Source organism: Electrona antarctica (assembly GCF_951216825.1).
Source record: "Electrona antarctica genome assembly, chromosome: 16".
NCBI classification, from domain to species: domain Eukaryota; kingdom Metazoa; phylum Chordata; class Actinopteri; order Myctophiformes; family Myctophidae; genus Electrona; species Electrona antarctica.
In genome coordinates, this window is record NC_136797.1 from 16,029,410 (window position 1) to 16,173,588 (window position 144,179).

Below are 144,179 nucleotides of genomic sequence, written 5' to 3' on the forward strand. Positions count from 1 at the left end.
CTGCATTCATCACCATCATGCCATAATTCCTCCGAAATAAAATGTGCTGCTAGCTTGACATCAACCTCTCATGCTGCTAATTGTAGTCAGAGTTCCTGACACATAGAAGACGTACTTGTGAGAGAATGTATCCTCAGTAGGAAAAGTTGGCAGACATGCCTTAGAAGGTATAGCTCTGGTGCAAAGAGATGTGTACTGCCTTATAGATACGTATGTGTGCTTCCGTGTGTATTTAAAGCTGACTCATTTCACCCTCAAGAATGACAACAAACTGCTTTATTTATAGTATCATAAATGGCCCAAAATAGGGACACCAGGTTTAAAGTAGTAGTAGTAGTAGTAGTTATATATATTTTGTGTGTATATAAATTGCCCCTGTATTGGTAAATGAGTGTGCACTGTGCAGAGTCCTGATATAGCAAATTAATTAAATGGAATGTGTGGTTGTCACGAAATCCCATAAAGCACATTTTAAGGCACACCGTTTGGAAACCACTGGTCTACAGTACAAACTAAGGGCGCGTTCGGAAATACCGCACCGGAGCGCACTCCCCTATTAGTTTGCATTGCACAGTGCGCTCAGTGCGCTATTTACGAACGCACCCTAGAAGACATGGTCCATACAGTTTACTCAGCAAAATCCATAGGTAATTTAACTCAGTGGAACATTGACCTGTCAGGTGTCAATAGAGTAGGTCCTCATATGCAAAGCCACCGTTTAAGACATAGTATCGACCGACAGTATGTACTTTACATGTATTGCTTATTATCTGTTGAAGGCTATCTTGTTTAAATATTTGCAATTTGGCAAATTGTCAGACAGCACATGGAGAAGGACAAGTATTTCCATTGCTACAGTGTACAATTATGCTGATGATGTTATACTGACTGAAATAAGATTGAGGACATATAGCCTACTAGGGCAGCAACTATCGATGCTTTTCTTTTTTTTCTTATATTTTGGAAAATTAATTATTTGTCATAATTGATTAAATCGATCGGTTTGATTAAGTGTTACCAGCCAGTACATCGTGGGACGGCCTATATTACTGTATATATATATATATAATATGTTATGTAATGTAAGACTTTGCAAAAAAATCATGTATAATCAATAGTGACTGTAGCATGGTTTATAGACCGTGCTCTCTTTAAAGTGGTAATTGTGGGGAGGCTCTGAATTAGGAGGAATGATGAAGTACTGTGAACTCTCAGGAAGAGGTTGCTGAGGTCAAGGATGGTCCCGACTCCTGACCTTAAGGGGATCGTTCATCCCCAAAATTACTTTTTTTCCTATTGATTATTTCTCACCCCAATGGAGACTTCATGAATATTCATGGATATTTTTTTTGTTTCTGTACTTTTAGCCAAAAATGTGACGACCAGCAGCGGTTCCGGTAGGAGACAAAAAAAGGTCTCCTTAATTGTGTCTCCTACTGGAAACACCAGTCATCAAATTATTGGCTTAGGAATGCAACAAAAATATCCATGAATTCAAGTCTCCATGGGGTAAAAATCTCAACATTGTCGTGTCAAGCACCCAACAAATCTGAAAATATTTAGTGTCATAAGAGAATATAATAATGTGTTGTTCACATTTTTTCTAAATTGTTCAAATCTTTCTTTCATGGATAATATTACCATCTGGTCAGGGTGAAGTGTTGACAATGTGTTGAGGAATATTACCATCTGGTCAGGGTGAAGTGTTGACAATGTGTTGAGGAATATTCGAGCAGAGAAACAGAATTACAGCATCAGCATCAGACATCCTGGCAGCCCGTTCGCAGCAGACCTCTCAACGAGGTGTTAATTGTCTTCAACACCTCTTTATACCCAGAGATGCTATAGTCGGACCAGCTCAGTGGCCTTGTGGTTAGTGTCCACCCTGAGACTGCATGGAAGGTCGGGCTTCGTTCCCCGGCTGGGTCATACAGTACCAAAGACTCCAAAACGTTGGCCCAGTGCCTCCCTGCTTGGCACTCAACATCAAGGGTTGTATTAGGGTAAGTCATATTAGGCCATATCCGGGGGGTGTATGTGTACATCATGTCCAGGGGGTGTACTTGTACATCAAGCTGCCTCACGCTACAGAAACAGGAGATAGGCTCCTGCCCTATGGGCCTCGTCATGGCTCGGCATGGCTTACTTATGCTATTCTAAATCAGTGGTTCTCAACCTTTTCAGGCCGCGACCCTCCCCCCAAAATAATCATATTTGAACTGGATGCATGCACCCCCCAAATCATGAGGCAGGTTGAGAACCACTATTCTAAATGGTCATAAATAATGCTAAAGATAATAGACTCCACAAGAAAGATTATGCTGACTGGTCAAGTTGAGAATGTCCATGTACGTAAACACTAAAACAGATTGTGCTGACATAGTGTATATAGGAGTCCAGGCCATGGGGGGAGGAGTCAGTCGTTGGATTGACAGCTGCAGTCAAAGAGCTATGGCTCAAGCCTCCAAGAACAGGAAGCGTTTTCAAAAGATTGGCATTCTAAATTTTCTGTTACACTTTTCAAGGTTTTTTTGAAAATGGCTGTACTGCAAGCTCACGTCACATTGCAACACGTTGTTGTGAGCGAAAAGCCAAAGAATAAAAAAAGGGTAAAAGTGCATGGTTAAACAGTTTTGGGACCTCCTTAAGGGCCTCTAGTTCTCTCAGTTTGAGAACTATACTGTGTTATATGACTGGTGGTTAATGCACATACATTTGCCCTATATATATATTGTGCTATTCCTACCTGGGTAAAATTAAGGATGTGGGTAGTTTAGCAAGTGTGGACAATGGATAGAGGAGAAGAAGAGGACGGTATTTGGGGCAGTGGGAAATAGATAAAACAATATTATGCAGAAGCTCAAAATATGCCAGGTTCATTTTTAGCCTCTAGAGGGAGCAATACGCTGTGACGTTCACAAGGTTAGAATAGCCTACAGCTCCATCTCAACGAATTAGAATATTGTGTAAAAGTTCATTTTCTTCCGAAATATAAGTAAAAAAGTGAAACTTTCATATATTCTCAATTCATTGTGCATAATGTGAAGCATTTAACACTTTTTTTTGTTTTAATCTTGATTAACGCGTAGGCCTATGGCGTGAAAATCAAAAAATCCTATCTCAAAATATTAGAATATTTTACGACTCGAGACCGTGTTGAACCTTTTTCCCGTCTCTTCGCCTGTTGTTGGCCCCCAGAATAGGGTTCACGTGGTGGTTAATTTAAGGCTATACTAAAAGATTACTTTTAAGTTGAAAATGTAAAAAGTGGATGATTATGTCATATTATTGCATTTATTGGTAGCTTTGAGTTGTAAGTACAAGTTGTATCAACCTCGCTCATAGGCCTACTATCTTTAATGGGAAATTGAATGCATGCACTCACACATGGGTAAGGCTATATGCTTTTTTTATGTAGGCCTATAATGCATTCTATTTCTACTGGTTTGACACGAGTCATTTTCAATTTGAGCTTTTGTGTCATTTCACTGGACGTAATTTATGTGAGTGGATTGAATTCTACTACCACAGGACAACACGTTTTCTAGAGGGTTTAAATTATCCCTTTTCCCTAGCATACTAAATCCGTCTCGCAATGTAAGGAAGGAAACATGATTTCGACTGCGTTTCTCGTGCTCGGAGCAAAGCGTGCATTTAACTGCTTGGGGCTGGGCTGGCGTTATTAGAACAGTAATAAATAATAATAATTAAACGCAGAAACTTCCGCTTACAAATGTTGGAGGCACCACGTGGTGAGCGGCTTTCGCCTATCAGAGGCAAGTGCGCATTGCGATCCTGTGCAGATTTTCTTTTTTTTAAAAGGGGAGGTAGTGATGAATGAAGTAACTTTCAGCACCATGGATAGCTCCGCTCGCATATAGTATATGAACCTCGCCGCGGCAAAGGCATGTGTTTTCTATTTCATAATACATTTACTTGGTGGATTAACATTCCCAGATATAGTTGAGATTAAAATAATAACAAAAGGGGCTATATAGTCTGTCAAGCCATGAAGTGTTATATGTTAATAGCGCTGATTAAATATGTTGTTGCTGCAATGCATGCAGGACTATATAGTGGATGATTGCGTTCGGGGCTGTTTTATGGCTCCCCAGATGCTCAATTTCGAGCAGTTGCCCAGTCCAGTCACCAGTCCAGCATTCACATCAATCTGTGGCTGCAGAGCAGACCGCGTATATATGTGCACTATAGGCATATAGTCACATGGTCAGTGGCCAATGAATGTTGCCCTGGCCTGAGCCAGCGCATATGAATGAAATAACCATCTTGTAAATCAGTAATGACAGCCAGCTACGTGTGTTTCCTATATTCAATCAATAAGCAGCAAAACTGTAAAGAACTCACGAATTGCTTATATGCAGCCCTATAGTCAAAAACTAAATTGTAGGCTAGTAAAGGAATGTCTCAGGGGGGTTTTTTCAATGAAAATTGAAAACTATAGTTTTAAAGAAGCTTTATTAAATTGTATAACTTACTTCCAACGTTCATTTTCTGTTTGTGTTTTATGGCAAATTGTTGATTATCATTTCTGTTTGGGAATTCGGGGTGATATAAGTTTGCATTTGTGTCCGAAATGTGCATGCTTTGGCCTATATAGTTGCCTAGGCAGTGATTTGGTTTCATTTATTTTTTAAAAGGAGGGCTTGGCGTCACATTCTGTGGTTGCAACCTGCTCGTCGTGACGTCAAGCCAGTTGTTTTGGACCCCGCTTGGCCCAATCGCGGAGGTATCACTTTACATTCCCTACCGGAGCCGAAATGGGTCTATTCGTGCACCGTGTCTATCCTCCCGTAACTACCATAACGCCCTTCGGTGGGTGCTCTGTGGTACCCGACCGCTGCTGCTTTCTGCACTGACATGGAAACCCCATTGCAGTTGCAGAACGATTTCTTCCAAGAGCAGCAGTTCCAGCAGCACTGTAAGTACCAGCACTACTGCGGGCAGGAGGAACGCTTCGCCAGTAAGCAGCAACACGACCAATGCTGCACCTGCAATAACTCCACCTGCGATGCCAGAAAAAGCCTCGTCTTCCGCGGGACGTCGCCGACCACCGTCGGAACTTTGAGGACCCCGTCCGTAACGTCTTCCAGGCAAGGTTGTCAGTATAGCGTGTACGAGTTCACGCCTTCCAGTCATGGTAGCTCAACCAGGCAACATCAGCAGCATCCTCAGCAGCAGCAGCAGTGCCACAACAATCGGCAGCAGCGGGGCAGCCTGGGCAGCAGCAGCCACAAGGAGAGTAACTCCTACAATGAAATAGCCATGAGCAGCTGCAGATACAACGGCGGCGTAATGCGGCCGCTGAGCAACTTGAGCTCGTCCCGCAGAAACATACACGAGTTTGATTCTGAGTCCCAGCCGCTGCAGCCCGCCTCAGCCGCAGACGCATCGGACACCCTAGTGTCTAAGCCTGAGAATAATTCCACTACACTGATGCCTTACGCATCGGGAGACGGAGGGGGTGGCCACGGCCACAGCAGTGAGAAAAAGGCAAAGAAAAAGAACCAGAACATTGGTGAGAAGCTCGGACACAGAAGGGCCTTGTTTGAGAAAAGGAAGAGGCTCAGCGACTACGCTTTGATCTTTGGAATGTTTGGGATCGTTGTTATGGTTATAGAGACCGAACTCTCCTGGGGAGCCTATGGAAAGGTGCGTAACTCAATCTATGAGAGCCGTGCCGTGCGGCTCCATCTAGGTCAGAATTAATTTACTGGCATGCATGTGACGAGAGCGAATAGCCACAACTTCTCGTAAAAGTGGTTGATAATAGTGCAAATGTTCCATTTACGTTTATAGGCCTAATAACTGTATTATAGCCTACTTCTGATAGATTAGAAATGAAGTCTGAGGCGCATGCAACATATTCTCTGTGTGAGAGTGCGTTTGAAGAGCGTGCTGTCATGGAAGTCGGGCTGACGGAGTTATAAGTGTCCCACCATGTAAGTGAAATCGCCCCCACACGTGCAGGCCCAGCAGGCCCAAATAGGAATAGGGAACCTATGCCACCAGAATGTGGAACGCCCTACCAACTGTCATTAAGACATGTGAATCCCTTGACTCCTTCAAAACCGCTCTCAAAGGGCATCTACGGACGGCAGCAATTTGAAACTGCATGGCCCCCGTAAAATCTGAATCCCCCCCCCCCTTTTCCCCCTCACTGTATATGTTTTTCCCCCTTTTTACCATGATGATTTCCTGTTTTTGGATATAGAAGTCAAGTGTATATTTGTACACTTGACTTGTACTCTAAATGTTATGATGAATTGAACAAGGTGGACCCTCTTGTAAACAAGTGTAATGCTTTATGGTGTCGTACTGTCGTCCACTGACCACTCACGCAGTTAACAGTTTTTGTATTGAGTTGTGCTTGAAATTGTACTGTAATTCTGCAAAACTGCAATACAATCAACCCTATACAGAAAATGTGTCGAATTGCAGAATTCGTCTAAATAGAAATGGATATCCACATTGAGTCATCATACAAACAATATTTGAATTGCCTGCAGGCGCATATGGATTTGTGTTATGATCTGTGTCTTGTATATGGCTATAGTGTGTTTATTCTTTCCCCAGGAGTCCTTGTATTCTTTAGCTCTCAAATGCCTGATCAGCCTCTCAACAATCATTCTGCTTGGGCTGATCATCATATACCATGCAAGAGAGATACAGGTAATGGGTCATTTTATTTGTTTTTCTTATTTACGCAGAGTCTGTCTGCCTTATACTGTACATATACTGTATAACAGAAAAAAAAACCGATGTGTCTATTTATGTATGATAGGCCTTACTGCACATTTCACCAGACCTGCAGATTTATACTCTCTGTATTATATTGTGGGTTTAAGCAGTGGTGGAAAGTAACATTTACTTAAGTATACTGTACTTAAGTAAAGTTTACATGTGTAGTTTATACGTGAGTATTTCCAATTTCCAATACTTTCACTTCTACTCCACATCTCAGATTCAAATATTGTACTTTTACTCCACTACATTTATTTGAAAACTTTAGTCACTAGTTTGCAGATTTTGATCACACCACTTCAGCCCTATATGTTTTGGCCATTTTAAAATAGCCAATCTACAAGTAGATCTGCTATTTTCAAAAGATTATTATACATTTAAAAACTTGAAATGGGACATTTTCCACAATGAGTAGCCTACTTTTACTTTTGTTACATTTTACTTCTATACATGTTTGAAGCCAGTACTTTTACGCAAGTAAATGTTGAATTCCGGACTTTTACTTGTAAAATCTGAGTACTTTTCCCAACACTGCATGGGTTTCAGTTCAGGAATACTTGTTGGTTAGACCTGTTCTACTATTGTCTTGCTGGCCTTACTATATAATTGACTTAACAAAGTTAATTATTGTGTTCTGTTTTGCAGTTTAATACAATATAGGCTATGGCTATTTCTTAAGCAGATTCATTGCAAATTGACATAAAATGAAGAAATATAATGCATTTTATTTTGTAGGCTACTCTTCCTGTGGTTTAATGACAACCTCTTGTCATTATATGAATATCATATGCCTATACATTCAAACACCCTGCACAGTATGGCATCCCATAATCTATGTGATATGTTTGTCCATTGTTGTATAGTGAGACTTTATGTATAGTTGTGGTGTTCACATCATCATTTGAACCACATTTGCACAGTTTACTTTTCATAAAACTTTATGTCAAGAATGTTTCCAGAATTGTCTACAGTGTTTCACGGGATTGATTGATTGTAGACTGTCAGCTAACTTGAACTAGTCCAGCACAAAACTCATGTTAATATGACCTTGCGTCACAGCATTGTTGCATTACTTTTTAACAGTAAATGTTGTCAAAATTAGCAATATTCTGAATTGAATTAAATGGAAGGGAACTACAGTTCCCCCAAATAATCTAGGTTCTGAAGCTTGAATAAAGTTATGGTTGATCTTTGTAATTGAAATAGTAATTCAAGTGTTGTAAATTATATTTAATTTTCTGAGCCAGCTAGCTGTCGGACAGAGACCGTTATATTCCTTTTATTCAGTTGATTGTAAAGTATTAGGAAAGTTTGTGGCATATAGACTTGGCCTCTGTTGTAAAGTGCGGAAAATATAATGTTGACATATATCAAGATATCCTTATCTTTTGTACTGTTAGCAGTGATATTCATTAGCATTACTGTTATATTTAGACTCAAAGGTTTGTCATTAAAATATCTATTCAGATGGCATACAACTTTTAAAGAAAAACCTTAATTGAATTCCATGCGTTGAATCACTAGGGTCAACGTGGGTCAACGTGGGTCAACGTGCAACAAGACATATCACACCGCAGGGACAACGCTAAAACCGTCTTGACCCTTTGGTGTGGTTAGGGCCCAAACCACACCAAAGCAACTAGTCACAACTCCTTGCAACAAAACAGTTTTAAGGACATGTCACACCAATGCAACTCCTTGCAACTGCCATTGGGGATAATGGTTTCATGCAATTACATACAACTACTCGCAAAGAGTTGCATGGCGAATCATTGGTGTGGTTTGGGCCTTATAGTTAGCGCATACATCTCTTCGCCAAAACTAACGTATCTACAAGCATGATTTACTATTATTACAGAATGTTCACTCCAGAATATACAGTATAAGGACGTTAGGGTTCATGTGGTTACGACATGCTAGAAAGGCACCAAGGGTCATTTTGAACCATAACCAAGGTATTTTCAGGCCCTTAGCCAATGGCATAGCTGCTTATATGATATAGAATGTGTAGCATACATGCTGAGTGCATATCCATCTTTTCATCTGTCATCCTTTAGAGCCTATATTTGAATTCTATACTAATTGTAAACAGCACTATTCACAGATAGTGCTACTACGCAATTACCTTGACAGTTCAACAGAAATATAATATAATACATTATTGATTATTGTAATGTGTTCCATCCATTCATATTTCAACGGTCCATCCGTTCTTTCGAAACATTCTCCTGTGCAGTGTTAGTTCTCGAATAAGAGATTGCCAAACGTATTTGCTGTGCATTCAGTTTCTGTGGGCTAGTTGAAATGTATGCAGTAAATCAATCTTTTCAATATCAATCAATAGCTTAACCACTTAAAACCCTAGTTGATCGCCAACCGGATTCCAGAGGGCTCGATACTATAGGCTGCCTCCTGTTCTCACTCTATACTTTATATCTTCGCTGAAATAGCCGATCAACAGGCTCACATGTGTCCTAATGCTACGCGTTGTGATCTTGTAATTCTGCTATTTTTGCCAAATGTTAGCCCCATAGAGATGCTATGTCTATGGACCAACATACGTGTAGTTTTATCATGTAGTTTTATCCTGTAGTTTTATCACACTTTTTGGTCATACTCTTTTGGTCACGCTTTTTGGTCACACTTTTTCGTTTTGGAGGATTTCAACATTTCAACATTTTCAACGTTTTATCATGTAGTTTTATCCTGTAGTTTTATCCTGTAGTTTTATCATGTAGTTTTATCCCATGTAGTTTTATCCTGTAGTTTTATCATGTAGTTTTATCCTGTAGTTTTATCCTGTAGTTTTATCCTGTAGTTTTATCATGTAGTTTTATCATGTAGTTTTATCCTGTAGTTTTATCATGTAGTTTTATCCTGTAGTTTTATCCTGTAGTTTTATCATGTAGTTTTATCATGTAGTTTTATCCTGTAGTGTAGCATAAACATTTTAATTAAAAAAAAACATTTATACTAGATGGTAATTGACTCGGATTGCTCAAGTTTTAACCCATTTAGGCCTGACGTCGAAATGAAAAAAATGTCTTTTAAATCCTGACAGTTTTCTGGAAAACCCTATGTTTATATGTCAGTGGTGGTCAATATTTCATGTCAAGGACCCCAAAAATTATCTGTAATTGGCCGCCGACCCCCATCTGAAAATATGTTGTTCCAGAAAGCCCCATAGAGATACTATGTCTATGGACCAACATACGTGTAGTTTTACCATGTAGTTTTATCCTGTAGTTTTATGACACTTTTTTGTCATACTTTTTTGGTCATGCTTTTTCGTCACGCTTTTTGGTCACACTTTTTGGTCACACTTTTTCGTTTTGGAGGATTTCAACATTTCAACATTTTCAACGTTTTATCATGTAGTTTTATCCTGTAGTTTTATCCTGTAGTTTTATCATGTAGTTTTATCCCATGTAGTTTTATCCCATGTAGTTTTATCCTGTAGTTTTATCATGTAGTTTTATCCTGTCGTTTTATCATGTAGTTTTATCCTGTAGTTTTATCCTGTAGTTTTATCCTGTAGTTTTATCATGTAGTTTTATCCCATGTAGTTTTATCATGTAGTTTTATCCTGTAGTTTTATCATGTAGTTTTATCCTGTAGTTTTATCATGTAGTTTTATCATGTAGTTTTATCCTGTAGTTTTATCATGCAGTTTTATCATGTAGTTTTATCCTGTAGTTTTATCATGTAGTTTTATCCTGTAGTGTAGCATAAACATTTTAATTAAAAAAAAACATTTATACTAGATGGTAATTGACTCGGATTGGTCAAGTTTTAACCCATTTAGGCCTGACGTCGAAATGAAAAAAATGTCTTTTAAATCCTGACAGTTTTCTGGAAAACCCTATGTTATATGTCAGTGGTGGTCAATATTTCATGTCAAGGACCCCAAAAATTATCTGTAATTGGCCGCCGACCCCCATCTGAAAATATGTTGTTCCAGAGACCCCCCCAGAAGCAAAGATTTTAGTTAAAACCGTTAGCAGATCTAGATCTGCTATTTTTCAATAGCTAAAGTATAACATAATGCTTAAAACACCAAAATGGGTTAACAATCGAATAAAGCGTTAAAAAATCAGACCCGTCTGAAGTGAGTGGTACTGTACTGTACTGTACTGTACTGTACTGTACTGTACTGTACTGTACTGTACTGTACTGTACTGTACTGTACAAGCCCTCCCTGGCATGTGTGTGTCTGTGTGTTAGGCTGTGCAACAGTGACACTTGGTGGTGAACAAAGGCTATAAAGCTATTTTCGTGCTTGGACACAGCCAGGGACACAGGGACAGGCCCAGGGACACAGCCACACACACACAGCTGTCTATAGGAGTGGTTGCACCACTCACAAACTGGGGGCCTGGAACTAGCCTACTATGGTAGAAAGGTTAGGAGGTTAGCCTCACTCAGGGCTGTATTTTGCGTGTCTTAAGTACCAGGTCTTATTACTTAACTTAAGACCTGGAGGCGTGGTCAATGCTCTTTGGCCACTCAGAATAGCCAAATGGCATTGATACGCCTCCAGGTCTTAAGTTAAGTAATAAGACCTAGTACTTAAGACACGCAAAATACAGCCCTCAGTCTCTCTATCTACAGTATGGTGGATACTTTTTGGAATTAGGCAAACAAATAGTTTCTATCTCTGTGCAGTTACAGTATGATACAAATAACATTAACACATTTTCAATAATCAAAATGAAAAAAAAAAATCACGTAGCCGATTCGGCTTGTTCGTTGTGTCGTCCGCGTATTTTATGATGGTGTTGGAGTCATGTGTGGCTGTGCAGTCATACGTGTACTGTACAGGGAGTAGAGGAGAGGGCTCAGCACACATCCCTGGGGTGCTCCAGTGTTGAGAGTCAGGGGGTCAGATATGATGCTGCCCATTCTCACCACCTGGTGTCGGCTTGACAGGAAGTCTTGTATCTTACCACATCTTACCACATGCTTTATTCATGTAGTGATAGTGATACAACATTGCATTCTGAATTGGTCAAACAAAACACATTTGAATTCCACTTGGAGAATGCTTCTACAAGCTGGTCTTTTATTTAACAATCCTGGTGCCTTTTAGAGGAGCCTGCCCATTGGTCCAACAGCCCATTCAGAAAACTAATACTAGAGTTGGGCTTAGTGACAATGCATGGTGTTTAGGATTAGCGTTATGGTTAGAATAAAAGAGTGTTTCAGAATAAAGAGTTATCGGACGAATGCCCTGGCACCCTTTTAGACCCCAACCCCTCTAAACTGTTGAAATAATTGATCCTTGCCATGTTCCAGGCCTTACCTAGTTAAAACCTTCTATCATTGTTCAGAATTAATCAACGTTATTCTCATATCACAGGTGTAAAACACTGGGTGAAAATTGTTTTTGTGCCAGGTCCATTGTTTTTGTTATTTCCATAAGCTAAAGAAGGGAAGAAGAAGACAGGGGGGGAAGAGAGATCAATACAAGAGAAATTAATGATCTACACATTTACACATACCTGAGGTAAGACATACATTGCTCCTGACTTATTCAACACTTTCAAAACACTAAGAAGAAGTCCAAACTCAACCCTGAAGATCTGAAAGTTTACCAACTAATATTCAACCTTTTCTTTCTCTCACCTGCTGTAATGGAAAACTGTCATAGTCATAAGATGAGTTACTTGATGAGTTACTAGGGTGACTGTGGCTCAAGAGGTAGAGCAGGTCGTCCAATGATCCATGGGTCGGCGGTTCGAATCCCGGCTCCTCCTGGCTACATGTCGAAGTGTCCTTGGGCAAGACACTGAACCCCAAATTGCTCCCGATGTGCTGGTTGGTACCTTGCATGGCTTCCGCCGCAATCGGTGTATCAATGTGTGTATCAATGTGTGTATGAATGGGTGAATGTAATGCACAATCTATGTAAAGCGCCTTGGATAAAGGCGCTATATAAATGCACCATTTACCATTTACTTTCTTAGGTCAAATCATCTGCGATTAGCTGTCAAACAAGAGTACAAGACTCTATCAATTCTTGTTTGCCTTCGATTTGTGCACCCTCCATTGCAGCTGATGACATCTTACTGAGCATTTATAACATCTATTTGATTTGTCATAGTCTTACTTGTAGGTAATGAATTGGACAATTTGATCTATAAATGGTAAATGGTGCATTTATATAGCACCTTTATCCAAGGCGCTTTACATAGATTGTGCATTACATTCACCCATTCACACACACATTCATACACCGATGGCGGAAGAAACCATGCAAGGCACCAGCCAGCACATCAGGAGCAAATTGTCTTGCTCAAGGACACTTCGACACTAACTCTGGGGGAGCCCGGGTTCGGGACAGGCAACCTTGCGGTTACCATCCAGCCACTCTACCCCTGAGCCACCGCCGCCCAATTCTATAGAATACTTACCTCTGCACAGGGATCAATTCGTGGTCCACATTATTTTCACTTTCCCGTACCTTTCACTTTACCCTAGAATATTATCCATAAATGCAGTGTTCCCTTTCACTCCTCTGCAGATGCTAACTTTGTTGTTTAGATCAGTAGGGAAATTCTATTATTTCACTATATTGAAATGCCAGTCATGCTTTTGTTTATTCCAGACATTATGGTAAGCAATCTGGTGATGATGGCAATATTAAACAATCTCTGCACCAAAAATGACTCCACACAAGTATTAAACTTATACAAACTCAGCACTCTGAATATTCATGTAAAGGAGATGATATGATCATAATACCCATACCATAGTCGCTCACTGTTTCTCCCTCTAAACACTACACATCTCCCTACATATTGATTTCAAAATCCTACCTTTAACCCATAAAGCAGGTTTGCAACGTCCTTTCCTTTCCTTTCCTTTCCTTTCCTTTCCTTTCCTTTCCTTTCCTTTTCCTTTCCTTTCCTTTCCTTTCCTTTCCTTTCCTCTCATAAGGGTGCTTTCAGCTGCCCCTGCTATATAGATTGTAATTGACCATGTTCCTAAAGATTGCCCTGTACTCTCATGAACACGCACGCACACAAGGAGGCCCCAAAAACCCACAAGCATGAATATCGAATAACTTTTTCCTAAATTAATGCCCTACTCTACTGTGTCATTCTACAGCATCGCACAGAAGTATAGCAGATATAGAGCGTCGCAGTCCCGCCTCCTACCCTGGACCAGGAAATGAAACCCAATGCATTTTTCCCATAGACATTTCTTAAAGTATTTATTTAAAGACGGTTACGCCGCGGACAAAGCCAACTCGAGTCGTGACAACTCATGACAACACAAACAATATTTTGGACCAAACAAATAATTACAAAGAAGAAAAACAACAAAAAAAGTGTTGTAACCTGCCGTTTTTTTCTTCTTTCTAATTATTTGTTTGGTCCAAAATATTGTTTGTGTTGTCATGAGTTGTCACGACTCGAGTTGGCTTTGTCCGCGGCGTAACCGTCTTTAAATAAATACTTTAAGAAATGTCTATGAGGAAAATGCATTGGGTTTAATTTCCTGGTCCAGGGTAGGAGGCGGGACTGCGACGCTCTATAGGCTACACCTTTTATTACCTTTATTACATCTAATGTTTTCTGGTTGGTTGATCTGGTCAAGTTATTGACTTCACACTGAGTCATATATTGACTTATATTTATTAAGTCAGCATCCCTGTTCTGGGGGAACATTCACCAAACATGCTGATCTACAAGCTCACATCACATTGTGATGCGATGTGAGCTTGTGGCACCTACATTTTGATATAGGGTAAATAAATTGAGCGGACCAAGTATAGAGCCAGCTCAGGTCAGGTTTACTAAGTATAGATGGTGGTTAAATGAGCATGGAACCTCCCATAACTGGCAATCTGGGAACCCATCTGCAAAAAAATAAAAAAACAGCACCCTCTGCTGTTTGTTAATCTGTTATTGAGAGATTCGCAGTGGTGTAAAGTAACTAAGTAAATTTACTTAAGTACTGTATTTAAGTACACTTTTGAGGTATTTGTATTTTACTTGAGTATTTCCAATTTACATCTCAGAGCCAATTGTTTTTACTTTTACACCACTGCAATTATTTGAAAACTTTAGTTACTACAGTAGTTAATCTACTTTGTAGATTTAAATAGAAAACATACATTAACCACTTCAGTCCTACAGTATATACATTTCGGCCATTTGAAAATAGCCGATCTACAAGCTCACAATGAGATCGTCTATTTTCAAAATATTTTGTTCACATTTTGAACTTGTGAAATGGGACATTCTGCAATCTGAGTACTTTTACTTTTAGTACTTTAATTACATTTTGATGCCGATACCTTTGTACTTTTACTTGAGTATATTTTGAATACGGGACTTCTACTTGTAACGGCGTACATGTACATTGCAGTATTTACACTTTTACTTAAGTAAAACATTTGTTTTTTGCTTTATTACTGCATCATGATAATTGACCAAATTTGACGCATGCACATGAAAGCTGATTATTGCCTGCATGGGTCCCTCCAGGACATGGAACCCACCCACTTCATTCAGTCTGATATCGCGCTAAGCTTCTTAAGCTTCCTAGCTCAGTTATTTATGGTAAAAAAAAAAGTCCCATCGGACAAAAAACAAATGTATGGTTTTGCACAGTAATTGTGGAGCAGCAAAGCTGTTGCGCATACTTTTTTCCTTTGATGATGTAACTCATTTTGCCCTGCACCAAAAATTGATCATGTGCATAACATTTTGGTGTGAACTAGTAAAAGATCAATCCCATACCTAATATTAGCTATGGCAATGCAACTAATCATACCGTCTTATTCAGAAGGAGTGACACTATATGAAGCTGTTTTTACCTTGTGGATAAAAATCGGTTCCCTATTTAGTGACTCTATACTATTGGGACTTATTTCATCCATAATGCCCCCAGTTTATTATGAGCCTATTGAAGTTATATTATCACATTTGTTGACGGTATATTAGTTACGATACTGTCAGAGGATAACGTCCTAAGTGCACTATACCGTTTTGTGTGTAAGGGCAAGTTTGCATCTGCAGTGAAATAGATTATGCATGCACATGATCCATATGTACGCACAGATGCCTGTCAAATGTAGATGTGTGATGAAATATTTCACCACACATCTCCCTCACAATCCCTTAATATGTATTTTCTTGTCAAATTATACGGTGAAGATTGCCCCCTCACGTTTTGACAGTGTGCAATGCAACGTGCACGTTTCTCTCCCAAAGTTTCATATTAAAGTCACACGGGCCTGAATACACCAGCTGTGATATGATTACTGCAGGGATATAAATTCATTAACATGGCACTGGTACTGTAGGTCAGTGGTTCCCAAACGTTTTCATGTCCAGGACCCCCAAATTGACAGTAATTGGCCCGCGGACCCCCATTTGAAAAGATTTGCCAGGAACAGGGACCCCCATAAGAGAATATTTTTTACGGCTGTAGCAGTGATTCTCAACCCGTTTAATTTCAAGGACCCCCAGTTTGACATGCATTAGTCTACGGACCCCCATTTTATGACATTTCTATCTCTGGGACCCCCAATTTATATTGTAAAATCAATGTTAATTGGTTCCATTTGTACACTCTCAAAATTACAGACCCATATACGGGTGCATTTGGTTCCAAACTATCATTTAGCTGGGGCCCCGTTGGAACTCCCTCAAGGACCCCTGGGGGTCCCCGAAACCCCACTTTGGGAAACCCTGCTGTAGGTGACCTACCGTGTCAACTAAATGGTAAATGGTGCATTTATATAGCGCCTTTATCCAAGGCGCTTTACATAGATTGTGCATTACATTCACCCATTCACACACACATTCATACACCGATGGCAGCAGAAACCATGCAAGGCACCAACCAGCACATCAGGAGCAATTTGGGGTTCAGTGTCTTGCTCAAGGACACTTCGACACTAACTCTGGGGGAGCCTGGGTTCGAACTGGCAACCTTGCCTTACCATCCAGCCACTCTACCCCTGAGCCACCGCCGCCCACTAAGCCCATTGGATATATACTGTATATACCATTTATCAAAAGATTTGTCCAGACTGCGCTATACATTCTGTCTCTAGATTCCCTCTCTTTTCCCCAGATTATTATCTAATTGGTAATGTTCTTCTGTATGTACTGTACACCCTGCTGTAACCCAGAAAGCTTCAAAGAATGTCTAGTGCAAACTAAGTACAATACTCCATACTCTATGATACTGATACTATAGTTATGTCTCAGACATCTGTTGTTCACAGTGGGTGGGAGATCCATCAGAAGGAGGGTGCCATGCAGTGTTGTCAGGCAGCATTACACCCATTGTCATACCCATTGATGTCAAGAACAACTCGAGTCAGCTGTTTCTTTATACTGGTGGCTTTATTTCGTGCAAACTCCCTCTCCAAAGCCAACGTAAAAACGGACAAATAGAAACGACAGTGATCAGATTCAGAACAACAATAAATGAAGCATAAGGCACATAAACGTAACGAAAATAATACACAAACAAATATTCACCTCACTGGCTGCACATATAGGGATCAAAAGGGCATGAAGGAAGGAACCCATATTTATGAACATCAAAAACACCAAAACTGAAAAGAAACACAATCGATAAATTAGACTCATAAATAAATAAAATACAATACAAGGAGTACAACTTAAATCTTAACAAACAACCCAAAATATTGACACAGAACAAACAAAACGAACCTTAACTGGTGACACGCTGCCTTCACAACTCCCCGTCTGCATACTGCACAGGCGGAAGCATACAATGCTTGTCAGCCATAATGACTTGAAACCATATACTGTATGGTCATGAGACCAGAAATGACGTAATTAAATTCTGCAACAAATTAATAGGCTACCTTTTAACAAATGTCCAAATAGCAAAGTAGAAAATAAGAAATAACAAATACTGACAAAAACATAATTATGGCAGCCAAACCCATGTCTTCAGCAGTTCTCTTGGCTGGTTGAGGTGCTCACCGCTGCCATATACAAATATCCAGTTTAAGCCCCCAGTGATTCTCAAGCTTTTTAGTTTCAAGGACCCCCATAAGAGACCAGACCTCCCTTTGGACCCCTCAAAGAACCTGTGCCCCTGGACTGCATGCTTTAGAGGTCCTCTGATTCTTCACCTTAGTTTAGTAAAAAAAAGGAAAACAAACAAAAATAAGGTGGTTATTAAAATGAAACAAGAATGACATGCGTAATTGCGTATAATTAACTGCCAGGTGAAACAAGCGCTCTCCGTTGTGCATCTGTCCCCTCGTTTTTCTTTTCTTTTTTTCCTATTATTTTTGGTTATTTTTTTAACGTGTATGTTTCTCTGTGACAACCTCGCGGCCGTTGTTTGCGCTAGTTTCCGACGTGCTTTTGTTGGTTCAATCACTGTGTTTAGTTCTGTAGCTCCAGTTAGCTCATAATATTAGCCGCTGAGTTATATATACTGCGGCGTTGCAGAGTCTGGGTGAACACTTCATAGAGTATATAAAAGGATAGAGACTGAACCGGAGCGACAGCCCCGTCCCCCTGCTATTCATTTCAGTGGAAGTTGCTCAGTGGAGTTTTGAAGCACCCGGAAGAACCGTCTAAAGTGCAAACGGGCGCTCAATGTTAAATCCCAGCTGCACAGGGTTTCCTAGTCTTAGATATATATTGAAAGCTAGATGGCTCACCCACGCTCTGGCCAATGGAGAGCGACGTTGCTACGTGGCGGCCATCTTACTGAGGGGCAGCATAACATTGTGTCTATATGGGGCATGTACTTTTAAATAACCATAACTTGCTTAATTTTCAACCGATTTTCAAACGGTTTGGTTTGTTATAAACGTCAGAGATGTCCGCATACATAAATATGCTTTTATATGACATTTTTATAAAAAATACAATTAAGCAGATAAGCGTCCTGAATCATAGCCACGTTGATAACGTTTGTATTAAACCAACCCGTTTGTAAATCTGTCAAGATTTGAGCGAGTTATGACTATTTTAGTTTGAGCTGCCATTGAACATATTGTACTGTATAGCCCCTCAGCAGCAAGATGGCCACCGGGTGAACTACGTCAGAGACTCCGTCTTGAGCCATATAGCCTTTATATATATCTATGTTCCTATAGTCATAAATAACTCCACGGGTCCGCCTGCAGTCCCACCTCTTACCACTAGGGTAACTAGAGTGTGTGTGTGTGTGTGTGTGTGTGTGTGTGTGTGTGTGTGTGTGTGTGTGTGTGTGTGTGTGTGTGTGTGCGTGCGTGCGTGCGTGCGTGCGCGCGCGCCTTGCATTGTTTCCGTGCGTGCGTGCGAATGGGTGAATGTAATTCACATTTTAAAGCACTTTGGATGAAGGTGAAGCTTTTGAAATGCACCATTTACCATGAATGCACCATTCATCTGATGGATCTATAGCATCTATCATTTGACAACTACAGCATCTTCAAGGTGTGTGCTATCCAAAAGAGTTTAGCTTGTGATTATGAGCCAAAGAACTACTTACGGTGCTACTTAGCAGCATTTAGTGTGCATATTGAGCAGAGATAAAACATTTTGAAGCAGTGAGTGCGGCTTTGATTTGATATTTGTACTGATATGAGTTCAGAGAAATGCTTTAAGCATGTTACTGCCCTCCCTAAGATGGTTTGTGTTCATCTGTTCATCGTATCCCCAAGACAGTCAAGACATTTACAAAGCTTTCTTTAGGCCTACTTTTTCAGATTTTGTTTTTGTTTTTTTATTTTTTTTTATTTTCGGTTTTTTTATTGCAAAATGGGGTATTTATTAGGGATGAGATTCAATAAGTGAAAATATAACTAGATAGCTCTGAGTTTGCAGATCTGCTATTTTCACAATTTCTAAAGAAAAAAAATGTTGCTAAATGTTTGTTTATTAGGCTATTATGTGAAATATTGACAAAGACTAAAACTAAGGGCATTTTCTCTATGATTATAGTTAGAAACAATATTTTTTACTAGTTAACTGCAATAACCTTGCATCTGATCTGATATCAGAATTACTCTGCTGTCGGGCATTTGCATGAAGGCCATTGCTATCTCTTCTTCTTGCCGCGCGGTGACAGCTTTGCTGAGTTTTCAAAACTGACAACATTCTTTGAAAAATGTTCCGTCTCTTTTGTGATAAATGCTTGCACTGATGTTCTTCTCATTCAAAGAGCATCATAGATTCTTTTCCCACCTTGAACTGTGTGAAACTGAGTTGAACTGTTTGATGGAAACCTTTTTTTTCTTTCGTTTTAGCAATTTTAGCTATTTTCTAAATATGTATTTTTTCACAAAAAATGATGGTGATTTCTTTTTTTATTATTTACTATAGCCCTACTAGACCCCAGGAAATTACATCTGGCCATGAAATATCACGGGATCTATTGAATGTGAAGGGGGAGGTGATTGAGCCTATCACACACAGTATTGGAGCCCCCTAGTACCTCCCCCTTCACATTCAGTAGATCCTGTGACCTTTTGTGGCCAGATGTAATTTCCTGGGGTCTAGTAGGACTATAGTAAATAATAATAAACAAATTGCCGTGACATTTTGTTAAAAATAAATACGTATTTAGCCCCATATTCGAATGCCCCCGCCTCCTCTCAAAAATGAACTAAAATCATTCAAACTAAAGTATGCCGCAAATGAGAAAAGTTTAACCCTCAACCTTTTACTTTCTCTAATCACACCCGTGTGAACTGAGTGGTGCAAATCCCCCCCCCCCCCCCCCCCTCTCTCTCTCTCTCTCTCTCTCTCTCATTAGCAGGCAACATGCAGCACTATCTCTCTCTCTCCGTTTCTGGCACAACAGCGCCACTTTTGGTACTCATTGGTACTGGTCACACACATAGTCACACACAAACGGACATTGCTGTTTGTTGGAGTGGTTGCACCACTCAAAAACCCCATATACCCACTTCATTTTGAATTCCGGGACGTCTACTTGTAACACGAGTAGTTCTATATTGCAGTATTTATATGTACGTTTACTTAGGTAAAACATTTGGGTACTTTTTCCACCACTGTGGTAAACGCATCTGGTTATATCCACCTTTGCCCACTGTCACCAACCTGCCCCTGGGTGCTGTGTGCTGCACGGACACACAGGCAGGTACAAGCCTCATCAGTGTTCATTCACCCATGCAGTTGCAACTCTTGGGACAGAGTGTATACACATGACATGCAACCAAATGCGGGTACATTTTGGTCGCACTCTCAGTGCTGTTAAATGGACACTGAGGATTTGACTGTGCAGTTGTCAATAGATACGGTGTAACTGCAAGGAGATGCTCTGGCATTTCTTCTCACAGTGAATCTGTACCTCCACCCGAGATGCCAGACAGGAGTCGGATAACCCACCACATGGCTGCTGACCTCAATGTTTTCACTCAACAAACATGCTTTCAAAGGCAGAGATACTCGGCCCCCGAACACGTCGAGAATCCCAATGATCATTAATTGATAGGGTTTGCTATAGGCCTACACCATGTGCACGTGACTCGAATATGTATAGAGGTTTATGAGGGCTCTATTTTCGTCCACGCTAAACCCCTTATGCCTAAACTACTTTTTTGTTTAAAAAAATAGTAAAAAAGGCAAAGTAGTTTAGGGATAAGGGGTTTAGCATGGACGAAAGTAGAGCCCTATAGTAGTAAGAGTATCTTCTTTCGAAGAACCGTTCCGTGTGAATAAGGAAGATGTTACTGTCGTTTGAATCGGGACTGAAGAGTTTATGTCATTATGTGCTAATCTGGTTGTGCTGAAGAAAGAAAACGAAAACTACCCCAAAATGTGAAACCTCATTTCAGGTGCAACGGCCAACGGAACCTTTTCCAACTTACCATTTCCAGAGCAAAGTGGCCTCTTAGTGGTTCACTTTGATATAATAAATAAACCATTGCATTAATTTCTACTTGAGCTGAACCTCTCAACCTAATTCACTAATGAGATTGATCTCCACGTCCCCACATTACACAGATTAAATATTGAGCTGGACTCCATTAGTAGTATTGAGCAGACTGGAACGAGCTAGCATCACAGGTGAGCTTCTTCATTCTGTACAGTATGAGGGATGCTGTTAGATACAGTACTCTAGTCAATTGTTTAATCTGGGGAATAATGTCAGCACGGTGACACTGTAACCCCCGACATGTACGGTGCAACTTCAGAGTGCTCTCAGTGATGACGTTTTTTGTCAGGCAAAAACGTTGTAGCTCCATATTTCTTTTTATAGATTAATGCCCTGTTACAGTGTTTGTGTCACGCTAATAATGCATGGCAAAAATAGACGTGAATTTGTATATCTGCAATTCTCACTATTTTAGAACATTTTTCAAAAACGTTAAAACATTTTTGAAAATGTTCTCCTCTACCGCATTCCCAAAAATAGGGATGCCAGGTTGAAAGTGGATAAGAGTTTCTTTGGATTTTTATAAATATTAGCCAATGAAAAGTATTACTACATTGGCTCTATAGCTCTGGGCAATAGCGTTAGAAGGAGATCTCCTTCTAACCCTATGGAGCAGAGCAACATTGATTGGATCCATTGGAACACATCAGGCTCTTTCTTTCATTTCCTGAATTGTAACACGTTGTGAGCTTATGTAGGTCCTTTCTACGTGCGACACCATCACACGACGGAGCATACATTATAGGCTTAACAATGCGATGACAAGCCAACTCTCTGGGAGTGTTAATTCAACTCTGAAGGCCTGTAAGGGGCCATTTGTATTTTACTGTGTAGTTTGGCCTTGGTTAGAATTGGTCACCCAATACGCTCTTTATGTTCAGACATCTATTGTGCAATGCTAGTGCTTGGTTTGTGTGGGACGTCAAGTGCATGTATCAGCTAGTCTCTCATAGAGGAACTTGATGCCTATCTGTCTGTCTGTCTGTCTGTCTGTCTGTCTGTCTGTCTGTCTGTCTGTCTGTCTGTCTGTCTGTCTGTCTGTCTGTCTGTCTGTCTGTCTGTCTGTCTGTCTGTCTGTCTGTCTGTCCGCCTATCCGCCAGTCCATCGGTGTGTACATGTGTGAATACATGTTGTCAAAATGCCTACAGTACTTAAGAATAAGATACAGTTATAGAAATGTACCAGTTCATTAACTCCATGCTGTGATATTAAATATGAGCATCAGTGGGCCCACTCTTTTTGAGGCTTGAGTCTCTAATAACGTAGTCATCAGACATCACAATCCTCCACACAAGTTACATTTCTAATTATTATTCCCAGCATATGCCCCCCATTATAAGTATTGGTTCTGCCTCTGGCATGGAATATATGCTTAACGGTAAAGAGCCCTTCAGTATTGTATTTCAGGTCAGCCATTAACATAATTGCTTTTACCCACCAAGTAGGCTTTTCTTTCGCAGCCCAGGTTTAAATGTTTAATTACATTGTTTTAAGGCATCAAACTTTTGTACATGCCTTTGTGACAGGACAGCGCTGTTCGCTCAAATACAAAATGAAAGCCTTTCACGGTGTGTGCAAACAATAGATGTGTTTTGCTGTTTTCACAGCGTCGTTCTGGGGAGTTAGAGAGCGTTTGTCACAGTGCAGCTTCTGTTTCCATGTCTAAATTACACTCGCTTGGAAAGCTTAACAAGAAGGGCCCTGGTTAGAGTTACACACATCTCTGACAGATGTCAGTGTCTTCGAGGAGCGTGAGGCCTGATCTATACTTTGTCGTGCGGCCGTGTCCCGCGCTTAAAATGGCACGCTCACCTGCAAGCTCACAGTGCTCGCGTCTATTTCTGGCACTATATAATTAAGCACTAGTGAACGTGTGTGAAAAGAGCAACTACTTATGAAACCTTTAAACAATTTAATTTAAAAGAGCAACTACTTATGAAACCTTTAAACAATTTAATTAAAAAAAAAACACATCTTCATAGAAACATTTATTGTGGCTTTATGGTGCTTTTCAGGAGCTGTTCTGTTTTCGCAGGAATATGGTTTATTTGTAGAAAATGCTGCATTGCTCGCATGTCTGTCCACACTGTTACCGTCATGCTCGATTTGTTTGTGTTGAGCTGCCAGTTCTCTCTGAACAGCGAGCTACCCGTTTTGAGTGGTTCTTGTTTGGCTTGAAAATGGCATTGAAATTAGCATTGCCATGAATAATCAAAGGTCTTTGTGTTAACACCACATCCTGATTCATATTTAATCTGCTTGACAATCTACTTCACGCGTTGTGAGCTTGTATAGCTTGTATAGCTGTTTTCATTGAATGTTGATGGTTGTATGGGGGCGCTATAGTATCAAGGTGCTTGTGAAATCATAAGGCTGTGATGTGCGGGTGGCGCTGACATCATTTTCTGTGGGTGTACATACTGTATGTCATTTCCTCATGGCTTTGATCCCCAACATGATGAATGAAAGCCTTCTATGGCAGCAGGAGATATACTGTAATTCCATTTCAGTCATTCAAGATTTTTTGTAATGTATATAACCTCCACATATACAATCTGGGTCACTCATCCCATTATACTTAAAGCAATTGGACTTTTTTCCCTCAGAAATTCAGAGTTAAAGGGGCATTCCACTCATTTTCAACATGTCATTAATATACCTTAGAGCTGTGTGGAAATAATAAAAAGTCCCCCCACTCTGTGTTTCCTAGAACTAGAGGTCTGAAAAAAATCATTAACATGGTGAAACACATCTTGATGATGTCATCAAGATGTGTTTCACCATGTTAATGATTTTTTTCATACTTGCAGTTCTAGGAAACAGCTCTAAGTGAAATGTTGAAAATGGGTGGTTTTCCCCCTTTAAACTAAATAGGGGCTTGTCGGCAGGATGTCAAGTAAAAATGTGTGACTTCTTTGTTTATTTATTACCCTTTTTTGCTCAGAGACAGCTGAAATATTAAAACGTGTGCAGTCAAATATGGTCTGTGAAGGCATACTTTGTTTTTCCACTTTTGATCAATAGTTTATGCATTGCTGGATCAGTGGTTCTCAGAGTGGGGTTTGCGATGCGACTTTGTGAGTTGTGTGCTTGTTGATCTGCTATTTTATAAATAACCGTGGACATTCTTGCAAAAGTTTGATATTTCAACAACACACATCTTGTATGTGGGTCCAAAACATTTTTTTTGATGGGGGTCCTGGACATGAAAACGTTAGAGAACCACTGCTGTAGATTCTGCTACCAAGAAAAGCCTTCTTGAATTTGCTGAGAGCAACATTTTGTGAAATATCTGCTGCCAATTGTGAAGGCCTGGATACAGGCAGATAGGACCTTGGAGTGAGGCAGGAGACGCTTCAGCATTGCTTGTCATAAAGAGGAGTTATTTGGAAAAATGCAGTGGAAGCTAACATAGCCTGATAGTGACGAATGTGCACTGGTGGAAAATAACTAAGTGCATTTACTTAAGTATTGTATAAGTATGGTGTAGAGGTGCCCTTTACTTTACTTGAGTATTTAAAATGTTCAATACTTATACTTCATACTCAGAGGCAAACATACGTATGACTCCACTTTATTGTAGTTGACCATGGAGGTCTTACACTGCAAAGTCCTGAGTGTGCATTCGCTGTAACTCTCAAGGTTAAACGGACACTCTAGATTTTGCAGTGCACTGAGCAATGAATCCTGGACCTGATATAAAGTGCTAGATTGGATTGAAAATGATTGAGGGAGGGGGAGGAAAAGGGGAAAAAAGAGCAAGGGAATGCGGCAGAAGACGCAGAACAGAGTGATAAAAGCCTGATTTATAATTCGTCATGCAATGGAGTCACGTGCCGAAAATAGACGGTCAACAAGCTCACAACGCGTCACATCCGCAGCACGTTGTGAGCTTGTAGATCGGCTATATTCGACACAATGGTGTTGCATGCAGGAGTATCATGGTATATGAGAGAGGGTGGAAGAGAGTGATGAAGATGAGTGAATCTCCCCAGTGAAATGGCCAACCTTCTGGTCTGTGAGAAGAAGCTATGTTAATGTAGTGATGGCAGATGTTCTCATCAGTATAACGCTTTGAAGCTGAAAATGTTTGCGACATATGCTCCCTTACCCTTGCAGTTTGGCTGAAAGGTTCGCTGCTAATATAACACTTGCTAACTAACAAAACATGTTAATTGACACTTTAGACTCCTTGTGACTTATTGTAATTAAGGTTTAAATATTTATACTAATATATTTTTTAAATAGGGACAGGAAAAGACCAACACTTTCTTGAACTGTCACGTGCGAGCATTTCTATATGACCTGATTATGCACCCCAATTATTTGGGCTATTTAACAAGAGCACAAACTATTTCTCTCAATTCTGTTATTAATATTTTCACCAATAATTATCCGCTTAAAAGTTGACTGGAGTCCCCAGGGCTCTCTAGTCTATACCGTAATAGTCCCCTTACTGTTTTTTGCTACAATTAAGCTCACAATGCGTTGCAACACGTCACATTGTGAGTTTCTATTTGCATGGATGTTTGCCCCCAGAATAGGGATGCCATGGATTCCAGTTTGCAACCTAACCCATTCTGGACGGGAACACTTTTTTGTGTTTCAAGGATTTATTATATTTTAGCTATTGAAAAATAGCAGATCTACAAGCTCGTATAGCTTGTATAGGTCTGCTATTTTTTGAAAAATCGTGAAAATGTGGCGCAAATCTTTGAATATTTATTCTTCCAGAGCGAACGTTTTTACCTCAAATCTTTGCTTCTGAGGGGCGTCCCTGGAACAACATATTTTCAGATGGGGGTCGGCCAATTACATATAGTTTTTGGGGTCCTTGACATGAGAAATCTTGAGAACCACTGACATAGAAACATAGGTTTTAGAAGGCAATGATTTAGAAGCCCTTTTTTTTCTTTTTTTCCCGAATCGTCTTCAGGTCTAAATGGGGCTATAAACACCAACTTAATTTCACTTTTTTTCCGCAGTTATTCATGGTGGACAACGCGGCCGACGACTGGAGGATAGCCATGACCTACGAGCGCATCTTCTTCATCTGCCTGGAGATCCTGGTGTGCGCCATCCACCCCATCCCGGGGAACTACACGTTCACGTGGACGGCGCGCCTGGCCTTCACCTACACTCCGTCCAAGACGGACGCCGACGTGGACATCATCCTGTCCATCCCCATGTTCCTGCGGCTGTACCTCATCGCGCGCGTCATGCTGCTGCACAGCAAGCTCTTCACGGACGCCTCGTCGCGCAGCATCGGTGCGCTCAACAAGATCAACTTCAACACGCGCTTCGTGATGAAGACCCTCATGACCATCTGCCCCGGCACCGTGCTCCTGGTCTTCACCATCTCGCTGTGGATCATCGCGGCGTGGACTGTCAGGGCGTGCGAGAGGTGCTTATTATAGAGCCCCGGCCCCTTCTCACACTATGCTTTTTGAAAATATGAATAGGACCCCAGACACAGATACGGACACAGCTCTATATGGTCCCTCGGCCCTACGTTTCCCCAGCTTTAGGGTTGTGGTCGTTGGGGTTAAGGGCCCTTTTATACTTGGTTGTCAAGTACAGAAAATAGCGGATCTACAAGTTCAGATCTGGCTCGCAGACATGCATTGGGAGCTTGTAGATCGGCTATGTTTGGTTGGGTGAGCATAGGGCTGATCGGGGGAACATATAGTCACGCTCGACGAACACATGCATGGATCAACAAAGAGATCTTAATTAGCTCATGTTGCATAGTGATGAAGTTAGATAACCAACCCTTCACAAACAGAAAGGTATCACTACCATTTTATTTCCTCAGATGTCGTTTATAAGATCATGTGCTGACGGAAGTCTTTTAACTTCTGAATTAATCATGAATGGATAGGGGAGTTGGAGGATGGGTGGTTGATTTGTTCCCATGTGCCTATATAGGTTTTGCAAGCTAATGCATTTTTTATTACAGATATCATGACAGCCAGGACATAACCAGCAACTTTCTAGGAGCCATGTGGTTGATCTCAATCACTTTTCTAACCATTGGATACGGGGACATGGTCCCCAACACATACTGTGGAAAAGGAGTCTGCCTCCTGACTGGCATTATGGTGAGAAGACAAATGTAGTTCTAGTGATGATGATACAATTTATAGAATTCAATTCAGTAATGTATTGTGTCCCCTGAGAGAGTATACTTAGCCTAAGATTTAGACTCTATGTATTTATCGATTCTGACATTTTCAATCTACGAGAGTCTAGGTCCGGGGGGGACAGTTCAGGAATCAACGTTTCGACCCCTCCGGGTCTTCATCAGGAATCATTCCTGATGAAGACCTGGAGGGGTCGAAACGTTGATTGCTGAACTATGTACCAATAAAACTACTGGGAGCTTAACATCGGTGTGCGGACATCCAACATTCTTCCTGTAATGAAGGCTTAGACTCTCGTTAATTGAAAATGTCAGAATCGATAAATAGGCTACATCTACGAGAGACTCTAAATCTTAGGCTAAGAGTATACTTATGGCGGCCATTTATGAGTGGGTATATATGAGGCCATCTGGGAATCAGAAGGTCACCATGTCCCTCAGTGTATGTGTCAAAGTGTCCCAGAGCAAGACACTTAAGCCTAAACTGCTCCCCCCTCCCATGCCCTCATCAGTGCTATCTGAGCAGCCATCAGCTGGGTGAAGCAATAAAAATCAATTTCCCCTCGCACAGGGACCAGAAAGTGCTACCGTTTTCCTTATACTTGTAAATGTGGATCCTGTTGAGGGAGGGACGCTAGACAGGGAGGGTGATCTTTGTCACTGCATGTGGTCTAATCCTACGAGCTGGGTTGGGAGGAGTAGGACGGAGGTCATACATCCTCCTCGTTGGTAGGTGAGCCAGTAAGGTACACTATCGGAATGAATTCGCAAAGCCCGGACGGTTAGCTCAACCGTCCGGGCACCTAGGCTGCTGAACCAGCCTGACGGCGTGCCGCGGTTTCGACTCCCGATCCTGTCAGTCTACTTTCAACCTATCAATAAAGGCAGAAAAAGCCAAAAAGAAAAAAAGGAATCAATTGGCAAGATGACTAAATTGGGAGAAAGAAAGTTTGTGATTGATGGTTCCATATGCAGATTTCATAGTGCTCTTTGTTTCTGCTTATCGTAACTTTACAGCATTATTCTACCAAAACAGCGTTTGACAAACAAATGAAACGTATACAGTACGAATGCCATGCTTATAGGTCTATCATTTTACAGGGTGCTGGCTGCACGGCCTTGGTGGTGGCTGTGGTGGCAAAGAAACTGGAATTAACCAAAGCTGAAAAACATGTCCATAATTTTATGATGGACACCCAGCTAACAAAAAGGGTAAGTAAAATCCATCCAGCTCGTCAACTTCATAACATCACAGGCATTGTTTTATAATTGAGCTAAGAGTTACTTGAGGTAAAACGTTAAAGCTTAAGTTAAAAAAGATTTTATTTAATTTCATTTAATTTCATTTAATTTCATTTAATTTCATTTAATTTCATTTAATTTCATTTCATTTTGGCATGCTCGAAATAAGGATGCCAGATTGATTGATTGTTGTTTTTCTTTTTCCTCCCTGGTGGTTTAGGTGAAAAATACAGCTGCGAATGTTCTCAGGGAGACTTGGCTCATCTACAAGAACACCAAACTAGTGAGGAAAATGGACCATGCCAGAGTCAGAAAACACCAGAGGAAATTCCTCCAGGCCATTCACCAGTAGGTACCACCCGTCCCTCTCATCTTTGATGCCAGTCATGTTGGTATACAATGGCTCTATGCACACAGAATAACTCTTCCTTCTTCCGAGCAGCTTCCCTACTTCCTTCACAGGTGTTACCGATGATACTAATTAAGGCGCTCTGTTCCATTTAGTGTACAGTGGTTCTCAAACTTTTTAATTTCAAGGAATCCCATATATCTGAGAGTGTACAAATGGAACTAAATGGACCCGTAACTCAGAGTTATACACACCATTTGGAGGATACTTTGAGACCCACTGGTGTAGCAGAAGTGTCTCCAGTGAGCCAACATGCACAATAGCAGCACTGGAGCACCCTGACAGTGCATTTTAACAGCGGGCGACAGCCAGACAAATTTTCCGGAAGTGCATTATTTGTCTAGGGCACCCCGGCAACTACCGCCGATAGCAGGCGAACGGCTGATAGTGTCGCCCGATGCTCACCGCTGTTAAAACGCACTGTGACTCTGTAACACCTGTGAAGGAAGTAGGGAAGCGGCCCAAGTTCTTTCCAAAATGGTGTGTGTGCATATAGCCTATTCCAACCTTTTGTCCAGCAGAACGTTCCTTTGGCAAACCATGGTGGAGTACAAACCTGAAATCTGAATTGTTTGACACCTGTAGCAAAACAGATACTGTTGACATTGAATGATTTTTGTATTCATATGCTTCTTTCACCTGACTGACACCTGATTTACTTTATATTAATGAATCTAATATAAAGACAATTAGCTGACATGAAGATATATTCTTCAAGGGTAAACGGTGTAAACATTTACAAACATTTTCTTGGGAAATCTATCTATCTATCTATCTATCTATCTATCTATCTATCTATCTATCTATCTATCTATCTATCTATCTATCTATCTATCTATCTATCTATCTATCTATCTATCTATCTATCTATCTATCTATCTATCTATCTATCTATCTATCTATCTATCTCCTGCTGTCAGGTTGGTGAGTGTCTGTCCTTGTGCACTTTAGCTGTGGGTCAGATATCAGGCTGACACATCTTCTACTGGTTGCTCAGACATTTACCTGTCAGCGAGGCTCTTAGTGGGTCTCCTGGGACCTCCCGATGTCTAATTTATGCGCCATGCACAATGGCATCGTGCGCTGAAAATAGCCGACCTGCAAGCTCAACATGTTTCAGATGCGATGTGATGTGAAGTTGAACTTGTAGGTCGGCTATTTCCGCTGTGCAACACCAAGTATGAATCAGGCTTGAGACTTACCCATCTCCAAAACTCATTCAGTATTGACACATCTTCATTTTGGTCAGTTTTCTTTTTCAAGTATGAGCTATCTTCAACCTTATTTCAGTAAGTTGTTGTAACCAAGATACTCAATGCTAAAGAAAAATCTGCAAATCATAGACTTACACCAGGATCATGGCTGGTTATTACACACATAGGGGAGATTAGTCTTGAGCACAATTCTCCCTGTTTGTTTGGTTTCTTGTTTTCTTTTTTAGTTTGTGATTTTATGTATGTAACTGGGTCTGTGTGGTTTCCTGTGTGCAACTTTGATTTGCTCATGTATCTTTTGAATGTACATTGTTTGTTTTCAAAAGGCATTAAGAGTTTCAATTATAATATGGAAGAGAATATTGCCTGCTGCTGCAACCCCCATCCGAGATATTGCCATTTGTTATGGTTGCTTTGTCAAGTTATTATGTCCTTAGTGTTGTATTCAGGCTATTTGTGGTGCTGATGATGACAACATCTTATGTCCACCCCCTGTTCTCTAGGACAACCTAATAATGGAAATCCCTTGAAGCTAAAGCCAAGTCTACAAAAGAACCAGCTTCAGTGGTTTAAAAAAAAAAGTCCCTGCTGTGTACGCAAGGGGAAATACTCAGCATTTTGCCTTTCCGATATCTTTTGATACAGGGCAGATGTATATGTTTTGATTGAGATTCAGATACAGACTGAACGAGGAGGGAGTGTGTGCATATTTGATTATTAATTAAGTAGGCCGGCCTACTTAATAATCTTGTAGAGGCAAGTCTTAACTTTTAAGGCTAATTCATATGTGTGAACAACTGTGTTGGCCCAAAGGCTTCTAAGTGCATCATCGCCTAAAGTTTAGGGTACAGTCCGTGGTAGCCATGGTTCACAATCACATGATGCTCGTACTTCACGTTCTTTTGCCATTGGCTTTCAACTACGTGCCCCTATCGGCCGGGAGGAGTGTGGCACTCGGTGTGTTCGATATAGGCACGCTGACCGCACTGCCAATACAAACTAATAGGCGAGTGCGCTCCCGGTGTGCAACTGTGAATTTCCCAAACAAAACCCGTTTGAGAAAAGTAGCCGGGGCACTCGGAAGAAAATGCTTTTTATTAAACAACGCGCGATGCAGAAATGCTAATCGCTGTACCAGCAAATTTCTAACACCCGTGGCACATGTGGCGAGGACTTTATATTTGAAATCGAAATGTTTATATACACGTTTGGACTGTAAATGTAGCGATTGCGTAAAACAGGCTGCAGTTGCGCCATGACTGTCATGATAATCATGACAGTCATGTTTCAGGGCTAAGTCTGTGGTACAGTGTCTGTGTTTAGATACAGTCTCTGTACAGTCTCTGTGTGTACATACTAGTAGTCTCTGTTTAGATGACTCCATCTAGAGAAAAACAACAAGCCAAGTGAAGGGTTCACGAAGGGACAGTTTAGAGTTCATTGGCAACTTGTTGTGATCGAGGCTACTGTAAATGTCAAGTCAATTATCATTATATCTTTCTTCTTGATCAAAGCTTGATCAATGTGAACGGAAGTCCACTACAGCCAGGCGCATGGATGTGGATCAAAACCTTCATCAAATCATGCTTTTAGTGTGGTTGATTCTCTGCAGCTCTCTTTGGGGTACCCGCAGTATGAAGGACAGCTGTCTGCTCTGTAGATTTTCAAGCTTTCTACATGCTCATAAAACGTAAACGTTGACGGCAGATTGCTGGCCGAGCGCTGGCGCTTTGGCATGGGGGGTCAGATCAACATGGAATGAATTCTGTACTGGCAATATAAGGAGCATGTCTTGAGTGTACAGGGTTTGATGAGGTCAGATCAACATATGGAATGTCAGAACAGGTCAGCTCCATACATAAGGATGGTAGCGGGGTCATTCTCTTGAGTGTACACTACAGGGTTTGATGAGGGCCCAGGTAGGACCGGGCCTTCATTTTCGGGCCTGTTGAGAACACTAGTTTTCGCCGGCTGCCGGGCACGGCTGCACTAATAACTTTGGGGCAGGCCGTCCAGAGTTGGAATGGACAGGTGGGCCTGTTGAGAATTCTAGTTTTCGCCGGCTGCCGGGCGCGGCTGCACTAATAACTTTGGGGCAGGCCCGTCTAGAGTTTGAAATTTGAATGGACAGGTATAAGTCAAAAGGGAGACATTTGGCGAAAATAACAGATCTTACATGCTCACAATGTGTCAAGTTGCAACATGTTGTGAGCTTGTGGATCCGCTAGATTTAGATGATTAGGTATAGGTCTGACTCTGCCTGAATTCTAAGGAGTAGAATAGGAACTGATGGAACGTATTGATGGAATGAATGTACTATAGATGAAGGCATCTACCTGTAGATCCAGTCCAACAGTTAAATAAGAGCAAAGGGCCACATTCAAGATGAAAGGACCTTCCGAGCTGATCATTTATGCCATGCATTCTGGCAGCTTGTGTTCCACGTTAGTATAATAAAGTACTCAGCGCTGGAATTATGAGTGCGCTGCGTCTCCCTTAAAGACCTCGCCGTTATTTCTGATAGCCAGCAGCTCACCACTATATTGGGTGTGCGTGCGTTTCCACATGTCTCTAATACCGTATAGCCTATACTGCATGTTTTTATGTATGCACAACTGAAAATCATATTGTCGTTGCTGTTCAGAAGTGAGAAGACAGCAGAGCGATGGGGGTTGCAACAGCCGGACCTTAACAGATTTTGCCATCTGAATATGTCTATCTGATGTTGTAATAATTCATTTGTCTACTTTATGTTTCCTTTTTTTCCTGTTTGTGTCAACACTATGCAATAGAGCTCGAAAGTAAGTCTTCGCCTCACGTGTAGCTGCAGAGCTGTTGTGTGTGCATGCTAACAAGAAGCTTGTCTTTGAAATCAATGAGATAAAATGTGACTAAAAATTACACTCCCTCAATCGATAAGTGAAATTCATAGCTCACAAATATGCTTTGGGCTTGCAAAGGCTGCATTTCACGCGACACAATCATCAATTTGTCAAGGATCTTTCATTTTATCAACTGGTATTTTTAAATAGTTGGCATGTCATGCCAATTTGACAAAAACACTCAAAGCTTGCTTTCTTTAACACTTACGAAGAACACATTTTACAACACATTATAAACAACTTACACCCTGTTACTAAGATGCAATACTGCACACTGTAAAAAAAGAGGAAAAAAAAAAGAAAAAAAAAGAACTACTATAGATGCTACTAACGTGAATTTCAATTATCTGTGATGGAGGGTGTTTTTCATTCATTGTTGCATGAATGTGATGAAAAACCTGATCTTTAATCAGAAAAACCACTGATTAAAACGCCAAACAACTGTGCTTTCACGTACCGAATGATGACGGTTAGAGCTTGTTAGCGGACAAAGACCTGCTATAGCAAGCATATTCTACGTATATATCTCTCAGTCTCAGAGGTCATGTTACGCCCCCACTTGCCAGTCATGGAGTCACACAGTTCTGGGCTCGGGTCATCTTTCGGATTGTGGAACCATTGTTGACGCCTGTGACTACATTTGCAGCAACGCCCACGCCATTTCTCTCTTGGATGACTTGTAGTAGACAGAGCAACAGCACTTGTTCAGTCCAAAACCACAGGAACGTACAGTTGGGTGCCACTGATATTGTCCCTTATCATTTGACCCATTTAGGCCTGACCTCAAAATTTAAAAAAATCCTTCTAAATCCTCCAGTTTTCTGAAATAAATATTTTCACGATTTTTCAAAAATAGCAGATCTACAAGCTCGTAGCGCGCCACTCGGTGGCGCGCTATGAGCTTGTAGATCTGCTATTTTTCAATAGCTAAATTATAACAATGTTTAAAACACCAAAAGGGGTTCCCGCCCAAAATGGGTTAACTGTCCTTTTGCGCAGATCACGCAAACCTCAGCAAAAAGAAAAGGACAATATCGATGGCCTCCAACTGTACAGTTTACAGTATATTTGATTCTCAATTCTTTTTTATTGTAAGTCCCCCTGCAGTTTGATATGCATTGGTACGATTCGATACAATTTTATTTTAGTTATATAGTATTTGTTTTTCTTTATTTTTTTAACTCTCTGGGAGCCGAATCTACACTGTAAAATCCTCAGTGTTATTTTAATTCTGAGATTGTACAATGGAACCAAACGGTCCAAAATAGGACAAAATTAGGAACATTTTAGTTCCATTTGTACACTTACAGAACCACAACTATCAATCTTTTAGCTGGGAATACCCTGGACCCCCCCCCCCTCCCCACAGGACAAAATGTTGAGAACCTGTTATTGCATCAATAGGCACAATAGCAGTACTGTATGTAGGCAATGGCATTACTATGCATTTTGATTGATTGATTGATTGAAATATTTATTAACAGTTTGCAGAATTACAGTACATTTCAAGCACAAACTCAATACAAAGACTGTTAACTGTGAGTGGACGACCCAATAAAGCATTACACTTTACAAGAGGGTCCACCTTGTTCAATTAATCAAAACATTTAGAGACGTACTACAAATAGACACTTCTATATATTATGTTGCATATATTATGTTGCATTTATGCAACAATATGTCTTTCAATATGCTGTAGGGAAATATGGCTGTTTTGCCAATAATGAAGCAAACAGCCTTGACACACTACTAGGCCTACTATTCCTTGGGTCTGCTGTCCTGATCCCTTTACAAGGTCCAAAGAGCAATATGAAGGGAGCAATAACACTCCGGCAGCATGTTCCTGTTAGCTCACGATCTGAGAGGATGTGTCAAACGTGAGTCCCAAGAGAAGGTTGTCCTGATTTTCCCCAAGAGGCAGCAAATATGACAGTGTTAGTCTCTCTCAGCACTATTCAGTAGCTACTCGGGGACAGCGTGTCTTGGACAGGAACCAGCCTTGGAATGTGCATCCTGTCCATTAGTCTAACGGGGAAAAAAATAGCATTAGTCTTCCCACAATGAGGTAAACGGGGGTCATGTCAAAGAAAACAACCCAGGAAAAATATAGGATGCAGCACTATTCAGATTCAAAGGGGTATTGAAAAGCTTAGCATAGCTGTTTTTTTTTTTGTTTTCTTTTCATCTGATGAATAGCAAAGCGAAGGTTTAGAGCATCCATCGAAAGGGATAACTGGCCAGGAATAGTGAATCACATGGCAAGTAGGCCTATGCTTCCCCAGTCTGAGCCTAACTTCCACTTCTCAACGCCACCATCTCTGACAGCTAATGGTCATCCAACCGTGAAATGCACAATTCTAACAAATCTTACATCAACCGCAAAGAAAAGGCATTCAACACAATGAAAATCACCATTTTAGACGGCCTCATGTTCCCTTTCATTTCAACAGACTACTTGAATAATAAAATACTATTTTGCAAGAGTATTCTCTAGTTGTGTTAGCATCTGCTCTGTGTGAAGCATTTTGCCCCCCTTTCAGTTGTGAGGATATTCGCCTGTATTATCCTTGGTTGCTGTGGCGCCCTCTGTTGGCCTAACATTTTGTCATTTTTGCTCCACTTCTGACTGTCTTCAAGACACTTACAAAAATGAGCCTGCACTGCATGAGATTGGTGAATCTGCTCTAATAATCTGAGATCCCCTATGGCCATTCTTTCTTTCTTTCTTTCTTTCTTTGATTTATGCTACTGTTATCAGTTTCACACAGTCTATATACTTTAAGAGAATTCAGGTTTTAGAGAAATATCTAGACGGTTTTATCAAAAGACAAACCGCTGTTCTCTCGATGTATACTTGGTTGCACGGTTACAAAAAATAAGTGATCTTGAAGATCGACTATTTTCGGTGTGTGACACCCACGTGAAAGTAAGTATAACTCGGGCATAAAGAGCTGGCTACTCATTGAAGTAATAGTGCCTGCTACAGCTGGCTTGGCCTTTTATTGTCCCCAGTGCATGCATGGGTGTGGGCAGGGAAGCAAAAGAATCCACCCTGACATCTTAAAACATAAAATCCACTGCAAAATACAAAGTGAAAGCGTATAAATGGACCCAGTGGTGAATTTTTACACTCTCTGTGCGTTCATCAGCACTCTGGATTTTCCAGTGCGTGGTCCAGACTCCAGAATATACTGCACAGTTGCAGTTTCCAAACCCCCCCAGAGACCCTGTCTTTAGAAGCCTAATTAAACAAGGAACGTGAATTATTTAAGCCTGGTATATGGATTAGGTGAGACTTTGGAAATAGGATATTTGGGTTATTGGATGTGTTCCATATCACCAGTGTATTTATCCCACAAATCAATATAATTGATGAGATCACAATCTCATATAATATTTGTATCATACCAGCAATGTGTTTGTTTTGTTTGTTTGTTTTCTATCCAGAATACAAGATTACTATAGGCTGCTAAACTGATTAAAATGTTAAAATGCAAACTTTGACTTTAGTAATTTAATCCAAATGAATGCACTTCTTAGCGTCATTTTAGTGTCAGGGATTAAAAAGATAGTGTTCTTTCTGCGCTTTATATGTGGCCTATTGGATGTATTAATCAAATTAAAAAAGAAAGCTTGACCCCCAGAAGAAACCTTTAGAGTGCGTGCGTGCGTGCGTGCGTGCGTGCGTGCGTGCGTGCGTGCGTGTGCACACGCACATCACAGAGATTGTTTTATAAACTGGTATGTCAAGAAATCAGGACTGTATACAGTCCTGATTTCTACAGTGCATTTAAATATACAGGTTATGATGAGAATACACAGGCCCTTATACGGGTCCATTTGGTTACATTTGCACCCTGTCGGAGTTCAGTTAACACTCAGGATTTTACTGTGTAGATCTTCCCCGTTCCTTCATTAGATATTCCTACACTACAGGCATGTAGGGATGTTCAGATTATCCTCTAACCAGTAACCACTTGAGCCCCAGTATCAATATTCTGGTTTGAACATTAGCAACAAACAAATAAACAGACAATCTACAAGTCATGCATTAGTGAGCTTGTAAATCGGCTGTATTTTGTGTTGAGGGCAGGAAAAAGCGGTGGAAGTACAGAGCCAAGCCAACTCCGGTCCAGTTTATTAAGTCTAGACTAGGGTTTAAGTGGCTACGGCAGATTTCTCTTTTTGTGACCTTCTTTCCACTTGCATGCAGCTGAACCAAACGGACTGACCCCCCCCCCCCCCCCCCCCCTATCAACCCTTGCATTCTCTGACACACATTCTATATGCATGTCCCTCATAGGAGTGTCCTCCGTGTGTATGCCTTGTGTGCACAAATCGATTCATTAACTCTGATAGCATTATTTATTGGGTTCTGAATGGTCTTGTGTTCAGATTGAGAAGTGTTAAAATGGAGCAACGCAAGCTGAATGACCAAGCAAACTCACTAGTGGACCTTGCTAAGGTAAGCTAGACTAACAGTTTACTGTTGGTTATGGACATTTGCATTGTACATTAAGGATGGGGCATCTAACTTGAAGCGTTGCATTGGTTCGTGACTGTGTGATGGTATTATAAATGCATGCTAATTCGTTAGATTAATTTGTTTTGTGTAATGCAATCAAAGTCTACAGGTGTCAAATAAACAGACAGGCTTTTATATGATCATAAACAAAAGGTCAAGCCGTGTGATTTAAGTTGTTTTTTTTGCAGTGCACTGACATGTGGATCTATGAGGTTTGCCACGAGTTTCTTTTACAGTTTTACAGTGTCAATGACATTATTCATGACAGGTAGGCTATCCCTAAAAGAATTCACGGGAATCAGAGAGAGAGAGAGAGGTTCAGTAATCCTCCGTTTTGTTTCACTTAATGTAGTGTTTGATGATTGTCTCTGGATGCAATTTAACAGAAGTTGACAAACCATAGGGTGTGATCAGGCAGTGTGCCAGCCTCACAGCCTGACACAGCAGAAGGCAGGGAGACACACCGTGATCTGATGATTCAGCCAGAAGTAGACAAGAGAATGAAAGGCTGAGTGCAGTTTGGACAGTATATTCTCAAGTCAAGTAAATACTCAAGTATTCAAAAATACAAATTGCAAAGTACATTTTAATTTGAAAGTACATGAAATTTAGAACATTTCCCCCAAAAGGTAAGAGAGAAAGAAATCAGACATTTATTTATTTTTAACGATTTTGCAACCCATTTTTTCACCCAGTGTCAATTATCTAATGTAATCCTGGGCGCTACACTTCCTCTGCCAACCTGGGGGGGGGGGGGGGGGGGGTCATGCGTCCTTCTATGCATGAGGAGTCCAAGCTGCTTCTTTTCACCTGACAGGGGAGAGTTTCCCTGGCCGGACGTAGTGCGTGGAAGGAACACGTTATTCCAACCAGTTCCTTTCCCCTCAATCAGGTGCTCCGGCTGGCCAGGGGGAGGTAGTTTTGAGACCAGGATTACTGCATGTTTTTTGTGAGGGTACCTACCCTAGGGGACACTGGGAGAACATGCAAACTCCACACAGAAAGGCCCTTTCGCCAACCCCGCCTCGGGTATGGGCATTGATGACATGGAGGAGAGAACACGTCCCCAGTGCCCACTGCGTCCCCTGCAGTGGGAATTGAACCCAGGACCTTGTAGCTGTGAGGCGACAGCACTACCGACTGTGCCATCGTGGCCCCATTTACAAAAATTGTACTTATCTACAAACGCCTTGCACTGCGACCTTTGTGAGCTTGTAGATCAGCTATGATCACTACATTTGTAATAGTAGTTAATTCAAGATATTTTTTTAAAGTTTGGGTCCCAAGAGTCCCTTTCCTATAAATGTAGTGGAGTCAAAAGTACAATATTTATATTTGAAATGTGAGTAAATGTAGCCTAAAGTATGTTACTGTCCACCGCTGGCTAAGTGCTTTGACATTCAGGCTATATATACTTCCACCACGGCCAAATTGGTTTGAGGCCAACAAGCCATGAAACGTATTAGTTAATATCGCCTAATCCTCCGGTGTTGTAAAACAGCGGCTCTAGTATAGGGCTGTGACATTGGATAAAATGACTCACAGCCAGAACGAAGCATCATCATCTGGCCCTTGAATCATTGTCATAATGGCTTTTCACCGTCAGGGGGCAGTATAGCATTAAATCATAATCTGAATGAATGCTCCCAGTGGATGAATGAAACCATATAATGGGGCTTAAAATATCTTTGGTAGCCGCATAGCCACTGCAGAGCCCTGTGCAATTGTTCAGGTCGCATTGTGTCTCACTAGTTCTCACATTCTGAAGTGTAACTTGACATGAGGTGTTTGTTTGGCTCTTCATTTAGCCTACCAAAACAATATTGTATTTTCTTAGCAGCATTTTATTTCACACTTGTTAATGCTAATGAGGCCCGACCTATACTCTAAGGGCCCGACGCACGCACGCACGCACGCACGCACGCACGCACGCACGCACGCACGCACGCACGCACACACACACAGTCACACACACACACAAACACACACACAAACACACACACACACAGCCCACGAATAGCCCACATAACTCTGATTCAGTTTGTCATTTTGGTCCGTCTCTGTTGCCTCGATACTTTACCCATTTCCTTTAATTTCGTCATCCAGAAAGAGTTTGATCGTTCCAGGCAGTGGCTTTGTTGTATGGCTGTAGTCACAGTGGATCAATATATGGTCCTGATATGCTTGCAGCAGCATTTTCATCCTGTGCTCATTATAGCCTATGTTCTTTCATGCTTTACTACCAACAGTAGTGACCTGTTCCCTGGGTTGCCTCTATGTTATGGCATTTATATTTAATATATTCCAACTTCATTCAATAACTGTTTACAGACCAGGCCCAGACTTGAGTTTAAGCAGCTGCATGTCAGTGTCCATTTCATTTTGCAATATAATTCTCTATGTCAAAGTAGGAGACCGGACAGACGTTGACCATGTAGTGTTAGGTTACATGGTTCCGAATATTTATCTATTACAATTACAATGAATCTTTGGTGAATCATTAAATCTACTGTAGGTAAGGTCATGGCTAAGCCTGATTAGGTGTTGGGTGCCAAAGAAAGCATGCTTCCTATTGTGGAGTATGATGGAGCATTGGAGTATAAATGAACCATAAGTTGCCTGAATGGCTGTCAGCAGCCCGTTGGTCCTCAATGGATCACTAATATCACTATGATCCAGAAAAGCAACCCGTCCCATTACTGCTGCCTCAAATGAGAAGAGGACAAGGGAAGTGATGGATGCCATCGCCCCCAAGGCTACGTCAGTGATTACTCATAGTGAATGATACCTCGGTCACTACCCACCCAGCAGCCTCCCATACTCCAATCTGCCATCTCCTCCTCCTCTTGAGTCAGCAGTCTACAATGTGTGGTCTGGAAATCTTAAATATACAATACATAATCAAATATTGCACTACATAGAATCCCCACTCTGCTTTGAGTAGGGTAGAGGTGAGCAGACCAGTTGATGTCAAATTGCAGGTATACCAGCATGGAATCCTCCTACCTCCGAACTATGTATAATGGCAGAAAGGGTTCTTGAGGGCTGTGCTTACAGTATATATTTGACTTTCTTTCCTCTTGTTTTCTGTAGGTGTACATTCTGAATACATTCATTATTTGTTGATAAAGTGTTTCATCTTTGGGAATGGAATTAATTTCATGCCCTCTTCATTTTTCAAACACTAATAACCAAGAGTGTTCTGATGACTCAGAGCAATTTCATCCCTTTGGGATTAGTCTAATGAAGTAGTGAAGTACCAGCAAGTACCATATTCCTACATTTGTCTTTTTGTCTTGAGTAATTGACATAATGCCGTAGAGACCTCCGTCACAGTTTGAAGGCGACAATGCTGAGTGCGTTTCCTTTTCCCCCCCGTCCCAGACTCAGAACGTCATGTACGACATGATATCAGACCTGAATGACAGAGGAGAGGACATGGAGAAGAGGATCGCCCTCTTGGAGACCAAACTGGAGACCTTGCTGGGGAACTTGCAGGCCTTGCCGGGCCTGATCAGCCAGGTGATCAGCCAGCAGCACAGGGACTTCCTGGAGGTGCAACTCCAGCCGTATGACAAACACAGCCCTGAGCGCTCACAGTCAGTGTCCAGACGGAGATCGTCCTCCACAGCTCCCCCCACCTCCTCAGAGAGCAGCTAGAGTCCAAGGGGAAGGCCTCCACTGAAGACTTTTGCCATCATATGGCTAAGTTGCATTTATCGTAAAGCCTTATGGTTTCAATATGTATTATCCAAATTCTGATGACAGAATCCAAGGTACCGGAGGACAATGCATTTTAAAAGGATAACTTCATGCTGTTATTTGTTTTTTATTACCTCAAACTATGTTGTTATCCTTGCTCTGGTGACATGACCATGAATGATGGCGCTTCCCTCAGTAAAAACTAAAAGGCCGGTTGATGGTGGCTATGTCAAAGAACTGATCCATCTCTATGCAGAGGTAGCCTGTTTTAGGTGACGAGGTTACCAAGTGTGAAAATATTGCACTAAAATAGTGCTTCTCACAGACTTTGTGCTTCTGCTGGCTTGATTCAGATACCGTGTTCCTCAAAGCAAACCGGAAAACCATGCAACCTGTCAGTCAGGGAGAATAACAGCTATTATTTTATTGAGGAGAAGTGCTGTGTTTGATGGACTAAACTGAACTGACAACAGGGGGCAGAAGAAGGTCGCTCCTACACACTGTCACTCAGAGATAACTTATAAAGCTTGAAATATGGAGGAAAATAGCATATATCTTTTAGGTTAGAAACAGCATCAAATATAGTGGTTTTCCTTTGCAGAGTACCCCTGTAGAATGACTATTTTTGGGGCGACATTGCAAATAAATTAATCCTCTAGTCAAAATGAATGCATCAAAATCTGTACTTGCACTTACTTTTTAATCAATGCACTTCAATACTGACTGACGTATGATATAACAATACGTTTCTCATTAAAAGAAGAACATTTTAGATGTTTGGGCATGGGTTTATTAAGCCTAATTCACCCTTTGCTGTGTGACCATGTAGCTTGTCAAAAATAAGTGATTTCAACAGAAGAATTTGAGGCATTATGTCAGTTGAAAAGTTCTGGCCGATATATCCTTATTATTATTTTACTTTTTTCAGTATTCTTTCTGCAATTATATAGCTGATGTGTCTTGATTTTTAACCACTTTCATCTTTGCGTCCCTATTTTGAAAAGTTTCAAAATTAAGCTCACAAGTCTCGAGTTGACTCGTGAGCTTGTAGATTGGCAAGTTTTAAAGGTTTTTAACAGGGCTACAGTGATAAAATAAAGAACAATTTATGTGTGTATTTTACTTCAACAATCTGTCAAAACATCAATCATTGGTTGTCTAGGCCAGTGGTTCCCAAAGTGGGGTCCGGGGACCCCCAGGGGTCCTTGAGAGAGTTCCAGGGGGTCCCCAGCTAAATGATAGTTAGGAACCAAATTGACCCTTATGGGACTGTAACTCAGAGAGTGTACAAATGGACCTGTTAAATTAACATTGATTTTACAATATAAATTGGGGGTCCCAGAGATAGAAATGCCATTAAATGGGGGTCCGTAGACTAATGCATGTCAAACTGGGGGTCATTGAAATGTAACGGGTTGAGAATCATTGCTAGAGCCGTACAAATCTTTTCTCATAGGGGGGTCCTTGGCATATCTTTTCAAAGGGGGTCCGCGGGCTAATTAGTGTCAATTTGGGGGTCCTTGACATGAAAAGGTTTGGGAACCCCTGGTCTAGGCCTCACCAAAATTGGGTTCAGCAAATATGGCATCGGTCAGACTAGTTCTTTTTGACAAGTCACACGGCTGTACGACACAGTATGAATTAGCCATTATTGTCAATTCTCAAGTTGTGTGGATGAATCAAGTCAAAGCATCACCTTATACCGCTGTTCACTGAAAGCTACTGAATGATCATAGACATCGAGTCCCCTCTTTTCTCTCTGTGTCCTACCTCTTGTCCTTCTTGCCTGCATGTGCTATTTATGCTCGCTGTCACCCCAGCCGGGCAACATTAGATGAATGCTGATCAGTTATTACTCACTGAAACCATATCTACCTTTTAAAAAGAAAATGCCTATTTTTATATTCCAATGGGGACAAGCACACCTCCTACACCTAAGTACGCAGATAACAATTGGGAGTTGTGAATGAACAGATTCAGTATTTCTAGCACATGGCTCATGTGTTGGACAGGAGTTAAGACACACAACATGTTAGCCTATTAAGTTCTCATGTCATGTCAACCTGACTAACCCTATCTAACAATCACATTGTACTTACATTCAGATTATTATTTTTCAAGCACTTGCATCGAATAACACTGTTGATTGAGTTGGAATGTAAAGAAGTGTGGAGTTTGAAACCTAAAGGTTGTGTGTGGCCTTTATTAGGTTGTGCATTTTAAGTCAAAAGTCTCAAAACCCAAACAGCAAAAAAGTATCGTAGGCCTACTCGTATTTATTCAAATACTCTCCTGGGTCTCCCTCTCTCTCTCACACACACACACACACACACACACACACACACACACACACACACACACACACACACACACACACACACACACACACACACACACACACACACACACACACTACTGTGTCTTCTTGTCACTGGGATAAATTGTACAGATCAGTGAAAAGCCCGTATGTGGTCAACATATGGGTTAGTTGTTAAACATTTAACATACGCTTATATATATTTGTTATCACACCCATTGCAAGTTTCTTACGCCCGAGTTATACATAGTTGCCACACAGAGGGTGTCACACAGAAATAACCACTCTATAAGCTCACATTGTGTTGCAGTGAGCTTGTAGATCTGCTATTTTCGGTGTGACACCGATGCGCAACCAAGTATGAATCAGGCAATAGTGCAGTGAATAGGTGAGTGGGCCAGTTGTGTGATGGCTACTTATCTAACCAGCTGTACTAATCTTATTCAACCAATAAACCCCACTAACCAACCAACAAGAAGAATGATGGATGTTCAGTCCAGGAATTTCTGCAACATAGAAACCAATGAGAGATTATACTGTATGCGAACAAAATATTAAACAATAAAATTACAATATTTAACAACCTGTGTGCCTCTTTTTGTTGGAACAAGATATATTCACCTGTCAGTTGCTGTATTTTGGTGTCTGTGTGTGTGTGAAAGATAGATACATATACAACATTGACTATAAACTGTCAATGGTGTGTATTAAACTGTCAATGTCAGTTTAATACACACCATTGACAGTTTATAGTCAATGTTGTATATGTATCTATCTTTCTCTTCCTGTCTATGTATTATTGTGGTCCGGAGGTCGTTGTTAACTATGAAACCTTGCGTTTTTGACACCTAACCCACAATTCCTAACTCAAATCCATGTCGCTCACCCCAGGCAAGCCCCCAGGTCACCGTGACGTCACGTGACATCAGCCCCCTGGTCACCCCAAGCAAGCCCCCAGGTGCCCAGGTCATCGTGACATCACGTGACATCAGCCCCATATATGGTGCCCAGGTCATTGTTATTTATTGGTCAAAGTTCATCCCATGCCAAAGCGACCGCACTTGCCCAGCAGTCTGACGTCGCATGGGTGAGGTCGTACTGCTGGGGCAGATCGGCGTGTGTACCGATCTGCCCCAGCAGTATGACCTCCACACTCGCGGCGCCGTCTTCTGGCCCGAAAATTAAGGCCCGGCCCTACCTGGGCCAGGCCCAGTACAAACTAAATACAAAATACACTGCCCCCGCTGCCACCCTTAGATATCCATATATGGAGCTGACCTGACATTCCATAACTTGATCTGACCTCATCACACCCTGTACACTCAAGATGCGCTCCATATATGGCCAGTGCATACGACCGCTTCTCGCCCTCAGGCGTCTTACTGGTATAGTTATATGTGTTGTTCTTTCTTACTGTAAATCGCTCTGGATTAAGAGCGTCTGCTAAATTGTAAATTGTCTCTTGTGGGTCAGTGCAAATTAAATGAAGCAGAGGTGTTTACCGTGTTTTGCTGAACTTTATACACTACCATCTTATGATCTTTTTATTTTTGCATGTGGTACAACTGGAATGGAAAGTTGTAAAATTATAACAAATGTTCTATTACACAGAGAAAACCTGTAGATGGAGGCAAAACAGAGAAATGGCTACCTTTCAATGTAGATACACATTATCATGTTTTTATGTATGGATAAAGCTAATTATAATTTACAAGGAGGGCCAGTTATTAGATATATTCTTTATTGACTTTATTTGGACACTTGACTTTATTTATTTCATACTCAGTTTAATCATTGTTCTTAACCATTAAGTTAAATTAATTATTTAAAATCAACATTTAACGTCAACAGCTTTATTGTCACATGATCATCACATGAAAATAAGGAAAGAAGGAATCAAGTACAGTAACAGCATGTCATGGGGTGCACATATAAACGATGTGGGGCTAGTTCACACTGTAAAGCTCAATTCCTATAATTATCTCTTTCTAGTGGAGACTGATTGATTGATTGATTGATTGATTGATGCAGAATTACAGTAGGCTACATTTCAAGTACAACTCAATACAAAAACTGTTAACAGTGAGTGGACGACACCATAAAGCATTACACTTGTTTACAATAGGGCCCACCATTTTCAATTCATCAAAATTCATCAAAGACCAACAGTCGAAAATGTAGGCTATTGATTTGCTTTAATATCAAATATTGAATTAATAGTAGACTAAATTTCAATTGCAACCACTGGAGGGCGACAAAACGACTTGCCAGTGAGCAATAGGTGGTACACTTAGAGGTGGTACATTGGGACTGATCTTGGATCAGATTTACAATGACATAAAAAGATGGATTCATAACGTACAGTACAGTACAGGGGGGCGTGTGAAGTGTGAACAGGGCAGGCAAACTTGCTACTATGCGTGCGTGTAGATCAATTCCAAGACAGGCTCCCAAAAGCACCAATGAAATTGGTCGTTGAATGACATTCATCCAATGAACGAACTGGTTGTAAAAATGAAGGCGGGCGTATCAGCTGAGTGGCGTCACGTGTGTTCATGGGACAGTGGGATTGAGGAGGTCAAACGCCACTGCCAGTGTTTGACAAACGCGAGGCTAGCTGTTGGAAAGCTACAACGAATACATGCCATATCCGAATGCAGGTCGATAATAAGATGCAATTAATTGCCATAATATAGTTGGAAAGGTAATTGGGACGTCGTATATCGCACGCGTTGGTGGTTGTCAGCTAACGCTAGCTACATGTAGCCACAATATGCTGTAGAACGTGTGCTTGTACAAACTAAGAAAGGCAGCTAAAACTACGGAAGTTGTTTTTTTGTGGTTACATTTGTGACAGTTGACAGTTTGTAAACCGTTCTCTCATATCATCATATGTCTTGTGGATATACAGTGTGGCAGTGGCGTATCTCTGCAGCATATCGTTTTTTAGTTATAGCACTTGGCTTGTTTCGTGCCCCTTTATCTATTGACACTGCGTAAAGTAAACAGATCAACATGTTCCAGTCAATGCCCATGAGGCGTCCGATTTGCGACATCGGTGCGAAGGCGGTGAGATACCACAACAGCGGTGCCTTTGGGAGGAATATCGGCAACGGGGAGCCCGAAAGGGCCACATGGCTGGGCAAAAGCATGGGCCTGTTGTTGTCATGGCTCCAGAGAGCAGGTGTGGGCGAGGCGGCGGCGAGGGCGTCCGGTAAGAAGAAGAAGCCAGGCTTGCTGTCCATACTCGCCAACCACTGCAGCTTCGTGACCGGCCAAAGGCTCCGACGTGCCTATCAGATCGGGGAGCTCTACTCCAACTTGTACTCTGAGCGAACGAGGTGGACCCTGGTGGGCAGCATATGGCGCAGGCTGCACAGAGAGCACGCCCGCTCGGGCAAACTAGTTGCAGCCCTGGCCGGTGTCTTTATGTGGGAGAGTGAAAAGATCCAGGATGAAGAAATTCGGAGGTATATACCGTATATGTTCAAAAGTTGATTTTTGTGTTGTTGTGATTGTTGTGTGTGTGTGTGAGGGTGAAAAAAAAGATCTCAAATATTGTTCTGTGATGAAATAATAACAATAATGCATTGTATTAATTTGTTTCCGCATTTTAATTTGATTTTAAGATGTGGACTTGAGCTTCAAGCTTTGGAGGCTGTGAAAAAATTAAGCAAGTCCTCGGTGGCAGTAGCAGCAGAACCTGGCTGGGAAATTGTGATGGAGAAAAAAGACTTCAAAGTGTGGAAGCGGCCTATTCTTAACAGCCACTTGTATGAATACAGAGGTCAGCCAACAACCCAGCAGTCTAGTAGTGGCATGTGAAACCTGAGTCTTGACATGTGTGCACTGTGCATTCATGCAGCTAATGCTATCTGAGTTATTCACGTTCTGTTGTTTTGGCTAGTCAGACTCATCTTCATGTTATGTATTGACATGAATGTCAACTGAATGTCAAACAGTAGTTTTATGCTTCTCTTTCCATTTTGCCACAGTTTTGGGCTCCTACACTGATGTCACACCAAGACAGTTCTTCAATGTTCAGGTACAGCGCTTTGAAATCTTCATGTGAATGTCAGAAAAGCAATGAATTACGGAAAGAACCTCAAAACTGATGACTCCTCAACCCAAAAACTATTTGGGAGGGAATCTAATACGTACAATATTCAAGCTCCTCTTACTCCACAAATAATGTTGTGGAGTAAGTTGTTGACAGACTTAAAATGGGGGTTTTGTTTCTGTACATTGCCCCACCACGCTACTCAATTCAGACCCTCACTTAATAATGTTGGCTAATGTCAATCTGTCCTTGATGTTTGTGTGTGACTGTGTTACCCTCCTCCCCACCTCGGGCGTTCTAAGAGCCTTACCTCTTGCCAGGCCGCCCTGTGTAAATAGTAATTTGTTGTGACCTGCTTGGTTAAATAAAGGTTAAAACCTGAGGCATGTCTTTGATTATGTTAGGCATGTTTTGTGAGTGAGTGTTGCCTTGATTTTAATGTAGCCTAATAGTGTATGCGCTTACTATGAAAAACCTGTCCGTTTGTCCTGTCTGTCCGGCATGCCTCGTGAGTCGTGACACGCTCTATATATGGCCCCTGCTGCCACCCTTAGATCTCCATATATGGAGCTGACATGTTCTGATATTCCATATGTTGCTCTGACCTCATCCAACCCTGTACACTCTAGACACGCTCCATATATGGCCAGACCTCATCAGACCCTGTACACTCAAGACACTGCCCCCGCTGCCACCCTTAGAGCTCCAGACACCCTCCATATATGGCCAGTACAGAATTCATTCCATATGTTGATCTGACCCCCCCCCCCCCATGCGAAAGCGCCAGCGCTCGCCCATTACTTACCCGTTACTTCTCGCCCTCAGGGCGTCTTACTGGTTGTAAAGAAAAAATCACACCCGTGTGAACTGAGTGGTGCAAGGTCTTATATAGCCTGATCAGCTGTGGTCTGACGTAATGTCAGTGACCATGGTAACCATGCTCAACTGTGCACGGACACGTACACAAACACATACAGACAAAGCTGGTTGTTGGAGTGGTTTGCACCACTCAATAATACGCAATTTCTACAAAGATAAATATGGAAATGAATCAGTCAGCAACGTATTCTTTGCTCCCAGGTTGAATGAGATTTTCGTGTTTACATTTACAACAACTTTGATTGATAGGTCGACATCCCAATGTTAACTTAGAATCTGGATAAATTAGAGCAATCTTGCTTCAATTTGCTTATCAATAAAGGACATGCTCACCTACTGTATACAGACTAAGTCCTGTACAGTACTGGTTGTCACTGGAATTAGATTACATTATGCAATGCTTAATAGCTTGTTTCAAATTTGGAAAACACCATGTTTGTTTTGTCCTCGATGTTGTAAGATAAGAGCGCCCCTCACTTCACACAGGTGTGATTTTTCAGACAAGTTATGACATGTATTCATGGCAAGGAAGGGTGGGACAAAATAATACTGCCAATAAAAAACAATTATTCTTGATGTAAAGAATTACATTTGATTGACATTCCAAGCCTTAATACAGCAAAGCAGCAGAAGCTGAGTTTGTGAAATGATTAGCTAACTGCCTTTTTTGTAATCACATGTCAATACACTGGCCAAATATTACATAACTAACTACATTCAAAACTAAAGTCACATTTGCTAATGGACATGATGCCACTTGTGCTGAAAGACTTTGACCTGTCTTGAATGACTTGAGATTTGATAAACTCTGAACTAACTGTAGAAGTGTAGAATGTAACACTCTAGGTCTGTGCACAAACTGAGTACTATAATAAGCTGCTGTTGTCACGTTTCCCTCCTCCCCTCCCCCAGTTGGATACAGAGTACAGGAAGAAGTGGGATGCTCTGGTCATCAAGCTTGAGGTGGTAGACCGAGAGGTCAACACGGGCACCGAAGTTGTACACTGGGCCACACACTTCCCTGTAAGTTTCTGTTGCTTGCGATTACATTTCACTCAGAGATAAGAGTCCGACTTAATCAAAGCACCCATATGAATATAAAAGTATAGAAAGGTTATTTCCATTCATAGCGCCACTGCTTCCATGCCAAACAGAAGAATTTCTCAATCCATGGGGGGAATTAAAGATGCATTTAGTCCATATAAGTGGTGTTTATTATGATGTCTGTAGAAATAAGTGTCAGACAGGTACCCTAGCAAAGTAGGTGGTTGTCTACAAACAGAAGTATGGTGCTTATTACCTATGTAATCTATATTATTTAATCTATATTATTTTATATCTATTAGAGCCTTAGATCTGCTAAATGCAATTTGTCCACACTCTTTTTACAAGTGATGTCTCAATTTTATGTCTACCCCTGACAGTATCCCTTGTACTCGAGGGACTATGTCTATGTCCGCCGCTATGATGTTGACCTAGAGAACAACCTGATGACCTTGGTATCAAGGTGGGTATTTTATTATATATATTTTGTCCTTAGCTTTTAGTGGGGGTTTTCTTTACTAATAAAGTTTTTTATTTTTGTTGCATCATGTACATCAAGTGTCTTTGGGTACTCTGAAAAGCACTATATACACTTTGAGATATTATTATTATTATAAAGAGACAAGTATGTTGGAATTGGATCCATTTATAAATAATTACTCACACGCATTGTGTATTTGTATCTTTGACATGTGGTATATATATTCTGTTTTTGTTAAAGAGCTGTGCAGCATCCTCGGGTCCCAGAATCTCAGAACTTTGTCAGAGTCAATTCATACCAGTCAAAGATGGTAATCCGTCCTCACAAGTCCTTTGATGAGGTGGGTGTCTGGGTGATAAATGTTTTAAGATTTTGGTTTGCTTTAGGTTTGTGTTCTTCGGCTATTGGTGACCTTGTGGTGTTGTGTTTTTGCTTTTCTACACAGAATGGCTTTGATTATCTGCTTACCTACAGCGATGACCCTCAAACTGTCTTTCCTCGTTACTGTGTGAGCTGGATGGTGTCTAGTGGTAAGTTCTTTACCCTGGTCTAGTTGTCATATAGGATTCATGCTGTGCGTCTTATGTTAAAAGGACTACTTATTTTTTTCTAAGGAATAACATGAACAGAATTAGTGTTCATGGTTTCCTTTAACAAATTGTAAATAGTACACACAAACATGTACAACCCCTCGTCAAAACAAAAAAAAAAGTCGTGTTTCACTTGCACTAGATGTAGTTCAGGTGATGGTGTATTTGAGGTTTATGTCCTCTCTCCCTCTTATGAATACACATACAATTAAAGGAGAATTCCATGCTAGAAGGCTTTCTTATCTTTCTTACCTTTCTTTGTAGTTGTTACGTCCCCACCAAAGAGGTCCAGGAGATTTTTTGTGCAAAAACTCCTTATTGGCTATTTCCCCTACCATAAGCCCTCAATGAATTGCATTGCATTGAATTGAATGGGGCTATGGGGTGTTGTGCTAATTCGCTTATTATAAACATCGAAATAAGTAGTAAAGTGTGCCGCTTGGGATATTATTTACATTATGAAGAGATGATACAAAAAAATTATAATTTGAGAGATGGAAATAAGCAAATTAGCACAACATCCCATAGCTCCGTTCAATTCAATGCAATTAATTTAGGTCTTATGGTAGGGGAAATGGCCAATAAGGAGCTTTTGCACAAAATAACACCTGGACCTCTTTGGTGGGGACGTAACAACTACAAATAAAGGTAAGAAAGCCTTCTAGCATGGAATTCTCCTTTAAACCTAGAAGTACATAAAGAGTTTCACAGTAGTCCCCTTTCATCTCATTTGGACTGATGCATGTTACACACCACTTTCAACCTGCTCAACTTTGTTCTAGTTTTACGTTATATAATGTTAATTAACTACTAGCCAGGTAGCAGCAGGTGTAACATCGGTGCAGGAAATGGACCATGCTGCTCTGCTTCCGTCTGGCAGAAATGCTTTTTTCCCATTCCTCTGGACAAAAGCAGTTGCACAATAATTCAGTTCTAATGGGCCTACGTTTCAAGTTACCCATAATCAAGGTTTTTCTCCATTTGACTATATTTTTAGCACTAGTATTCAAACATGTATACCTTTATCTGGTAGGTATGCCTGACTTTTTGGACAAACTACATGCTGCTGCCTTGAGAGCCAAGAACTTGGAAGTTGGAATCCATGACTATACAGGTGTTATAAAGCCCATCGATGCTACCCGCCAGGAACGTCTCACTGGGGACAACACACACACAGGAGATTCTGGCCAGATCTATGCTTGAGAGACTAAAAAGCTCATGGGTTAGTTGTGGTTATGGGGAACATTAAATCAAGTCATAACCTGCTTGGAAGATACAAAGACCTGTATCCTGGATAAGTGGTCATAAGAACAGTGGAACCTATTTGTGACAATATGTGCACCCTTTGTGGGGAAAAAGAAAAGAGACTACTACAAAGAAGTTATTTCACACTGCCCGTCTTGCCACTGTTTTTGCTTTGCCAACTGATATCATCCCTTCTGCCTCCTTTTACCTAATACTGTAATGACTGGCACCAACCAGCAAGACTGAGCCAAAACACCTTGTTGTTGTAAAGTTGCTTTTGCCAAAGCACTTCTGAATTCTCACATTATATACTAGATGTTTCTCACAGTACCTTCTGTTACTCATATTGAATTGGCACCGTAATGTCTGATGGCAATGTCTTTACTTTTCAAAGGCCAACTCTGCATTTCCCACTAGCAACCTCTGTTGTACTGTCGGTACTGTCTACATTCTGATTGGAGCTAGATGAATGTAAAGGTAGTGTCTACTGTGTGATTGGAGCTAGCTGAATGCTCAAAGTAATGCAAGTGGCAGTGGAAGTAGCATATATGATGAGTTTAGTGGATTTCTGGACATCGCAAATACATACTTTATCGTTCCCAAATGCCTAGTCTTGTGTGCTTTAGACATCCCTCCAGGGTTCCTACAAAAGTATGAAATTAGATTTTTGTCATTGTTTCCAGACTATTGACTTCACCATTGCATGGCTAAGGCGGTGGTTAAGTCGTTAATTGATTTCTATGAGCGACAGCACTTGGTTACAATCTATTTGGCAAAACCTAATATATAGATGGAAGATAATTAGCCCTTCACTAAGTTCCTCCCCAACCCATCTTTGTCCAATAGGCACGTTAGCAGCGAAGAAAGCTTGACCTGCATAGCAACCTTTGCTAAACTATTTGGATTGGCATTGGACAATCGCTTTTTGGGGTGGGATTTAGTGAAGGGTTAATTGAACGGTTGGATTTTAAAACCATTTAGTAACAAACATCTAGCTATTTGTACTCTGATGTCAAATATGGTGTGACATATCAACAGAGAATTCTGGAAATTGTCTGGAAAAGCCATTTTAAACTAATTTTAAAATGTAAAATGTGTAAGAACCATGTCCCTCACACAAGCATTACACACTGTCAATGTACTGTAACCTGGGAACGGATACCATACAGAACTTCTTTAAACCTCTCCATAAGATTATAGCCGACCAATTATGGCATAATTAGTGGTACTTTTTAATGACAATGTAGAACAAAATGGGAATAATGGGGCAACACTGGTATTTATAAATTATTTATTGCAATGATTAGCAGGCAGCCATTTCTATAATGTGACCTGTCCAGTCCAAAGTAGATTTATGTAAACTAGTTGTAACCTTTTTTTTTTTTTTTGCCACAGTTATCTCTTCACATCAGAGCAATGGGATTTAAGTTCAAAATGTTTTCCCTGTAACTAAGTTTTTAAATTGAGTTTGTCTACAAGATTGAACCTTAATACCTGGCATAAATCAGTTGAATTAAGATCCTCTCATGGGTTCCTTCTCTTACAGTATGCGGATGGAACAGTTTTTCTTGTTGGCACATCCCAGATTTCGTGCTGTCCGTCCCAACATATTTGTGGTTTAATTTGCCAGGGTTCATTGACGTAAAGCCTTCCGATAACCAGATAGATAACCAGTCCCTCACCATTAGGGGCATAGTGTCTTGTGGCAACCAAATAAACCTCAAATAACAATAAAATGGTACTAATGTGCTTGGCTTTAGATTTTTCCAGAAATGGAATCTGACCTTGTTTGCTGAATGCCCTTTCATAAAAACGTATAGCACTTGAGCAATCAAATAAAACCTTTTGTGATTAAAAATTGTCCTACCTCAGCACAGTCAGACACACACACACACAGTCACACACAGTCACACAAACACACACACACACACACACACACACACACACACACACACACAAACACACTTCAGAACTCACCAGTGATTGGTTGATGGATACCCTGATGTTCACAAACAGGCCACAGTCTAATGTAGGCATGGCTTTAAGACGGCTAAATTAATTAGCAGTTATCTGGCTAACTAGCTTGAATCCCCATATAATAGCCTACATCCTAGAATGTCATTGCTTCACGCAGTTCACTGTAGTGATGTAATTGCTTTGTTTCATCCTTTCACATTGGGCTACAATGTTATGCATTAATAAATTATGTCTTGAATGCCTACATATCACCAATGATGTGCTAACATGCTAATGAGAGCTTTGTGTGTTGATGTTGCGAGGTGTATTTGGCATAGTTGTGTCAGCTGAGCTGTGTGGTTCGCTGTATGCACGTGGCAGCATGTGATTGGTCTACTTTTTTACAGGTGGACACATAAAGTGATCTACATCTATACGTAACGTTTGTGACGATATACAGGAGTAGACCAACCGTGCTGTAGACACCTGGCCCCTTAAGTGCCATGCCGTTAAAATAATACATTCAAAGTTTAATGTATAACTGTATGTTTATTCCAACTACAGTTATGCTTATTTGTAACTTTTCCCCATCTGCAACGTTTTTTTTTTTTTTTTTTTGTAAGTGTAGGTCCTAGAAGTACATGTAACTCACTTGTTGCTGTTCTAAATAAGAGTTGGCTCTGTATTAATGAATGTTATGAAAACTTGTGATACCACACATGGGATATCATGTAACATAGTCTAATGGACTACACTGTTTACAGCCTGACAATCTGACAAAGTGTCATGACATTCTTTTTTGTTTGTAGGAAACATTGTCTCCATTGCATGGACTTCGATTTAATGTCCTTCAAAAATATATAATTGCGACTCTTGCGAGTCATTAGAAGGATCCTACACAAGTGTTAAATATTTAATATAGCCCTGTAATGTCTAAAATGTTAGACCTGAGGCCGATAACAAATTGGTGATCCAGGTCTAAATCAGTTAATAGTACCTTCAGTGAATAAAGTGTTCCTACGTTTGTAAAGAAAAGGCCATTCTTCACTATGGAGTGTTTGAGACGGGTTCGATTTCTCTTGTGTTTCCGGCTTGGCTGGACATTCAGTGAACACGATTGTTGTTCAGCGAGGTGCAGAACTGGGAGGAGGGATAGTGTGTTCCTCCTCTTGTGACTGGTGACTACCGTACATCGGTACATGGGCATTGGAGGAGATATGGTTGTCCACACCTTCCCCAGACCAACATAAGGGGTTGACCGTGAAGAGGACTATATAAATATGGGGGAATTGGCAATGACTAAATTCAGCAGAAGAAAAGGAAAACATCTTTGTAACAGTGTAAAGTGTGGTTATGGTGGAACGGTATGCTATATTTGAGAATTTTCTGCTTCAGGCAGTGCATTCTGGTGTGCCCTTCTTTGTCACTTACTGACACAGTTTGCCTCCTCCAGTAGTCACGTTTTTGTCCATATACTTTTGAGCTAGCAGTATAATGTGATTACCAAAACTAATGTTGATTGCATCACAAATAGCATTATTATTGTATTATATATATTATATATTACTGATTAACTATGAGTTGGAGCACTTCTATGTGATTTACAGAAATGTTGAAATGGAACTAACTTAATTTCAATAAACCATTTTCAATTGTATCTTGCTATTTCTGTTTATACTTAAGGCTTTCAGTGACTACTGTGTAGTTTCACCTTGTAGTTGTACGGTACCCATACACACACTCCCACAGTGATACATGGGATTATACCAGTGCAAAACGGTAGCTACATTCCAGTCTAAATGGCTAATCTGTAAAACCTCCAATGTTGAGGTGCATGGAGAAGTGATCCATCTGCTTGGAACCCTACCAGGTCTTTGCCTAGCTCTGGTCCATAGCCTTCTACTGCTTCTACGATTCTGCCCTGCAGTATAAGGCTATGGGACTTTCGGTTTTAAATCTCAAATCGAAATCAGACCAGCCTCTCCTCTTTAGTGGAAATCTCACGAACGTTTGACCTACTCACCAATACAAAGACGGGTTGTGTCAATAGAAAGCCTACTTTCCTTAGTGGACGCACTCTGAGCCCCCCACCACATGTATAAAAGGATTTTGTTTCCACCGGGAAAAAAATACTTTTAGTTACTCCAATGCGCCCTGGGCCTCTACCGATAACCGATATTGCCCAGAGAACTGCCTCATAGAGAATATTTTTCCTCCGGTGAAAAAAAACTCCCTTTCTGGCCAAAAAGTACCGTTTATACGTGTGGTGGGGGCCCCAGAGTGCGTCCACTAAGGAAAGTAGGCTTTCTAATGACACAACCCACCTTTGTTTTGGTGAGTAGCAAAAACGTTCTTTTCAAATACGCTAAAGAGGAGAGGCTGGTCTGATTTCGATTTAAGATTTAAAACCGAAAGTCCCATAGCCTTATACTGCAGGGCAGAATCGTAGAAGCAGTAGAAGGCTATGGACCAGAGCTAGTCTTTGCCTAACTGGCTAGCAATACATTTGTAGCTGCTATAGTATATTTCATTATTTTCACTTTTTGCCTCACGAATACAGTTTCAGTTCGGGATACCAATTCGATCCAATCAGGAGATGGACAAGTACTCTCCTGATTGGCTGAAATTTGGCCACCCACCCGAAAATGTATTTTATGTTTATTAAAGAGCTGGAGAAATGGGGATACCTCCGACCCTCCGTTACTGAACGCTCTGGTTGCTATCAGACTATAGTGGTTAAACTTTTTTAACAAAAAACCTTTTATTTTAAGTTAACCAAAAAAAATCACTTACCCTACCTAAGTAGCCTACTTTTGCAAATACTTTGAGATCAATGCAAGTCTTTGCCAACATTCAATGAATATTAGACTTTTTGCATGGATAACTGCTTGACTTGAATGTACCCATGCTGGCACTATATAATTTGCATTAATGATGTTCTGTCTAGCTCCAATCTAGAAAGCATAGGCAACACCCAAGTCTAGGGCTAATGATATCTGATTGGAATGGGATGTTTTCAATACCTCCATTATCATTTTCATGTGTAGTAGGTTACACCTGCATTTCTCAACCTATAAAGCTTAGATAATTATCATGGTTGCTGTAGATAGTGTATTATGGCTTAATAAAAACCTACTTTTTTTAGTAGAATATACCGTAGAAAGATGAATAAAGACTGTCAGAGTTGTCAGTACTCCAGACGTTTTGTGAAAAGACAGTTCATCACTACGCTCGTTCATCAGCCCATCCGTTAAACTATGATGGACTGTTCATAATCGTTTTAAGAGAACTGATTACTAAAGCTATACTGTATGTCAACAACACTAGTTGTATATGTAGCCTCTTTATTTCTTAATAATTCTTAAGAGACTAAACAAATGTGATCTCATTAATGATTATTCGTACATGGGTATTCATGCAGTCTAGTAGAACCAAGATAACTATAAAATAATTTGATCACATCTAGAACACAGACCATCAGTTTATAATTCTTGGGCATTGTCCAGTGTCGTTATGATTGAGATTACAAAGCATGTCCAGTCCACCTTCTTAACCCATTCTGGGCGGGAACCCCTTTTGGTGTTTTAATCATTATGTTATGCTTTAGCTATTGAAAAATAGCAGATCTACAAGCTCATAGCGTGGCACAGAGTGCCACGCTATGAGCTAGGTCTGCTATTTTTGAAAAATCTTGAAAATGTGGTGCAAATCTTTCAATAGGCCTATATATTCTTTCAGAGCTTTTTAACTCAAATCTTTCCTTCTGGAAAGAGTCCCTGGAACGACATATTTTCAGATGGGCCAATTACATATATTTTTGGGGGTCCTTGACATGAAAATGTTTGAGAACCACTGACACAGGTTTTTCAGAAAACTTGTCAGGATTTAGAAGACATTTGTAGAATCGTCCTCAGGTCTAAATGGGTTTATTGAGTCACATTGTTGTAGCATGTGACCTATCTATACAGGCTGAAATGAAACGCCATAGTTAAAAGCCACTGAACACTTAGTATAATTGATCATATCCACAAATCTGCCATTTTGAAACTAGCCAGCTTGCAGTAGATAACACGGCTTAATTTGTATGAAACTCATAAACCCCTCAAGTCTCATCAATCTCCCTGACTTGTTTTGTTTAATTCTTGCCCTTAATTAAACAGAATATATTCATTGGTGCTAGACATCCACACAGGATATTCAGATCATATTTATTAGGGCCCAGAACCAATACAATGGTCATATGTTATGTCGTAAGACAAATTTATTTATTTATAACATCAGTAAAAAAGAAAATAATAATTTAAAACAAATACACAGGCATCAAAAATACATCAGTCACAAATACTGAACAAGAACATGATTCTGTCTTAAATTAGACATCTTAAGAGAATAAAGATTACATTTTTGTCAAAAAAATAAAATAAAAACGAAAGTGTATAGCAAAAAAGAAAATTAGAACCCACAACTTATTAGTCATGCTCCCTTGTTTAATTAAATAAACATTTTGATAATTTGATCATACAAGGGATGTTTCTCCGGTGCGTTGCAAGTCTTATATACATTTAATAAGATAATTATATAACGAGCCAAAAAAAATAAAATAACCTTTCCACAAACATTTACAATATTTCCAAACAAAGTCATGAATCCATCGATATATCATGGTCCACTATCTGTTTTAGAGCTTGACTACTTCAGACTATGATGACATTCACATTTCGGGGAATGTGTCTATCCTTCATTTAGACCAGTTGGTGGTTCCCAATATAACCCACTCCTCAAAAGGAGATTTTCAACGTACATTTCAAATGGTCAGTTGTGACCTTCAGTACTACAACTGCATCCACAATCTCTACAATCCTTTCTCTAAAGACTGTAAGACTGCTTCATTTATTTGGTACATATTGCTCTTGTGCTCTGATTAGATGAATAAACAATTGGCCTAGGATAAAGGTCATCTGAGTTTTCTACAGCAAAACAGCATTGGCATTGGGTTGATAACATCAAAAGGCAGATAACATCAATAAGCAGAGTAGGTAAATTAGTCAGAAGAAGAATGCTCACAAGCCTCCAAGGTGCCTGGCACAACCATGAACAGAAGATGCACTGCATGGTTAGATCAAGCACAATGGCGTCCTGGGCAAAGCAGTCAGGCAGCTCGTCCATTTTTCTTTCTTTTTTTTGCATAAACAAGTATGAAGAAACTTGCTTTAAGGCTGTAAAACAAAACAATAATGTCTTCTTTCGTGGTTATGTTTGACACAAATGTAACGAGTATGGTCAAAAAAGGATCAAAAATCACATACGAGTCATATGACAATACTTCCAAAAGACATACACCATATCTGGTATATTATAAGATTACTTTGTTCTCCAGAGTTTGCCCAGTATTCTAAATATCCTCATAACTTTCATTAGTAGCCCAATATGAGAGTTGGTCCAAGTCCATAGGTGTGAAGGAGGAGTTATCGCAGTGCGGTCGAGCAAAAAGATACCGCCACCTTACACTGGGGAAGTGTTCGCAGTACAGTGCGTCTAGGACCATTTGCGAAATAAAAAAAGGATTAGTCATAGGTCACTCTCACTGCGGAAAAATAGGCACCACCCTTCCTGCGCACAAACTGCGTCAAACCACGCCCTCTCGTCTTTCGCACCCTATTTTGCCAGATGTTTTTGTATGAAAAAAATCAAGAGTTGGTCAGTTTTATCATGCAAATAATATAGAATATTCAAAATTCTGATGGAATGGTTTAACTCGAGCCATAAGGATGGACTTCTTGATCAAATTAGTACACCATCAGTGCATTGGGCATTTCTTCCCAGGCAATCGATGGAAATAGAATTTCGGTGAAATATAATGGTCGTCTTATTGAAAACCCAGAGATTCTTAGGGAATACAGTTGCCCACTGCCCAGTATAATTCTTCTGATAGCCTTGCAAAAAGAGTCTTTGTGTCTAATCACTCAAATGGACTAAATAATAACAGTTAAATCTATATCACTGTAGTCCATCTTTTGAGATTTGAGATCTAATCTGAACACAGACAAAACCACTCCTGACATCCTTCTCCTAACCATGTTAACGGTCACTGGACTCAATGTCAAGAGTCAGACCCAGGATGCTATCAGTTGAAAGAGCTATAAGGGAAGTCCCTTGAAAAGGTTTGGCAATCTTGTTACTGCCATTCATTTCTAGATCCCTAGGGACATCTTGTTAAAATGAGAAGGCATGGTGTGATAATCAACTTAAATCTTTGGCAACTGAGCCACTTTGTGGGATGAATTAGATAAATATGCATATACCACACAAAGGAAGTCTAGATTTGTTGTGGCACAAAGGGATTCATGGATCATTAGTGGAAAGAAGTACAAAAATGGAATGTGTTGGTGAAAATGGACAGTTTCCTTTTTTGGAGTAATGGGGATGTTTCAGGATGATGCGTGAACTAATAGAATGGTATTATGGGGTTTTACACATGGACACACGGTTATGTTCTCTTACCTCAGTTTCTTTCCTTTTTTGATGGATCTCCAACATTTGAAGTTTGTATTTTTAGCTCATGCTCAAACTTGTAAATCTTACCATTTATTACACCCTCCAGATCATGCAGTCAGAATCCTTCAGATCGCTGGGATACTTTGTCCATTGGTCTAAAAAGTGCCTGACTGAAAAAAACTCAAATACATTCAACCAAAATTTGGTTGACAGATATTGGAGGATTTTGTACATGTTCCTGTGACTAAAAATCACACATACCATCCCAAGAAAGCATTAATGTAAGGCAAAACACATTTGAACCATACCTTAATTCAGTCTATGACACACTCCAACTGGTGTCTTTGGAAAGTCACTTCCACACACCTAGTCTCTCCAGACAGAAACTAGACTTGGTGCGAAGTGTGCACCATGGTGGAGCAGATTCAAAAGCGGTGAAAAAGTGTGGATGCTCTGAGCTTCTTCTCGGGGATCCACCAGCTTCCTCTATTTGAGACAGACTGTCCTGACTGCGTCTTCTCCGGAACCCTCAAAGTCTCTACCCTCCGCCCCTCTTTGAAGTTAGGAGGGGGTTGGTCATTTTCTCTTGGGATAGGTGGACAGGCAAGAAGTACTTTGACTGGGTGGGATTGGCCTCAGGTTTGGGGCGGGGGGGTTCTGGTTCCGCATTTCATAAATATTAATACAGAGTCCTCCCTCTCCAAAGCGGCAGATTCTTTAATTTCGTTAGAGGGGGAAGTGCTTTATTCACTTAATGGCTTTTATTAGTGTGCGGTCTTCAACTCTTTCATTAGCTAAAGTGCTGCTATAATTTACAGGGGGAAAGGAGGTGGGGGAGAGGCGGGGTCTGAGCAGTGTTGGTCATGTTGCCACTGGACAGACGTACAGTACACTACTCTCAACCACTGCAGCTTTTCCTGAAATCAGGCATTCTGTCTCAAAGATAAATGCAGACTATTGCATCAAATGCATTGTAGATAGCATCCTCTTACCATTATAGTGTTGAGGTAAGTGCTGACAGTGTGTCGTCTTTCTTCCACTCTTAGGATTAACTCAAATGATTGCAAATGTAAATCAAAATGTCCATATGTGAATTAGATACATTTGTATATACATAGAAATGCATGGTATAAATATTATCAACTATTAACTGCATACAATGAGGAGCCAATGAGCATAAATGTTCATCGGATGTTTGCAGAAAATAAAATCACTACATGATGTGAAGTTATTTAAAAAAAAAGTGAAAAACGTATTTTTTGTTATATCTGCTGGAAATGCAGATATAATATCCCCTGCATAATTTTACGCATAACATCTTATAGTCCATGGGGAAAAAATAAAATTGTCAGTATCATCACTGATCAATTTAACCATTGTGGCTGATATTCTAGAAACATACATTTTCTTTTGCCCATGGGTCACTCTGATCATGTCCATTGACTATATTATATGGGTTAGGGTTAATATGACTAGGAGTGTCAGCATAAAAAGTGCCACATGAGCACCCTATTAATTGCAATGCTGTTTAAATCCTTTCGACCTTCAGATGGTGTTAAATGGCTAGCACAAGTGTACCTATTGGTATGCTATGTATTCTGTATAATATTCTATTTTGTATACTTGTTCTGTTTTGGATTGATTAAACACATTGCAGTGAAATTCCCAGCCTGACCATGTAACATTTCTCTCCTTCATGTATGGCGGTGCCCTCTGGAATGACTGACACAGATAACACAGCCATCCTCATTCAGACCAGCGATTCACGACGAGACGAAACCGTTATAAGACCGATTTACACTTTGACGCATGACGGTGTCGTGGGGCCAAAAATAGCTTATCTACCTGTTCACGCCTTGAATCCAAGCACGTAGATCTTATATTTTTGGCGCTCAACTTTGTCATACGACGGAATACATAAGCATTACAATGTTGCAGAGAAAAGTCGCAGTGGTCTGAATTACCCTTAAAGCCCACAGTGGCTTCCGATGAAATGCTATTCATTTTGCACCATGGGTCCTGGCTAGTTGTGAACAGCTGGACTCGGATGTCCCCAGACTGTGTCTGAGTGAATGAACTGATTAACCTGAGTGACCGTCCCCCACTAGAGAGAGGGGCTGGGCTGGGCTACCACTCTACAGCCTGAGTGACTGCCTCCATCATCAATGTCATATAAATCACTATGGCAGACCATGGAGGCTGGTAGTAGTAGTAGACAGGCGTTTCAAATGAAGCCTTGTCTCTGAGCCAGTGAGATGACCAGACTCTTGCCCAGTATTCGGGCATTTCTGGGCCAGAGGCAAGACTAGTATCTACTCACCTGATGAAAAAGGTGACTTATCTCTTCCGCATACTATACTGTCAAACCATACTTTTCATTAACCACTTAAACCCTATATTCCATTGACGAGGGTCAATTCAATATATTGTCTTTATCCCCACCTAAAAAAGCACATCTACAAAATCAATGCACATTGGGACGTTGAGCTTGTAGATATGTGAGATTTTATGCCCAGATTAGGGATGCTTGGGTCCAAGCTCATATTTAAATCATCTTCAGAAATGGAAAATGACAAGATCTTGCCTGGCTATGCTTGGGTTAAAGGGCTAGATCACTTTTGTAAAGGTTTGGGTTGTGTAGTTAGTTACCTTGCCATGAACTCCAAAAGTCTGCAAGAAATCTAAAATAATTGCTGCATTGATTAGAAATTGATTGAACAAGAAGTTGACCGTTTTTTCAAAAATAGTACTGGATTTGGTGATGTTACTTCTATATTGTCAGAATCAAGTTCGTTTGCATTCATTTATCAACTGAAAGAACTCCTCTTGAGGCTCTTTACTGTAGGCTACAATATAAGTCCATAGGGAGCATTTTGAATTATTATTTCTAATCACTTTTTGATTTCTTGCCCACCTTTGGAGTTACATCATGGCAAGGACACAACCCAAAGTCCCAAACCTAATGGTTTACATATTTGGGCTGTATTCTTGTCAACAAACTGAAGGCATGGCAACAAAGGTCAGGTGATCAAAAAAGTCAATCAAAGAACAAGATTCCTGGGCAGAATTTCCTCTTGCGGTTGCTCTAATACGGTAATTCAGCTCTCCTTTGACTATGCTTCCACCTCTTGGTTCTACAGCATCCTAATGTCACTTAAGAATAAGCTTCAAACCTCCCAAAACAAACTAATTTGAGTACTTCTCGGCCTGGGGCCCATGACCCATGTCTTTCCGACCCATTTTGCTAGTCTAAACTGGCTCTGGGTTGAAGACCCATTGCCCACAATGCCCTCAGTGTAGGCCTGAGGGCATTGTCAAACTTGACTATTGTAACTCCCTCCTTACTGGCCTACCGGCATGTGCACTTAAGCCCCTCCAACTGATCCAAAATGCTGCAGCCCGCTTGGTCTTCAACCAGCCAAAATTCTCACACGTCACCCCCCTTCTCCGCTCCCTCCATTGGCTCCCGGTCGCTGCCCGCACAGAATACAAAACTCTGATGCTGGCATTCAAAGCAACCAAAGGCATGCCCCCCCCATATCTCACAAGTATGATCGTACCCTACAAACCCTCCCGCGCACTCAGATCAGCCAACGCAGGGAAGCTGGAGGTACCTTCACTAAAAACGCCGGGACAACGCTCCACACGTCCCAAACTCTTCTCCCTTCTGGCTCCAAAACTATGGAATGCACTTCCCATCACAGTCAGAACTGCAGCCTCACTCCCAATCTTCCGCCGTAGTCTGAAAACCCACCTCTTCAGACTCCACCATGGCCCGTAGCACTTGCCCTAGCCTAGCCCCTTAGATAGCACATTATGTAGACTTAGATAGTATTTTAAACAGACTTATAGCTTGTTACGTAGACAGCTCTAGAATTGCACTTTATGTAGTCATAGCACTTTATAGTACACATGTATAATATATTATATAGTATAGTACAGTATGTATAGTTTACATAGATACTCCACTGTTACGTTCTTAGTCTACGCATGATTCATGATAACTACTTTTTATATATGTGATGTATGCCATGCTTTTGTTATTGCTTAATGTAAATCGCTCTGGACTAAGAGCGTCTGCTAAATGCCTAAATTGTAAATTGTCTATATGCCCGCATACCTGACTAACTACCTCAAAAAAAGTGAGCGATACCCACAGCCACAATAGAGGGAGCTAGAACAGTGATCTGGTACCACCCACTTTCAAAACAAATATGGGTAAACTATCCTTCTACAGCACCACCACCCAAGCGTGGAATGCCCTGACCCCCTCCCTCAAAAAATGCAGATTACTTGCTGTTATGATTCATGCCATATACAGCTAAGTAAGTCTGTGTACTGAACTTGAGATACAGTGTACTTCATAAGTTACAGTGCAGCTTGCATTGTGCTTGATAGCGAGATGTTTCTCTGTCTGCATTGTACTGTCTTGAGATGTGAGGCATCCTGTTAGGTGGCACCCATAAGGTCCGCCTGGTATGCCGACAGTAAGGCTAGCCCTTGTACATCGTGAGGTCAACCTTGCACATCATCATGCCACGTTCCTATGTCGCGCATCTTCATATCTTACTGTTTCGTTCCTATGATCCAGCACTATAAATATTCCGTCTGTCTAATAAACTTTGTGAATCTATGGTGTGATACTGCCTCTGTGTCTCATCATTGGTTCTCCCGGGCCCGTCTCCGTACCAACAGAGGTACTTCAACTGGATCATCACACACCACCCAGCCTACACACACTACCAGCCTGTTCAGAGCCAGACCGGCCGAGGGTCCATTTAGAGATCACAACACTTGCATCTTTTAAAACAGGCCTGAAACTCCAGGTGGGAGGGAGAGGAAATGATCAACCCCCCTTCCTTTTTCCCCTCCAGTGCTTTATGTTTTTCCTATGATATTGATTTTGAATTTTTGTTGTTATATTGTTCATGTCATGTCTATGAATTGATTGCATAGGGCCTAAAACTAAATGGAATGGACTTTTTTATGGTGCTATCCTTTTTGGAATGAGTGTTTGACTGTACTCTGTTGCACTTGCTGTTTATAATACATTCTGTCTAATGAACTATTCAATCAGTCAATCAAAATGGTCTAGCGAGCCCTACACCTGAGGTTGATTCTAAAAACACTGTCTACTCTAAACCCTAACTTAAGTTTTCTGAAAATCTTCAAATTCTAATTAAAACATTAAAACAAAAATCATGTTATACATTAACTGTTTTTCCTTTGTTTTGCCAATGGGTACCCAGATTGGTAGCAGAGTGACTCACAACCTCAGCCTGATAGCCTAAAAAGTCTAATGTGTAGGGAATTCCCTTTGGCTTAGTGGTTAAGATGTTGGATTTCCATGCGGGAGAACCGGTTCGATTTCCAGATGTTACATTGGTGCTGTGACACGGATCAGGTTTCCCCATGGGATTGATTGATTGAAAATTGTATTATTACTTGCGCAAGCAGAGCGTGCACGTACTGCGATCGGCTGGGTATGTATGTCGGTATATTCCACCGGCCAATGAGGGACCACTGTTCTTGATGACGCAACTAAAGTACGTTTCAAAATTGGTATAAGGTCAATAGGGTACATATCAGCTGGGTATGTATGTATGTTGGTGTCCTCCACCAATAATGGACCACCATTCTTGGTGACGTAACTAGGGTACGTTTCAAGGTTGGTATAAGGTCAATTACGGGTCTAAAGTATTTAGAATAGCAGAGAGCTCTAGGACTCAGAGCAGCAGTCATACCCAGACAGCAGAGAGCTAGAACTCAGAGCAGCAGCCGTACCAGCAGTGGTGAGCGCGCTCTGCTTGCGCTGCTGCGCACAAGTAGGCCATACATAGCCTACTTGTGTGCAAAGCGCAAGTTGGCAGCTCGACAGAGTGCATTTCTTGTTCAATTTGTATTCAGTTTGGGTACAGTTCAAAGTTTCAAACGAAAAGGGAGGAGGTCAAAAGGGGGTGAGTGTATAGCTGCAGCAACCTCAGACTGATGGCCAAAAAAGTCTAATCCATCTCCCCCAAGTCATAGGGAATTCCCTTTGGCTTAGTGGTTTCCATGCGGGAGACACAGCCACAGGTACTCCGGTACAGTAGGTGGCGGTGTGTACCTAAAAGTAATTGTTTGCAACCGGTTTGTGTGAACTGTGAACCCGCACCAAAAAAGAAGGATTGCGCTTGGTCAGTGTTGCCATGTCCGCATATTATAAGCCACTTTGGGCTTGTTTTTCTGTAAAGTGTCAAAGTCGCTTGTAAATATTCGTAGTTGCGGGTTGCGGTTTTTTTTGGCCTTGTTTCCTAATATGTTGTTTGTAATGGTTTGGTTTATTTCGATCTTATGCCGTTAGTACATTACAGGATGAATCATGTTTTAAACTCATTTGACATGATCGAAAAGGTATAGGCGGAAGCTGGGAGCTTATTAGTGCCTATCCTTAATACTTTGTACAGTTGTAACTAAGAGGAATTTAAAATGAAAACAAAAAACAAAGACAAACAAAAAAACAACAAAAACAAAAACAAAAAACAACAAAAAAAACAACTAACAAACAAACACGGGAAACGAAAGAACAGACAGGCAGAGAAGAAGAAGAAACACATTATTGAACACAGTAATCAAACAGTACAAAAATAAAACTCAAGCAATTCAATCAATAATGCTTCAGTCATTCACTTTTGTATTTGTCCAATATAGCATTTTTTAGCCTTTTTTTAAAATTGTATAATGTTTTTACTTTGTTTAATTGTATCCGGCAGGTCATTCCATAGTTTCACCCCGCGAACGGAGATACACATACTTTTCAGTGTGGTACAAACACTAGATTGTTTGAAGTTTAGTACCCCTCTCAGCTCGTACCTCCCATCCCTATCCCTGAACCGATTTTGGATGTTATCTGGAAGAAGTTTCTGTCTGGCTTTATATAATATTTGTGCTGTTTTGTGGTCTATTAAATCAAAGAATTTTAATGTGTGTGAGTTCAAGAAGAGTTGATTGGTGTGTTCATGAAATCCTACATTGTTGACTAATCTTATTGCTTTTTTCTGCATTATGTTTATTGGTTGAAGGTTACTTTTGTAGGTATTACCCCACACCTCCACACAATAGGTGAGATATGGTGTAATTAAGGTGCAGTACAGAGTGTTCATGGAGTCAAAGTTTAGGACTTGTCTTGTTTTGCCCAAGATACCAATACTTCTCGCTAGTTTAGAGCGGATGTAGGTTTCCAGGAAAACTTATGATCTATTATCACCCCTACATTTTTTTTGTCAAAGACTCTTTCTAATATAATACTATCGATCTTTAACTCAATATGCGTATTCACAAGGAAGCATACTAGGGCCTACTACTGTTCCTAATATATGTAAACGACATGACTTCAGCTTGTGACTGCAACTTGTTCCTGTTCGCAGATGACTCAGCACTGCTGGTCTCGGACAGGGACAAACTGCAGGTTGAAAATGCCCTCAGCTCTGAACTCGGTAGAATCTGCACCTGGCTCGCTGATAACAAACTATCTTTACACCTGGGAAAAACTGAATCCATTCTCTTTGGCTCTATTAGTAATCTCAGCAAGGCAAATGGCTTCTTGGTTAGAGTGGGTGACAATGTTATCACACGTAAAGATGAAATTACCTACCTAGGTTCCATCCTGGAGGCTAATCTTTCCGGTGATAAAATGGCCACCAACGTAATCAAAAAAGTCAACCATAGAACAAGATTCCTCTACAGGATCTCCTCACTTGTCAACAAAAACACCTTGAAGACCTTAACAGGAGCCCTTGTACAGGGTTTCTTTGACTATGCATGCACCTCCTGGTACCACAGCACCTCAAAGGCCCTTAAAACCAGGCTCCAGACTTCCCAAAACAAACTGGTCAGGCTCCTACTTGACCTAGCCCCCCGAACCCACCTCACCCCTGCCCACTTCGACAGGCTGGAATGGCTTAGGGTCGACGACAGAGTACAGCATCTTGCAATGGGTCTGGTCCACAAGATTCGATACACCACCAAGATACCCATGTACCTGTCTAGATACTTCCTTAATGTTAACGAAGTCCACACCCACAACACCAGAGGGAGTGCAACGAACCATGTACAACCCAGATTCGGCACAAACAAGGGACTAAATTCTTTTCGCTCCTATGCCACCAAAATGTGGAACGCCCTACCAACTGTCATTAAGACATTCGAATCCCTTGACTCCTTCAAAACCGCTCTCAAAGGGCACCTACGGATGGCTGCAATTCGAAACTGGCCCCCGTAAAATCTGAATCCCCCCCCACCGCCCCCCCCCCCCTTTTTTCCCTCACTGTATATATTTCTTTTCCCTTTTTACCTCCTTTATGATGAATTCCTGTTCTGTCTATAGAAGTGTCTATTTGTACGTCTCTAAATGTTTTGATGATTTGAACATGGTGGACCCTATTGGAAACAAGTGTAATGCTTAATTGGGTCGTCCACTCACAGTTAACAGCCTTTGTATTGAGTTTGTGCTTGAAATGTACTGTAATTCTGCAAACTGTTAATAAATTCTTCAATCAATCAATCAATTCATCAATGTTTTTTGTTTGCCGAAGACCATGTATTTGTTTTTTTTTAGATAAGTGAAAGTTTATTTTGATCAAACCATTTTTTTAATTTGTGTTTATACCAGGCTTACATTTTCATCTCACAAGTCAAGGACGAAGGACCCCCAAATTAATATATATTTGTCTGCGGCCCTCCATCTGAAAACATGTTATGCCAGGAACCCCCCTAACAAGATTTTTGTTGTTCATAGAATATTCCACATTTTTCAAAAATTCTTCAAGATTTTTTGGAAAATAGCCTACGTAATTTAAATGTTTATTAAAGGGCGAAGTGCTCGCTTCTTTTGGGCTTATAGACATGATGGTTGCTTATTTTTCTCACGCAATCTGGCAACACTGCTCTTGGTGCTGTGGCGGACCGGTGGCTGATGTGTGCATGCTGGTGGACAGCTGCCTTCCATGTGTACACTGTACATTAATATATTTCCATAGGTGAAGTCGGTCTTACGACTTACATTACAGTCTCAACATGAGTCTACTCGCCAAAATAGCAGAGATCGAAAGTGAGGTAAGTAAAGTTCCAAACTGTAAAACTTAAAACGAATCAGACACGTTAACTTTTTAGCCATGACTGCTAGCTAGGATTAGCCTAACCAACCACTGCCTGCTCGCGAGGCCTGGTACGTATTTCAGTAACATTACTGCTCTCTAACCCTGTCTGTTACATTAAATAAAGTAGACACACATTCTCTTATTGTGGTAATTTTGTCGTTGACAGTTACATTACACATTGTACTGTGTTGTCGTCTGAGTTAACCTCGCATCCTCACCGCTAGGCTTTCCGCAGTACCTGTGGAAAGCCTGCTTAGTGCTTTGCCTTTGAGTGCTTCATATCGGATCCGGTCCAAAGGCCCGCCTTGGCCTACCATATCCGGTCATTTACACTCACACACATTATTGCACCGTTTCCGTATCCGTTCTAGACCGGATCTTGAACCTGCTAAAGTGAATTTATCCCAGTCTACATCTGAGTCAACCAACCAAGCTTTTTCTGTCTCTGGTTAGATGTCTATATCTAAGGCTCTGACTAAAACCAAACTAGCTGATAATGCCCACCCATATTTTCGTTGACAGCTGTAGGAGAAAGACTACCTGTCATAGACTAACGTTGGTATGACTGACGTAGCTTTTAGCCATACCAATTTCCTCTCATTCAAACTGTCTTAATGATCATGCTAGCATATGTGACAGTTACATTTGGATTAATAACCTCTTAAACCCTATATACCCAGGCCTACTTTGTCAGTTGTCACACATCAAATCGTGAAAACAGACTATCTCAGAAAATAATACGAAAGTTCTTAATCAAAAATGTATTTGACCATTGACGATACAAGGCCAGGCAATGGCATCTTTGTATGTATGTTCGTTCCTCGGCCACAGACAGCGTTACATTCACAGAAAACCACCCATTGATAGAACCACAGACTTTTCAATTAATTACGATGAATTATTAACGGTTACGTTTAATTGACTAATTTCTTAACAGCATGTAATCGATAAACAATTAACTATTTACATCCCTAGTATCGGGTAAACATACATTTGATAGATAATATCAGCTCTTGTAATTTCCAAATGATTAAAAAACCGACTTGTTTTCCCTGTGGAACGATGATCAGAGAGCTAATCTATTTCATTCTCATTGGTAGATGGCCAGGACGCAAAAGAACAAGGCCACAGCCCATCACCTGGGTCTCCTCAAAGCACGTCTCGCTAAACTGAGAAGAGAACTCATCACACCAAAAGGAGGCAGTGGTGCCGGTGGACCTGGAGAGGGTGAGACCATTAACCGTTTTATTATTTTTTACATAGTGTATTGGGGCTTGTCCCTGTTCCCTAACATACGAGTGTTGAGCACTCAGTCGGTAGCATTGACTTCTTATTGTGAGTTATCTTTCCTTTCTATCTACATGTAGGTTTCGATGTGGCAAAAACAGGGGATGCCCGTATTGGGTTTGTCGGGTTCCCTTCAGTGGGCAAGTCCACCCTGTTGAGCAATCTGGCAGGTGTGTACTCTGAGGTTGCAGCTTACGAATTCACCACCCTTACAACTGTGCCTGGAGTTATTCGCTACAAAGGTGCCAAAATTCAGGTACAATCGTCTGTTGGCACATTTAAAACGATAAGCTATAAATTGCCCATGTTTTTGTGAGGATTTACTTCATTTCGTTAATCGTTCATTTGTTTTCTTAGCTCCTGGATCTCCCAGGAATCATTGAAGGGGCCAAGGATGGCAAGGGCAGAGGGCGACAGGTCATTGCCGGTGAGTAACATCAACTGATACTCATTCGAACCTATCGAACTTCGAATGTAATAGAAAATATTGTAGTGTAATAGGCAGTAAAACTCTTTCTCTATATGCCGCGGTTGGTGCTGAGAGATGCGCTCTCTTGCGAGATCAAATGAATGATTCATACTTATCTTATAGCCTAATTTTTGTAATGGTTTAGTTTAGATACAAGCCCGGGACTTATTCTCTGGAACAGAGACTCATCGCTCCAACGCTGTGCTCATTGTCCTGTGATAGAAGTTGGAACAATCCTTACCTTGACATGAAACAGGAAATAACCAATGCTCTGATTTTTGTTTTAAATCAAATTATGGTAGGCTACAAGATAAATGTGTCACTGTAAGCTCTCTGCCTTCACTTAGTTCACTACCAAATTAATCACATTTCAACTTGACCTGTTAACATTTTTGTAATCAATTTAAGTAACATTGTGTGATTAAACGTGTGTACTTTCTAATACAGAGCAACTTAAAGACAAAAGTCTACAGACTCCGAGGCTTATATAACTCTGCTCAGAGGCATGTTTGTGACACGTGTCTGTGTTAACAGGCAAGGCAGGCAGCGAGGCATGCAGGCAGGCAGCTGATTTATTCTTCATTGTATGCCGGTGTCGCGTGGCAAACATAACTGATCTACAAGCTCACAACACGTTGCATCAACGATGCATTGTCCTAGTGGACTTTTAAGTCACTCGCGTTTACCCACGGCACCGTTGTACGATTAAGTAAAGCTTGAGGGGAGACTTCTGTTGCCTTCTGCCCCTGACTGATGATCTCGCAAGACCAGCCGCCGTTTAACGTTGCATGGCTCAGAGTCTCGCGAGAACTCGCACGCCATGTTTTATATTTTCTTTCCCGAACCTTTCCGAACCATTTTTCTAATAGTCGATTATTCTTACACTTTTTATATTTGAATATTCCTTCGAATATGGCATTTGTTTGCAGCAATAGAACGCCCACTAGGACATTTTTGTCGCCCGCTGTTAAAACGTAGGGTGAAAGTCAACTCTTGGATGTTGTCAGCACTATGGACTAAATCATTTTTAACAAGTGGTGTTACTGTCTCCCCTTCTCTCCCTCAGTGGCTCGAACCTGCAATTTAATCCTAATTGTGCTCGATGTCCTAAAGCCTCTTGGTCATAAGAAGCTAATAGAACATGAGTTGGAAGGCTTTGGCATCCGACTCAACAAGCATCCTCCCAACATTGGCTACAAGAAAAAGGACAAAGGAGGCATCAACTTCACGGCCACAGTACGCCTGACTCAGCACTACAGATCATAATTGAACTCATTCACATGTTTTCTCTTTGACACTCTTAAAGCCTGATTATTTTTTTTGCGTTGTTGTGCACCAGTGTCTCGTGCTGAAAATAGTAGATCTACGAGCTTACAACATCACTTCTTGTCTTCAATGTTTAGTGTGCACAGAGTGAGCTTGATGCTGAAACGGTGAAGTCCATCCTGGCAGAATACAAGATCCACAATGCTGATATCACTCTTCGCAGCGATTCTACAGCTGATGACCTCATTGATTGTGTGGAAGGGAACAGGTATGCAGCCTTCCCGGACCCAGACTAAGAATACATTATGAATGACCTATCCACTTGAGCCCCATTTAAAACTCATTCACCGCCACCAGGGGGTGCCAAAAGTCCCAGACCGCCACCATATTATATACATTTTTTTTGTTATATACTTTTTTTTTCCTTGGCGCTCCAGGACATCATGAAAAATAAGTCCTTGGCAACCATTGAGTTAAAAAATAGTTTTTTTAAATGGAGTTGCACCACTCAGTTCACACGGGTGTGATTTTTATTAATACTTTGAAATTTGTTTGACTTACTTTAACTCATTACAACCGGGATAGCATGTGCCATTATTTGGGAACCCTGCTGTATGTCACCTGAGCTCTGCCTATTGTTTATTTCATTCAGCACATGTGGTGTGTGAGTTACTGTCATAGCTGGCTCATGCTATGGCAACGATTGGGAGACAGGAGACAGCGCAACAGTATAAGAAACTGTATTTATTAACAAGTAGGCCTATACATACAACTTGGAGTACAACATAACCAGGCAACGGATCCTATGAGGTGTGGAGTCAGCAATCAGTGGTGTGGTGGTGATGGATGTGTGGCACATGGTGTGGTGTGTGTGTGTGTGTGGATGGAAAGAATAAGGTAAACATAGTTCTATAAGGGCATGGAGGCAAGCAGGCAGTGGAGGCACAGACAGCAGGTCTGCCTCTTCTGGATCTCTCTGTGGGAATGGCAGGGGGATTGCTTTTATAGAGGCACCGGGCCCAGGTGCTCTCCAATGAGCAATCCAGATGGAATGGAATGCCCCACCCAGGCTCACCTATAGGGAGATAATTAGGCAGGTACTCCCTGACCACTTCACAGTCTGTGTATCTATGTGTGGGGCATCACACCCCCCCCCCCTTAAAGTCGTGGTCCCACTAGGACCCACGGCTCCCCACTTAACATGGAATTAATTAACTACAAGTTAATCAAACATATAAACAAAACATAATCAATGAAGTGCACTTTATATCAATTAAATGTACATAATGTTAACATTAGCTTTTACCATGGTTTTCCTACATTTTAAAATACTTTAGATACTTTTAACCCTAGAGTGCAATAACACTCAGCACCCTGGCCCTGCAACACCCTGGACTCTCCTCCCCCCTCAATGGCTGGATCTGGTGTTTTAGCTATAGCAATACGGCCACCAGGGAGCAGGACAGGCCAGGGGTCACAACCCCAGGTGCACTAAAAAAAACAGAGGACATCAAGTATTAGAGAACCATCATACAGAAGCACCCAGACAAATCTCGACACCAAATAGTTTGTCCTCTACTCAGTCACTGCCATTGACTGAGCAGAAGGACACATGGTGACTGACTGACGACCATAGCAAGGCCTTAACAGGTTTACATGACACAACTGACTTGCTTTGCGTAGATTAGGAGTGGAAATTATGTAGCCGACTTTAGACACACGCTCGACAACAGTGTATGGCCCCATGAGCCTCGCTTGGAAAGGCAAAAGAGCCAACACATGTTCGCCGGGTCTGAACTCCCGACGTTCAGCCCGTCGACCAAATGAATGCTTAATTTTCACTTTAGAATTTACAATGACATCTTTGGTAGGCTCAGGAGAACCCGCCCGATTTAACAGTACTGGTGATGACACATTTCCCCACACGCTCCCCCCAGCATGCATGTTACCCAGGAGAACATCAACCCCAGCCACAGGTAACGCCGTGCGCAACGCCACTTCCACCTCGCCCTGAACCAGACCACACTCAAGATCTAGCTTGTGTATAGGAGAAGGGATTGTGGACATGCCCATACCACGGCTCAACATGACACGCCCTGTAGCCGACTGTGAAGAGAATGGTAGGACTGAGTCAAGAACATACGTGCCCTGCGCCGCCGTGTCTCTCAGAATTGTCACAGGCACTTTCTCCTGTGAGCCCACAAGAGATAAACCCCCTTTCCACAAACGGTCGATACGCCTCATCTACACCGCCGAGACTACTCCCGCTCTCATGTAAATTACTTACCGACCTCACATATGACACCGGCGCACAAGCCGCAGCTGACTTCACCTCTGTTGTTTCTCTTTGTTTCCATGCGTAACAGTATGGTTTAATGTGACCTCTCTTGCCACAATAGTGACATGTTTTGTCACCGTCACGAGCAGCCCAACTTTTCCCGTCCTCAGTGTTAACATTTCCCTTGAAGGGTGCGCTGCGACCACCGTCCCCATGGCTGGATTCAATGTTCCCCCGGTGCGTAATTTGGGCACCCCGTGGTTCCCAGTCTCGGTGCGTCAACACGTACTGATCAGCCAAAGCGGCAGCTTCTGCTACAGTTTTAACCTGCTGCTCCGTGAGATAAGTTGCTATCTGACTCGGAATTGCATTTATAAACTGCTCTAGCAGCAACAAATCACACAACCCCTCGCATGTGTCCCCCCCTGCAGTCATACGCCAGCGGTTAAAGTTAATCACAGATCCCCGCGAGAATTCCAAATATGACTGTTCGTCACCTTTTCTGTTATTCCTAAAGCGCTGACGATAACTTTCAGGTATCATCTCATACGCCTTAAGGATAGCAGACTTAACAGTTGCATAGCTTAAACAATCAGTTACTGATAACGCTGAATAAGCCTCCTGCGCCCTCCCCGTAAGAACACACTGCAGCATCACAGTCCGGTCTGCATCAGGCCAACCTCTCGAGTCTGCCAGTCTTTCAAACAGTGAAAAAAAAGTTTCAGGTTCCCTCTCATTGAATTTTGGCATCAACCTCAAATTACCCACCAAATCAAACTGCCTGTTTTCTGAATTAGAGGCTCTCCCTCCACTGTCCAAAAACGTCTGATCCATTTTCCCCTCTTTAACAAGCTCCAACTTCTCCCTCTGCAAGTCAACTCTCATTCTCTCAGTTTCAAGTCTCCCTTTTTCTTGCTCAGCTTTAGCTCTCTCCGTCTCCATTTGGATAAGCATAAGCTCCTTTTGCTGTTCAAATGAAAAACCCGGATTTGCCTTTAAACTTTGAATAGGCAGTAGCCCATGAGCAGCCGCACCACCTCCCTCTTTTTCCTCAGGCTCCGACGGCAAAACATCTGAGTCTTCTAAATTGGCCATTAATATTAACTTTAGAGTATGCAATTTGCGTCTCCTGTCCCCAATGTCAATGTGATAGTGATCAGCGATTTCGAATAACTGTTCCTTTGTACAGTCATTTAACAACTCAACTGACGGCGACGCCACAAATTCACCAATTTCAGCCATCATGTACAACGTTTGGATAAATAGACACAGATTAAATAACACAGCGATGTAACTTTACACAGAGTAACCCCAAACAAAAGGAGCGTCCCCTATCTGCCTAACCAAATCTTATCTACCTCAACCCTAGCTCTTCATGGGGTTCGGCAGGGGTACTGATGCACTGGTTATACGATGGGGACAAACGCAACTAATTAAAAATTGCGCCGTCAGCCACGTACTGTGCTCCCGAGACAACTGCTACTACTGCGTTCCCCCAACACTATAAGAAAAATAACAAACCCACGAAAGTTTAAAGAAACTACGTGGCTAAGCCTCACATGGGACAATGCAGTAGCTCCTATATTTGTTTGAATACTCAGTAACTTACCCTCGATGTGTCACAAAACGTATCCGATTTATCCAAATAACTCCATGCTCAACGTGAAACCAAACAACGGAAACAAAATAACAGCGGCCACGGAGAGTCAAACAAAAGACCGCACCCGCCTGCCCCAAACAATTTGAAATCCGTGTCACAAAAGACAAAAAAGGGAATCCTGAGCCAGGCTTCCCAACCCTCGGCTCTGATTGGCCCCAATCTCCCGTACGCCACGGGGGAAACCCCCAATTTACTTCAGAACGGCTGTCAAAACCGTGCGCGCACAACCAATAGGCTCTAGTAGCCGCTACTAGATAACCAAAACTCAAACTGAAAATCCAAGTTTGAAAGTTTAATACTCACTTCTGGACCGAGCCCCCATATGTCATAGCTGGCTCATGCTATGGCAACGATTGGGAGACAGGAGACAGCGCAACAGTATAAGAAACTGTATTTATTAACAAGTAGGCCTATACATAAAACTTGGAGTACAACATAACCAGGCAACGGATCCTATGAGGTGTGGAGTCAGCAATCAGTGGTGTGGTGGTGATGGATGTGTGGCACATGGTGTGGTGTGTGTGTGTGTGGATGGAAAGAATAAGGTAAACATAGTTCTATAAGGGCATGGAGGCAAGCAGGCAGTGGAGGCACAGACAGCAGGTCTGCCTCTTCTGGATCTCTCTGTGGGAATGGCAGGGGGATTGCTTTTATAGAGGCACCGGGCCCAGGTGCTCTCCAATGAGCAATCCAGATGGAATGGAATGCCCCACCCAGGCTCACCTATAGGGAGATAATTAGGCAGGTACTCCCTGACCACTTCACAGTCTGTGTATCTATGTGTGGGGCATCACAGTTACGTACATGCATTTGTGGTTAGTTTACTAATGGCTAATGCAAGCAACAGACATCTCACAATCTACACTACAAGTGACCTTTTTCGTAAATGGCATGCCTCTCTAATGGACTGAAGTCCAGCTGATATCAGAAAATGCATACTCTTGGGGCGACATGAGAGCTGAATGGTTAGGCTGCATACCACATGGGCTCTTATGCCTGACAGCGACTCCCCCGTTTTATTACCCGCTGGCCGGACCATTTGCTCCATGTCACTACCCTACTCTCTCGTCTAAAATAAAAGCTCATAAAAAAGCCCTAAAAATAAACTAAGAGTGCATACTTTACTCATTACTAAGCAAGCATTTAAACAAAGTGAACATCCAGCATGGCATGTGTTTGACTAATTACAAATGTACAATTACTGTAAGTCAATTTACGAAAAGGTGGTTGTTTCTAGTAAATAGCATAAGGGATAAAGGGAGTGTAGAATTTGATATGTATTAATTATTGTTTGGCGGTGTACCCATTTGTTTTCTTTGTTGAATGAATTGAATATGTTTAACGGGTATAGGATTTGAAATGCACTCATTGTGTGTAATCGCTTGGCTCACACACTTTGCCTTTTTGTCCAACAGGGTCTACATCCCATGCATTTATGTGCTCAACAAAATTGACCAGATTTCCATTGAGGAGCTTGACATCATCTACAAGGTTCCCCACTGTGTGCCCATCTCGGCCCACTCTCGCTGGAACTTTGATGATCTGCTGGAGAAGATGTGGGACTACCTAAAGCTAGTGCGCATGTAAGTATGGTGTAGCCAACAATCACAATTTAACAGATTGGTTAAATTAATGTTGTATTCATTGAAGTAAGTTCTGGATTGTAGCTTTAATTAAAGTGTTTGAGTCCTGTTAATTATGCAGAACAAGGAATTATTTTTGATGCACAATACACAATCCGAGACACTTTGGTTTGTTTTGTTTAGGATTAGGTAATCGGCACAGTAAAATAGTACAGTGATGTATGTGTGTTCTTTTCCAGTTACACCAAACCCAAAGGTCAGCTTCCGGACTACACATCTCCAGTTGTACTCCCTGATGAATATACAGCTGTGGAAGACTTTTGCAACAAGATTCACAAAAATCTCCTCAAAGAATTCAAATAGTGAGTGTCGTTGCTTTTCATACATTTTGTTTTTGTACTATTTAAAAGCTATTCCCTCGCGAGTCTTTATATATTGGATTCATATAAAATACCAGACCTAGATTCAATATTATTTTGTTTAAGTATATAATATAGTAAAGTGTGAAATACAACTAAACCATACTACTACTAGCAGATACCAATTAATATTCTTTCCTTTCCTTACAGTGCACTAGTGTGGGGTGCATCTGTGAAACACAACCCACAAAAAGTGGGCAAAGACCATGTCATGGAAGATGAGGATGTTATCCAGCTGGTGAAGAAATAAACGAAGAGCTGCTCTTTGCATGGCCTGCTTATTAAAAAGGTGTCATGTACAATTACCAAATCCACAACCATATCCCTGAGAATAGTACTGTCATGTGGTTCCCAGTTTGTTTGTTTTTTGTGGGAAGAAAAACGAATAAATAATGCGATTGGCATTTTAATAAATAAAAATCTACTTAAGTACTTAAAGCTGTGATCCGTAAGTTTCATGTCCTATGTGGCCGACCAAACCGCTAAAAGAAGAAATTCCCGTTTGGCCGGGGGAGATGTTGCTTATGAGCTTCATGCAGTACTACTTGTCAACCAGTAGGTGTTCTACCCACCAAAGAGTTGGGAGACCAACTACAACCATTGCAGATTGTACTAGTTATATTGTATAGTCTATCATACAGATTGATTTAAAGTTAAATTCCAGATTTCAGCTTTAACAGTACAATAAAAGAAAACTTGCAAAACGGTTTCATTTGTCTTTTAACACATGTACATTCATGTCCAAATGTGTTAACCCATATTCCTGGACGGTAATCTCCAGATGTAATGATAGAAATTGAGCTTTACAGTGTATTTAATAGCAACATTTGCAGATTATAAAAGGCTATTTAAAAGTGGTTGATATTAGATTTTTTAAAATATTTTTCCATGAATGAGTCATTGATGCTTGTCACTTGTCAATTTGAGTCTTAATATCTGACGACAGCCTGTGGGTGAATTAAAACCCTGATTAACATTCTGGCATCAGAATAAACATGTTTTTAGTGTCATTGACACGAACTTGAAATGCTATTAATATGCAGCACTAGATGGCGACCTTCACAAGTGGGTAATGCTGTTTCTCAGAGCTCTGCCTAGTGCTGGTTTTGTTTGGAATTCCTACCAGTTTATAACAAAAACGGCCTTACAAGATGAGAGGATATGTTTTATTTTGAACTGTGTAAGTAGCCTAACTATTGTATCCTTTTAGAATGAAATTGAACTATTTTGCGTACCAGACAAATTGACATAATTTGTATTTATGTCATATATCCTGGCTGCACCTAGTTTAGGTAGCAGGGCAGGAATTGTATGGAGGCCCCGCCGTTTTGCCTTCTGCCCCTCAGTTTTGCCTTCTGTCCCAGCTGACTACTTTTTTCTCTTCTGCCTCTTTCCTGTCAATACAGATTTTTACACTTCAGTATGTTGATATTCTGAATTCATAACGATTGTATGTTGTACAAAATAACTAGTAAATGTTTTCACTACATCTCTCTGAGATGTAGTGGAGTAGAATTAAAAGTAATAAACAAAAAAACTTGAGTAAATGTACTTTACACCACTGAACCCATGCTGTGATCTGAATAGCTGAGCACTGTAATTTCTAATTTGTACCAAATTCAATACATGATTTTGTTTAATAAGCAGCTTTTCAGTTATGGTTAGTTGTAGGGTTAATTATTTCATTGATAGTTGATAGAAAATGTATGAATTCAATTAAATTCAATATTTTTGTGGACATATAATTGTTTTATTTGATGGCTTTCCTGCCCTGGCATTTGGCTTTTGTGCCCTAAAAAAACATCATTGTGTGTGTGTGTGTGTGTGTGTGACAGATTAGACAGTACTGTATGATATATGTGGTATTCAGCATGGATGACAACGGAGGAGCCTTGCCACACCTTCAAGTGTGGCAAGAATTGTTGTTTTAGACACCCGATCCGACGTTCTCGTACTTTGTGCCCAATGAGGAAGTGCTGGGCTTTATCAACCAAGCATACACGTCTGGCAAGCTACCTACACTGTGTGGTGCTTGATCATTGATCCGGTATCAAAGTCAGGTGATCTCACCAAGATGGACAACTATCGGTGCATCAGCATGAGCTCACTAGTTGCCAAGACAGCTAACCAGAGGATCCTGAATCATCTTAGGGGGCAGAACCTGTCAGTGGACAACAAACCTCAGCTTCATTGACTTCAAAAAGCTTTTGATACCATATACCGGGGTATCATCATGAACATTATCCAGGACTATGGTGTTCCTGAGAACATTAGTGCAAATGATAGCGGCGAGGTATACGGTCCTACAAAGCCAAAGTAGTAACTACGCAAAGAATCAAACTGAAAAAAGTGTTTCAATTGGGCAGTCATTCAACGGGGTTATGATGGTTATCAGTATATAGGCCTGTCATTCAATGGGGTTATGATGGTTATCAGTATATAGGCCTAAGTGATATTATTGCACTAATTCTGTTCATACTAATAGAGGGTATGCGCATGCATATAGTGAATGGGAAATCGAGTGGCAAGTGACTTGGCAAAGTGAGTTTAATGTCCTTTAAAGGTATATTCAGTGATTTGACTTAATCTAAATATCACTTATTTTCTCTTTTTTCTGGATAATCCTCCCTACTATAGAGTGTGCTGACCATATAAGGAGTTCCTCCCTGTCCCCAGTGAGCCCGTGGGGTCAAAAAACCCTAGTTTCAGTTTTGGTGGCGGGTGGCAAAGCCTTCATCCAATTAGGATGAGAGGGGCCTTCCTCCAATCATGATCGAGTGGGGACGGCCCATGGTGCACATGCTGTTGGCCTGTTGCACTTCCCCCCACTGTAGAGCGTGCATGTGCACATTTTGTTACCGGGGCGGACTGGGTGGTTTTCCAAATCACTCAAATCACTGAATGCTCCTTTAACGTCGTTTAATGCAATCAGATAGGACTTTTCTGTTTGGATGTATGGGCTGTCAAGGTTTTTGCCACTCAGTAGGCGTTTCCACATAACTTCCGGGTATGATGATGATGTCATGCGCATACCCTCTATACTGTTCATGATTAGGTAATTAGTTTAACCCCAAAGTAAACCATGAAGGCTAGTTGACCTTTAAGTGAATATGCCCAAAAATGTAGTTACTGTACTTTGGCTTTGTAGAGCAGTATTTGACTAAAGCCAAGGTTCTGAGTTCGATGGCCAGACTAAAGAGTTCAGGGTGACCCTGGCCCCCTTTCTGTTTATTGTGGCCATGGACCATGCCCTGAGACTCGCAATCAGTGGTAGTGAAGAGACCCTGGGTTTCATGCTGGTCAGAGGAAAAGTCAGTGAGTACATCCCAGCACATTGCCCTAGTCTTGGACATAACAGAGAAAGGAAGGGAACTACCACTCTCTGTGCCTGGACTGCCTTGTTTGAATAGGATCTGAAGGTCTGGAGGGCACTTGCCTGGAATGCCTTAAATTGTACGCCTGTGCAGGATGAAGAGAGCGTGGAAATCTGAGATGAGATATGACCTCAAGAAGCGGCTGTTCGTGGCTACAGTATTAGAATCAATACTGCTGTATAGAGCCAAGACATGGACGGTCTCAGACAGTAAAGCAGGAAAAAGCCCTGGATGGCATTTAGACAAGAATGCTACGATTTGAATGGCATTTGATGTCACATAGGAGGACCACTGTAAAAGGGAACTGCTATGCACAGATGTATATCACTGCCTGCAGGCATAAAAGAAAATCAACATAATGTGAATATAGGCATTGAGATGTGCACACAATCTTCTCTGTAAGAAAATAATAAATCACACATTTGAGGAGTGTGCGATCTAACTAATAATAATAATAATAGCTTGAATTTATATAGCGCCTTTCATGAACCCAAGGACACTTTACAAAATGTACCAACAACAATCAACAATGCCATAAGCCTGAGAGAATAAGTGTCTTTTCAAGGCAGCCTTAAAAGAGTCCAGTGTTGGAGCATGGCAAATCTCTATTGGGACTCTGGGAGAGAGTTCCACAGGGTGGGGGCTGCCACACTGAACGCTCTGTCCCCGAAGGTTCGCTTGACTGCCTTGGGGACAGAGAAGAGGTCCAAGTTTGTGGACCGTAGGTTCCGTGTCACAGGAGGTTTATGGAGGAGGCCTGAGAGGTACTGTGGAGCCAGGGCGTTTTGACAGAGAAGGAGTTTATAATTGATACGGAACTTGACAGGAAGCCAGTGCAGTTGTTTAAGGGTGTGGGCGATGTGCTGCCAAGGCTTGGTGCAGGTGAGAACTCTGGCAGCTGAGTTTTGGACATACTGCAGCCTGTCCAGGTATTTACGTAACTGCCTGTATGTCCGTTGACAGTCTGTCTCCCATCTATTTGAATGTCTGCCTGCCTGTCTGCCTGATCTGCCTTTTCAAACCCCTCAGGGCATGGTGGGAATGCCATACAGTACATAGACAGCAAAATAATTCAGGACCAAAACTAATGACCATCTCTAACACGAAAAATGTTCTTTAGATTTGGGTCCAGAGATAAAAGTCGTGTCAAATGGGGCTCTGTCCTTTATATTAAAAAGGTTGAGAATCACTTCCATGGATGAATACCAGGAATACCACACACATAACAGAAGATGCTTTCATGAATGTTGTCATCGCAGGAGGCCTAAGGCAGAGACAAACAAAAAATACAACTAAAGGTCCTTACACACCAAATACCAATACATTATTTTATGAAATAAAGTTAAACAGATTTCTATTTATTTATTTCACTGATAATTCTATGTGAATAATAATAATAATTATTATTATTACAATTATTATTATTATTATTTCCGTAGTTTTAAAATGATTGGTTGGGTTATTGTTTCGGCTTTTCTGCCCTGGCATTTGTACCCTCAAAAGTTTTCAAAAAGGTAAAGTGGCCCTCCCACTAAAAGGATTAAATTACAGCAGGCTTGCTTGTTTGACAGGGTTCCAAAATGGATCCTTAACAGGTCTGTAACTCTGAGATTGTACAAATCTCAGAGTTATGCGGCGGTCCCTTGAAATTAAAACGTTTGAGAACCACTGTATAAGTTGGTAATCTTGCAGAGTGGTGGCTCTCAAACGTCTCTAGACAGGTACGTGGTACACCAGAATGTTGTGTGCAGTAGGCCTACTTAACATCAGCAAGAGTGTACATGTTACCAATAGGATTCTGTATGAGATAATACTGTACCAAGGGTGAGCCAGAAAAAAAGCAGCCAGGAGAATGTGACTAGCAGGACATTGCCAAAGACATCAAGAACTGCCAGCCAGCAAATTGGTGCTGTGGGAACCAACACATCGATCACAAGGACGTCCCACACTAACATAAGTGGAGGAGCGCAAAGTACTAACGAACTGGCCAGGTGGAGAACCCCGATGTAAGCAACGATGGAGGGCTCGTCTGAGGACGACCTAGAGAGAGGTGGACAAAGTACTCAGCCCTTGAGTCTAATAAATATAGATACACCTGGTCAAATAATCAACTACAAGTGAAAGTTGCTCAGTCAAATTTGTTCTTGAGTTAAAGTAGTGGAGTAATATCGTATTATGTATGATCTATCTGCAATTCTGCATAGTACCCATTCATTCTGGATAATGAATGCTTCTGTGGAAAACCGAATAACAAAGTAAAAACAAATACAAAAGTACATGCTTAAAAATACCTTTACAAAGTACATTTTATTGTTTGCATGATATCAATGTATTTCTGTAAATGTTTCAACAAATATCAATAATAGTGAAAATAGCAGATCTACATGTTCACAACAGTATTGCAATGTGCATTGAAGTATTGTGAGCTTGTAGATCTGCTATAGGAAATAGGGTCAGGGGGTGCTGTTTTTTCTATTTTTTGCCAATGGGTTCTCAGATGGGGGCTTGAGTGGTTAATTCGTAATGTACTTTTTCCATTCTAATTCCTAGAAATGTAAGTGGAGTGGAGTAAAAAAAAAAAGCACAAAAGTAAAAGGCTATATCTTGACATTTAAAGGTATTGGAGTGAAAGTCACAAGTATTACAATTAAATTACAAATACTACAGATACTCGATTAAGCCCATATATTGGAGATCCCTGATGTCTCTATCTGACCCAAACCTCAAACCCTTAGATCTCCATATATGGATATATGTCAGAACCTATTCTGACATTCCATATGTTGATCCTTCCCCATCCATCTTCCTCTTCGATGTCTCCCTTTTGACTGATACCTGTCCATTCAAACTCTAGACGGGCCTGCCCCAAAGTTATTAGTGAAGCCGTGCCCGGCAGCCGGCGAAAACTGGAGTTCTCAACAGTCCCGAAAATTCAGGCCCGGCCCTACCTGGGCCCTCATCAAACCCTTTACACTCAAGAGAATGTCCCCGCTACCACCCTTAGATCTCCATATAGGGAGCTGACCTGTTCTGATATTCCATATGTTGATCTGACCTCCTCAAACCATGTACACTCAAGACATGCTACTTATATGGCCAGTACAGAATTCATTCCATGTTGATCTGACCCCCCCATGCCAAAGCGCCAGCGCTCGCCCAGCAGTCTGATGCGTGCACGATGCGTGCAACCTCGTCCTTTAGGCCAGTGGTTCCCAAACTTTTTCATGTCAAGGAAGGACCCCCAAATTGACATTTATTAGCCCGCGGACCCCCATTTGAATATACATGCCAAGCCACGGAAGAGAAGATTTTTACAGTCCAAGCAGTGATTCTCAACCTGTATAATTTCAAGGACCCCCCCAGTTTGACATACATTAGTCTACGGACCCCCCATTTAATGGCATTTCTATCTCTGGGACGGTTGGACCCCAATTTGTATTGTAAAATCAATGTTAATTTAACTCTGAGAGTGTACAGAATGAAACCAAAACCAAAATTTAGCTGGGGACCCCCTGGAACTCCCTCAAGGACCCCCTGGGGGTCCCCGGACCCCACTTTGGGGACCACTGCTTTAGGCGAGGTCGCTTCTCGCCCTTAGGTGTCTTACTGGTAAGTAGGCCTACAGTGCACTGTTGTGACGAAAAGAGCTGTGCCAGAAGGCAAAGCTCTCTGTCTAACCGAGCAATCTTTGTTCCTTCCTACTCTCACCTATGGTCATGAAGTGTGGATCATGACCGAAAGAACATGGTTGCGGTCCGCGGTTACAAGCCGCCAAAAAGATGGGTGGCATGCTTTCGATGGGGTGGCCCCAAGGGCCAGGTACGTTTTCAATGGGGTGGCCCGAAGGTCCAGGTACGCTTCCAATGGGGTGGCTCGAAGGGCCGACATAAACTGTTCAAGCCTTCTTGATATGGTACAGATTTCCATGGGAAATCTGGGGGTGGCTGTTACAAAGGCTTTCACCTAGAGCTCCTGAAGTATCTGGACTAAACAGAGAGACTGGTTTTCTCTCTATAAAGCCCATAAACAAACTAAAATACTCAGAAGAAAGTCTGAAACAGACAGATGAATGAAGGTTTCGGAGTCCAGATTTATTGCAAAGACAAAGTACAGCTCAGCTTCATGGCCGGAGCCATGCATGCACCCAGCCTGACGGCTCAGGACACTGACACACAGATTGAACAACCTATAGCCCCATTTGTTGGATCATCAGGTGGGAATAACGACATATCGATACTGTCAGAGTCATCACTCTGACAGTATCTGTAATTCTGGATCTCCTTATATGGGGTTATGACATAATGATGTATGTGTCAGACACATACATCACTCTGACAGCAGATTGAATAGCATAAAGGAAGGACCCAAGCAAGACACAGGATACAGCACATATAGGACACAGGACTCAAGACACCACACTCGAGTCAAGACGGGCTGATGTCACGTGGTGTCACGATGCCCTGGTGGCTTACTACTTGGGTGAGTGACGGGGAGAGTGATGGGATTGATTGAATAATTTTTTAAGTTTTGGAAAATGACAGTAATTTCAAGCACAACTCAATACAATTAACACTGTTAACTGTGGACGACACCACACCATAAGCATTACACTTGTTTACAATAGGGTCCACCATGTGTGTTGGGAATTGTGGGTTAGGTCGGTGACGAAAAACGTCAGTTAACTTCCAAAGTATTGGAAATATACTAGTCTGATGACAGTAGACTAGTGAGTCAACACTAGTGTTGTGTGTGTGTGTGACTGTGACTGTGTGTGTGTGTGTGTGGGCGGGTGCTCAGCAGCAGGCAGGGCGTATTGTGGGGCGTGTTCGAGTTCCACGGCAATGTTACGTCACAGTGTTAAAAAGAGCACCGCCTGGCCTGGCTGGCTGCTAGTTAGCTACCGGCAAATTCTACGCACGCGGTGCTGCTGCTGAGTGACTGACTGTGAGGTGACGCTCGTGACTCATTCAAAACTAGATATTTCTGGATTTCGTACGGGATTTTCGCTCCGACAATATCAAGTTAACGGACAGTTGTTACCGCGGACTGGGGAAACGCAAGGGAAATTCAATTAGCAAACCAGATACGGTTATTACGTTTAACAAAGGTGGACTTTGTTTTTCTGGTTTTTGTTTTGTTTAAATGATAATTTAGTTTCCGTTATCCCGCGCGCGCTACCATCATAAACCCCTTCGTCTCGAGCGAACGCGGGCTGGGTGCGATTCGCTTTCTTTTGCTAGCAAAACTCAACCCCGTTCTTCAAAGAATTGACAACTGCAACGTGTGGTAAGTTTAAACGCAGTTTGTTTTATAATATCAACGTGCCATAGAGAGAGAGAGGGGACGTGGTGATGTTGCGCGTTACCGCGGTCCATACTACTACCCTGGGTTAAGCTAACGTTAGCATGGAGCCATCATCAGTGTCTGTCTCTGTTTACTGATACTGGCATCTTTCTTTACCCAAAATGTGTGACATACCGTTACGATGTCTTTGATCTAATGTTACTGTTGAGGCTATAAATGTAACATTCAAATATATCGTGATGTGGCGTTCATACTTATACTTAATTATGGACCACATCAGCTACTTGTGAATTACATGTTACATTGAGTGAAATTTCGCAGTTTTCAACTGCAAAGTGAAAACACAATTTTTTGTCTTGTCTAGTAAAAACAAAAAGGGGCTTCTGGGACGAAAATAAGACCACATAGTTTTGTATATAAGTCGATGCTAACATTAGCCTTCCCTTCCCGTCATTCAGGGTTGCTTCTTCGCCGATCTACAAGCCCACGACGCGCCGCGGATGCTCCGCGCGGTGAGCTTGTAGATCGGCTGCTTTCGGGCGGCGCGCGCGCGCGACCCAAGTATAAACCAGGCGTAACGATAAAGGTAACCTTGAGGCTAGAAGAATCGCCCATCTGTTCAGCGCGTGAACGACAATATGTATTATCAAACACATTGAGCTTTATAGATAAACGGGAGTATTGTTGTTGTTTTTATCGTGACGGAGCTGCGTTAACTTATCCTGACAGTACTCTGTGTTCTCTTTAAAAAAAAGCTGGTCACATCCGGTTTGGTTTTCTGTCTTTAATCGCTGTAAATTCATTGCACCCAAAGCAGGATATTCTCTAACGTCGTAACGGTTAAAAACAATAGCCCGCGTTTTTAAAAAATAGAGAAGTGACCGAGTTTTTCCCGGAAGATTTCGTGAAAATGATTATATTGTTGTTGCTGTTCAGGACGGCGCGTTTGGGATGATTCATAGTCAACATCATTTGAATGAATGACGACACGTGGGCATCTATGTGTATCGTTATTAAGATCAGCTGTATTTTTGGGTCTGTAGGTTATGTCGCTTCTTGGCTTCACTGATTTGTTAATCAGTCGGGGTTCGCCTTATTGACTGTCTATGCATCTGGAACTAAAAGCGACGTGTTTAGTTGCGTAAATAATGTAATATAATTGATTTCATCCTGCGACATTATCCATAAAATGGCTTCCCTCCGAGTTTTCTGGAAATAATTCAAGGGTGTTCACTTAAATTTCGGTCCAAGTATTTTACTTTGTGTAAAGTATTTTACTTTGTGTAATGTTCATTACATTTTTAGCCTACACTGTCTGTGTCTAATACAATTATTTAGCCTATTATTAATGTAAGTGATCTGGTCTGATGTTGAATTTATTTTCCTGCAGTATTCTCTCTGGTGCGTGTGTGCGCTTGTTATGTAACATAAGTTATGTTTATGAATACCAATATTGAATGTGTGTGTGTGTGTGTGTGTGTGTGTGTGTGTGCGCGCACACGCACGCGCGCTTGTTATGTAACAAGTTGTTTATGAATATCAATATTGAATGTGTACTTCTCAAGCAGCCCTAAGGGTGAAATGACTAAAAGCTGATTTTGTTTTTCTTCTCACTTTCTTTCAGGATGTACCTCCATTCATCTGCAGTTACAGTTGCATAATGGGTGTCCGCTCAGTCTGCTTGATAGCTCTCCTCCAAAGAATCAGCAACAGAACAAGTCTAATTACGGGATAGCAATACGCCCACACCATACCTCTAGTTTATTTATTTTTAGTCATTCCTAGACAAACCTTCCTTCTCACCAAATCTACACAGCTTCAGAAGTCCTGTTGGACAGTAGAGGTTGAGGAAAACGATTATTTATTACATGTATATACCCTCTATTTGATTAGCTGCTCTTTATAGATTGCAAATCTATTTTCACAGGCATTCATTCCCTTTAAGATTGTGAAGTTAGTCAAATTATAGTCACAATGGTTTCAACAACAACTGCTACGATGATACTGGTGAGCACAGTAGCTGTAGCTGCTACACAGGGCCCACTGACGGATTACATGTGGCTGCTGATAGTCGGCTTCATCATTGCCTTCATCCTAGCCTTTTCAGTGGGTGCCAATGATGTTGCCAACTCATTTGGCACAGCTGTAGGCTCTGGGGTGGTCACCTTGCGACAAGCCTGCATTCTGGCCACCGTGTTTGAGACTGTCGGATCTGTGCTTCTTGGGGCCAAAGTTAGTGAAACCATCCGGACGGGCATTATTGACGTTCACATGTACAATGGCTCTGAGCATGTGTTGATGGCTGGATCCGTCAGTGCAATGTTTGGTGAGTATCTGTCTGCAACTTATTTACTTTTTTATTGAAAATCAAACTTCCAAAACATTTTTGAAAGCAGAATGTTTTAACATATAGGTATTTGAGTCAAGCTTGCCTTTCTGTAGACTTCGACTTTTGGGCCAACAATGTATGAATCACATCAGTTTTGAGTGGCGCTAGCCCTTGACATCTTGTGGCAGCAAAGTCTTACTGTGACGTAGTGGATGCCACAGTACCCTGCCTGATGTAGTCTTACTATGACATAGTGGGTGCCACTGCTATGATGTAGTGGCAGCCAAGTCTATAGACTTTTTACAGAACTTTGATGCCACTTGATGACTTCATCATACATTATAAAAGGCGCCACTCACTTTACACAAGTGTTCTTTTTTTCCCCCTGAGTATGTGTAACTTTGGAACATTAAATTGAGCCATTGAGAAATATGATGTAACAATTGAAGACCAACAAGTAATACTGTCTGACCGTAATACCAGTAAGACTCCTGAGGGCGAGAAGCGACCTCGTCCCTTTTGGGTGACAGCAGACTGCTGGGCGAGCGCTGGCACTTTGTGAATGAATTCTGTACTGGCCATATATACGTGTCTTGAGTGTACAGGGTTTGATGAGGTCAGATCAACATATGGAATGTCAGAACAGGTCAGCTCCATATATGGAAATCTATGGGTGGCAGCGGGGGCAGTGTTGATTGATTGAAGTATTTATTAACAGTTTGGAGAATTACAGTACATTTCAAGCACAACTCTATAATTAACTGTGAACGGCACCATAAAGCATTACACTTGTTTACAGTAGGGTCTACCATGTTCAATTCATCATAACATTTAGAGACGTACATATACACTTCTATATAGCCAAAAAACAGGAAATCGTTATAGAGGAAGTAAAAAGGGGGAAAAACATATACAGTGAGGGGAAAGGGGTGGGTGGGGGATTCAGATGGAGTCAAGGGGATTCGGATGTCTTAATGACTGTTGGTAGGGCGTTCCACATTTTGGTGGCATAGGAGCGAAAATAATTTAGTCCCTTGTTTGTGCCGAATCTGGGTTGCACATGGTTAGTTGAACTCCCTCTGGTGTTGTGGGTGTGGACTTCGTTGACATTAAGGAAGTATTTAGACAGGTACATGGGTATCTTGGTGGTGTATCGAATCTTGAGTGTACAGGGTTTGATGAGTGCCCAGGTAGGGACGGGCCTGTTGAGAGGCCTGTTTTCGCCGGCTGCCAATAACTTTGGGGCAGGCCCGTCTAGAGTTTAAATGGACAGGTATCAGTCAAAAGGGAAACATCGAAGAGGAACAATGGATGGGGAAGGATCAACATATGGAATGTCAGAACAGGTCAGCTCCATATATGGAGATCTAAGGGTTTGAGGTCTGACTGTCTGACAGGAAATGCATTATTTTATAGTAAATGCGACCTGCGGTTGCAATTAACTTGATCCAAGAGCCTCTTCCTGCTACACATTGAACTTCTGAAGAGCGTACCACATTGGTTATTAATGCATTTCCCTCCTCTCTACTTCGACACATTTATGTTGGGATAATATAAGTCGTCTTTCTACATGGTTTATGCTGTATTGTCTTTACGCCTTAACATTTGCATGTACTAGGAATTTCACTCCGTGTACAGTATGAACAGAATTTCACAGAAGACAAACATAACATGGTGTACACAGTGTGACTGTGAAGTGTGAACAGCTCTTCACAGAAGACAAACGTAACATAACGTAACCATGAAATGCAGGCCAGATCGGACCTCGCAAGGTGGTAGTACTATTGCCAAGTTGTTGTCCAGAGCCGTGTACTGTGTACTAGTAATCATGACAGTAAGACATGTCTGCTGAACTAACTTAATTAACTTACTCATTCTCACCAGGTTCTGCTGTGTGGCAACTGGTTGCCTCCTTTCTTAAACTTCCCATTTCTGGAACCCACTGTATTGTTGGTGCTACTATTGGGTTCTCGCTGGTCGCCAGAGGCCAGCAAGGGGTCAAGTGGCTTGAACTCCTTCGTATTGGTGAGTCAGAAACCTTTTGCTACCCTAGAAACATTCAGTGTTGGAATTGGCATGATATTCTTAGGATTAGCGGTTGCATCCTATGTCATTGGCCGCTATACTGGTGGACTGTAGCCAAGAATGTAGTGTACATCGATCACTGCTTAATATGAAGTTCGGTATTGCTAATAGAAGAGTGATGCTCAAATGCAAATAACTATTCAGTGTATATCGCCAGAGTTGCCACCAGGGAAATGTTCTGCAGCAAACTCTGCATGTATAAACGTGTTATTCAGAAAATGTTATAGTCCTGGATATATGCCATATTTATTACGTGTGTAGGACTTATCTAAAGCAGATTTATCAGTGTTATAACTGACTTTTATGAGTTGTATTATCTTGAAACAAAGGGATAAAACAATCCCATGACATCTTGACTTCTACTTGTCTGTGATCAATGATTCACAGGCACATTACTCTAATGTCAACTCTGTTTACTACTACTTGTTGTAAACGATTTAGCAATGCCTGTCTTTCCTTTCTATGCAGTTATTTCCTGGTTCCTGAGCCCCCTGTTGTCTGGGATTATGTCAGCCATTGTTTTCTACATTGTACGCAAATTCATCTTGACCAAGGTAATGTGGCTGTTATCAAATTATTCTAGTTTTCGCTGAAGGTTTTTGTAATGTGTTTAATGACATTTGCGGAGAGAAATGTTTACATTTGAGCGCTGTGGCATTCCAAGCCTGATGTTCCAAAGAGGAAATTATGTCACAATTAATCTAGAAAGCATTTGATCTCTAAACCTAAAGCACCGTTTCTCAAAAAATGACAGAACCCATGTGTGGGTTGAGCCCCATTTTTATGGCTCGTGAGTGAATATGCCATTGTTGTATTTATTTAAAAAAAAAAGTGTATTAATTAAAAACAAATTCAAACACTTTTTAAAATAATGTAATGAAAAAATAAATTAGATGGGGAAAAAACCTGTGTAAATAGCAGATCTGTGAGCTAGTTTGAGACTTTGGGTCCCAGGAGACATCACATTTCTCTTTAGGTCTCGAGCTAAAAAGGTTTGAGAATCACTGCTCTAAAGTTTGTAGTGTCTTCCTGCTATTGCCATCCTAAAGTCGGGTTCATCTTACTCCCTCATCCTATTCTGACATCAAAACCTGACTATTACAACAAGGCAGAATTTCTCACAGCCTGTTTATGCTTCTGACTTTACCTTTCTTCTTCCAATATAGAAAGATCCTGTGCCCAATGGACTGAGGGCCCTGCCCGTCTTCTATGCTATCACCATGGGAATCAACTTGTTCTCCATCATGTTCACTGGAGCTCCGAGTGAGTATCATTCATTGTTCCACTCCTTTCTGCTCTGCATGCCTGCCCACAGCCACAGCTTAAAATAAACTGCTCCCTCATACAGCCGGATGACCATACTTATTCCTGACTGAACCAGACTGTGTTTACCACTTTCACAGAAAACCTGTTTATTTTAACAGGTTGTTTTGAGTGAGGCTCTCTTGCCTGTGGTTCTATGTGGGTCTTTCTTTCTTCTTTTTTTTTTTAAAGAGATGAGCACAACAGGGAAAGATGGAAATAAGTTTTCATTTATTCTTGACGTCAGTGTCTGTGCCTTTTGGAGACCGGGGAGGAAAAAAAACATGTGAAGAGGGTGTTTTTAAAATGGCCCATAATTTGCCACTACCAGTAGTTTTATTGCTGCCCTGCATTGCTAAGTATTGCTCTCTGAGTGCTTTGTTGTTGCCATTTTCCCTCATCAAGACACTCCATTAAATGAGCGACTTTTGCTCCTTTTGTTTTCTTCTCTCTACAGGACCTATCTGTTCAAGAAGTTAGCTGGCCTGGGCCATTAAATGAAGGCTACAGGCCAGAATATGACCAGATATGCACTGCTTGCTGCATGTGCACTTGCACATCAGCAGACATGCACAAGGAGATCACTCGCAGTACCCATAGTAGACCCATAGTACAGCCCAGTCAGTCACATTCTGACTGTATTCACACCTGTATTCAGGGTGCTCATTTAAAATTCATGGGAGATTGCATTCCAGCCACCTTTGCCAATCTAGCCCCTCCTGCAGTAAGTAATTAGGTAATTGGATTAAATGTGCACACTACAACATAATGCCCACATATGGTTGAGGAAGTTTGTCACTGTACACCCTACCCTAAGTGTAACTGAGCCAATTTAGCACTTGGATAATCCCGGTCATTGAGCTACAGTCAATTTCCCCTGTCAAGTACTAATATTTAGAATGACAATGCTAGGAATGCTAACCTTATTGTACCGTCCAGTCAGTATACATGGGGAGGTAAAAGTTGTAGTTTTATTTTTTTCCCCCCCAAAGTAAGTATGTTTATTACCGTTGGATCTTTAGTACACAAGAGGCCCTGGAGGATTGGACAACTGTTGTTGCTGAGCGGTGTGGGGTTATGGGGAGGGGAGTCATGGTGTTCTGTAATGACTCATGTAGCATGTTCCATGGCCTACGCCTTAACCGAGTGGTGCAAATGGACACCACAGACGGTACATTCCTATACTTTATACGCCAGTGCCAGAGACCTCACTTCAGCATGTGAGACATGAATGCGCCAAAGAATTTGGAGGTCAAAAGTAGATTGTTTACAGATGAGACTTTGTGGCACTTGAGGTTTTCACCTACTAAACTTTGTTTTTAAAATGCAGAATTTAAGAATATAAACAGTTGCACTGCTTTCAGAGGAGCTCTATGATCAGCAGGACTGCTCTCAGATACTATATATAAATATACATGAATGATTTAGCAGGCTTTTACATTCAAAGTTGAATTATATTTCCAGATATGTTATCTTATATATGTTGTCTTATATTACCAGGTGTTTCTAAAGCCCATGAATTCCCTCAGGATTATTCTGTCCAATATTGGTCTCAAAGTATTAGTCTGTCTTGTATCTAGTTTTAGGAAAGAGTTGTTAATTTTCATAAATGAGTATTGAGTTTTATCATTGCATGATGGAATATTAATGTTCCTCTATGGGCATATCAGAATGTCACTTTAAATGGTGGTTGGTTAGTTGCCACTTGGATATTACCAGGGTGGTTTATATATATTTGTTTAGCTATGTCAGATATTTATATTTAAGTAAAATTTCTACAATAAATAATTATAATGCAATATAGCTTTATTATGCATTATAATGCACTCATAAGACTTTATAGCACTTCATAACACTCCCAAAAATGTTTATGGAACAGCACATTAACTACCATAGCACAATTCTATACTTCTGTACTTTTAATACTTCATAATCCTTGTTATAAACGGTTGCATGAATAATTGTAAACATTTATAATGAGTGTTATGAAGCCATTAAAGTGCACTATAGTGCACTTTGTAGACCAATATGAACCTTTAACTGCAATGGTATATCTGTTCTTGTTTTGTTTTTTTGTTTTTAACTTGTACAGAGCTGGGTATTGTAGTGATAATACATATGGACCAGCGCACACCATTCTCCATTGATGAACATCAATACGCTTCAACTGGAATGTTAATTTTCTGCCTGGGTTCCCCTCTGAAAAACAAATGCCTAGTGGTATCGGTTGCTTAGGTAACGCTAAACAATCGCATGGAAACAGCGAATCGCACCAAAGCAGAGATGTATTACTTGTGTGATCAATCCAACAAAATACTTTCTCAAAGCCCCTCTTTTCCTTTCCCCCCCCCTTTTTTTTAATTAAAGTTCAATTAAGTAGGGCAGTACATGTAATTTTGACCTTCAGAATTGTCTATGGCCAGTAGACAACCTGGTATGGTTTAGGCACATTGCCTAGTACAACATTAAGACTATTGTCCTTGGGTTAAATGCCAATAATTGTGTTTCAAACTCTCATGTTAACCGTCTATGTAATCAATGTCTATGGTGAGCAGAACTATACATGGTGGATGGGGGAGAAGAGGAAAAAACCCACGGCATGTTATTGTGTAATGTAGGCCATGGGAGGGGTTTGGAACGCAACTCTGGTTAAATTTCCACTTCCTGAGCAATCCCATTCATCCCACTGACTGCATGGCTGTGGTATAGACTCACCCTTTTGTGTAGGAGTGCTTGTCATATGATGAGCAAGTGCCCTTTTTCCCAGCTGAAGAGTATAAAGACAGGAAATGGGGAGAGAATGAAGAGGTCATTCTGACATAATGTGTCAGCTCACAGATATCCCACAGATATGGTTTGACTATTCCAACACAGACACCATTTTTCTTCCCTTTTTGAGCGTTGCTTATTTTTATCACCACCCTTATTCTTTTTGCAACCCCAAGGCTAACTACAACCCAATGGTGGCAGTCTTATCCACATCTGTTTTTGGCTGTCTTGTACTATTTGTACTATTTCTTAAACATTCTAGTCAAAGGCATGTGCCTCAGCTGGTTTCTGGGACTGGGACATATCGGCACCTTCCGTTTTTTTCCGTCCAGGAGGGGATGAGTTTGCATTGCGTAACTAAATACACATCACTTATGTGCTTTGCTGTGCGCCGCAGTCTCCTACTGCAGCATGTGAGAATGAGTCAGTGGGGAGAGTGTGCGGTGGACTCTGCCCTCAAAATGAACACGGCGACCGGGACACTTATCTCTAAGCCCTCAGTTCCCGTTATTTATTTTTTGCATCCCAAACTGCCTCCAAAAGTTAGTGGCTTTTTAATTACATATGACCAAGGTCACCTCACCAGAGACGGAGACTAACTGGAATTTTCAACAGCTCTTGTTTTCGCATTTTCTAACCACACTGCTGACTTGCAGCGCGTCTGTATGATAACAGTGGCTCTTTCTCTGGGGAAATCTGTAATGATCTGCCAGCATGCACTGCACTGCGTTTGCAACCACCACTATATTCACACGCTTTACTGCAGTCTTGGCAAGAAGGAGCATTTTATGCAACACTCTTCAGTGGATGGCTGCCCCTTTTTTATTTTCTTGTCTTACTTTCTCCCCCAATAGCCTTTTATGGAGTTCATTGTTAGCTGGGCACTCAGAGGTCACAGTGCCATCTCTTTCACCTTAAATTGTTACATAACAACTACATATTGATTGTATACACGTGCTCACCATATTTGACTATGCCACTGCACAATGAATTAACAACTAAATGATATGCATATTATATCAGTGATATTAAAACCTGTCCCTCTAGTCTAATCAAATGTAGATAAGAATGCATGTATATTTTGTCAGTATTCTTAAATTTTGTCACTAGGCTCCATGAGTCCATGTTCTGTCTTGTGTACAAGAAAACTAATGTTAGGTGTCAATTATATGAATGAATGCTCATTGTCCTTACTAAGGTAGGCTTTCCTTCTATTTCTCCCATGTGTATCTTGTGTATCTCCAGTGCTGGGATTCGACAAGATTCCATGGTGGGGTACTCTGCTCATCTCTCTGGGATTCGCTGTACTGACCGCTCTTGTGGTCTGGTTTGTTGTCTGCCCACACCTGAAGAAGAAGATTGAACGTAAGTTGACATTTACAGTTTAACTGACTATGACTTAATGCATTGTCTAATCATACTCAACAGGTTATGCTGGTCACAGTGAAATAAAGGGTTGTTTTTTTAAGCCCAGAACAAATCAGGGATTTAGCATGCATGGTGTATGGTCAAAATGTTAATGACATGGGCTTAATATAAAACTGCAAGGATGAGTGCAGGATTATTTAGTCATAAGAGTAGTGTGGTTCTAAAAGGAATACTACTCAATTTCAACACTTGTGAATGAATGTCATTTGAATGTTCATTGTTGTCTCTTAAGCCTCCACTTGGTTGTGCATCGTGTCTTGCGCTGAAAATAGCAGATGAAGCTGACAATGCATTACATGATGTGCTGTGAAGTACATTGGCTATTTTCATTGCGAGGCACTGGTGTGCAACCAGGTATAGATCAGGCTTTACCCAAGCCAGAAACTAGTTGAGAGCAAAGCTGTCAACACTGGTATCAAATGGCTGGATGACTTAATCAGTACTTGTTTAACTTGATTCATTTAAAAAATCTGCTTGTGTGTTCTCATATATATTTCTCAATATATTTAGCTGTAAAGAATTAATTAAACTCTGGAAGAGGAAGCTAAGCCAATAAGGCTTATGCACACTCGGAACAGAAAAGTTGATAAAAAGCCCTTTATTATTGTAGTGGTGTTTTGTTTTTTGTTTTTTTTACCCACAAAATACTGGTTTCAACCACAGTCTTGTTTAGTGTGTGGTTGGAAGAGTTCAAAATTACATTTTTCAAACATTCAAGATTTTTATCCAAAATGTTCAAAAATAGCAGGCAATAATTATCTGTCTGGGTCCACCCCTGTCCAGCAGACAAGCATCTAATTCTGGGTCATAGTGATCCACTAATTGGGCTTTACCCTCTTAACTGAAATAGCCCCTAGGTTGACTTAAGTTGTTGCAACGTAGTTTGAACTCTAGGGGCAGGATGAAGGCTGAGGTTAACTGAAGCTAGTATGGCCCCAGTCAAAAAGAACCACTTCAACTCCAGATTTGACCAGTTCGTGTCAACTGATCATGAGAACAAAAAGTCCCTGGGAAAGAAAATATTTGCATTTAGTATCTGATTCACTTTTAAACCACAGACAAATGTAATTTGAGGAGTCTGCTCTGTTGAATCTTGATGACTTGGATAACATAAGCGGCCTGCTAGTGCTAGTGTCAATATGATCTTTTTACGGTCATAAATAATCCATGTATCTGATCCTGTGAACGGATTCAGTTTTGAACACGGCTAACACAGGCTTCACTAGGACAAAAGTGTTCTTGTCTGACTAGTTATGCAACTCTTGGATGTTCCCCAGAGCTGGGGTTGAAAGGAAACACATGTACCTTCTCATATTCCACTACTGTACTGCATGCATGTTTGAACACAACCCAAGCCGGCTCTCACCTGACCCTCTGCTCTGCTAGGGGATATCAAGTCGTCCAGCCCCTCGGAGAGCCCCCTGATGGAAAAGAGGGAGTTGAGAGAAGCCCAGTGTCCAATCCTGAAGCCAGCATCTACCCCCACACTCGCCTCCACCGCAGTGTCCAATCAGGACTCCCCTGCCCAGCCCCAGCCGGCCCTCGAGGAGCGCAGAGTGGCATTTGATATAGGAGATTCTGACGATTCCGACAACAGAGAGCGCAAAGTGGCTTTTGACATTGGAGATCCTGATGACACAGAGTACAGCGTTTCTAATGGTGGTAAGTGTAGTCAGAGACAAGATTAGGACGGCCAATTGCAGTACAAGACGAGAGAAACTACATTGACCCCACGACACAAAAATATAATGGGTCATGTGTAGCCCCTTTCGGGACCCTCTGTTACCTTTTCTTTATTTTGGACGGCGGTATCCAAGGGTCCCTTGAAAGTGAATCCACTCTCTAGTAGACACAGCTGTACTGTACCACTGTCTGTTCACGGATAGGGTTGGGATTCGTTAGGATTTTAACGGATCCGGATCCTTACCGGACCCCTCTTAACGGTTCCGGTTCCTAACGGTTCCCTTAACGGTTCCTAATATTATTTTTTTCCCCATACATTATGCTTATATTACCTAACCAAGTACATAATAAACACAAATTAAATTATTGGAATTGCACTTTACAATTATGAGGTGGCACTAATTTAAACGTCATCACCACCACCAGCTAGCCAACACAACAATATCATTGTTGCAATTTGTACTGTATATTGCAATTTGTACTGTATATTTAATATACAGTACACATTGCAATAATGATGTTGTGGTGACAAATGTTGTGTCTTTAATGTTCAGATGAATTTAATATGAAGGACCCCAGTTACCCTAATGGAAACAAGCCATAGTGCTTTCTTGGGTTATGAAATCCTCTTAGCAGACCTTGTATTGAACTGTAGGCTACGTTCCTGTGCTTTTTTCTGCAAACTGTTTATAAAGTAATCAATCTATGGAGGTATATATGCACCTAAAGGCTGGGCTCAACAGTCTCGTGATTTATTTAGAGCCAATTCAAAAGCAGTTGAGTTGCTTATAAGTTGTAAAAAATAAGTGCAGACAAATTGATTTTTATAAAATATCAGACAGAGACGTCGAGTCATTGGCCTTCTAAATTAACACCATTAACAACGGTTGTACAATAAGCCTAATAAAAAGCTCTGTAGAGGGTTAGTTTTAATTTTCTAACGTTACTAGCCTTTGGAAAGTGAACCAGTCTTGCATCATCCTCGTCCCCCGCCGGCTGTGGTGGAACTGCAGGGAGTGCGGGCACGGCTTTACGCAGGCTCTCGAACACGATGTGCCTAGCCCTAGATTAATCTCGCGAGTCGTGGACTCGTGTAGGCATATTGATTTTGAGATGTTTCCTCAATGTGGACGTGCACCTGGTACAAGTTGCAACAACCTTTGCAGGAAACTGTGGCATCACATTTATTGCACTTTGCGTGCTCGGCCTGAGTCATTTCCCTCTGTTAACCAGACTTTGGAGATCTCTTCGAGATACTGTCCCTGCTCGCTCCGGTGACCGGTCGCTGAATGCACAGAACAGTGGGCGTATCCTCCCCGACCCCACTCACTCATTTAGGTGGGGTGACGTCACCCCAGTAACTTGGCTCTGCTTGCATGCATGCACAGACACAGCGGAGCTAAATGACGACTGATGAGAACCGTTTCGAGAACCGTTAATAAAAAAGCTGATGGAACCGGATCCGCAATGTCGGAACCGGTTCTGAAACGGACCCGGTTCCGAATCCCAACCCTATTCACGGACACCCGCGGGGTCGGTTGAGTGTTGATGAGATGTTTCAAAGATGCATAAAGTAGCAGTAGGAGACAGTGGAAACGTTTGCGAAGCTCCGTTAATCGGTGTTACCGTTAAGTATTTTTAATCTATTTTAGAAATTTTGGCTTCTCTGAAATTCTTCCTCACTTCCATTGTCCCGCCTCCTGCACCGCGATTGGCTAGCTGCATGTTGCTGTATCTGGGATCAGACATTTTAGAAACTGTTAAAAATGAAAAGTCCTTATTTTGAAATTAACAAAGCAAAAGAATCGAGGCATAACAGGAGTTATTAAATAGACACAATAGTATTAAAAACATCCAGCATGTATGCGGTCGGCCAATCAGAGGCAGTAACTCTTAATTGTAGCCATACATTTATTCAAGCTATTCACCAGTGCAGACTTCACGCAGCACATTGGAAGTAAAGGAACACCAGACTGCTTGTTAACAAACTTGCAGCAGACTATGCATTTCAAACTACGGTACTAGGACTTCTTCCTCGTTGCTGCCTGAGGAAGAAACTGCAATTCAAACGCTTCCTGTTTACAATTTCCTTATTGTTTTTGGACAGTTTCGAAGAAGCACAGTTTTCTTTTTTATTAGTCTTATTTGGCAAACTTTGACTGTAATAAATCTTTTCCATCTTATTTTATTCTTTGGCAAACTTTAACTGTAATAAATCTTTTCCGTTTTTTTATTTAATTTAATAGACCCCAAAGAATCTAACGATCAAGATGCGGTCAACAACGAAGTCCAGCAGAGCAATGGCCAAACCAACACGCCCAACCAGGTCCAGTTCAACAGCCAGGTCCAGTTCAACAACAGGCCGGCTCACATCCCCAGCAACGGCTACAGCACGTACCACACGGTCCATAAGGACTCTGGTCTCTACAAGGACCTGCTGCACAAGCTGCACCTGGCCAAGGTCGGCGACTGCATGGGTGAGGGTGGTGACAGACCCATCCGCCGCAACAACAGCTATACCTCCTACACCATGGCCATCATCGGCCTGCACGGCGAATACAGGCACAAGGAGGGGGAGTTCCGTTCCTGCGAGGAGGGCGACAAGGCCCCGAGTTCAGGCGGCCAGGAGAGGAAGCGCGTCCGCATGGACAGCTACACCAGCTACTGCAATGCCGTGGCAGAACACATGACTCCGGAGACTATCGCGGAGGGTGATGTAACACTGGAGATTGTGAAAGAGGATGCGGGCAGCCACAGCTCTCTGGATGAAGATAGGCTGGACAAAGACAGGCCTGAGGTCTCCACTCTCTTCCGGTTCCTCCAGATTCTCACCGCCTGCTTCGGATCCTTCGCCCACGGCGGCAATGATGTTAGGTATGCCGGTGTTAATGAATGCAGCGTTCTAATCGGTTACCTTTCACCTTCATTTAGACTAGGGCTATCTTTTTTTTCATATTTATTTCTATTTACAGGATCAAACTAGAGTTCTTTGGCAGCGATTGAAATTAATAACCTATCCTCTTCTCTGCAGTAATGCGATCGGCCCACTGGTTGCTCTGTGGCTGGTGTACACGAGCGGTAGTGTGGTTACAACTGCGCCCACTCCGATCTGGTTGCTTCTCTATGGAGGAGTGGGTATCTGTCTTGGGCTCTGGGTGTGGGGTCGCAGAGTGATCCAGACCATGGGCAAAGACCTGACTCCTATCACCCCCTCCAGGTAAAGATATTTGCAGACCCGTTTTATTCTCACTCAGAAAGCCATGCTGGCAAATCGCCACATCCTTCCCAGACATTACCAGCCGGCATCCATACACATCCAACTGATTAACTCATGTCTGGTTTCTTTCCCCTGCAGTGGTTTCAGCATTGAACTGGCCTCAGCCCTGACTGTGGTGGTTGCCTCTAACATTGGCCTGCCTGTCTCCACCACCCACTGCAAGGTAAGCTGGTCAGACATTGTGGTCTGAAAACTAGACAGAGACATGGAGGAGGAGGCTATTTAATGTGTGGAGCAGCTATAGTAAACAGGATCCTAAACTTGTGTCGGGCAACTTTCTTAATAAAAACCGGGCATGGGGCCCATGTCTTTCAGCAATGTTGGGTGTATGGAATTTGATTTGAGTAATTTCCAGGTCTGGATAAGTATAACTTCAGAATTTCAAAAATGACAATTGAGAATACAAGCAGTATTCTTTATGGTGTTTGGAGCAGGCAGGCCAGTACAGTAAAAAATCATTTGCACTGCGTGAGAGTGCAGGCCAAAGTGAGGCAGTGAACTTGATGTCATCGAAAGCAAGGCAAGAATTATTTCGTTTGACTGAACGCACACTCTTACACAGCTGCTTGTACATCACAGCCTGGAAAAGCGGCCGCATCCGCAACCAACTTAGTCTGAAAGGAAATTTGACAATAGCTTTGAATTTTGTATATATACATACATAGACAAGTTGGTTATTTGTGATGCTGAGTTATGCAGCAAAGTAGATATCAGAAACATAAACGTAACATAAACAAGGACTATTGTTTCTGCGTACGGAAACCTACATTCATGTTTGCGTTCATGGACCGATGCTCATAGATGACGTGAAAATGAAATTATTTCCTCTTTAGGCAGAGATGTTTTTTGGCAGTGGAAAATCCAACATTCTGCAGGAGTGATTACAGTCATTAAACCGTGTTTACAAGTATGTTTTACTCTAGCTAACAAGTAGTAACCAATAAACCAAAGTCATTGAACTTTAGAGCTCTTTTTTTAACCTTCTTTTACTGGGTTGAAGATATACAGTTATTGACCAAGTGCTGAACCTGGGCTAATGGGGCTGATTTATACTTGCATATAGTTGCATGCTGTGTCACTCACCTAACAAGCTCACAATCCCTACAGCACCCTTTTCAGAATGGCCTTCCCAACCTTATTCTGTTTCCGCTATTCCTATCTTTATTTTTAACCGTTGGATTTAAAAAAAGTATTTGCAAAATAAACATCTATAAACAGCCATTTGTATTCAGGTGTCAAATATGAGCTAACGTATATCTACTGACAGTCTGGAAAAGTTAAGAATTTTGAAATAGAAAATGTGGTTATGAACTGCTATTAAAAAAAACATCCATACTAATTTCCAGGTGGGCTCCGTGGTGGCAGTAGGCTGGCTGCGCTCCAAGAAGGCCGTGGACTGGCGTTTGTTCCGAAACATCTTCATGGCCTGGTTTGTGACCGTGCCAATCTCTGGCCTGATAAGTGCCGCCATCATGGCGCTCTTCACCTACGTTATCCTGTGAGTGTTGGGCTGAACCCCATTGGTGGGCAAGGAGAGAGAACGCGCACCGGCGCACAAGAGGAAAGAAGGGGGAAGAGAAAAGGCTGGATGTGAGGCCAAAATATATTGCTTACCTCAAAACGACTTAAGGAAGAAAAGGAAGGAAAAAAATAGAAAATGTTAAAAACGGACTTGTGGTATGGGCCTGTGGTTATTGGCTGCATCATTCTCACCATAGATTTGGTGGTTTGCTCTGTTTCGGCCAGACCTCTTCAAATTGGAAGATTGCATTTCTTTGCTCTGACTTTTTGCTTTTCAATGCTCATGGTTCTGTAAAGAGCTAATCAAAAACACATCAATTTTCATTTCTCTTTTTTTTTATACTCCACTACTTCCATTTTTTTACTCTGCAATTGTGTATATATACAACTTTGTTCCTTTTTTGTTAATCTTATTTTACAAGTTAGAAAGATGAGTGAACCATTAAAATGCAGTATTAGCCTTTTGCAAATGTATTTCTCCAGTCATAACACATGCTGAAATTAACCTAGAATCAAGAAGTATTTTAGGTGCAAAACGAGGTTATTGCTGTGTGGATTTTTATCTTTTATGACAATGTCTGATAACAGCCGTTTGTTATTGGAGAATGAATAGCCTGGATATGGTCACCTTGGTTTCCCGCGGTTATGCCACTTCCAGTATCCTGCTGAATTTATGACCATTTTACGGCCCATCAACTGAACCTTTGGCCTCATGATAGACAGTAAACAGTTGGTTCAAGGTAACAATGCGGCAGTGTTCCGCCATTACTATACCATAGGCAACAATATGGTACAATAATGGTTACCTACCGTATACTATCCTAATCCTATTGGTATCAAACATATACAATGATTGGCCCCATTTTGTTTGTTAGGATAAATTGTAATTGATTTACCTGATGTGGATATTTTCTAGTTGTGGGCCACTAGAGAATAACATGTTTTAGTAAGAAAGTTATAAAGCCACGATGGTTAAAGTTAATGGTTCATTTTAAAAAGTATATACACATATCTCACATTGGCAAATATTCATGTTCTACTTTTTTCATGATTGTAGAACCTCTGCCTGAAAAGACATACAGTAGCTACTTGAATCTGATTATGGTAAAATGTTTATTATAAAAATATGTTTTGAAACAAGACCTTAAAGTTCCTGTTAAACTTGATTGCAACAGACTAGATGGTTAAATGCTTTAGTTCTGCTCAAGCCTTGACTAGTCCTTTTTGCTTTGCGATTCAACTTGTAATGGCTGATTCCCAGTATTATTACTCTGTGGAATCAATGTACACCTGCCTGGACATCGGGTTGCTCTTACAATTTCCCCCTCTCCTACGGAGTTACACATTTGGTTCATGGGGTTGGCGAGTGAGGAACGGTGGGGTTCTACACTTGTAGTTTGCATTACCCTGGTTGGTGTGTTGTGGAGCTGGCCTGGATATTTCGGAGTGAGGGGGACAAATCACCGCTGGCATGCCACCAATGTGTGGTCATTGGGCTGCAGTACTGAATGCATTGTAGACCTATAGATGCTGTACAGTAGTTGCCTTAAACTTTTTTTTTTTTCTTTTTTTTTTAAGGTACCAAAGAAAGTACTGTTTTTTTTGTCATGCTGAGACGGAATACATTGTCCTGACTACACTGGCAGACAAAAATAAAATTGAAAAATAAAATAAAAATTGAAAACATTTACTTGTTGTGGTTGTCGTATGCTATTTATATATTGTGTCAGCAGCTCCTACAGATGGAAATGATAATTCATATGATTACTACAATGTATGTCCATTTTTAGTACCATAAAAACTATTGGAACAAAATAGTTGTGTAGATGTACAAATCCTTATGATGTGGCCAGAAATCTTAAATGATAAAATTAGAATGGAAACAAGTCTTATCTAATCACACAGGAAATCACACCGGCTGTATAGATGGGTGGAATAGTTCCCTTTTTATTGTCTTTAAAGCGTTTTAGTGCGTTGTGCACATCGGGCACTGGATACGTGCTGGGGTCTGCGTGCGGCGGCTCCTCGTGCTCTGGACTGCGGCATCACTCCACTACAGCTGTGACGCAGAGAGAGAGACAATAGATTCCTTTACGCTAGTTGTACTGTACCTCACAAGCCCTCACTTCAGTACTTTTCCATGGTTCTCTAACAAAAAGGTGTATGAATCATCTGTGTTGTGCCCTTCATGATCTTGTGATCTGACTCACTCATGATGAGCATAGTATGCATATACACACATTGTAAATCAGGGAGTTTCCTCTTAAATCTTTATCGTACTATAAAATATATAGCTTCCTCTTAAGAAGTTACATTGTTGCCTGGTTCTGTGAATCTGAGCTGTCAGAATGTGCAGTAGAACATGACAGTACCCTTGACTGCTACATTAAAAACCTTGTCTTAAAGAAAATTTCCCCTACATTTTTAATCCTTGATGCACAGAATGGGTTAAGAGGGGGACAGTGCATCTTGGATCCTGAAATAACGCAGCTTGAAGCAGATGACGCAGTATAAATCGAGCACAATGGGGACAAGTGTCTATGAGTGCCCTCGATTATTGTCCTAGATTCACAGGGAGACCACATTCAAATAAACAATCATAGGGCCATGTCCTTATAAACTCAGGAACAAATATTCATTATTTTTTGGTACTAGTCTATTGTGATTTCAAAATATTCTGGTCCAGAGCAAAGCTTTGCATATTATGAATTTAAGAACAAAATGATTTTTCAAAATTGATCTTCATCAGTGCATTCTTCTAATATTCAACATATTACACATCATGATTGCATTTACAATAAGTACTAAATCAAACTGTTCAATAATGTTAGTATATCATAAGACCAGCTTGAAATTTAGATTTTTTTATATAGTTGTTACCAAGGAATTGTCACCTCGTTACTTGGCTGCATCCTTTCTCTGTAGTTGTCATTATGAGAAAATGGAGGATTATAACAGCCAAGACAAATATAGGATCCACATTCACTTGCTTGACTCACCCAAACTGCTCATAGGCCTAACCATAGTTGCCTCTTGGTCCTCTGGAACAAAAACCAGACCTAAAAACAACAACCAACTCATTACATTACATCAGGTTCATGTTGCAAGCCTTTTCAGACCTAAATTAACCACATCAACCTTGGAATCCACATTTTGGACAAATGTAGCAACACTTTAAGGAATTCATTAATTTATTATCACAAATCCCCCTGATGGGATTGCAGATTGGCTATTTTCGCTATTTGTCGTAGGCCTACAACAAAATGTTGAATTATTACACTTGAATTATACACTGCAATATGTTGTAGTCTTTCATTTTAGCTTATTTTTAAGTTTAGAAAATACCAGATCTAAAAGCTCACAACAACACATCAACATTGCATTGTGGTACCATTTGTGCTTGTAGATCAGCTATTTTTGAATAAGCCTACGTATAAAAAAGGGTTAAAGTGGTTAAACTATAACGTTTTTATGCTATATTAGCTAATTATGCTGTTGACCCCCTGACCCCCCCCCCCCCCCCCCCCCTATAAGGCTCACCATCGGTGTCCTCAGTGGATTCAGAAGATTCTGTGAAAGACACATGCACGTGTGTTATTGAAATTCATTAATTTATTATCACAAATCCCCCTGATGGGATTGTAGATTGGCTATTTTCGCTATTTGTCGTAGGCCTACAACAAAATGTTGAATTATTACACTTGAATTATACACTGCAATATGTTGTAGTCTTTCATTTTAGCTTATTTTTAAGTTTAGAAAATACCAGATCTAAAAGCTCACAACAACACATCAACATTGCATTGTGGTACCATTTGTGCTTGTAGATCAGCTATTTTTGAATAGCCTAAGTATAAAAAAGGGTTAAAGTGGTTAAACTATAACGTTTTTATGCTATATTAGCTAATTATGCTGTTGACCCCCTGACCCAACAGGGTCAGGGGGCCTATACGGCCCTATAAGGCTCACCATCGGTGTCCTCAGTGGATTCAGAAGATTCTGTGAAAGACACATGTACGTGTGTTATCGAAACCGACAGTCTATAGACAATTGCAGCACTTCTACCAACGGAACTTTATTGCCATCTAAAGACATTCACATGAAGAGTGACCCGACCTACCCTCATTGGCAGCAACACCAACATTTCCGACTCCCTCTGCTGGAAGACAGCAGTAATACAGTTATGCAACACTGAATAATGATGTAGAGATCAAATGTGGTCTGTCTGAACTTTATATTCACTTTAAACTCTAAAGTGAATATTAATATCAATGCTTTGTGTTAGATATGGAAAATTACACACCTTGGGTGTCATCCACATTCTCGGCTCGTTTCTCCTCTGTTAAAGAAACAACGCCATTCATTTAAAGATAATGTTTAACGTAAAGCGGCAATATGTAACTTTTAATGAATACAAATGTATTTTGTCCAATCTGTATGGTAGAGTGTAGCCTATGTTAATACAATATAACTTTAGTCATCCTGCTCTTCTACTGAAACAGATCGTGTCAAAGGTCACGTCTCACCTAGAACACAGGATCTGACACACATTTTGACCTGATGGTCAATATTAAAATGTATCCCCAGAGCAAGCAAGCAGGCTCTAGCTCAATGGTAAATTTCAGGTCTAGGTAGAAGAGGACACATAGTGCTGCGTATATTGCAATAATGACACAAAATAGTTTACCAGATTCGTCTTGAGCAGCCTCTATAAAATAAATGAAACAGATGAAATTAGTAATGACTGGCCCTGTCCGTCATTACCATACATACATACACAATCATTATAAATGTTCTATGAAAATCGTTTGCTCACCCAAGTAACGGGAATCTGATTCCTCACTCTTTTCCTCACTCTTCTCATCTGTAAATTGAAAAGAGTGAGTAAGTAAATGTTATTATATAAATGCTGCTTTTAGCCTTTGGGTTTATGGTCCTATAGAGCGTCGCAGTCCCGCCTCCTACCCTGGACCAGGAAATGAAACCCAATGCATTTTCCTCATAGACATTTCTTAAAGTATTTATTTAAAAACGGTTACGCCGCGGACAAAGCCAACTCGAGTCGTGACAACTCATGACAACACAAACAATATTTTGGACCAAACAAATAATTAGAAAGAAGAAAAAAACGGCAGGTTACAACACTTTTTTTGTTGTTTTTCTTCTTTGTAATTATTTGTTTGGTCCAAAATATTGTTTGTGTTGTCATGAGTTGTCACGACTCGAGTTGGCTTTGTCCGCGGCGTAACCGTCTTTAAATAAATACTTTAAGAAATGTCTATGGGAAAAATGCATTGGGTTTCATTTCCTGGTCCAGGGTAGGAGGCGGGACTGCGACGCTCTATAGTAGACCATGTAGTCACTTCAAACTTACCCTTCACCTGGGTAGTTTCAATTTGATCTGAGGAGAGAAAATAATGGCATTTCTTCCCTTTATATAAAACAGCAATTCAAACCTTATCTGGTGTTGCCATTGAAAAACAAAAAGGTATTTCTGACAGGGAGAGGAGAGGTGACATTGAGACATTTCATGTCATTAGTTAACATACCGGTGTACATTTTTTAATGGTTTACTTATAATGCAGTTCTGGCTAAACTAACAATAGCTTACCAGATTTATCTTGAGCAGCCCCTATAAAATAAATGGCACAGATGTGAGTAGAATGTAAATGCACTGGCCTTGTCTGTCATCATTACCAAGTCAAGTCCTTCCATGATTCATTTTGTATGAACATCATCACTTTAGTTCACTCACCCAAGTAACGGGTATCTGCTTCCTCACTCGTTTCATCTGTAAATTAATGGAAGAATGTATTGACATATTCACTTTGAAGTTACTTTGAGCTTTTAATGGTTATGGTCCTGGACCTTAATTACATTACTGTCATTTAGCAGACGCTTTTATCCAAAGCGACTTACAATAAGTGTATTCAACATAGGTAGGGAACAAAAACTACTAATCACCAGAAGTCTTTAGTGCATTTTCTGCAAAAACAAGCAACCAAGAGTATACCTAGTGCTAAGGTAAAAGTGCAATATATCAGCTACCTATTTCCTTAAACAAAATAGCTAAATCAAATGAGCATGAGCTAAAACAATTAAGTGTATCGACTAAACAAGATCCAATAAACAATACAACAATAGAAAACAAGCGTTCGTACAACTAGTTAACAACAAGTAGGTCAGGCAGAGAGGAAGGGTAGTGTTTCCTGAAGAGGTGGGTTTTCAACCTGCGGCGAAATATGGGCAGTGACTGGGTAATGACTGGGCAGTGACTGGGTAATTCACTGCATTTCAAACTTACCATTCACCTGAGTTTCAGATTCAATTAGATCTGAGGAGAGAAAATGGACAAAAATGTCTTCCCTTGTGTAAAAAAGGGACGTACGTGTTAGCTTGTGTTACAACTGAAAAACAAAAAGGTATTCCAGGCCATGGGAGAGGTGACATTGAGACACATTTACATTTAGACATTTTTTGCATATCCTCATCTTACATAATGTATTATGCATGTATTTTGCATATGATCATTTGCATATTATGCAATCATTCCCCATATCTCTGCTGCCAGAAAGAAACCAGTACACCTAACTCCAAAATGTTCACTTTTCAGAAAATGAAAAATATATATATTTATAATATATAAGAAAACCTTATATTTTGAAAACAAAGCAATAATTTTGCCTCATCAAAGTCGGTGTTGTGACTATTGTCAATTACTTGCATGAGAGGGGGAGAGGTGGTGGAGTTAGCTGCTTTAGCTAGTTAGTTTGAAGGTCCAATGGAGTTAAGAGGTTTTGTCCGAAGCGGACTGACCTAATGCTACCTTCTATGCATGAGGAGTCCAAGCCGCTTCTTTTCACCTGACAGGGGGGAGCTTCCCCGGCCGGATTTAGCGCGTGAAAGGAACACGTTATTCGGACCAGTTCCTTTCCCCTCCATCAGGCGCCTGGGCTGACCAGGGGGTGGTAGTTTAGAGACTAGGATTACTGCATGTTATTTTTGAGGGTACCTACCCTAAGGGACACAGGAAGCGCTTTTTAATACTTTGCATATTTTTTTAACCAACACACAAACGTAAAGGGTGTTCAATACACTGATTTATGCAAACAAATAATTGAGTTAGGTGGTTTCCTCCCGACAGCAACGATTTCCTATATAAACACATAATGCATTCATTTTCATGATTTTTATGTATTTATTTTCCATATCATCATTTATATATCACACATTTCTAACTTAGATTCTCTGAAACATAGCACATTAACAGCATATTGCATGAGCATAACCGTTAAATCATGCTACTTGACATGTGCAGAGTTGACAAAATCTCAAACTCTGAAATGTTGTTTCTGAAATAATTGCTCTTCTTTTCTTTCAATTAGACCAATACACTAGTGCAGGGGTAGGCCTACCTGTTTTTTGCAGCTCAGTTAGCTCACTTGCTGGAGGCAGAAGATTAGATTTATTTCAGGGCTGCACTCAATACCATCATTATTATTTTCACATTTAATAATTTAACATGAATGGCCTTTCTTACCTTCTGCAACAGCTGTATCTACTTTCTGGGCAGATTCCAGTGATGCAGGGAAAACTAGTGGTGTCACAAGTACATAATGATAGGTCAACCTGTATTATACTTACACGGTTGTGAATGTATATTTCACTAAAAGCATGACTTACAGCAAGCAAATACAATAATACATGAGCAGAAAAATAATTATTTGTTTGTTTACAATATTTACAATATTTGTTTAAAATCTCCTTAGCTAAAGAGGAACACAATCATTCATTCTTACCCGTGTGGAATCCTGCCACAGCAAGGAAAAGGAATATAGCCACTAGAAACCTCATCTTTGCTCTGTGTTTGGTTATGGAAGGCGCAAGGTGTCAGGCCAAACTTTGTGTTGTGTTGTCTGTGTGAGACCTCTTATACCTTTGCTCACATCACATGCTTTGCATGGACAGGCAGCTGTGGTACCATTGTCACTCCCTACCTAGCTGGGTGGCACATCCCGGTTAGTCACCACACAGATGTGTCATTATTCAGTCTGTCAATGGCACCCATTGTCGGCTTTTCCATCACACGGCCCTTTATTTGAGATCCAACTGTTTGTGTTGGAAGGGAGGCGAGATGTACTCATGTACTCAAAACTAATTTAATTTCCTGTTTGCCACAATAATAATAAATCTTACAGCATAACCTAAGCATGCAATGTGGAAATGAAATGAAATGAAATCTATATTTACCCAGGGTATCTGGGCTAAGCTCAAGAACTTGTTTCCAGCCAGGCCCTGCTCATAGAACACATTTCATCGTAGTGGTTGATGCCTTGTTCAAGGGCATTTCAGCGGTGGTAATTTTAACGTGTCGGACGGCTGATTCGAACTGGGAACCTCCCGGTATCAAGACCGCGCCGCTATCCGTTCGGCCACTGCTGCCACTGGTGCCACATATGGGCACCATAGAATAATTTAACAAGACTATTCCTGAATCATGTAGCCTACTCAAAAAAGACTGGTGCTTTTTATAATGCAATGGAAGAAATACAAATGAAAAAGTGTAAATTAGCAATGAATTTGGACATTTAATGTTTAATGTTTATTTTCCTCAATACTGCAAATGTAATGATTCAAAGTGTATTTTATTGTCCACATTAACACTATACTTGGAAGTGTAATACACATTTCTGAAAAGTAATACCATTTTATAATAGTAGAGAAAAACTGTAATGACTAAATACTACATATGTCTAAGACAAATTTACTGTGAAGCACATTATAAGTAGCTGTTAGTTGGACAAGTTTACTTACAGTCACAAAAATGTACTGAAGAAAAGCAATACACCAATTTAAAGTGTTCGAGTACAACAGTATATCTTTTGACATTTTGAAGAATATACCTGTATATATTTTTTAATGTAGGAAAAGAAAATGGTATTTTTACTGCATTCTTGTTTGGCTCTTTATCTCGAGCAAGAATACGCAGCCTGCTTGATTTGCCCTGTCTGGCCCTGATACAAATTGACAGTCATGTCAGAAGTGATGTCAGCGGTATCCTTTATGCCCATATATGGAGTTCTTTTTCAGGCATGCCCAAATATGGAGTATATGCAGATGTCAGAATGATGGTAGAAGTCGGTGGGACAACCCGTATTTAGGCATGCCCAAACATGGAGTCCCAGTGGCCTGGGCAGAGGCCTTTTGTGGCGGTTCTGGACAACTGTGGGTCCGACCGACTCGACACTGAGCACGGCAGTCCCTGCGGGGGTGTGGAACACGTGTGTCAAATTTGAAGTCGGTGGGGCGAACGGTTCTCGAGTTACGTGGATTACAGACATACACACAGAGACTTGGTGCATTTATAAAGATTTAGGCTACTGTTGTGTTTGTGTTGTTGGCATGTCCAGAGTTACTTAGGCAGGCTACAGGTAATTGAGGTAAAAAGCCATCTAAAAACATTAATTTTCAATAAGAAATCCATCTTTCAACGTTGTACAAAGTTAATATGTATTTTCAACAGACCCTCTCTCCCCCCACTGGGCACAAAGAGACGTCCATGCAACGCTACCCACTGGGCACACAACGGACGTCCATACAACGTCCATACGACGTCGAAGTCACGGACGGACCCCGCAAACCACCAGGGCCGACCAGGGTACACAAGCACTGAACCAGGACGTCCATGCGACGTCCATACGACGTCAACCACCAGGGCACGGGTGCATGGCATGCGTGTGTGTTTAGGACGTCCATGCAACGTCCATACGACGAGACCTCTCTGCAACCGGGGGAGAGAGAGCGAGGTCTGACTTCGACGTCGTATGGACGTTGTATGGACGTCCTGGTTACTTGTGTGCCCCCTGGTGGTAGCTCATGCTCAATGGAACGTGAGACACGCAAATGCACTCACGTCACGCCACAGATTTCTCAATGGTTGGGAGTCGGGACCGTCACCAAACAATAAAAAGACGTCCACAACATGCTGATGCATGGGATTACTGAAATTACTACTATTAATACTGAATTAAGAAATGGTAGAATACATTCCTTCCCCTCCCTCTAAATCAATAAAGCAAGACATGATTGCTATATATTAGTCCTACATAATATAGCCTACCTAGAAACCCCATTCAAACTTTAAAATGTTCATATTGCGGTGGTGTTTGCCTGAAAATGATCAAATGTTTCATAGTTTTATAAATAGTGCTTTCAAATTTGAGAAATGTATAATGGGGTCAGGGGAGGATTATCCAGTGGGCCTGTTGGGCCCAGGCCCAGGGGCCCCTGAGCTAGGGGGCCCTTGAGCTTGAGCGTCTGCGTGACCGCGAAGAGGCTCAAGCTCAGGGGCTCAAGCTCAGGGGCCCCCCAAAAAAGGGGTAACAGTGAATAACAGTGACACAGTGCACGGTCCTTAATTGTCACTGTTATTAACAATGGGCTTATTCATTTGTGTCAATAAAATAACCCCAAAAGTCCTAAACCATCATGATACGGTACATTACTGCAAGTGTTTAAACCCTCAGTTTGCATTTATTTGGCTTAGTTTTTGGCAGTTTATTATTTTTAAGCAATCCCTTGCTGTAAATCTGAATATCGCAGGCCTATATGTCATAATTGTTATGCGTACACGTGTGCAGACAGTATGCGCCATGTCAGGAAGAAAAAAAAAAGCTCCGGGGGGGGGGGGCCCTTTTGCATGACGGTGGCCCAGGGGCCCATCATTTCTAAATCCACCTGTGTCAATGGTAGATTTTGGCACTCAAAGAAAAATCACTTATCACCTAAACTCCATTCACACTTTTTATAATCCAGCTTACTTACTTACTTTGAAATGTTATTTAACTTAAACGCCCAATGGCAATAGCACAATCTTTGGCATGCTACTAGTCCTACATACTTACACCTAGAAACCCCATTCAAACCTATTTAGGTTCATCTTACGGTGGACATGTTTGCCTGAAAAGGAATCTTTGAAATGTTTCTTAGTTTTAGAAATATAGTGCTGGCAATAGCACAAACTTTGGCATGCTACTAGTCCTACATACTTACACCTAGAAACCCCATTCAAACCTATTTAGGTTCATCTTATGTATGTCGGTGGCCCAGGGGCCCTTTATCTCTAGATCCGCCTATGCTCATTGTGCAGAATGTCCCATTTCAAGTTTTCAAATGTATAAAAACCTTTTTGAAAATAGCAGCTGTACAAGCTCAAACAATGCGTCGCATTGCGAGCTTGTAGATCAGCTATTTTCAATTATGGTCAAAATGTATGTGGGAATCCAGGTGAATGGTGCACCTACTGCACCTGACCTAGTCACATGACCAGCAGGAAGCACAAAAGTCTTGTTCCTCCTAGTTGAGAGCCATTTTGACTCTGCTGCAGGAAATGGGGCTCCCTCTCATGCAGGGTGAAGGAGAAAGTACATGGTAGGCCTTGTTTGTTGCGGCTAATGCTGCTAATGGCTTTTGTTTGGTTGAGCACATGCCACGTTGGCCATATTGTTCATTTTTGCACTTTAGTCTGTTTCCATGTTGTCTTATTTGACCTTATAATCAAATGTTCCCTAGGAGAGCTAATTATAAACTTTATTATGTGTGTGTGTGTGTGTGTGTGTGTGTGTGTGTGTGTGTGTGTGTGTGTGTGTGTGTGTGTGTGTGTGTGTGTGTGTGTGTGTGTGTGTGTGTGTGTGTGTGTGTGTGTGTGTGTGTGTGTGTGTGTGTGTGTGTGTGTGTGTCCAGTAGGCCCTAAAGCCTTCACTCCTTATCACCCTTTTGCCCCTTGTGGGCTTAGTCCCATTTTTTTTAAATTATTATAATAACCCCTCCTTCCCTTGGTATTTTAACACTACTTCCTTTTTATGCTTCAATAAACTTGACCTTTTAGTACATCACCCTCTGGTTCTGTTCATTCGAAAGGAAGTCTTCCATCGAAAGGAAGTCTTCCATGTATCATTTATTTTAGAACATGCCAGGCTTTGCCAGCGTTTACCTAATCAATTCTAACTTGCCAATCAAAAATGTTAGGACTCAACAGAAGAGTTCAAGGTGAATGCGTTATCAGTATCTTAACCTTTTATTTTACAGTTTTGTACGTGTGTAGGGAACAGTTTATGATCTTCGCCACTCCTGCACAAACAGAGAGCAACGACCCACTGCGCGAACAGGGCACCAAGGACCCACTGCGCAGACAGGATGGAAGACCCAGGATGGATGGAGAAACATCACAGTGAGTACAACTCTGTACCCCCTGCTCTCTCTCTAACCGTGCACAAACAGCCAGCATCATATTTTATATTCAGTGGTGGAAGAATTAAGTTCTCGGATGTTTTACTTAAGTAAAAGTAGCAGTTCAATTAGGGTCACGGCCTGAAAAGTTTGAACTGTTGACATGCATATAACCACTTCAGCCCTATACGTTGGCTATTTGAAAATAGCCCATCTACAAGCTCACAACATGTCACTTTGTGAGCTTGTATCTGTTATGTTCAAAGGATTAAAAAAAATTACATTTGAAAACCTCTTAAACTGGACTTTCTGCCCAATTGGTACTTTTAATTTAAGTATATTTTGGTGCCAAAAATGGTACCAATACTTTTACTTAAGTACAAACTGCCTTCCTTTTCTTGAAAATACATTGAACTGCGAGTACTACAAGATTTCAAAAGGCATAATAAACACAGTCGAAAGTCTGTGCGTGTGTACAGAATTCAAACTGTAGGATTGGTTGTCACGGACAGAAGTCATTATTTATTATTCTTTATTTCCCTTTGCAACTGCATCGGAGTTCAGCCTTAATTAACAACCGATCTGTCAGCTGTGTGTGCACGTTCTCTGCGCTCTCAGCTGTGTCCCACTAATTGACTGGCTGAAGTTGAATTGCGCTGTCAGAGAAGACGGAAGCGCGCAAACTTTATCCCTAAACTTTATCCCCACCCCACCGTGCTGACAGTGACTGTCCTGTTTCTAGTTTAGCTTTACGTGCGGGACACATGAATCTCTCCTTCTCCGGTCAGTGTGGGTTGTTTATGTAGTACATGGCTCAGAAAAGAAAAGGACATTATCGAGTTGTTGTCGGAGGAGAAGGAAGTCATGTTGTTCACATCGTGAATGTGGAAGGTAATAGCAGATTGTATTATTTTTTCCTTTTTAAAAAAAATGTAATTAACGATTTTGTAACCCATTTCTCACCCCTGTGTCAATTATCTAAAGTGATCCTGGGCTCTACACACCCTCCGCCAACCTGGGGAGAGCAACGGACTTGAACTCATGCTTCCTTCATGCATGAGTGTCCAAGTCGCTCCTTTACACCTGACAGGGGGGAGTTTCCCTGGTTGGACGTAGCGCGTGGAAGGAACACGTTATTCCAACCAGTTCCTTTCCCTTCCATCAGGCTGGCCAGGGGGAGGCAGTTTAGAGACCAGGATTACTGCATGTTTTTTGTGAGGGTACCTACCCAGATTGTATTCTGAGGATGTGCCAACTGTTGCTGGCTGCTTGACCCATGTCTTCTATTGTGTTCTGAAGGTCGCTGCTGTGCCACTAGTGTTAATGTTATATTTTGTATTGTGTTCTTATGGCTGGCCGCTGCTGCGCTCTGCCAATTATGCCCCATATCTGTTGCATTCTCTTTTCTGGTCTCTGCCAGTGTGCGTGTGCCTGCACTTTTTAGTGTTTACTATTACATTCTTATGTTTTGATAATCAGCGCCTTGCCATAGATACATACACTGTGTTGCCTAGCTAGGGTATGTCTTCTCTAATGTGTTTCTGTGCCATATTGGAGTGGCCCCGTTTGACAAGCTCCGTATTTGAGCACGCTTGCACACCCCCACCCGCCCCCTGTTAAAGTCTTCCCAACCTAAAAGGAACCACCCCCGTCCGTCCGTCTGTCCGTCATAAAACAACGCATCAACTCAGCTTCGACTTTAGTGTCTGACAAGTCGACAGGGAAAAATCTCAATTATTTTAATGCCCTACTGCAGATCAGCTTCCACCAACTTCTTCTAATACCACTTCCTTCTAGCATGTCCTTCTAACACCACCTCCTAACACCACCTCCTTCCATGTTGGTGCAAGCTGATCTGCAGAAGACATATGATGATTCACTCACTCCCACTGGTACCAGTGCCTGCCTTCTATGCAGGAGACTTCAATTCCCAATACAAGGATTGGAGTTACAGCCAAACATCATCAAATGGAGTGACACAGAGCCAATGGGCCTCTAACGGCAACACACTACTGTTGTCTGACCCAAAAGAAGCTTCCTCTCTGCACAATGAAACGCCCATAGCAACCCAGACCTGGCCTTTGCAGTGTGTCAGCAATTGAAATGCGTCAGTACCTCAGTCAAGTGCAGTATCTTGACTTGTTTTGAAAGTCTTGAGGCATTTGATATCGCTACAACATTGTCTTGCTATTTTCCATTTTTAACTGCTCCGGTTGCTGTGCACCGTTGCTAGGGCCCCACCCACACCGTGTCTGTATGACCAACCACATTAGCTTCTGTTTTAGTTGCAGCCTTTGCACTTTTTTTTTTTTTTTTTTTTTAACTATCCAAGATGGAAGCCAAAAGCAGACGTATGTCATAGTGGAATAGCCTGAAATCACCAGCTCCCAAACGCCATACCACTTTTGTCCAGCAGTCCTGTCCTTTTTCGGCGATAAGTCCGTTCTCTCACACACTCAGTATATTGAACCATCTAGTGGCCTAACATTATGGTAATTGTTATGGTCGGGCCGAGCCTCTGGCTGGCCCGGGTAGGGTAGGGCCGGGCCTTTATTATCAGGCCCGTTGAGAGCTCTACGTCTCACCCTTCCCCTCCTCATCCCCTCCTCCCTTTTCCCTTTTCCCTTTTCTCCTCCCCTCTCCTCTTCTTGGTTGTGTGGGTTCGTTTCCCATCAGTGTGATTGTTATTAACACTGTACAGACTCACGGTCCAGTAAGGCCTGCCACTAACTCATCATCCGGGGAGCCACTCCCCGGAGTTTATTTCTGTCTCCCACTCTGCAGTTCCATGGACTTGTATTATGGACCCCTGCTGCCTATCAAGAGTGTGACCGTGGACCAGGCATCTTCATGGAGCCTTCACTGAGCCTATCAAGAGTGATTGGACCCGGCCTCCTCACAGAGCACGACCATGGTCTGCTACCATATCATAGTACACCACTACACTGTATTTTATCTTAACATTATTATACCACTTTATATGATCTGACATCACTGTGGCGACATGCTGGTGAAGGTCCTCATGTATAGCAGGCATTATGTATGTAGCGACACATGGGTGGGAATGTCATTGCTCGTAACGGCTTAGGTATGTGTGTGTAATGGCGTGCACTGGCATAGGTTTATGGCGACACTTGGGTGAACTTGAATGTTTTGCATGTAGCAGGCATATGTATGTAGCGACACGTGGGTGAAACTTTATCATGAAAACAATAAATGTAAGTGTACGTCTCAGATGAGGCATAGCTTGTCCACAGGTCTTTCCTGCACACATCTGACAAGTCCTTAAATCAAGTATCATATGTGACTCTTCTCTTTGCATCAGTTATCATCTGCTTGACTCTTCCCGTCACCCACAAGCTCTGTGGCACTGAATCGTCCATCATAATAACGTCTGCTGTTGCCAAGTTCTACTAAAAGGTATATTCAGTGATTTCACTTAACACATCCCGTGCTGGAAAGGGATTTCTACGTGGTTCGAATCCCAACGGTCCGGTGCGGGACACGTAGATGTCCGTTTACCGCATGTTTTTATTGATTACTTTCAATCGCCTTTCTACACACCCGGGCACTTTACCAACTAGCCCTGGATGATAGCACAACACTCCGATCACGTGATCCCAAAAAAAAAGAAAAAAATGCCTCTCCCCCTCCCTTCCTGAAAACAGGACGGGAGGGGGTTGGCGTATTGTCACGTAATGGCGGCTCGGAGACTCCCATGCAACTCAGGTCAACGGAATCGCTGCATACCAAGCCGATCGTCTCGGTGCAGTGGGGTGCACCTCATCTTGTTTCTCTCTCTTTGTTTCAGGGAGGGGAGGGCTTCCTCCTGTGTGTTTCAGCGGAGGGGTCTTGTGTGTAATATGACCCGAGTGTGACTGAGTGTCTGTCGGTCAGATTTCTATCTCCTTTTTTCTTCATATTCAAACAAAAAAAACTCACGGATTGTATTGTCCCTCGGCGAGCGGTTATTTCTTTATCATGATGATCAACGCCGGTCAGATGGAACATTGCAAATGCGCTGTGTTGTGTTACGAGATTTTGGCAGGCTCGGCAGCAACACTAACCGCCTCACAACAGTCTTTCCACCTCGGAAGAAAAAACAGCAGGCGAACTCGGCTAGCCGAGTTGGAACGATACACATCATCTGACATAAAACCGCTCCTAATTAGGCTTTCTGTTCAAGAAGAGTACGTTACTACAAAAGCAGGTGTTACATAAAGGTACATATCTCCAGAATGGAAGATGGTAAAATCAAAAAAAATAAATAAATTTGGAGTGGACAAGTTACGCTTTCTTTTGAGGTATGCTGTGTGATTCTCGCTATAAGAGAACATTTACTGTCAGCCTAAGAAAAGGTTGGTCGTCCAATGCTATCATCATAGCAGTGAGGGGCATGCAGTTAGAATCAGAATCGTTAGCACGCTTTGTGTTAATTCAAATGTATCATTTTTTTGTGATAATCCTCCCTAATATAGAGTGCACTGACCATAATAAGGAGTTCCTCCCCAGTTAACCCCTGGGGTCAAAACACCTTAGGTTTAGTTTTTGGCTATATATAGGGCCCAGCCTTCATCCAATCAGGATGAGAGGGGCCTTCCTCCAATCATGATCGAGTGGGGGAGCACCTTGGTGCACATGCTGTTGGCCTGTTGCACAGAGTGTGTGCATGTGCACATCTTGTTACCGGGGCGGACCGGCAGGTTTTCTAAATCACCGAATGCTCCTTTAATCTGAGTGAATTTTTGTGGCTCTTGAAGCAGAGACAGGTACTCGCCCATCTCTTCCAAAACAAGTCAACAAGATACTTCACTTTCACCCTTCAGCATGTATAAGAGTATTTTGTGAACAGCTCTAGAGGCATGACTGAGGTGCTGACATATTTCCAATGCTGACCCACGGCAAAGGCCAGGTCTGGGTTGGTATGGGTGTTCCATCGTGCAGAGAAGAAGCTTGGGGGCTCTTTTGGGTCAAACAGTACTGTGTTGGTGCTAGTGGCCCATTGGCTCTGTCTCTCCATTTGATGATTGGTTGTAACCCCAAACCTTGTGTTGGGAATTGAAGTCCCCTGTATATAGCCTATGGCAGGTGCAAATACCAGCAGGAGTGAATGAATATCTTTTTTTTTAAATTATTATTATGCCACTATTTTGTAACCTATTTTTCACCCCTGTGTCAATTATCCAATGTGATCCTGGGCTCTACACACCCTCCGCCAACCTGGGGAGAGCAACGGACTTGAACTCATGCTTCCTTCATGCATGAGTGTCCAAGTCGCTCTTTTACACCTGACAGGGGGGAGTTTCCCTGGTTGGACGTAGCGTGTGGAAGGAACACGTTATTCCAACCAGTTCCTTTCCCCTCCATCAGGTGCCCCTGCTGGTCAGGGGGAGGCAGTTTAGAGACCAGGATTACTGCATGTTTTTTGTGAGGGTACCTACCCTAGGGGACATGGGGAGAACATGCAAACTCCACACAACCATGAAATTACAATATCATGTCTTCTGCAGATCAGCTTCCACCAACTTCTTCTAATACCACCTCCTAACACGTCCTCCTAACACCACCTCCTTCCATGTTGGTCCGCACGTAATTCCGACGTAGCATTAGTCCGACATGCGGGAACAGCGGTCGGACTACCGCTCAAACTGCGCTGCTCCTGGCTGCGCTTGTGGTTATGTTTAGGTTGGGGTAGAGAATGGTTGTCGATGGATTGGGGTTACAGCCAAACATCATCAAATGGAGTGACACAGAGCCAATGGGCCTCCAACGCCAACACACTACTGTTTGACACAAAAGAAGCTTCCTCTCTGCACAATACCAAACCTGGCCAACACACTACTGTTTGACACAAAAGAAGCTTCCTCTCTGCACAATACCAAACCTGGCCTTTGCCGTGGGTCAGCAATGGAAATGCCACTTGAACTGTTCACAAAAGACTCGAATACACACTGAAGGGTGAAAAAGTGCAATATCTTGTTCACTTGTTTTGAAAATCTTGAGGCATTTGATATCGCTATAAGATTGTCTTGCTATTTTCCTTTTTTTTCTTTTTTTAACGCTCCGGTTGCTGTGCACCGTTGCTAGTGCCCCACCCGCACTGTCTGTATGACCTACCACATTTTAGTTGCGGCCTTTGCATGCTTTTTTCTCTGAAACTAATGCGCTGTCCGTCGTTTTGAACTGATTGGTGATGTTCGGAGGTCTCTTCTGATTATTCGGTGAGCGCGATTGCAACATTGGCGTTTTCTAGAGCAAGGATGGATCTCATTTTGGCTTGCTAGCATTGATGCTATGCTTTAGCATGCATGATGGAAGCCAGAAGCGGACACGCGTCATAGTGGAATAGCCTGAAATCACCAGCACCAAAGCGCCATACCACTTTAGTCCAGCAGGCGGCTGTGTTATCATTGTGTTATCACCGAAATAAAGGATTTATGTAACTTATGTTGGCTGTTAAGTCTGTTCTAGCTCTCACACACTCACTCAGTATATTGAACCATCTAGTGGCCTAACATTATGGTAAATGATATGGTCGGGCTGGCCCAGTTGGGGTAGGGCCGGGCCTTAATTTTCAAGCCCGTTGAGAACTCTACGTCTTCCCCTCTCCATTCCCATCCCCTCCTGCCTTTTCGCTTCCCCTCTCCTCTTCTCCTCCTCCCCTTGGTTGTGTGGGTTCGTTTCCCATCAGTGTGATTGTTAACACTGTAAAGACTCACGGTCCAGTAAGGCCTGCCACTAACTCATCATCGGGGAGCCACTCCCCGGATGATTTTTGTCTCCCACTCTGCAGTTCCATGCACTTGTATGATGGACCCCCAGCTGCCTATCAAGAGTGTGACCATGGACCAGGCTTCTTCACAGAGCCTTCACTGAGCCTATCAAGAGTGTGACTGTGGACCCGGCCTCCTCACAGAACATGACCATGGAATGCTACCATATCATAGTACACCACTGTATTTTATCTTAACATTATTATACCACTTCATATGATCTGACATCATTGTGGCAACATGTTGGTGAATGTCCTCGCTTGTAGCAGGCATTATGTATGTGGGTGAATGTCATTGCTCGTAATGGCTTAGGTATGTGACTCTTCCCTTTGCGTCAGGTATCATCTGCTTGACTCTTCCCGACACCCACAAGCTATCTGGCACTGAATCGTCCATAATCATAACGTCTGCCGTTGCCAGGTTCTTCTTAATCCGAGTGCATTTTTGTGGCTCTTGAAGCAGAGACAGGTACTCACCCATCTCTTCCAAAACAAGTCAACAAGATACTGCACGTTTTCACCCTTCAGCATGTATACGAGACTTCTTTTGTGAACACCTCAAGTGGCATGACTGAGGTGCTGATATATTTCCATTGCTGACCCACAGCAAAGGCCAGGTCTGGGTTGGTATTGGTGTTCTGTCGTGCAGAGAAGAAGCTTGGGGGCTCTTTTGGGTCAAACAGTAGTGTGTTGGAGCTAGAGGCCCATTGGCTCTGTCTCTTCATTTGATGATGTTTGGCTGTAACCCCAAACCTTGTGTTGGGAATTGAAGTCCCCTGTATATATGGCAGGTGCAAGTAGATCAGCAAATCAGCTTCCACCAACTTCTTCTAATACCACCTCCTAATACCACCTCCTTCTAACATGTCCTAACACCACCTCCTAACACCACCTCTTTCCATTTGGTGGAAGCTGATCTGCAGAAGATATACCGTATGATGATATGAATTCACTCACTCCGACTGGTACCAGCGCCTGCCTTCTATGCAGGGGACTTCAATTCCCAATACAAGGATTGGAATGACACAGAGCCAATGGGCCTCTAACGGCAACAGACTACTGTTTGACCCAAACGAAGCTTCCTCTCTGCACAATGGAATACCCATAGCAACCCAGACCTCGCCTTTGCCGTGTGTCAGCAATGGAAATGCATCGGTACCTCAGTCATGCCACTTGAACTGATCACAAAAGACTTGTATACACCCTGAAGGGTGAAAAAGTTAAGTAGCTCGTTGACTTGTTTTGGAAGAGATGGGTGAGTACCTCTCTGCTTCAAGTGCCACAAAAGTGGACTCGGATAAAGAAGCCCTGTTTGTGTTGTCCCCATCCTGTTATGCCTATTTTCAGGGCCTATCACTTATGATATTTATGTCGCCAGATGAACCCCCTGGTCTCTGTCCCTAATAGATTAAGTTGTGAAACTGTGGAATAATGTTGTGATTCAGTCATGGAATAACGCTATGTCAAGCCTGGATCTGTAAAATCTTTTCACTGAGAATCAATTTATATAAAGTTCCCTAAACTTTATAATTCGGTGTGGTCTGAATTCCTGCGTCTTCCAATTACTTTTTAAGGGTCTTTTACCAAGGTGTTTTATCCATTGCCTGGATTGTGTTCAAAGGGTTTTTCTAGGATTGGCTAAGGTTCACTCATTTGCAGATGTAATGTATACCGATTCATTTGGTTCCATTCAAAGTTCTCTCAAAGGTTTATCCATTGTGCTATCTTAAATTGACAGTGCACTATATTTGACAACTAGGCCTAAGGTTTTTGAAAATGTTTCTTACGATCTTAAACGGACAGTCCTATATTTCTATAACTATTAGGATCATTTCTTTGGGGTTTTTCCATTACATTTTTCTGGTGGTCTGGACATATTTTAATTTAAGGTCCTGGTTCAGACTTACATTATTCACTTATAAATATAAAATAAAAACATTCAATGGTAAAATTAGAATCATCACCGTCAAACTCAATTTGATTTGCTGTAACCCTCTTCACAGAGCCTATCAAGAGTGACTATGCACTGCTACCATATTATATTACACCACTACACAGCATGACCATGGACTGCTACCATATTATATTACACCAGTACACAGAGCATGACCATGGACTGCTATCATCTTATATTACACCACTAGACTGTATTTTGTACTTAACATTCTTATTCCACTATATATTATCTGACATTGTTATACTATATATTATATTACACTTAAGTTTATTATTTCTATTGCTACTAGTATTTGCCTGTATTTCCTCTGTCTCTCCTTGTCCCATTTTTCTCTCTTTCTCTACCCCGACACGGTCGAGGCAGATGGCCGCCCACCCTAGAGTCGGGTTCTGCTTGAAGTTTCTTCCTAAGGCCAAATTCCAATACCCCAAATCTCGGCCACTTGCTCACTCACACTCAGTCACTCCAGCATGGTGGTGTAACGGTGAAATTGGTGACCTGCTGAAATATGTCACCATCGATCTTGTGGACTTCACACAACTTTATGGAGATCTTTAAATATTTCAGCAGGTCACCAATTTCATCGTAACACCACCATGCTGGATATTTTGGGGTATTGGAATTTGGCTACAGGTGTTTTTTATGTGAAATCTGGACTATTGTGTGAGGGGATTGGACTATGTTCAAAAGGACATTTGAGGTTTTGGTGGTATGGGATACACCATGTATTGGATGAGTGAGAGTGCGCATGCAAAAAGAGTAAAAAGAAAAGCATGGTGCCAGGAATGTGATTGGGCCTAACGTGCATATAGGCACCTGAGCTCCAGGTGACCGGAATCCTATGTACTGTCTTCCCTTGCTGAACACTCAGTAAATGTTTGCATTACATTTTACCTTTCATGTCTGACTTATGCCGAAACTGGTGTTTAGTGTTCCTCCCCCCTAATAAAGTTGTTTTTATTTGTGTTGCTTCCTCTTGCCTCTCGTAAAGCATCTTTGGGTACTCTGAAAGGCCCTATAAGTGTGAGATATTGTTGCGACAGTAGGTCGCATTTACTATGAAAACCTGCATCTCCTGTCCCTCCGTCACCCACGCCTCCATACTGTATATGGTCGAATTGCATTGAATCGATTATCGACATGTTATGTTAATTTGGCATGGATATCACGGGTGCATGTGTTTGGTCCAACGTACCCAAAACCCAACCCTAAACCTGACCTCACAGGATGTCATGAGTTAGTTTTAACCTGCCACGCATGTCAGGAGCCACGGGTTAGTTGTAACCGGCAGTGCATGTCAGGAGCGACGGTGTTGTCGGACTAATGCTTGTCGGACTGATAGTATGTCTAACAAATGTATGCACCCCAGATATCACAATCACATTGCACAATTTGTAGATGTTTTGCTTACAGTGTAAGCACCTGTCCACAGGAGACTTTTCTAAACACTATAGTCTAAAAAGAAATACTAGTAATATTTTACATCAAAATCACACAAAAAACAGGCAGACATAATCATTCAGGTAACAGTCGTTGATTCAAGTTTTATTTATTCTCGTAATTAAACTAAAATGTTCAGTGTCGAGTAATACAATATAATAGAAAAAAACATCAGAAGATCAGGGAAAGAAAAAACAGGTATACATGTGAATTACATAGGTTTACAAATAAAAAGTTAAGACAAATTTCAAAACTATCTAAAAACACTCAAGGGCCTACCAATGTCAATTTTAATATCGTTTGCAGGTCATACCATGTATTAGGGCCACAGAAGCTAAAAGCAGATCTACCAAGTGCTTTTGGTACCTTGAATTTGGGGAAATGTTCAACATCAATCTGAGACCAATCAGGGCATCCTGGAGGACGTTAAAATAAAGTTGTAGGTTTTCTATTGCGACTTGAAGTCATTTAGAGGGATAAAGCTCCAGGATGAGTGTCCCATTGAGGAGCAGACAGGTGGGTGTGAGGCCTAATGAGCATGTACATTGTGGTGGATTAGCCTGCAGTCACGGCCGGGTGCAGCATCACAGTGAGGTGTGGGTGTGTCCCCACACCCTCGGTCACGAATGCTCCATCATCACATGCATGTCACACACACACACACACACACATGCAGCCCCGCGCATGTACTATACGCTGCTGACAGGTAACCCTCTCATCTGCCCGCCACCTCCAGCCATCAGGACACCAATTAGAAGACTTTCAGAAGACTATCCCCTCTGTGTCAAGTCACTCACGCAGCCGCCGGTCTCCTCCTCCTACGCCTCCCAGCAGCCGCCGGCCTCCTCCTCCTACACCTCCCAGCAGCCGCCGGCCTCCTCCTCCTACGCCTCCCAGCAGCCACCGGCCTCCTCCTCCTACGCCTCCCAACAGCCGCCGGTCTCCTCCTCCTACGCCTCCCAGCAGCCGCCGGTCTCCTCCTCCTACACCTCCCAGCAGCCGCCGGCCTCCTCCTCCTACGCCTCCCAGCAGCCACCGGCCTCCTCCTCCTACGCCTCCCAACAGCCGCCGGTCTCCTCCTCCTATGCCTCCCAGCAGCCTCCAGTCCAGCGGGGAAAAAACAACGCAATGAATAAACAAAAACATCCTTATTGTTTTAACTATCTAAATGGACCAAATGGACCATCACCTAACCAATTTTGTTGAGGGGTGCTATTCCCTCCTATGTCCAGCTTTTAGGGTCTATGTAAACACAAACATTGAAGACAAAAGTGAGGGCACAAATTGTGATTGGCCAGAATCACAATTTGATGATGTATGATGTATTATAATAAGAGATTGCCTTGTTTGCCTTGTTTGGTGGTGGGTGGAGCTAATACTAATTTGTCACACCTGGGGCTATATAAGCCTAGTAGGAGCCACACATACATTTGCTTTTCTCACTGAGGAGGTGCTGGGGGACACCACAGCTATCCTGTGTTTGATGTTGATGCATTATTCGTAAGTTTGCTTGTTTACCAGAATGTCCAGCAGTACTACACCTCCCAGCCTCCGGCCCCCCAGCAGTATGCCTCACCCCAGCCGGTCTCCTCCTCCTTTGCCTCGCCCCAGCAGCCGGCCTCCTACGCCTCCCAGCAGCCGGCCTCCTACAGTTCGCTTCAGCAGCCAGCCTCCTACAGTTCGCTTCAGCAGCCGGCCTCCTACGCTTTGCTTCAGCAGCCGGCCTCCTATGCTTTGCTTCAGCAGCCGGCCTCCCCCTCCTACGCTTCGCTTCAGCAGCCGCCGGCCTCCTCCTCCTACACCTCCCAGCAGCCGCCAGTCTCCTCCTCCTACACCTCGCCCCAGCAGCTGGCCTCCTCCCAGACAACAGCCCATCAGCCTCCAGTCCAGCGCTACCCGGCCCAGCCCCCAGCACGACTTAAAGCCAAGCCGTACCCAGTGCATCCTCCGTCACCTCTACCCAGCGGTTAGTCTCCAGGCATTCCCATGCCTCCACTTCAAGTGCCCCCTATGCCTCCCCTCCAAGTAGTGCCCGCTCAACCAGAGCCCTGTCCAGCACCAGCTCCTTTCCAGGCTCCTACCACGCCTCCCCTCTTAGTGGTGCCTCCAGAGACCTCCCCAGACAGAGCGCGCCCTGCACCACCCCCATCGCTGCTGCACGTCCAGACGCACCCAGTGCCATCCCCATCGCTGCAGCACATCCAGCTACACCCAGCACCTCCTCTGCAGCAGCCGTGGTCCTTAACTCCCCACCAACAGCAGCTGGCCTCCTACGCTTCGCTTCAGCAGCCGTCCTCGTAGGCTTCGCTTCATCAGCCGGCCTCCCAAATCGACATGGGACAGTGGCAATTTGTTTTTGGTTTGTTTTCTGTGTCTTGTTATCAAATACAGTAGATATTTGATGGGGCGGCTGTAGAAAACCCCACCACTCTTTAGCTGAGAGTGGTGGTGTGAGTCTGTGAGAACAGATTGCCTTGTTTGGTGGTGGGTGGAGCTAATACTAATTTGGCACACCTGACAGCTATCCTGTGTTTGATGTTGATGCATTATTCGTAAGTTTGCTCCTTGTTTACCAGAATGTCCTTTTTTAGTATTTGATTTGTTCATGTTTAAGTTTTATAGTTTGAATTGTTAGTTTGTACCTTCGTTTTGCTTATAAGTCTGCCTTTGGTTTTTTTGTACTACTGATTGTTACCCGTTTCCTTTCTTGTCAGTTAAAATCATCATTCATCATCACTTCCATCTTGTCCATCACCTAACCCTAACCAAACCCTCATCATCACTTCAAGCCGGTCTGGTCCTGGTGCTCCAATAGGCACACTGGTGTAGGGGTGTATGTACAACCAGCAAACTTCCTTTATTACATCAAGATATTTTTCAGTAGGCCTACATTGTGAAACTTTGACAGATGCCTGTTAATTATTTTTGTGCCGGACCCACCGCTAGGGGAAGCTAGCCTAGGTACCAGTGGCTCAGTGTGTTAGGAGGCTGGCCACATGATCGGGAGATGGTGGGTTCAAACCCCACTCAAGTCTTTACTTTCAGCCTTTAGCTACTATCCCCCTGTGCTGTGGAACAGCCTGCCAAGGGATGTACGGTTCTCTGAATCTGTGGACATTTTTAAACTAAATCTTAAGACACACCTCTTTAGTATTGCTTTTACGTCACGCTTTTTCGTCACGCTTTCCCCCACACACCCCTATACAGTTTTTTTCAGGCTGCTGCCCTCGGGGAAGAGGTACCAGAGTATCAAAGCCAACACAAGCAGACTGAAGAACAGTTTTCTCCCCCAGGCTGTAAGACTGCTTAACAAGCCTAAATGAACATTGAACATTATCATGGTATTACGGCCTTGTATACTGATCTGAGTTCTTTTAAACTTTTTAAAACTTTTAGTCTTAGTATCGTTATTTATTTACTGTTTTACTTATGTGTATTACTAGTTCCGTTGCAGCGCAATGGGAAGAAGGAAATTGCGAGATTTGACAGACTCCACTTCATGTTTCAGCTGTGTTTTTAAACCCAGTATTGTGCCCTTCACATGTAGTAACGGATGGGTATTATTATTATTTGTTGTATTTTATTTTCACATCAAAGCAAATTAAAATAAATTAAAATAAGCACACATGAAACTGCTTTTTACTGTTTTTGTTTACTTACAATAAGTGACTGTTTTTGGAAACCAAAAGATGTTGAGAATGGAGCAGAACATACTGTAGTATATTTTTGTGGGGACCTTGACTGCATTATAGTAGGCCTACAATCTTTTGGATTGCAGTGACCCCACATTGTTTCTTCGGGAACAATATTTGTAGTTACAATGAGGGCTACATGAGCCGAAGGGAGAGAAACACGTCGCCTCTCTCCAGGCCGTGCGTATGGTGCTGCTGGTGGCTGAATAACAACGGATCGCATCGCTGACTGACATAAACGCACAGTTACAATTCAGAGGCACTTCAATAAGAAAACTCAACTAATAACGCTTGTGTGTGTTAATCTGCCCGATGCTGACGTTAGTATATAATGTTTAGATTGTTTTCCTCTTGTACATGCGTTTGTGGGCACAGTGGCAGGGGGTGAAAAGCCGATTTGTCCCATGGTGTGCACTGCGCAGCTGTGCAGTGTAAAACATGCTGAAATCAAACTACACACACACACACACACACACACACACACACACACACAGTCACTCAGTCACAAATCCTCCACAGTGTGATTACGTGTCTGCAGTGACACTGATGCGAGGTTACAATGAGTCCGTGGTGTGGTGAGACTGGGAAAGGAATAATGCGCGGAAGAGCTTGGCATCCGACTGCGCGCGTTGTGGCGATGAGATGGGCGCGTTCGGAAATACCGCACCGAAGCACACTCGCCTATTAGTTTGCATTGCATTTGCACAGTGCGCTCAGTGCGATATTTCCGAACGTGGCCGTTGTGTGTGTGTGGGTGTGTGTGTGTGGCTGGCTGGCCTGTGTTTTGCTGCGTGGGGATCGCCATGTGAGGGGGCTAGCCAATAAGGGCCCTGTGTTGCATGTGGAGAATTGTGTAGGTTAGTGTGTGTGGTGTAGCCGAACGGGGTGGTGAGAACATGAGGGGGATGTAGCACAGCAATCGGTGACCCCTACATTAAGCTGTGTTGCTCCCGACATGCAGTGCAAATGCGTGTTGTAGCAACCGTAGCCAATGGGAAAACAGGATGCAGTGTTGCCAGGTCCGCGAATTGTAAGCGAGTTGTAAGTAGCGTGTTGAATGGCATTTTTTCTGGGCTTGTTTTCATAGACCTGGCAACAAATTAGGCGGGGGTGTCGGTGCTTGTGGCGTGTTTGTGTTTATTATTGATATTGATATTGTTTGTGAGTCTGGACGGGAGGCGGCTTTAGTGGCAGTGCAATGACAATTTTTACGCGGCTGGTGTTGAGTGTGGGCGTGCTGCGCGACATGAGGAGATAGCGGAGGATCGACGCGGAGGGTAAGTCTGTGACGTGTTAGTGTGTTTAGTGGGTTGTTGCAGTGTGTGTTGCAGTGTGTCAGTGACGTAGTAGCTGGTGCCTTTTGTTCCTGGCTGGCGCACAGCTTTTTGGGCACACCTTTTCAATTGTATAATAGATGATGACCATGGTCACTCTGAGACCATGGTCTCGGAGTGATTTTCGTCATTTTTTTCAAATCCTCAAAAATGATGAAAAACAGCATGCTATAGTATGCCGTCCGAGACCATGGGCCATCAAAAATGATGAAAAACGAGGATTTGAAAAAAAGACGAAAATCACTCCGAGACCATGGGCTATAGTCCATTGTCTCGAGTGATTTTCGTCTTGTTTACAAATCCTCAAAAATGATGAAAAACGACGTGCTATAGTATGCCGTCTGAGATGGGCTACAGCCCATGGTCAAAAATGATGAAAAACTATTTCTCCTTTTTTTTTCAAATCCTCAGAAATGATGAAAAACTGCATGCTATAGTATGCCGTCTGAGATGGGCTACAGCCCATGGTCAAAAATGATGAAAAACGAGGATTTGAAAAAAAGACGAAAATCACTCCGAGACCATGGGCTATAGTCCATTGTCTCGAGTGATTTTCGCCTTTTTTTTCAAATCCTCAAAAATGATGAAAAGCGTCGTGCTATAGCATGCAGTCTGAGATGGGCTACAGCCCATGGTCAAAAATGATGAAAAACGAGGAATTGAAAAAAAGACGAAAATCACTCCGAGACCATGGGCTATAGTCCATTGTCTCGAGTGATTTTCGTCTTTTTTTTTTTAAATCCTCAAAAATGATAAAAAACGACGTGCTATAGTATGCCGTCTGAGATGGGCTACAGCCCATGGTCAAAGATGATGAAAAACTATTTCTCCTTTTTTTTTCAAATCCTCAAATGATGAAAAACTGCATGCTATAATATGCCGTCTGAGATGGGCTACAGCCCATGGTCAAAAATGATGAAAAACGAGGATTTGAAAAAAAGACGAAAATCACTCCGAGACCATGGGCTATAGTCCATTGTCTCGAGTGATTTTTGTCTTTTTTTCAAATCCTCAAAAATGATGAAAAACGACGTGCTATAGTATGCCGTCTGAGATGGGCTACAGCCCATGGTCAAAAATGATGAAAAACGAGGATTTGAAAAAAAGACGAAAATCACTCGAGACAATGGACTATAGCCCATTGTCTCGAGTGATTTTCGCCTTTTTTTTCAAATCCTCAAAAATGATGAAAAACGACGTGCTATAGTATGCCGTCTGAGATGGGCTACAGCCCATGGTCAAAAATGATGAAAAACGAGGATTTGAAAAAAAGACGAAAATCACTCCGAGACCATGGGCTATAGTCCATTGTCTCGAGTGATTTTCGCCTTTTTTTTCAAATCCTCAAAAATGATGAAAAGCGTCGTGCTATAGCATGCAGTCTGAGATGGGCTACAGCCCATGGTCAAAAAAGATGAAAAACGAGGAATTGAAAAAAAGACGAAAATCACTCCGAGACCATGGGCTATAGTCCATTGTCTCGAGTGATTTTCGTCTTTTTTTTTTAAATCCTCAAAAATGATAAAAAACGACGTGCTATAGTATGCCGTCTGAGATGGGCTACAGCCCATGGTCAAAGATGATGAAAAACTATTTCTCCTTTTTTTTTCAAATCCTCAAATGATGAAAAACTGCATGCTATAGTATGCCGTCTGAGATGGGCTACAGCCCATGGTCAAAAATGATGAAAAACGAGGATTTGAAAAAAAGACGAAAATCACTCGAGACAATGGACTATAGCCCATTGTCTCGAGTGATTTTCGCCTTTTTTTTCAAATCCTCAAAAATGATGAAAAACGGCGTGCTATAGTATGCCGTCTGAGATGGGCTATAGCCCATGGTCAAAAATGATGAAAAACAAGGGTTTGAGAAAAAGACGAAAATCACTCTGAGACCATGGGCTATAGTCCATTGTCTCGAGTGATTTTCGCCTTTTCTTTCAAATCTTCAAAAATGATGAAAAGCGTCGTGCTATAGTATGCAGTCTGAGATGGGCTACAGCCCATGGTCAAAAATGATGAAAAACGAGGATTTGAAAAAAGACGAAAATCACTCGAGACAAAGGACTATAGCCCATTGTCTCGAGTGATTTTCGCCTTTTTTTCAAATCCTCAAAAATGATGAAAAACGGCGTGCTATAGTATGCCGTCTGAGATGTGCTATAGCCCATGGTCAAAAATGATGAAAAACGAGGGTTTGAGAAAAAGACGAAAATCACTCCGAGACCATGGGCTATATATAGTCCATGGTCTCGAGTGATTTTCGCCTTTTTTTTAAAATCCTCAAAAATGATGAAAAACGGCGTGCTATAGTATGCCGTCTGAGATGGGTTATAGCCCATGGTCAAAAATGATGAAAAACGAGGGTTTGAGAAAAAGACGAAAATCACTCCGAGACCATGGGCTATATATAGTCCATGGTCTCGAGTGATTTTCGCCTTTTTTTTTTAAATCCTCAAAAATGATGAAAAACGGCGTGCTATAGTATGCCGTCTGAGATCCTCCTGTGCCTCCCAGCAGCCGCCAGTCTCCTCCTCCTACACCTCGCCCCAGCAGCCGGCCTCCTCCCAGACAACAGCCCATCAGCCTCCAGTCCAGCGCTACCCGGCCCCCCGGCCCCCAGCCCGGTCGGCCCCCAGACCTTCATCCGAGGTGGCTCTGCCACCAGACCTGGGTTGTGAGCTCTCATGGGGCGGCTAAGGATAGACATTGCCAGTATAGCCAGCCCCAAATCGACATGGGGCAGTGGCAATTTGTTTTTGGTTTTTTTTCTGTGTCTTGTTATCAAATACAGTAGATATTTGATGGAGCGGCTGTAGAAAGCTAACCTGACTCCGCCAGATGGGGCCAGATTTGTTTGCCTTGTTTGGTGGTGGGTGGAGCTAATACTAATTTGGCACACCTGGGGCTATATAAGCCTAGTAGGAGCCACACAAACATTTGCTTTTCTCACTGGAGAGGTGCTGGGGGACACCACAGCTATCCTGTGTTTGATGTTGATGCATTATTCGTAAGTTTGCTCCTTGTTTACCAGAACGTCCTTTTTAGTATTTGATTTGTTTAAGTTTGTTTATAGTTTGAATTGTTATGCCTAAGTTTGTTTGTACCTTCGTTTGGCTTATAAGTCTGATTATGCCTTTGTTTTGTTTTTTTTGCACTATACTGATTGTTACCCATTGCCTTTCTTGTCAGTTAAAATTATCATTCATCATCACTTCCATCTTGTCCATCATCATTCTCACCATGTTCAAATCACCTGTATAAACTACATGAATAAACTGCTGTGAAACTTCAAGCCAGTCTGGTCCTGGTACTCTAATAGGCACACTAGTGTAGATATTTTTCAGTAGGCATACATTGTCAAGGATTTTCCGAAACCATAGCATGTCGTTTTTTCATGATTTTCTATTTTTTTGAAATCCTCCAAATCATGAAAAACGACAGACTATAATCTGTCTTCCGGAACCATGAACTATAGCACTCGTTTTTTCATGATTTTAATTTTTTTTGAAATCCTCCCAAATCATGAAAAACGACAGACTATAATCTGTCTTCCGAAACCATGAACTATAGCATGTCGTTTTTTCATGAATTTCAATTTTTGAAATCAATTTTTTTGAAATCCTCAAATCATGAAAAACGATGGACTATAGTCTGTCTTCCGAAACCATGAACTATAGCATGTCGTTTTTTCATGATTTTAATTTTTTTTTGAAATCCTCAAATCATGAAAAACGACAGACTATAGTCTGTCTTCCGAAACCATGAACCATAGCATGTTGTTTTTTCATGAATATCATTTTTTTGAAATCCTCCAAAATCATGAAAAAGGACAGACTCATGTCTTTACTTGAACCAGTGGACCAGTGTGTTAGAACACTGGCCACATGATCGGGACATGGTGTGTTCAAACTCCACTCAAATCTTTACTTTCAAGACTCATTTCAGGAGAAGAAAACAAACAAAACATTGCCAAAGTCCGACCATTTCTGTCCCAAAATGATACTGAAAAACTCATTCACTGTTTATCACCAGCAGGCTTGATTATTGTAATGCTCTCCCCGCGTGCTGACAAAGACCAAACGTAGAGCACACATTACACCAATTTTAAAGTCCCTGCATTGGTTGCCTATACATTCTAGAATAGATTTTAAAAATCTTTTCCTTGTTTTTAAAACATTGAATGGAAATGCACCTGCCTATTTCTCAGAAATTCCTTCCTAAGTATGTGCCCGGCAGACCCCTTAGATCCTCTAGTGCTGGTCTCCTAGAGATTCCAGAGACAAACAAATATGGAGAAGCCGCCTTTAGCTACTATCCCCCTGTGCTGTGGAACAGCCAGCCAAGGGATCTACGGTTCTCTGAATCTGTGGACATTTTTAAACGAAATCTTTAGCATTGCTTTTACTTAGATCATTGCATGTCCGTTTCCTGTTTTAGTCGCTCCTTTTGTTTTTGCTATTACTATGTAGTTGATGCTCTCTTGTTATGTTTTTGCTCTTTCTTGTTATATTTTTGCTCTTTCTGTAAAGCACTTTGAACTGCACTCGTTGTCTGAAATGTGCTATAAAAATAATGATTGATTGATTGATTGATTGATTGATTGATTGATTAAAGGTGGGTTCAAACCCCACTGAAGTCTTCACTTTCTTTCAAGACCAATTTACAGTAGAACAAAACAAACAAAAAAGCAGTGTGAATTGTTTGGAACCAGTGGCTCGGTTGCACTACTGATTGTTACCCGTTTTCTTTCTTGTCAGTTAAAATCATCATTCATCATCACTTCCATCTTGTCCATCACCTAACCCTAACCCTAACCCTAACCCTAACCCCAACCCTAGTTGTCTGGTACCAGATTAGTTACCAGATGGTACCAGAACAAAACAAACAAAAAAGCAATGTGGATTGTCTGGAACCAGTGGGACAGTGTGTTAGAACGCTGCCACATGATCGGGAGATGGTGAGTTCAAACCCCACTCAAGTCTTTACTTTCAAGACCGATTTCAGGAGAAGAAAACAAACAAAAAAGCAGTGTGAATTGTCTGGACCCAGTGGGACAGTGTGTTAGGACGTTGCCACATGATCGGGAGATGGTGAGTTCAAATCCCACTCAGGTCTTTACTTTCATGACCGATTTCAGAAGAAGAAAACCAACAAAAAAGCAGTGTGAATTGTCTGGACCCGGTGGCTCAGTGTGTTAGGACGCTGCCACATGATCGGGAGATGGTGAGTTCAAACCCCACTCAAGTCTTTACTTTCAAGACCGATTTCAGAAGAAGAAAACCAACAAAAAAGCAGTGTGAATTGTCTGGACCCGGTGGCTCAGTGTGTTAGGACGCTGCCACATGATCGGGAGATGGTGAGTTCAAACCCCACTCAAGTTCAAATCAAAAAATAAAGTTCCAGGGTGCAATCCCACCCCAGTCTTTACTGTGACACTTTGCTTTCCACCCTGACATCAAGTAGCACAGAAAAGCTGTGTTGAAGTAACCAGCAGTTAGCTCAGTGAGATAAGAGGCTGTCCTTGGGAGCCACAGGTCCAGGGTTCAAATCCCACATTAGTCATAACTCTGACACTTTGCTTTGCACACTGATTTCCAGAAGGACAACTTTAAAGCAGCCCAGAAATTCACCATGATTGTGTGCCGGTAAGTGGCCCAACGGATAAGTCAGATGATATCCGTAGTATACCTAGTAGAAGTGTGCCGGTTCAAACCCGACATACTCCTAGTAGGCGGTGATGGTTCAAATCACCGACACCTAGAGTAGGAGTGGCCCAGTGGATAAATCAAATGATATCCGTAGAATACCTAGTAGAAGTATGCCGGCCGACATACTCCTAGTAGGATGGTGCTAGTTCAAATCACCAACACCTACAGTAGTTAGGAGTGTGTGCAGTTAAGTGGCCTGGTGGATAAATCAGATAATATCCATAGAATACCTAGTAGAAGTCTGCCGGTTCAAACCCGACATAGGATGGTGCTGGTTCAAATCACCATCACCTAGAGTAGGTAGGACCGTGTGCCGTTAATTGGCCCGGTGGATAAATCAGATAATATCTGTAGAATACCTAGTGGGATGGTCCCGGTTCAAATCACCATCACCTAGAGTAGGTAGGACCGTGTGCCGTTAATTGGCCCGGTGGATAAATCAGATAATATCTGTAGAATACCTAGTGGGATGGTGCTTGTTCAAATCACCATCACCTAGAGTAGGTAGGACCGTGTGCTGTTAATTGGCCCGGTGGATAAGGGGGTCAGGTAAGAGAATGTAGGGGCAGAGTAGTTTGAGATGTAGATAGGGGGAGAGTAGGGGGAGGAGTATGTGAGGGGGGTCAGGTAGGGGGAGATTAGCCGAGGGGGTGGCAGGCAGGGGGAGAGTAGGTGAGGGCGGGGGCAGGCAGGGGGAGAGTAGGCAAGCGGGGCCAGGCAGGGGGAGCGTAGGAGAGGAGGGCCAGGCAGGTGGAGAGTAGGAGAGGAGGGAGGCCAGCCAGGGGGAGAGTAGGAGAGGAGGGCCAGGCAGGGGGAGAGTAGGAGAGGAGGGAGGCCAGCCAGGGGGAGAGTAGGAGAGGAGGGAGGCCAGGCAGGGGGAGAGTAGGAGAGGAGGGAGGCCAGGCAGGGGGAGAGTAGGAGAGGAGGGAGGCCAGGCAGGGGGAGAGTAGGAGAGGAGGTCCAGGCAGGGGGAGAGTAGGAGAGGAGGGAGGCCAGGCAGGGGGAGAGTAGGACAGGGGGGAGGCCAGGCAGGGGGAGAGTAGGAAAGGGGGTAGGCCGGACAGGGGGGAGGCCAGGCAGGGGGAGAGTAGGAGAGGGGGAGGCCAGGCAGGGGGAGAGTAGGAGAGAGGGGAGGCCAGGCAGGGGGAGAGTAGGAGAGAGGGGAGGCCAGGCAGGGGGAGAGTAGGAGAGGGGGGAGGCCAGGCAGGGGGAGAGTGGGGGAGGCCAGGCAGGGGGAGAGTAGGAGAGGGGGGAGGCCAGGCAGGGGGAGAGTAGGAGAGGGGGGAGGCCAGGCAGGGGGAGAGTAGGAGAGAGGGGAGGCCAGGCAGGGGGAGAGTAGGAGAGGGGGGAGGCCAGGCAGGGGGAGAGTAGGAGAGGGGGGAGGCCAGGCAGGGGGAGAGTAGGTAGGGGAGGGTCTTCCAGATTTACTGGATTTACAGAATTACTAAATAATAATAAAAAATTATAGATAATTATTTAAAAAAAATTAGGAATACCCCCCTCTCCTACTCTCCCCCTGCCTGGCCTCCCCCCTCACCTACTCTCCCCCTGCCTGGCCTCCCTCCTCTCCTACTCTCCCCCTGCCTGGCCCTCCTCTCCTACTCTCCCCCCTCACCTACTCTCCCCCTGCCTGGCCTCCCCCTCGCCTACTCTCCCCCTGCCTGGCCTCCCCCCTGTCCGGCCTACCCCCTGTCCTACTCTCCCCCTGCCTGGCCTCCCCCCTGTCCTACTCTCCCCCTGCCTGGCCTCCCTCCTCTCCTACTCTCCCCTGGCCTCCCTCCTCTCCTACTCTCCCCCTGCCTGGCCTCCCTCCTCTCCTACTCTCTCCCTGCCTGGCCCCGCTTGCCTACTCTCCCCCTGCCTGCCCCCGCCCTCACCTACTCTCCCCCTGCCTGCCACCCCCTCGCCTACTCTCCCCCTGCCTGGCCCCCCCCTCGCCTACTCTCCACCTCGCCTGCCCCCCCCCCTCGCCTAATCTCCCCCTACCTGACCCCCCTCACATACTCCTCCCCCTACTCTCCCCCTATCTACATCTCAACCTACTCTGCCCCTACATTCTCTTACCTGACCCCCTTATCCACCGGGCCAATGAACGGCACACGGTCCTACCTACTCTAGGTGATGGTGATTTGAACGAGCACCATCCCACTAGGTATTCTACGGATATTATCTGATTTATCCACCGGGCCAATTAACGGCACACGGTCCTACCTACTCTAGGTGATGGTGATTTGAACCGGGACCATCCCACTAGGTATTCTACAGATATTATCTGATTTATCCACCGGGCCAATTAACGGCACACGGTCCTACCTACTCTAGGTGATGGTATTTTGAACCAGCACCATCCTATGTCGGGTTTGAACCGGCAGACTTCTACTAGGTATTCTATGGATATTATCTGATTTATCCACCAGGCCACTTAACTGCACACACTCCTACCTACTGTAGGTGTTGGTGATTTGAACTAGCACCATCCTACTAGGAGTATGTCGGCCGGCATACTTCTACTAGGTATTCTACGGATATCATTTGATTTATCCACTGGGCCACTCCTACTCTAGGTGTCGGTGATTTGAACCATCACCGCCTACTAGGAGTATGTCGGGTTTGAACCGGCACACTTCTACTAGGTATACTACGGATATCATCTTACTTATCCGTTGGGCCACTTACCGGCACACAATCATGGTGAATTTCTGGGCTGCTTTAAAGTTGTCCTTCTGGAAATCAGTGTGCAAAGCAAAGTGTCAGAGTTATGACTAATGTGGAATTTGAACCCTGGACCTGTGGCTTCCAAGGACAGCCTCTCATCACACTGAGCTAACTGCTGGTTACTACAACACAGCTTTTCTGTGCTACTTGATGTCAGTGTGGAAGGTAAAGTGTCACAGTAAAGACTGGGGTGGGATTGCAGCCTGGAACTTTATTTTTTGGTTTGAACTTGAGTGGGGTTTGAACTCACCACCTCCCGATCATGTGGCAGCATCCTAACACACTGATCCACTGGGTCCAGACAATTCACACTGCTTTTTTGTTGGTTTTCTTCTGCTGAAATCGGTCTTGAAAGTAAAGACTTGAGTGGGGTTTGAACTCACCATCTCCCGATCATGTGGCAGCGTCCTAACACACTGTCCCACTGGGTCCAGAGAATTCACACTGCTTTTATGTTTGATTTCTTCTTCTGAAATCGGTCTTGAAAGTAAAGACTTGAGTGGGATTTGAACTCACCATCTCCCGATCATGTGGCAGCATCCTAACACACTGTCCCACTGGGTCCAGACAATTCACACTGCTTTTTTGTTTGTTTTCTTCTCCTGAAATCGGTCTTGAAAGTAAAGACTTGAGTGGGGTTTGCCGTCTGAGATGGGCTATAGCCCATGGTCAAATGTGATGAAAAACGAGGATTTGAAAAAAAGACGGAAATCACTCCGAGACCATGGGCTATAGTCCATTGTCTCGAGTGATTTTCGTCTTTTTTTTAAATCCTCAAAAATGATGAAAAACTGCGTGCTATAGTATGCCGTCTGAGATGGGCTATAGCCCATGGTCAAAAATGATGAAAAACGAGGATTTGAAAAAAAGACGAAAATCACTCCGAGACCATGGGATATAGTCCATTGTCTCGAGTGATATTCGCCTTTTTTTCAAATCCTCAAAAATGATGAAAAGCGTCATGCTATAGTATGCAGTCTGAGATGGGCTAAAGCCCATGGTCAAAAATGATGAAAAACGAGGGTTTGAGAAAAAGACGAAAATCACTCCGAGACCATGGGCTATAGTCCATTGTCTCGAGTGATTTTCGTCTTTTTTTCAAATCCTCAGAAATGATGAAAAACTGCATGCTATAGTATGCCGTTTGAGATGGGCTACAGTCCATGGTCAAAAATGATGAAAAACGAGGGTTTGAAAAAAAGACGAAAATCACCCCGAGACCATGGGCTATAGTCCATTGTCTCGAGTGATTTTCGCCTTTTTTTCAAATCCTCAAAAATGATGAAAAACGGCGTGCTATAGTATGCCGTCTGAGATGGGCTACAGCCCATGGTCAAAAATGATGAAAAACGAGGATTTGAAAAAAAGACGGAAATCACTCCGAGACCATGGGCTATAGTCCATTGTCTCGAGTGATTTTCGTCTTTTTTTCAAATCCTCAGAAATGATGAAAAACTGCATGCTATAGTATGCCGTCTGAGATGGGCTACAGCCCATGGTCAAAAATGATGAAAAACTAGGATTTGAAAAAAAGACGGAAATCACTCCGAGACCATGGGCTATAGTCCATTGTCTCGAGTGATTTTCGTCTTTTTTTCTCAAACCTTCAAAAATGATTCCGCCTACTAGGAGTATGTCGGGTTTGAACCGGCACACTTCTACTAGGTATACTACGGATATCATCTGACTTATCCGTTGGGCCACTTACCGGCACACAATCATGGTGAATTTCTGGGCTGCTTTAAAGTTGTCCTTCTGGAAATCAGTGTGCAAAGCAAAGTGTCAGAGTTATGACTAATGTGGGATTTGAACCCTGGACCTGTGGCTCCCAAGGACAGCCTCTCATCACACTGAGCTAACTGCTGGTTACTACAAAACAGCTTTTCTGTGCTACTTGATGTCAGTGTGGAAAGTAAAGTGTCACAGTAAAGACTGGGGTGGGATTGCAGCCTGGAACTTTATTTTTTGGTTTGAACTTGAGTGGGGTTTGAACTCACCACCTCCCGATCATGTGGCAGCATCCTAACACACTGATCCACTGGGTCCAGACAATTCACACTGCTTTTTTGTTGGTTTTCTTCTGCTGAAATCGGTCTTGAAAGTAAAGACTTGAGTGGGGTTTGAACTCACCATCGCCCGATCATGTGGCAGCGTCCTAACACACTGTCCCACTGGGTCCAGAGAATTCAAACTGCTTTTATGTTTGATTTCTTCTTCTGAAATCGGTCTTGAAAGTAAAGACTTGAGTGGGATTTGAACTCACCATCTCCCGATCATGTGGCAGCGTCCTAACACACTGTCCCACTGGGTCCAGACAATTCACACTGCTTTTTTGTTTGTTTTCTTCTCCTGAAATCGGTCTTGAAAGTAAAGACTTGAGTGGGGTTTGCCGTCTGAGATGGGCTATAGCCCATGGTCAAATGTGATGAAAAACGAGGATTTGAAAAAAAGACGACAATCACTCCGAGACCATGGGCTATAGTCCATTGTCTCGAGTGATTTTCGTCTTTTTTTTAAATCCTCAAAAATGATGAAAAACGGCGTGCTATAGTATGCCGTCTGAGATGGGCTATAGCCCATGGTCAAAAATGATGAAAAACGAGGATTTGAAAAAAAGACGAAAATCACTCCGAGACCATGGGCTATAGTCCATTGTCTCGAGTGATTTTCGCCTTTTTTTCAAATCCTCAAAAATGATGAAAAACGGCGTGCTATAGTATGCCGTCTGAGATGGGCTACAGCCCATGGTCAAAAATGATGAAAGACGAGGATTTGAAAAAAAGACGGAAATCACTCCGAGACCATGGGCTATAGTCCATTGTCTCGAGTGATTTTCGTCTTTTTTTCAAATCCTCAGAAATGATGAAAAACTGCATGCTATAGTATGCCGTTTGAGATGGGCTACAGTCCATGGTCAAAAATGATGAAAAACGAGGATTTGAAAAAAAGACGAAAATCACTCCGAGACCATGGGCTATAGTCCATTGTCTTGAGTGATTTTCGTCTTTTTTTCAAACCTTCAAAAATGATTCCACCTACTAGGAGTATGTCGGGTTTGAACCGGCACACTTCTACTAGGTATACTACGGATATCATCTGACTTATCCGTTGGGCCACTTACCGGCACACAATCATGGTGAATTTCTGGGCTGCTTTAAAGTTGTCCTTCTGGAAATCAGTGTGCAAAGCAAAGTGTCAGAGTTATGACTAATGTGGAATTTGAACCCTGGACCTGTGGCTCCCAAGGACATCCTCTCATCACACTGAGCTAACTGCTGGTTACTACTACACAGCTTTTCTGTGCTACTTGATGTCAGTGTGGAAGGTAAAGTGTCACAGTAAAGACTGGGGTGGGATTGCAGCCTGGAACTTTATTTTTTGGTTTGAACTTGAGTGGGGTTTGAACTCACCACCTCCCGATCATGTGGCAGCATCCTAACACACTGATCCACTGGGTCCAGACAATTCACACTGCTTTTTTGTTGGTTTTCTTCTGCTGAAATCGGTCTTGAAAGTAAAGACTTGAGTGGGGTTTGAACTCACCATCTCCCGATCATGTGGCAGCGTCCTAACACACTGTCCCACTGGGTCCAGAGAATTCACACTGCTTTTATGTTTGATTTCTTCTTCTGAAATCGGTCTTGAAAGTAAAGACTTGAGTGGGATTTGAACTCACCATCTCCCGATCATGTGGCAGCATCCTAACACACTGTCCCACTGGGTCCAGACAATTCACACTGCTTTTTTGTTTGTTTTCTTCTCCTGAAATCGGTCTTGAAAGTAAAGACTTGAGTGGGGTTTGCCGTCTGAGATGGGCTATAGCCCATGGTCAAATGTGATGAAAAACGAGGATTTGAAAAAAAGACGGAAATCACTCCGAGACCATGGGCTATAGTCCATTGTCTCGAGTGATTTTCGTCTTTTTTTTAAATCCTCAAAAATGATGAAAAACGGCGTGCTATAGTATGCCGTCTGAGATGGGCTACAGCCCATGGTCAAAAATGATGAAAGACGAGGATTTAAAAAAAAGACGGAAATCACTCCGAGACCATGGGCTATAGTCCATTGTCTCGAGTGATTTTCGTCTTTTTTTCAAATCCTCAGAAATGATGAAAAACTGCATGCTATAGTATGCCGTTTGAGATGGGCTACAGTCCATGGTCAAAAATGATGAAAAACGAGGATTTGAAAAAAAGACGAAAATCACTCCGAGACCATGGGCTATAGTCCATTGTCTCGAGTGATTTTCGCCTTTTTTTCAAATCCTCAAAAATGATGAAAAACGGTGTGCTATAGTATGCCGTCTGAGATGG

General features: G+C 42.0%; 5 protein-coding genes and 2 long non-coding RNA genes across 14 annotated transcripts; 5 read left to right on the forward strand and 2 right to left on the reverse strand.

The window, feature by feature from the left end:
• Positions 1-4,878: 4,878 nt before the first annotated feature.
• Positions 4,879-41,848, forward strand: kcnn2 (potassium calcium-activated channel subfamily N member 2; the record flags this gene model as incomplete). 2 transcript variants are annotated; one of them, XM_079524640.1, is made up of 8 exons in its annotated part: positions 4,879-5,670; positions 6,595-6,690; positions 26,650-27,068; positions 27,624-27,765; positions 28,908-29,018; positions 29,269-29,396; positions 37,949-38,018; positions 41,463-41,848. In XM_079524640.1, 8 exons carry the CDS (start codon positions 4,879-4,881, stop codon positions 41,736-41,738), a joined length of 2,034 nt encoding a protein of 677 aa, XP_079380766.1. In that variant the 3' UTR covers positions 41,739-41,848. The 2 variants fall into 2 exon arrangements, with proteins under 2 accessions (XP_079380766.1, XP_079380767.1); XM_079524641.1 differs by having other exon boundaries at positions 5,284-5,670; positions 6,598-6,690.
• A 4,789-nt stretch (positions 41,849-46,637) lies between these two features.
• Positions 46,638-52,545, forward strand: stard7 (StAR related lipid transfer domain containing 7). The gene is made up of 8 exons (XM_079523611.1): positions 46,638-47,567; positions 47,727-47,884; positions 48,093-48,142; positions 49,949-50,059; positions 50,461-50,543; positions 50,802-50,901; positions 51,007-51,091; positions 52,185-52,545. The coding sequence occupies exons 1-8, from the start codon at positions 47,113-47,115 to the stop codon at positions 52,352-52,354; spliced, it is 1,212 nt and encodes a 403-aa protein (XP_079379737.1). The 5' UTR covers positions 46,638-47,112; the 3' UTR covers positions 52,355-52,545.
• A 2,377-nt stretch (positions 52,546-54,922) lies between these two features.
• On the reverse strand, positions 54,923-56,949 carry LOC306939115. Its single transcript, XR_013791839.1, has 2 exons — positions 56,839-56,949; positions 54,923-56,230 (listed from the first exon to the last, which is right to left on the reverse strand). It is a non-coding gene; the product is annotated as an uncharacterized lncRNA (long non-coding RNA).
• Positions 56,950-69,741: 12,792 nt separating this feature from the next.
• On the forward strand, positions 69,742-79,353 carry drg1 (developmentally regulated GTP binding protein 1). The gene is made up of 9 exons (XM_079524270.1): positions 69,742-69,940; positions 71,085-71,211; positions 71,352-71,527; positions 71,629-71,698; positions 72,807-72,976; positions 73,144-73,274; positions 78,360-78,527; positions 78,767-78,889; positions 79,097-79,353. The coding sequence occupies exons 1-9, from the start codon at positions 69,902-69,904 to the stop codon at positions 79,194-79,196; spliced, it is 1,104 nt and encodes a 367-aa protein (XP_079380396.1). The 5' UTR covers positions 69,742-69,901; the 3' UTR covers positions 79,197-79,353.
• A 7,870-nt stretch (positions 79,354-87,223) lies between these two features.
• On the forward strand, positions 87,224-105,708 carry slc20a1b (solute carrier family 20 member 1b). 2 transcript variants are annotated; one of them, XM_079524344.1, is made up of 11 exons: positions 87,224-87,606; positions 89,249-89,950; positions 91,838-91,978; positions 92,507-92,592; positions 93,205-93,301; positions 97,355-97,474; positions 98,924-99,199; positions 101,467-102,094; positions 102,252-102,437; positions 102,576-102,660; positions 103,844-105,708. In XM_079524344.1, exons 2-11 carry the CDS (start codon positions 89,599-89,601, stop codon positions 103,997-103,999), a joined length of 2,127 nt encoding a protein of 708 aa, XP_079380470.1. In that variant the 5' UTR covers positions 87,224-87,606; positions 89,249-89,598; the 3' UTR covers positions 104,000-105,708. The 2 variants fall into 2 exon arrangements, with proteins under 2 accessions (XP_079380470.1, XP_079380471.1); XM_079524345.1 differs by lacking the exon at positions 87,224-87,606 and adding an exon at positions 88,090-88,210.
• A 213-nt stretch (positions 105,709-105,921) lies between these two features.
• Positions 105,922-111,945, reverse strand: LOC306939685 (uncharacterized protein). Of its 6 annotated transcripts, none has more exons than XM_079524348.1 (15): positions 111,818-111,945; positions 111,559-111,612; positions 111,434-111,463; positions 110,323-110,352; positions 109,774-109,809; positions 109,630-109,650; positions 109,393-109,419; positions 108,835-108,882; positions 108,706-108,726; positions 108,322-108,357; positions 108,139-108,174; positions 107,988-108,017; positions 107,559-107,588; positions 107,018-107,077; positions 105,922-106,077 (listed from the first exon to the last, which is right to left on the reverse strand). In XM_079524348.1, exons 1-15 carry the CDS (start codon positions 111,870-111,872, stop codon positions 106,064-106,066), a joined length of 528 nt encoding a protein of 175 aa, XP_079380474.1. In that variant the 5' UTR covers positions 111,873-111,945; the 3' UTR covers positions 105,922-106,063. The 6 variants fall into 6 exon arrangements, with proteins under 6 accessions (XP_079380474.1, XP_079380477.1, XP_079380478.1 ...); XM_079524347.1 differs by having other exon boundaries at positions 105,927-106,077; positions 108,139-108,177; XM_079524351.1 differs by lacking the exon at positions 107,559-107,588.
• A 5,295-nt stretch (positions 111,946-117,240) lies between these two features.
• Positions 117,241-124,620, forward strand: LOC306939534. Its single transcript, XR_013791872.1, has 3 exons — positions 117,241-119,160; positions 119,572-119,666; positions 123,040-124,620. It is a non-coding gene; the product is annotated as an uncharacterized lncRNA (long non-coding RNA).
• Positions 124,621-144,179: the final 19,559 nt, after the last annotated feature.

Bases quoted from the DNA above. Each gene is read 5' to 3' on its own strand.
- stard7 (XM_079523611.1), top strand. From the start codon at position 47,113: ATGTTCCAGTCAATGCCCATGAGGCGTCCGATTTGCGACATCGGTGCG. The intron at 48,143-49,948 runs GTACAGCGCTTT...CCCCTCCCCCAG, and splicing joins GACAGTTCTTCAATGTTCAG to TTGGATACAGAGTACAGGAA. The intron at 50,060-50,460 runs GTAAGTTTCTGT...TACCCCTGACAG, and splicing joins ACTGGGCCACACACTTCCCT to TATCCCTTGTACTCGAGGGA.
- drg1 (XM_079524270.1), top strand. From the start codon at position 69,902: ATGAGTCTACTCGCCAAAATAGCAGAGATCGAAAGTGAG. The intron at 71,528-71,628 runs GTACAATCGTCT...TTGTTTTCTTAG, and splicing joins ACAAAGGTGCCAAAATTCAG to CTCCTGGATCTCCCAGGAAT. The intron at 73,275-78,359 runs GTATGCAGCCTT...TTTGTCCAACAG, and splicing joins GATTGTGTGGAAGGGAACAG to GGTCTACATCCCATGCATTT.
- slc20a1b (XM_079524344.1), top strand. From the start codon at position 89,599: ATGGTTTCAACAACAACTGCTACGATGATACTGGTGAGCACAGTAGCT. The intron at 91,979-92,506 runs GTGAGTCAGAAA...CTTTCTATGCAG, and splicing joins GCTTGAACTCCTTCGTATTG to TTATTTCCTGGTTCCTGAGC. The intron at 102,661-103,843 runs GTAAGCTGGTCA...ACTAATTTCCAG, and splicing joins TCTCCACCACCCACTGCAAG to GTGGGCTCCGTGGTGGCAGT.
- LOC306939685 (XM_079524347.1), bottom strand. From the start codon at position 111,872: ATGAGGTTTCTAGTGGCTATATTCCTTTTCCTTGCTGTGGCAGGATTC. The intron at 108,018-108,138 runs GTAGGTCGGGTC...TGTCTTTCACAG, and splicing joins TGGTGTTGCTGCCAATGAGG to AATCTTCTGAATCCACTGAG. The intron at 107,589-107,987 runs GTGAGCCTTATA...TGTCTTTCACAG, and splicing joins ATCCACTGAGGACACCGATG to AATCTTCTGAATCCACTGAG.